At 37.6% G+C, this 139,619-nt stretch overlaps 3 protein-coding genes across 3 annotated transcripts; 1 reads left to right on the top strand and 2 right to left on the bottom strand.

The window, feature by feature from the left end:
- Nucleotides 1-985: 985 nt before the first annotated feature.
- Nucleotides 986-11,467, bottom strand: pdxka (pyridoxal (pyridoxine, vitamin B6) kinase a). Its single transcript, XM_041807264.1, has 11 exons — nt 11,211-11,467; nt 9,664-9,718; nt 6,884-6,988; nt 6,492-6,575; nt 3,790-3,824; nt 3,600-3,685; nt 3,303-3,348; nt 3,105-3,216; nt 2,856-2,992; nt 2,698-2,764; nt 986-2,273 (listed from the first exon to the last, which is right to left on the bottom strand). The coding sequence occupies exons 1-11, from the start codon at nt 11,289-11,291 to the stop codon at nt 2,146-2,148; spliced, it is 936 nt and encodes a 311-aa protein (XP_041663198.1). The 5' UTR covers nt 11,292-11,467; the 3' UTR covers nt 986-2,145.
- A 2,898-nt stretch (nt 11,468-14,365) lies between these two features.
- chpfa (chondroitin polymerizing factor a) lies at nt 14,366-22,016 on the top strand. Its single transcript, XM_041807246.1, has 4 exons — nt 14,366-14,849; nt 15,830-16,394; nt 18,041-18,223; nt 18,379-22,016. The coding sequence occupies exons 1-4, from the start codon at nt 14,560-14,562 to the stop codon at nt 19,639-19,641; spliced, it is 2,301 nt and encodes a 766-aa protein (XP_041663180.1). The 5' UTR covers nt 14,366-14,559; the 3' UTR covers nt 19,642-22,016.
- Nucleotides 22,017-28,505: 6,489 nt separating this feature from the next.
- On the bottom strand, nt 28,506-138,231 carry LOC121522709 (acid-sensing ion channel 4-A). The gene is made up of 10 exons (XM_041807312.1): nt 137,487-138,231; nt 44,424-44,568; nt 43,956-44,083; nt 43,666-43,819; nt 38,217-38,270; nt 34,447-34,600; nt 31,908-31,999; nt 31,684-31,763; nt 31,132-31,242; nt 28,506-28,643 (listed from the first exon to the last, which is right to left on the bottom strand). Exons 1-10 carry the CDS (start codon nt 138,060-138,062, stop codon nt 28,506-28,508), a joined length of 1,632 nt encoding a protein of 543 aa, XP_041663246.1. The 5' UTR covers nt 138,063-138,231.
- Nucleotides 138,232-139,619: the final 1,388 nt, after the last annotated feature.

Genomic DNA, 139,619 nt, shown 5'->3' with positions numbered 1-139,619 from the left:
AGTTTTATAGCTCCTTAGCCCTCTGCTGGTGTTTCAGGCTAACTACAGTAGAAGTTAGATATGAGAAAAGTCGAAGCTTCAGAGACTCATGATACACAAAGGTGGCAAATGTGTTATATCTGTTGTTCACGTGGTATTTCAATCATGCTTGAAACACTCGAACTACGCTTTCACAAGAAAACATAGTTTTTACAACGAGAGGTCCACCCAACCTTGCCTACTGTTCTCAGGTTGCTGTTGAGCAGACGCACTGGCTTGTCTGGTTATTTGGGTTAATGCTGGCTATTCATGCAGTGGATTAGTGTTGGGCAGGCAGAGCTGTCACCTGGCCCTAATCACATAATATATTATACTTGGCATCTGACTTGTCTGCCTTTCTTTATTCCTCACTTTTATTTAACACCTTGCCATCTAGCCGGATCCCTGCTTTTATGATGCATAAACTTGCTTTCAAGTCGTTCATAAAAGCACTGTGAATATGTGGCCTTGTTTTTCTGTACAATCAGTAAGCTAAGAGGTCAATTTAATTTAAAGACTCAGTATTTGCAAACATAATGTTACAATCACTTTTTGTAGCACTACCTAAAATTAAAATTCTACATATTGTGCCATTAGTGCAAATCTTGCTGGATAAAGTTTTAGTTTCCTTTAGATAATATACAAGCATTTTTCTCTTTTCCAACCCCTTTCATCATGCTAAACTGAAACCTAGCTTTGGAATTCAAAGAACTGTACCAAATTTACAAAAAGAGGAGAAAAGGACTGATAGTCTAAGACAGTGTAAATAGACCTGGGGCAACAAATGATTTCCTTAAGAAAACCTTGTACAATTGAAGCTCAAAAGTGCTCCTTTCCTAAGATTTCACAGTTCAACAATGAAAAGGGGCCAGTACATATTACATTTTTGAACACTTACTATAAAATTTTACAACAACATCAACAATACTAATATAAATAATAACAACAATAATAAAACACTACAGTAAAGGATTAATAATTTATTAACGTTACTACATTGCTCTAAATCAGAGCGGCAACTTAAGGTTTGGCACTTGTCTAACATTATTTGAGAGGATTAACCATTTCATTAGTACAAGAAAACATTCAGTTGGGTCTCTCATTACAACTCTTGCTGAGATATGACAACTTTTTAATATGAAAACAATGATCACTTGTCAATATATTAATGATTATCTGTGCAAATACCTCAATTTGAGATGTTTAAGACATTCATTTATCATGCTATATCTTGCTAGTAAAATCATTTTAAGAAAATTGATTAAAAATCAGCTTTAGACATAAGCTGTTATCATGATTAACATTAAAGTAAAAAAAACATTGAAAGTAATACAAATTAAAACAAATAATAAAACTACAGGGACTACATATTGTAAATTGCATAAGATGTTACATATTTTATGAAAGAAAATGCTTTCCCAAACTTGTAACACATCCAGCCTGCATGTAATAATCATTACTTAACCTAAAGAATAATGGAAACACCCAAGTATGTTATGAGCACGCTTTAAGCATTCATATTTTTAATACATTCATTTTAGACAAAAAATAAGTTTCTTATCTAAATCTGTAAACAATGGAATTTCCATTATTTATTTCCTTGGGCCTAATTTATCATTATACATTAATTATGTGGTTAAAATGCCTTATTAGGATCACACTTTAAGTAAATGTAAAGAATCTTAACTTGCTGGAAACAAAAGGTAGAGGAATGATAATGCATGCACCGCTGGCATCCTGTGTATTCTTAGTTTATCTCTAGATGAGTATTTCATAGCAAGAAGTAGTTTCCCCTTGTTAAGGAAAATTCAAGTACTCATACACTATGTTTATACATCCACCTTGTTGACTAATGTTGTTTTAAAGGGCCAATGTCTGCTGTCTACACAGGCCATGGTTCAAACACATTTGGCAGTATCTCAAGTGTGTTCATAAGTACAGTATGCATAAAACCAACCCTGCTGACCCCTTTCACAAGAAGAATCCTCTTTCTTCTGACATTTTGTAAGGCAAGGACATGTGCAAGTATTGGATGGAAAAAAATTGTATGTGTAACTTGTGAACAACCTTGATTAGAAGCTGATTTGTACCAGCACAGTGAGAGTGTTCACAAAAATATTTCCCTCTTCAGTGTGAAGACTTCTGTAAAACCTTAGCCTCCACTACAATGGCAGGATTTTCAATGTCGGCTTTGCTCTGAACCATCCTCAGCTCTAGCTGTGCAGGACTGGGCCTTTTCCCAGGGCCGGCAATCTCTGAAAGAGAGAGGAGAGAAGTCGAAATAAAAACAACTTATCTTTTGGACTTTGGGAAATTTGTTATCTCAGCATTCAAAGGAAAGTTCTTGTCTCAGTGAATGCTTAGGATAATAATTTTCCGTGGCAGTAACAAGATGCAATTTTAGGTACGTGTGTACCTTTCTTTAGAGTAATAACAAAACCAAATATTTGAAATGGCTCACCTTGTAGAAAAATGTAATCAATGATCATCTTATCAACATTATTTCAACTAATGCAAGTAGTGTCTGCATAATGCACATTCTGGTTAATACATTAACTATAATTGTGTACATACAATGTCAAGAGCAGAAGGGAGCAAACATGGCGCTTTAATGCCATGTAAGCAACCCAAAGATGAAGAGAGACCATTAAAGGAGTTTAATAAACACACACTCCCTACCATTGGCATAAGTAATGGTCCGCTTAATGACATGATGCATGACCGAAACTGTCTTTTCACAGGCCACCTGTGAAAAGGAGAGACATGTAATGAATATTTCATAAAAAACATAATTACATCCATTAGCTTTTGATCTGAAAATTACTCTCATTACTGACCTTTAGATCTTTAGGGTGATAGTGAGTCCAGGCTAACAACAGGGCAGCAAACAAGTCTCCGGTCCCAACAAACACAGCGTCGACCTTGGGGATATCCATGCAGATTTTCTGACTGGTGTTGGTCCCATCTGCCTTCACTATAATGAGGACGCAAGGAAAACTGTCAAACTGCTCTAAAGAGGATAAGATCCTCAGAAAAGGAGAAAAGATCATGTACAGCTATGCTTCTGGTGCTATTTTGAAGTTTACCTATTTTCTGGCTTCCAAGGGCCACCAGAAACTGGTCCCCATATTTTGATGGCAGGTCTGTACTAGTCAAGACCACAGTCTCTGGACCCAAATCATGAAGCAGGTCCATCACCTAGACAGGAGTGTTGAAATTTCCTCAAATATTATGGAATCATAAACGTAATTTGGAGCAGCACAGAAAAAGGATAGGATACTCACCTGGATAGCATCTGCCTCTGTGTTGATTTTCCTGCCAGTCAATAACCTGCAAAATATAATGCAAGCTCACAATTCACTGATTTACAAACAAGAGAGAGATTGATCAAACTTTTTTCCATACACACGCAATGTACGAATACTGAATTTATTCAACAGGATATTCTGTACTTGTACAAATTATTTAGAGTAAATTAACTCATAGAATATGCTTGCATCATTTTATGCATAATTCTATCAACATTTTCAATCATATTGTATCATGAAATATTTATTTTTGTTATATTTTAGTCCACATACTCTGCTTCAAACTGGTTTGGGGTGAGGATGTCAGCAAGAGGCACAACTTTGTCTCTGTAGATTGGCAACAGACACTCTGGAACATACTGAAACAGGCAAAAAAAGCAAATATAGTTATTTATCCAGGATTTCATATTTTAACCGCCTTACATATGGCAAATATGTCTTCAAATGTCTTCAAAACGCTTACCATAGCGCCGTGGTCGCCCATTACAGGATCACAAACTATGGGGGGAAAAGTTATGGTTACATGTGGACATCCAGTTGAAATTACAATAGAGTCTTTAAATAATGTTAAGTTTCAATAGCATGTAATGTGTTAATTTATTTATGTTATTTAAAGAAAACACAAGATACTTGTCACATACTACAAGTCCGGGTGCTAAGTGAAGAAATTCTGTTAAGCCCTTAATATTGGCCCCCAAAAGTCAACCGTGCAGACCAAAGGTTGGTTCAGTTAGTCCCACAACATATCCAGATTTCCAGCACTTAACTCAAGCATCCCAGGATCACCATCCCAACAGACATTCTTCACCTTAACTACCCTACCACACAGCCACAGCCCAACCCAACCACCACAACCTTCAACGGACCAACCCTCTGTACATGCAAGCTCCAGATAGTGACAATGCTGAAACCACCTACCCTAACACGACTCTGACTCCTAGCCAGACTAGGCTGGTGCTCTATCTCCTTCTACTCCCTCATTTTCATAAGGGATGAGTGAAAAGGAAAGGAAAGAACAGAGTATGAGAAAAGAGACCAACAGGGGAGTTCAGGGGTTTTGCACAACCATTATTTGGCTGCCAGCCAGCATTATTCCTCCTCATCCAAATCCACTGATTGGTCAGCTTCATCACACATCTCCTTAACTGTCTTTCGCATACTCTGTCCCTGCACCCCCAGCTCTCCGAGTAATGAATCTGCTGATGTTGATACAAACCCCCTCCATCCCACTTCTACCAGGTGAACTCTAGCTTTCTGTCCTGACTGTTCAGCGTCTGCCCCTAAATCTGCATATCAATTAGCCTGACAGATGCCTGCCTAAAAACCTACGTCCTTTGACTTCAGCTCAATCTCTAACTCCACCTTAAACGTTTGCACTGAGCCCTACCAGACTTAAATGGCATCCAGTGTGCAGTGCATTAGTCCAGGAGGGCCTGAGATGGTATAGATAAATAGAAATAAGATGCACCATTGAATATTGAAAGAAAAAGCCCAACTCATACTGTGTTTATGTGTATTTCTTTGATTGCTGCATTTATATATGTATTCCCCCCAATAAGCAATATCAAAAAAATACCCTAAACATTCATATATTGTGAATGATCAACCAAAAAACACAAATAAGGCTTCAAAAGTAAACTAATAGCTTTCACTTTCACTTAACATTTTCCCACTGAGTTAATTTAGTTGCCTTTTTTATCATTATTGAGTACTGTTTTGATAAAGCCTGTGTTTGTTGACATTTAGGGAGGGGTTGAACAATTATGTCCACCGTGTCATCAAGTTTGCAGTGAACTCTGGGTAAGTCCCATAAGAAAAGTCTGCACTCATGCAGACTTATGGAAAGTGCTTATTTGCTGTTCAGAAGTCCATACCAGAGCCCTTACATACTCAACGATTTCACAGTGGGACAGCACTTAGTACAAACACACTTATCAGGAACGCGCCTTGAAGTCTTTGAGTGTTGGGTTTGGAATTCAGCCTTTCCCTCCCTCATGAACAAACTGAACTGCTGCACTCTCGTTCTGATCACCACCTGCATTCACAGCCTTCTGCTTTCAATTCCTGCTGCGAAACTTTTCAAAATCCTGTTATGCCACCATGTGTACTTACCCTGTTACAGACTGATCTTACAACCTGTCAAAATGTGCCTCAAAGTTGCCGTCTCTGCTGTCCCTTTCTGTCAAGCTTGTAACTGGTGGTTGGGGAATCTTTCCCATACAGCACCACACTGCTAAGACACCGAGGAGCTCCTAACCACCTCTTAGCATACAAATTAGCTTCCCTTTCCAGCCTCTCCACCTTTGGTATTGGTAAAATGACATAGGAAATAACCTGAATTGCAAACACCATAACGTCAACCTTTCTGGGAGCCCTGATGTATACTTCCTTACTAATCCCTCTGCTTCATCTTTCCAACGCTGCTCAACTTATTCAATATCACTCGGGTCTGCATTGTACGGAAGAGTATTAGGGCCACTGAAAAAAAAAAAATTTTGAGACAATTTTTTTTTTTTTCAATTGAGAGAAAAAAGTCAGAATTCTGAGATTAAAGTCAGAATTCTGAGATTAAAGTCAGAATTCTGAGAAAAAAGTCAGAATTCTGAGATTAAAGTCAGAATTCTGAGTTTAAAGTCAGAATTCTAAAATTAATCTCAGAATTCTGACTTTTTCTCACAAGTGAAAAAAAAAATTCGTCTCAATTTTTTTTTTTTCAGTGGCCCTAATACTCTTCTGTAGCATTGTACCACCTCCCAGACATTTTACTGACCTCTCCCTAATTGATATTTCTCATATACAAAAAACACTTCATTTCAGCTATCTTCGTTCTGGGTGCTGAGATGCTTCTGGACTCACCAGGATCGACACACATATTCTAGCTCCAAAATGAGGTAACTGTTAGCTAGACTTGTACTATGTCACAACACACTCATCTCAAACTTATGGTACTATCAATTTATTAATCTGATCTAAAAAACCTCATGAAAACCCATAAACTGGGAAACAGCAGGTTGCCACAGTTGAGAAGCTGACACCTGGGAATCCATGGCATTTTTAAAAGACTATATGATTATTGAGTATTTCGTGTGTAGGCATTGTGTAATTTGTCCTTCATTTTATTCGATTAATCTATTCCAATTTCAAATGAGGTTGATGTACACTGACCATATACAAGGGACGGATTGGCCTTCTTCAGCTCCTGAATAATGTCAACTACCATCCCCAGGAATGACGTATCCCTGCTATAACCTTGGAGTGAAAGACAATAAGAAGAAAACAACTCAATTACTCATTTCAAGTTTATCAATCCAGGATGGCAGCCCCCCAAAAAAACAAGTTGGTTAAATTCAAGACATGCGTTAAACATTTCTTATGTGTTATAGTTGTATAATTATCATAACACTTCGCTTTTACTACATTGGTTTTATATTGGAGAATTTTGAATCTCTTCTCATGAAAATGCTTTTACACAACAGGGCTAGTAAGGTAGCATAAAACCATGTTTAAGCTAATTAATCTTTATCTGTAATTTTCCAAGGTACAATGCTCAGACTCACCTGTGAGGATGTAGTCATAATGGTTCACGTTATTGAGCTTTATGCCCTCATACAACACATTTAGCTCCTCTGCAGTCAATACTTGCCCTTTCCAGTGGGCGTAGCCTGGGAATCAACAGGTAAATGGGATTCAAAATTAGAAAACATTTGAAAGATTCTTAAATTGGACCATCAAAATCAACATGTTATGTCCGATTATGTGAAATAAAAGAGGTTAAAGATTATTTTAGGATCAGCAAGGAACCATGAAACTCTTAAAAGGATATTTCAGTATGTTTAAAGTTTGGCCATATGAGGGACCCAGCAACACAAGTGTCATTAAACTCCATTGATTTCAGTGACAGTGCTCCTTTGAGAAGGACTCACTAGTTGTACCAGCCAGGAAGCTGGGCTATACAGCGTAACAGATGGGTACAGTTTCTCTGTGAAATTAAGCGAGGTTTTGGTAAAAATGGGCCAAAAAACAATGTTGGCTCAAACTAATGCACTACTGAAAAAAATCTGAAGAATTTTATTTTTATCCAGAAACCCTCTGTGGTTTTTTCACGATTTTGCAATGCAGGCTTTAGCTACTGGTTATGTGCTCTTGCACTCCAAAATAGTGACAAAAACACAGAGACTTTCTGTTTATAAAATAAGACGCTTACAAAACATTTTGAAAGTGCATACATTTGAGCAAACATTGTTTTGTGGCCCATTTTTACCAAAAAAATGTTCTAAATTTCACAGAGAAACTGTACCCATCTGTTACGCTGTATAGCCTAGCTCCCTGGCAGGTACAACGAATGAGTCCTTAAAGAAGCAATCCTCACTGAAACCACTTGAGGCTAATGCCACTGCACTACTACTGCTCACCTTATACCACTCAAGTTAAAAATACTGTAATATCCCTTTAAGCAATGCCAAAATTAATGATTATCATTGATATTGGATAATAAACTATACTTCATATTAATCTAAAAGGAAGACAATGAAAGAGTACTTTTTTGGCTGTTTAATCACGAAAATACATGAAACTACAGCTATAAAACAGGAACATCTCAGGTTCAAAAAAATGTATCTTCATCTAAATAGGACTGCAATGAGTCCTGTGATCAGTTGCCCATAGCTGGGCTGACTTGATGATGTTGAGTGCTTATATGAGCTTAAGCTGAGGGTGTTATCCAACCACAGCTTGGACTTACAGCTTCCCTGTGAATTTAACTGAAAAAGAGCAAAATGTTAAGACAATAATGATAGAAATTAAACAGCTACTACACTTGGTAGCCCCACAGGACAGTTGGGCTCAGTACACTTCATAGAGACCAAGAAAAAGCTGAACCGGAGGATGGCTGGCATTACACAGATAAGGATATGCCATGAGGCCTCGGATATATCATCACAGATTCTTTGTTTTTAAAGTGCTAATTGAAATATCTTAGTCTGGTCAGACTGGAGCACAATATATCATACTGTGAGTGTCGTACCTCATTAATCTCATTTGAGGAACATTACTTATTGTCATAATATTTTGTCTTCATAACCTCAGCGATCAACCCATCCCCCTGCTAGTTCCTCTTTGCAAAGTTCCTCTTTTTGTTGTGTTGAGGGCCAAACAGGGCATAGTTGGTTAGTGACTGAATGGGAAGCCTGTATACTGGCTGCCAATTCCCTCCTTCTTTTCCCCTTTCCTTTGACCTAGAAAAGATCCTCAAAACTGATCTGACTGCAAATGCACACTCAAACAAATGTTATAATAGTCTTCACACTGAGGCAAAGGGTTCACATCAAACCCAAACCTGACCCCAAGTCACGAGGAGATTTCCTGCAGTGAGTTTACAGGAATCTTAGAGAAAAAAAAGCATTATGAGCTGTTGCTGAAGTGAAAATCAGTGCCTACAATACAAAGGAACTAGAGTATTCATGCTGTTTACCCAGCATGGATGAGATATATGATTACACTCTACATGGTTAATACTGCTGAACACTTTTTTCTGAAGTTAAGCAAATATTGCTGCTAAAAGCAATTTCTCTATATATGTCTCCTGCTTCTTTGGTTGAAACAAAATCTTTCTGTACTCTGGCACAGGAACCTCAGATCACACTCTCTGTGGGTATATCCGACAATTTAACAAATCAAGGTTGTTTCCTCACTGAAGCCTTTCTTTACATCATTCCAAAATAAAACTGTATTGGAGTTGGTCTAGGTATTTGTTTATGACAACCTGAAAATAACAATTAAAGGCCTGAAGAGGTAATGTCATGCTTTAATTAACTTCTATATGTGAAATAATCGCTGAATAAGTTTAAAGTAAGGCTAGAAATGGGGCTGTGCATTCATTAAAGATTTTATTCAGTTAAAGTCATATAAATAAGTTATCATGGAAATACTGCGAATTTGATGACAGCTGAGCATTCTCTTATAAAAACTAAAAACGTATTAAATACTAAGTAAAGAGTAAGCAATCATCATAGGCTAGATCGTCCCTGCAGTATTACAGTATTCTTTATCTTTAAGTTTAGTTGTTTTAGTTATGTTTGAATTTTATTTTTCAAAACCTCTTTCTATAAGTACAGATGTATGTGTTTTAAAAAAACTAACAAAACTATATTTACATCAGACCTTTGTGTTTAGAAATTTTACATGACTTCTCCATGTCTTAAATTAATATTTGGAACTGTCCTCATATAAGGCAACATAACCCCCTGATAAACTTAAAGTAAACGTCAGGTTACCAATAAAGGAAGAGGAACTAGGCTGAGAGCATTTTTTCATAAAATCTTACAGAACTAAGGCTCACCTGTGTGGTTAGAGAACTGCACAGAGTTGATTGAGTCGACTTCAAAGCCCAGTACCTAAAAAGGAATGAATGAAACATCTGTTTAAACAAAGCAATGACATCTGTGCATGGCAATCTAGTTGGAAGTCAGAAATATGACTAAGTGTATGGATTTTATGCCTAAACTATCTAAATCAAAAAAATCTGGATAACATCACAGTGCAAACTTCAGAGTTGAACATTTGGATTGTAAGGCAGGGGAAGTTAAATCCTGCAACTGCAAGAGGTTACAAAACATCTGCATGGCCTTTTACTAACCTACTGCACTGCCTTCTGAAAGAAAAACTATGTAAAACATTGTTTAAATAAAGCTCATTTTGACATCCAGGAAAACCAAATAACAATTCTATTCTATACAAACGTGATAAAAACTCAATATCCAGACTATAAACATTGTGCTTAAAGTTCCCTATGCCACCCAAAGCAAAAGAAACACACTTTGAAAATATTCAATATTAATCCTTCAAAGGAATTGCGTTTTAATAATGATGATAATATGTGACATTGATTCTGAAACTACAGTGTATTCTTCTTATGCATAATTGTACATGCATTCACAAACAGAAGATCACATCATTTCCAGATTGTTTATCCAAAGACATATAACATTTGATATGATCTTAGAAAACACAAGTTATTACCTTTCTGTAATGTGATTTAATGTCTCGCCAAATTTTATGTTCACAAAAGTCAAGTTTTGAAGTCATCTCCTAAATTAATAATCTTTTTAATGAAAAAACTATACCTGAAAATCCTTAAGACTACTTAAAGCAGACAAAGCACAAAAGCTATCTTACCCTCAAAAACTTTCTCACTGTTAATTGAGATTAAATGAGTACCCCTTGCACATCTAAGTTTATCATGTTTCATTTTAGGTTTCTTTGCCACAACTGGTCTTAATATTTAATTCAGACCACACATTATGTCTTTAGTTGATTATTTGCTTGTTTTAATGATCCTGTTATCAATGTTTTGTTTGCAACTCAATCACTTGTCTTAGATGAACTTTGAACCTATTCATCAATGACTGAACAGTATACTGTTCCTTTTTGGTAATATTTCTGTATTATTTGAACATGCCTATGTTATTTTCGTTTTTGTTTTGTCAATACATTCACCGTCAAAACAGCTGGCAAGTAATTGAAAGTGCGTAATTTTGCCAGAAGTCGAACTATCAGGCGGTTGGACCCTATGCTTCCTACTGAAAACGGACTTTGGATTATTCTGTTTTCTTATTTTACAGTCGCTAAATATAAAGCTGACATAGGTGGTTGCATCTTCTAAAAGGACAGCGGTCTATCGGGTTTCGGTGGAAAAGAAGTGGATCTCGTGTAAAAAAAAAAAAGAAAAAAGTAAGTTTTTCGACAGTCCCATTTAATGCAACACCACATTCGTAGGTATGAGAAGGTCCCGTAGTTAACATATTTTTGAGAAATTTTCTGTTTTAATGCTGCCATTGTTCCCCCCAAAACTGAAGGAGCCCATTCAGAGTAAGGTCTAGTTCTTACCTGTAACGGGAATGTTGCTGACTTGTTCCCAACGTATCCCCTAACAACATGACTTTGGATGGACAGTATACGACACTCCATTACCGCGATTACAATGCGTTAAAAAACAAACACACTTAGCAGCTGTGGTTAATCCTATAGCAGCATTGGGTGTTTTACAGGCTTCGACGCGCTATGACTTCGCATGAGAGGAAAACTCGGGCATCAAAAGGCAGGATTCGCGGTGCTACTTGTGACTGACTGTTGTGACATTTAGTTTTTTTACAGGCAGATACATGGACACCTAAGCCGATGCATTCACGTTCTCACGAGGAACGTAGTAGACACCAGATCATATGAAACGATTCACTTATACCTTAAGTTAGTTAAAGAATTGATTCATGTTTATTTGCCAGTTTGTGAAAAATATGTTTGTTATAAGTGTACCTCGAGTTTATACTTACCACAAAGACAGTTGTTTCAAATTTAGCAAAATTTGAGCGTGAGTGATTAGGGCAAACACGACGGATCCCAAAATTCAACAATACATGTATTTTATCAACTATGCAAAAAAACGTTAACAAACCATTATACCATTTTACTTACACATAGGTTGGTACTCATCAAATTTGTTGTTTTGAACTTGGCTCAAAATTAAGACACTAAATAAAAAACGTCCTGATAAAAATCTGGATTAACACACTGTAGGCACACAGGAGTATGCTACGAATTTATGGGGATTACATTTCTGAAGCTGTGTCCGTCTTACAATTTTAATGTTTTGGTTTTTGGTGCATTCAGACAATAATGTTGGACCCATTACAATTCCCCGTGTGAGAAATTATTAGCCATTAAATGTAGTCCTAGTATTTGTGCCCAAGCAATTGTGTTTTAATGAGTCAGTTTAGCAACAAACAAGAGAACTGTACAGGTGTGGGGGTTACAGGTAAATCTTAATTTTCAAACCAAATACCTTGGATGTCATCATTACTCATGACTCATTTGTGAGTAACGCGTAAACGAAATATTGTTGACATCTGACTAACTTACAAAAATAGCATTAAACATAAGAACACATAACACTGATTCTTGAGAATCTGGATAAAACAGGTTTTAATTTTGAAAATAAAAAGTAAGTTAAATTACAAAATCTGAAGGTATATCATTATAGACGAAGGTCTTGGCTGTTTAGCAATGTATCGGTGCAAAGTCCTGTTTTTTTTTTTATTATTATTTTTTTAATAAAATAGGCGTTTTTCCGGTTATTACTTTGTTTTTGTAAACACCGTCAGACACAATAAAAAGCTAATTGTTTTTTATTCATTTGGTCTAATATGTATTTAGAGTTTTTAAATCATTTTCTGGCATTCTTAGTACACATATATGCTGTTAAATGTTGAATATTCACTTTTGTTCATCTTTTATGTGACATCATACAACGTTTACTTTTAGTCTAAATAGAAAAAGTATTTTTTTTAATTTAACAAACATGTTTTAGTATTAAAAGAGACTATTACTTAAATAACTCAACAGCACTGAAGAAACATATTGTAAGCATATTCATTTAAAACAAATAAAACTGCCTCTGACGATGACTTTGGAACTGACGGTGGTGACACTAATCTGACTATGGTGACAGTGGCCTCATTACAACATACAGTTCTAAAATGTATACCACTCAAGTCAATTGCTTCTTGCTGAACAACTTTATTTAACTATGTGGTCCCAAAAAATAACAATCCTGAGCACTGTGATAAACATTTTTCAAGGAATATAAGGTACAATGAAGCAATATCATTATTAAAAGTACCCCATCCTCATATAATCAAATATCAAATCATCATAGTAAAAAATAAAGTCATTACCAGTAGGAATAATGTACAATGCACCACTGACATCATCTTAAACTGTCATCCAGTGCCCCCTACTCATAAAATAATACATTATAATCTTCTGTAAACTTACAGTGAATGTTAGATTTGGTTAAATGTTGTTGCTGCATAGCCTAAAAGGGATATTGTATACTATATGATATGTAGGTGGGTAGTAGATGCACTATGTGCATCCCAAATGACGTAAGCCAAATGAACATGGCATAATAGTGAAGTAAGAGAGGGAAGGCACACCTCATCCACTAGGATGGACGTTATAGAAGAAATATAGGAGGAATTACATAAATAAAGATATAAAAGAGGTTAATGAAACATTGTAGGTCATATTGTTATTTATTGTGATCAACAATTATATTCTAGCCTCCATTTAGGACCATTTAGAGGTTTTTGTCACCACCGTCAGACAGAAAACCTGACAGTGGTGACAAAAAACCTTCTCTTTCACATGATCTGCATGAGTTGTTCACATTAACCATCTTGTTCCCCCTTGTTGCTAGCTACTTCAGACCTCTTCTGAAAAAGTATACATTTATCTCATAATCTATTCAAATATTTTTATACAGAAGAGACGGTGTTGACATGTTATGGTTGTGACAGTAGCTGTGTCCAAAAATATGAACAAGTTTAAGAGAAAATAGCAAACTTAAAGGAGCTTGAGTGATCTTGAAGCATGCAGTAGAGCTGAAGGTTTGAAAATGGGGTCCTCAGGAAAGTAGTTGACCTTGTAGTTGCCTGATTTTATTGCTTTTTATAAACATCTGACGGTGGTGACGAATATGTGGGACACATTTTGAGCGACCACAAAATAATAGTAAATATTGTTAAAAACTCACAGTTTTTAGTTTTTAATACATATTATAATTTACTCTTTCATTTTGTAAAGATATTATTCAATTCAATTGTTACTTTTCGTTTTTTTAATCAAGTTGAAATGATTATCTCCTATCCGAGGACAACTGATTTTGTCGGCAATGGGCCAGCATATAATTATTACATTAATAAAAAATAAAAATAAACCTAGAAAAGAACCTTACACATGTGCAAAGGATCACCTGATTATAACCTCGATTCTTCTAATTCACGAAAATGTTTTTAATTTCCAACAGAATTAGCACTTTTCTTGGTGGGACATGTTTTATCCAATTTCCCAAGAATCAGATATACCAATACATGATACGTCTACATAGGGCGAGGTCTCAGCCCTCCCCCAGTGAAATCGGCATCATTCACCAAGTCTGGTCTGGAATTAGACCCGCCTCTGTTGCTTTGGTCTGGCCAGGGAGGAGCCAGGTATCAGCTATTCTGACACGTAAGGATCCTGCGTAATTTTTAAGTAAGAATCTGCACCTTTTTCCCGAAGTTGGAAATCGGTTCGTCGTCCTCGCATCAGACTAATGTAAAAGAAACCCGTTAGTAAGTAGACGCCCGTGTTGATCGTTGAAGGGTGTCGCGGGACTGTCCTGCAGAGTGGGGACAATATGAGGTTTTCAGCGTTTATTTCTGTTCTGCGGTCGATCGGCCCGGTGGTAATCGGCATTTCTTTAGGGTTCACATTGAGTTTACTTAGTGTAAACTGGACGGAAGAAGCATGTTACTCGGACGTTAAGGAGGTTGAAGAAATGACTTTGGGTCCAGAAGGACAGCTTAAGGGAGCTCGAAAGCCCAACTCTATATCGACTGTCAACAGTGTGGAGTCAGAAGAGGATTTTGAACCAAGAATAGTTCCATATAAACAAGTCCAACAGAGTGTCCCAAAGAAAGTTTTCAGGTATGCTATGTTTGTTTGGTCAGTTGCTTTGAGAAAATTAGAGGCTTGGTTCGAAAACGGGCCACGACATCATTTTCTGTGTACAGTGGGTTTTAGTGTGGCTCATCCTCACTATATGAGGATATTTCAAAACTTTGGTCAATCAAGGTTTCAAAACTTTTACCTGTCACGCAATGCTACACGTGTCACTGAAACTTTGCACGAATAAACAACATTAAATCACGTTAGCCAACGATGCCTTGCTTTCCCCTTTACATCTCATTCTTATTTGGACGGATCAAATCGCTACGGAGAGAGGGATAAAATGCGAGGCATGTAGCCCTACTTTCTACGCTGTTCATAACTGCTGGTATCTCTGCCACATAGCTAACATAAACTAGCTACATATTTTGGGCTATGTGTGCCTGCCAAATGATTCCGTCGTAAACAGGCCGACATTCCCAAGATTTCATGGACTATGACCTTGTTTGTGGATAAAACCACCTCACATTCAAAGTGGTTGCATTGCAACGCAATTCCGAGAAAGAGTAATGTCCTTATAGATATTTTTTTCTGAGTTCAGGAAGTAGTTTCAAGCAGTTATGAATCCAAAGCTCCATGGTTTGGTGGCTGGCAGAAAAGGCTACAACTATTGGTGGATTTTGGTACCAGTGTTTACCATTTTTTCTTAATTTACCAGATGTTTTTTCTATGCCCAATTTCATTTTCTATGCCCAAATACCCGTCAACAAATTCACAGGAATATGTCACATTTCATTTACTAAAGCATAGCCTTAATTTATTTGCTTCATCATGAACTATTATTTCTAGTCCTTGTTTTTGCTCCTAACCTTAAGGTTTATTGAAACCAACAACTACAGTATTTAATAGAAGTAGTTCAAAAATATTGTTTAATGTGTTAGATGCACTCTTTCAGTGCTGTAAAGTAAGAGTTTTAGTTTGTTCTTACACCAGTATTAATTCTGTCTTGTCTTTTTCAGAGCAAAGTACATAAGCACAGAGCTGGGGATGCGAGAGCGTCTGTTTGTCGGGGTCCTGACATCCAAAAACACCATAAATACCTTGGGGGTAGCTGTTAATCGCACCATTAGTCACCACCTGGACACCGTGATCTTCTTCACTGGCATGCGCAACCGCAAAGTTCCTCATGGCATGTTTGTCGTCTCCCATGGGGATGAGAGACTGATATGGAATATGTTTCAGAATATCAAGTACATTTTAGACCACTACATCAACGAATATGACTGGTTTTACTTTGTTCAAGATGATGCGTACACTGAAGCTGACCGGATTAAAGCCCTAGTAGATCACCTGAGTATGGATCGAGAGCTGTACATGGGAAGTCCTGAGGAGTTTATTGGTGGAAAGATGGAGGGAAAGTATTGTTACGGAGGTTTTGGGTATCTCCTGTCACGCCCCTTGCTCCTTCGACTTCAGCCCTTTCTGGAAAACTGTAGAAATGACATCCTGAGTGCAAGACCCGATGAATGGCTTGGAAGATGCATTATTGATTATACAAACACAAACTGTGTTAGTGAATATGAGGTAAGTTGACTCAAATGTACACTTGATAATGTTGCTCAACATCAGTCATACTTGAATCATATATAAATTCATTTTCAATTCTTAATAATGATCAAGGAGGAGGGTGTATATATATATATATATATATATATATATGTATATATATATAGTCCAGCATCAAAGCTGACTATTAAATGGAGGTAAAGTCAAACTGATGTCTTTATGTATCAAAAGCAAACGAGGCAGTTAGTGACAGTTAATGACATGAGAGGTACTGCTTTATCCACAGGTGGGGCCAACAGAAACTGAAAGGTGCACAAGAGATTTAAAATGAATAAGGAGCCACAATATAATAATCAGGAATATTGCCATCAAATTACAGCCTTGGTTCTCCTGGACTAAAATAATCAATCAGATCTAACATCATACATTGGCCCTAGACTGCATTTCAAACAAAAGACAGTTCTTTTACATGTTTACTTTCCTTTTCAACATTAATGCAGTTTGTACAGTGTAGATTTCTAATGTCCTTTAGCATTATGTTTTTGTACTACAGTAGCATCTTGAAGTACTTGATTAGGCAAGCAGAGGACAGCTGAGTTCAGCCCTGCTTGGGTTCAATGGTGTGAAAATCCCCTGTGGGTCAACATGCTCTGCCCCTGTAATGTCATTAGCATTTAAGGTCAAATAAGCTCTGTGGAGCCCAGATCTGCCCTAGTGCCCTTTCAGGCAGTTGTTTGTTGCATTTAGCATAACTTCTTTCAAATGCCATTGTTTTTATTTGTCGCGTAAACATGTCATTGCTACTTTTAATAATGTTGGTCAGTGTTTTGTTTTTGTATTGTTGCAGTGTGTGTTTGCTTCCATTTTCTCCTTCTTGGCAATGCTCCAGAAGCCATTTTGTTACACAGTTGAGAGTGAGCTGCATCACTAACAAAAGTTTCCTAGGTCAGAAGAGCTTCAGTAGAGTCTCCTTTTTAGGAAAGTGAACAAAGGGAAGCTGCTACAGGTTTAGTAAACAGTTTACAACACCTGCCAATTTATCTGTTAAAAGGTACACTGATGAAAGTGCTTCACCCAGTTTACCACCACAGGACACTAAGCTGTGGTAAAACATTTGTAATGTAGTGGCTTTGCTACTCAGTTAAGCAGTGTCTCAGCTCTATTCTGTTTTTATCGCTTGATCACATTGGATTCACTTTTTTAATCTCTCAAGCTCCTTTGGCTCCCACTCTTTTCTGTATCAAAAGACTGTCTTCAAGTGGGATACAGGGTACAAGTGTCAGCCACTAAAAATCTTAACATTTACCTTTTAAACCCCATCATACTGTAATAATTTTGTCTAAATTTTAAAGGTATCAAATTAATCACAAAAAGATTTCTTAGACCTCATATTCCCAGAGCAAATCTGTTTTGTGATGATGAATCAGACGGAGTAAAATAGCAGCAGTTGTGAATATTTTACTTTCAAAATAAATGTAATTATTGTAAAATAGACTGTTATGAACTAAAGATGGGCACGAAATGATAAAATAGCACCCAATGTTTGTTTTTGTTTTTTGGAAGAGCTTTTGGAAGCTGGATTAACACCTAAAGTGAAGCAATGTTAAGAGAGTTCCTATTAAATAGGAGAAAAGCATCTAATCAAAAGACCCTTTTCTTTTCAGGGGCTCCAGTATCACCATTATGAATTGGGGAAAAACTCAGATCCCAGTAAAGAGCAGAGTGAACAATTCAAGAGAGCTCTGGTAGTCCATCCAGTGTCTGACGCTGAACAGATGTACCGGCTGCACAGATACTTCACTGAGATTGAACTCCAGAAGATTTACGATGAGATTGCTAAGCTGCAGGTAAGCTGATTTTCAAGTGTAACAAATCCACCAATGGTTAGAGGCAAAGTTAAAAACCTTACATTCTTTTCACTTAGTCCTTCTGTAATTCCAAAAGTGTTTACTGAATTTAGGCTGTGTCAATTTTTTTCTGATTAATTTCTTGTGCTCCACAGGCTGAAATAAAGAATGTGAGTGTAGTTGCTTTTGAGGGTAACCGAAGCGCCCAGTGGCCTGTGGGGATAAATCCACCTTTTGAACCAAAGTCTCGCTTCGAAGTTTTGAAATGGGAATATTTCACAGAGGAGGAGATTTATTCATGCATCGATGGCTCTCCAAAATGTGAGCTGCGTGGCATCGATCGCATGGATGTTGCTGATGTCATTGCAACAGCCATGGGAGAGTTGAACAAGAAGTACAAACCTGTCCTGCACTTAAAAAAGCAGCAGTTGATTAATGGATACAGGCGCTTTGACCCGGTCAGGGGCATGGAGTATACCTTGGACCTTCAGCTTGAGGTGGTTAACCAAAAAGGTCATAGCCGTTCAATCACCAAGCGGGTTTATTTGGTTCGACCTTTAAGTCGAATTGAGATCATCCCCATGCCCTATGTTACTGAGGCTACAAGGGTTCACATTATTATACCTCTTACTCTACAGGACCGTACCTATGTCAACCATTTCCTGGAGGTCTTTGCCTCTAATGCTTTTGAAACGAGTGAAAATGCTATCCTTACATTCTTGTTTATTTATGACCCAGTGGAGGCGCAGCAAGTTAACCAGAATGATATATTTGCCAGTGTGAAGACTCAGATAAACTTATATGAACACAAATATCCTGCTGTAAAAATCCCATGGATAAGTGTTAAGACAGAAACACCATCTCAGATCAAGTATATGGACATTATTTCAAAGAAGCATCCAGTAGACACACTGTTCTTTTTAGCTAATGCCAACACAAATGTCAATTCAGAATTTCTGAACCGCTGCCGCATGAACTCCATAAACAACTGGCAGGTGTTCTTCCCAATCCATTTCCAGGACTTCAACCCTGACGTGGCCTATCACAACCAGCAGCATCCTGTCACAGTTGACCTGGTGAAGGATGCAGGCCATTTCGATCGCAGATCATTTGAAGAAGCATGTTTTTACAATTCAGACTACATGGCAACACGCACACGCATGGTGGCAGATGTCCAAGAGAATGAGGAGATTCTAGACACACTAGACATCTATGACATGTTTGTAAAGTATTCAGATCTACACGTATTCAGGGCAGTGGAGCCAGCACTGCACCAGCAGTACCGGTACCAAGCATGCAACCCTCGACTTAGTGAAGACATCTATCATAGATGTGTGCAGAGCAATGTGGAAGGTCTTGGTTCCCGCTCCCAACTTGCCATGCTTCTGTTTGAGCAAGAACAAGGAAACAGCACTTGAATTCAGCAGTGAAATCATGTTCCTGCTTGTATTCAAATGCATGTTTTCTGAAAGCATCTCAGTGCAATCTAGAGTTTAGAGTGAGCAGGAGCAACACATTGAATGACCCAAGACTGATCGCTTTCTTTTAAGACAGCCCGTGTCTTGGGATGTGGTTACGAATGTTACTGTGCCTGACACACTTTGTCTTTAATATGTATCAGGGCTTTTTTGTTGTTAGTTTTTTATTGCTTGTTTGTTAAAGTGAATGCAGTACATTCTTAATGCAACCTATATAAATGTTTACAGTACTCGTCCACACAGATGAGTCACTAGAACCAAATCGTTTTTGTTACACCATTGATTCTGAAAGCTGTTTATCAGTTTTCTAACCACTAGATGGCAGGCACTCACACTAACAAAGATCTGACTCAGTGCAAGGTACTATAGATTTCAGCTGCACATTGGACAACATTGACACTTACTTGGCAACTCTCTTCTTGTCATATCCAGAGTATTCCAAACGTTTTTTCCAATCCTCTTTGGTCCCTTAACTTCTGGAAAAAAATTCTTGCTCTTGACTATGTTTTTGTGTGTTGTGGAGGAATCATGAAATGACCCAATTCTAGGTGTAGTTGCTTTTAGTTAGGCTTTAGGCTGGTTGAACCACTTGTAACAGAAATGTGTTTAATAAAGAAAAGGTGAAATAGCAACTCTAGATTGTTGCTCACAGTGGGATCCAAGCACCAGTAATTACACATGCAGTATATAGTGTCATTTGGTTTTATGCTAATATCCAAGATATTGCCAATTGTTCTTGAAAATATAGAGTTTTAGCAGTTTTACGTAAATATATTGCACAGCAGGTAATCTGCAGTTTTATATACAGTCAGTGAAACATTTTCCCTGTTATTTTTGATGGAATGAGTCTGTACTTGTTTGTTAGGTGCCTTCACTGACTCAGCCTAGGCATGACTGTTTGAAATTGTGTTTTTTTGTAACAAGTCTTACAGTTGATAATAGGTGTGTTTTTCAGACAAGAAAACAGGCAGGATTAGGATTTTAATTTCAGATTAAAAGGTGACCTGGCAATTTCAGCTATCCAAAGATTGTACTGTGCCTCAAATTCAAGAACACAACTTTTGAAAGAACATTGAGTGGTGTGTGTGTGTGTGTGTGTGTGTATATATATATATACGTAAGTATATGGTGTGTGTGTGTGTGTAGATTTACTCCAGTACATTAAAGTTTTAAGTATAGCATTAAGTGCAATATTACAGATTACACAACATTGTCCAAAAGAGAGGGGGACCTTAAGTTCAAAGACTTTTGCTGCAGCTACTGCAGTTTATATTTTTCGCTATCCAGATCAAAGTATTGCTTTAGAGTGTTGCAGTAAGTTTGTTGTAAAGTTAAACACTGTAATTTATTTTTACAAGACATCTATTTTAATTTGCTGACACTAGACACTTTCATTATGAATATGACTTTGACGTGCATAAAATAAAGGCAACTTGTTTATTTATCTTAGCTTTAGCGCATATATGTTATAAAACATTTTATTTGCGGTAGTGGTCTATACAAAGTGAATATTTTCTGCCATGTGAGAACAAGTGTGGAGGTCAGTTTGTGCCACTGTAATGATGATGATAATAATAATGATAACGACCCATCTCTTTGTTGATGAGAGCAGTGTTTCCCCTTACAGTAGATTGTCTGACGCAGTAAGAACACTTACCTTGATTTTTTTTTCAGAAGTATGGCTTATAATGGGCAGAATTATAAACTGAATTCCCAAAAAAACCACTGTGAAAAATGAAGGGCTGGGTTTACAATAAAGTGATTTTGTGTCTTTGTTAACTTTGCCCTGCGAGAACATGAAAAGCTGAAAGAAAGTGTTTTAGAGATTAGCATGTGTTATTAACACAGCCAACATCGCTGAGCGAAGTCTAAAGGATTTTTTCATAATTTATATGTTGCTTTTCTATGAATTATGCAGAATCTGAATACTTCTGTCCTAAAAAGGTTTTTATGACATTCTCTGTAAATATTTAAATATTTTATAGACTTCTTTTAAAAGCCTTTATTTAGACAACAGTTTTTATTTTATTTTTGGTCACAAAAATAAAACCTACTGTATCTTACTTTGTTTTAATAGACGATGTTGTTTGACCACAGCGAAAATTTTAAAGCTGTAGTGTATAAGGACTTTGATTTAAAATGCAGGTGAATACATGAAAGTCAATTGCTACTTGAATGTATTAGTTCTAATCGGTTAGTCGTGGGTACAAGTAAAACCAAAGCAATATATCTTAATAAATGCTTGTCACAATTAATAATGTGCTGTATTTGTGTCCCAATGAACTGTGAATTATTGTAATTACAATTTTTAAATAAAGAAGATATATTTTGAAAATTCAATTCCTGTATCTTGTTTGATTTTTGTTTGTTTTACAAGAAAATGTGTTTCCATGACAGTTACTGACTTCTTTTTGCCCTTTAGGTGTCAGTAAAAGCATATAGGAAGCATCTGCAGTGCAGGTCCAATATTAGAACTGGCTGCCAAAGACAGGTGAGCAGCGTTACCCAACAACAAATTTCATACAGTTTCAAAAATGTTTCTCATTCTTTTTATTGCACATGTTCAGTAGCAATGCAGTAAGCTGTCTTTCCTCGTCAGGACTGAGGTATTCCTCATGTCTGGGTTGGGTTAAAATAGGGGAAACATTGCAACCTTAATTACAGCTTTAGTTATTTCAAGGGTCCCTATGCACTGCCCGGAGGCATGCTGTAAAACCACATAATAACAGAGCAGCTGGGAGTTAATTGTCAGTCATTATTTTGTACTTTGTTTTATGTAAGATCCCAGGACTTTCTCCTCCCACCCAGAGATGAAGACATCTGGAGACCTGTAGCTGAATTTAATTTTATCACAGAAACTGGGGTGAACCTGGAGAGTTTTATGAAATCTGGATAAAAATAGTTCAACGCTAACAAGAATTGTTAAGAATCTAACTTACCTTTTGTGACTACAGAACCAGTCTCACAAAGACAGGTTTCTTTAAATACCTTACAGAAAGAGTAGAAAGATTGATAGATAGATAGATCGATAGATCGAGTTAAAAATGTTTGGCTTTGGATTTTAGACACAGTATTGACCAGTCTTTTTGTTCCTACATTTAACATTTTAAAAATATGTTATTACAGAGGAAACAAACAGATCTTTACACTTATGTACAAAAGGTATGTGTCCTTTAAGACCACAGTGATGGTCTATCATCATTTCTGTCAGATTGGGGATGAAATTAGTATTTTTTTTCTCTGTAGTATGGCATTCTCTCTTTTCTGAGACGACACCTCTGCTGGGAAAAAGGCTGCTCAAAAGAACAACAGCAGATATTCAACATTTCTCACCAGAATATTATCTGAGTAAATAGTTTTTAATGAATAATAATTACAATTATAAGCAAAGCAAGCTGTAGTTCATGAGGCCACAAAAAAAAAAAGGCTGGCCAAGGGAGGTCAGAGACTCGAGGAATGTCAAGTATGTGAGCTACATGTTTTCAAGCTGGGAAGCTGTCCCATCTGCTACAATACAGATCTGTTGCCAACCACACAGCTCCTTAGCATGTAACACTGAGATAAATATGCTGTTGTAAAATTAAACCTTTGTTGTTGACTTGTGTTTTTGAATGTTTTTTCCCCACTCATTTATGTTTAACAGTAGAGCTAAACACAAGAATTAAAAGTTATTATAACCAAAAAGCCTTGTATGATTGCCTGCAGGCTCTACCGTTAAACCAAATTCTATGGTGAGAGAGGAGCTTGTATTCATGTCAACACACCAGCCCCTGTGTGACTTGGCTGAGGATAGCTACAATTATTGATGACAGAGGAGAAGATTGTTATGCATAGCCTGTACAGGATGCCATCAGAGACTGTGATTGGGAACCTTTTGAAAATGTCAAAGTGACACATGATTATGAATATTAAACAGCCATGTATAGCCCATGATTACTTGACAGGAGGAGGGGATTTGACAGATGGAGGATGGAGGAATCACATTGGATGCTCACAGTGATGTAGAGCCATAATGCAGCAACAGAATGCATACATCAAATTAACAGAAAAATGATGTAGTATTTTGTAAACATGATCATATTTAATGCAAAGCATTTCATAAATTTACCAGACAACTTTAGGAATTAACTGACGTCAAAGACCTGCCAAAACAAGGGTCTTTCAGCACATTTGTTTTTTTGTGGGTAAAGGATAGAGAAACTTTATTTAATGAGCAACAAACCAGAATGTGATCTCACACTTCTAAAGCACAACTGCTTCTGCATCGCAGTAAAAACACTGATATAGGGAATGATGACACCTCCACTAAGATGGAAATATTTATATCTTTGTGATTTAGCTGATGAACCTTGTGACACGGCTGTATCTGAGTTTTTCAGTAACATGGCTTTGAAAAACCCCTAAATAGATGACGAAACGAAATAAAACCAGAAGCCATGAAGCAACTTATGAAAGATTTCAGAGATCTGTGTTGATACAATGAAATCCACTAGAGTGGCAGGATTGTCCTTCGAGTTCTTTATATAGCTAGATTTCCACTGCAGGAACTTAACACACTGTAAGACAGAGCAGTAGAAGGTTGTTAAAAAAAGTTATCTAATTCAAGCTGAATTACGACATTTTTATTTTATGTCAACAGAAATCAACCATTCTAAGTTTTTTGTTATTTCACTAACAAATTCAACTTAATTTAAGCTGTGATATCAACAATACAAATCCAAATTTCTAGTTTTACAATAATACACCCAATTTTTAAGTCAATTTATTTTTTTAAAAACACTAAACTTTTTTATTTTTTTCCAAAAGAGGAATAATTTACGTAATGTAAGCCAATCTTCCTAATTTCATCCACATAACTAAACCTGAGCTTATCTTTACTCCGTTCCATTCTGGATTTAAAAATGACAAAATACTACATTACCCATGAATCACTGGCCTATGGTGCATTGTGGATACGTTCAAATTAGTTAAAAATGGCTTTTTTTAACAACTAGGAACAGCTGAATTGCTGACTGAGGACATGGCAGTGATGGTGGATATGAATGGTGGAATTCAAATCTATAGTCAGAATTTCCCCATGATGCACTGGGGCGGAGTGTTTAGATGTGTTTTAATGTGTTCATGTGGGTTTAGATGTTAACTGTTGTACAGAGATCACTGCTAGGTTTCCTTTGATAATGTTTTTGATAGGTTTAAGTTTTATTTAATGTCTAACACTTTTGCACCATGAGTGAAGTGAACACTTCCTTATGATAATTTCAACTGTTATACTTGTACTATCAGTACCCTAAGCCTTATTTGGTAATCCCAATTATAATGTTGAGGTTCTTAAACAGACAAAAAGTATTAATCCTTACAAATATTAAACTGGCTAATGTACATAGAAAATGTATGCATAAAGGTTTTTCAAGGTAGATCTGGCTGGACATTTCTATCAGATTATTTGACAATCATCCCTAATCTGCATTATTTTCCTTTGGGCATTTAGACACCTTTGCACCATGAGTAAAGTTACTGACTCAGTTGGAAAAGTCCCATCTGTTGGGAGCAATCACACCGTACTGTGAATGGTGTACTGAACATGATGGAAGAGGAATGTCTGGTTCAGTGTGCATCTTTCAGTTATTTTCACACATAGTTACTTAAGGTGGCCTACCTAGAGTGGCATAAATGTTAAAGTTTAAAGTAATTACAGTTTAAGAAGAGCGTATAGCTTTACGAAAAATATTTGAATATGCTGTTTCGAGTTGGAATTAAACAGAATTTTTAAATGTAGGAAGTTTTCCACACTGTAGATGAACTGAAAAAAGTTAAGTTAACCCAACATACATGTATGAGTAAAATTGAGTTTATATAACTTAAAATGGATAAGTACCTGCTTGTGAACAAATACAGTTTTTCAGTTACTATTTTTTTTTTTTTTACGTAAATTTTTATGTTATCAGATACCTCTAATATTTTCTTGTCACAGTCATTATATATTGCCACCAGAGGGTGCTACCTCTCAAATTTGATATGCAAATTTCCAGAATAGGGATCAGAGCTCACCTGTTCTGTCTGGAGTAGGACAGCTGAACTTGAGGTGAGAGGATGTTTTGTGTTTTTCGTGTCAAATTGAAAATATTCAGCTCCTCAGTATTTTTATTCTAAACTTTTATAGAATGGGGTTATAAGAAAACAATTGTTGCCCTTAAAAAGTTGAAGAGAAAGCTATAGTTTAGATTGTTGTTAGCTAGCTAACTAGTTGTTTGATGATTGTTATCTTTGATGTTAGTAGGGAATTACAGTTGGGGTTGGTCGTCACCTTTTCTTTGGGGTTGGTTGTCATACGTGAAAGTGAATGCATGTAGCAGAGTTGAGTAGGCTTTTATTGTTGGGCCTATTTGTTTTGCTTTTATGTTGCTATAGGCTGGCCTCATGTTCCTTGTTCATTTTGTGTTAAGATGCATTAAGTTACGTTTTGTCAACTTGTCGATGCAATAAAGTTTCAAATCTAGTTCTACCTTCTTGCTTTGTTTTTAAGATTTTTTCCTATTAAAATAACATTGTGACAAACAACCCAATAGTTTGTGACAACCGTTCCTGTGATGGGGTTGGTTGTCACAATGTGTCAGTGTCATTAATCGTTAAAAGTGTGACAACCAACCCCGATCTCCACTATACTGCATGTTAACTTGAGTCTGCTCTACTTTCCACTTCTTTTAAACTTTGACATAATCAGTTCCAACAAAAACTTTGATTATGTTAAACTTGTCCAGTTTTACAGTATAGTTTGTTGCTGGTCATTGTTCTGAATGTCTGATTATTTTAAAGTGTTATAAAGAACCATCAAATGGAAAAAAGAGGCCAGCAATGCAGTGCTCAGAAATAACTTCTATAAGGAACCCATGAGGAAGGGAGGTCACTCCAGTCATATTGATTTGAGATATAACTTTTTGTATTCAGTTTTAATCTTAATTATTCAGTTTTTATTGACGTTTTCATTCGCTATATGTTGTCAGTTTCACTTAGGTTATATGTAATTTCTTTCACCAAGAACACCATAACCTCTCAATTTCTGATGTAAAAAAGCGCGTATAAAGCCGTTAGAAGTCCATTAAAGATCCGGTTATGTAAAGCCAGAGGTTACAGATAGTTAACTTCCTGCAGTGCAAAAGGGCAAGTGAGCAAGCTGATCTTCCATGAAAATGGCACAGTAAAGAATGATTCAATGCCTCCAGTTCATTTATCATTTCAGCTTGTTCATTATGTGCTCATAATAAAAGTTTTTGCTTTGTTCTACTAATAAGAATTAACCTCAACAGTTGGAATGCTTAAATCTCCAAGGGTATTTCAAATCAAACTTTATTGGACAAGTTTAAGATTTAGTTTATAGCAGCTTGACAAATTATATTATATTATATTATATTATATTATATTATATTATATTATATTAAAATCTTGCTGCTGCTTCTGGTTTTCTAGCTTAAACAACCTTTCTTTTCTCAGACTTATTTGCTCAGTCGAGTGTGCAAGATGTTAAAGTGCACATGCAAAAAACAAACCAAAAAAAAAAAAAAAAAAAAAAAACCCCTTCAGGCACATTCACACACCCACAAACACACACATACACACACACATGTTGTTCTGTACTTTCACAGAATTTTTCACATGTAAGAATATGACTTTGCTTTTTGTTGTTGTTTCTTATTGCTTATGTCAGCTAAAAGACATGAAGCAAATAAAAGTAATGATTGTGAAAGGACATGAAATAAACAAAGAAAAGATGTTTTTGGCACAACCATGTCATAACTAAAATCCATCCAACAACTCCAAACATGAAATTTCTACTTCCTTGGGAATAGCAGATAATACAGTCCATTTTTTGTGAAGCGTGCAATTACAGTGATGATTGGCAGTCTGACATGTCTGCAGATTGTAAATGTATAGTAATTGCTACATTTCTGGTAGCTATTGTCCTATAAAAGTATTTTCTAAAACTATACATAATAAAATTAATATTCCATAGTAATAAGTTAACTAAATATAAACAACATCCATTGAAAAAAATTAGAACTTTTCCATTTTAAAATTGGTCTTTATGTACAAGTAAAATGCTACTTTCTAACACCTTAACCACAAACCAGACAAAGTGTATCATGTGGAAAGATGCAGCTAAATCTTCTAAGATGAAACAGTTCAGCCTAAATAATCTCCCCCATATTTTGGGGGCTGTACCACGACTAATATTTGCTCACTGAAGAATTCTCATCTTGATTACAATATAGAATAAGGTAGTAGAACATATAGATAGTACTATGTCATGAAATTATACATAATTTGTATTGTGCAATGGCTTGATATGGTTCACTGTGTTTTCCAAGAAAGAACAGTCTGAGGAGAGCTAAATGAGAAAATACCAACAAAAGGAAATATAAGGGATTCTAGCTAAATACATAAATTATTATTTCCCTTTTCAGAATATAAACTGGAACAATGTGACATGCATTACTCATATTGTTCTCTCTTCTGTGTATGTACCAAAAACCTGTCCTGCAACCAAATAAGCTCTCACCTACATCTGGACACAGTTGAGAGGAGTCCCGCCCAAAGACGGTAAAAAGGTAATGTGTCCAATTTGTGCCTACATACCATACTGTATGACGAGTGCTTTGTTAGCAGCTTAAGTTTGGTGTTCCACTTTGGCTGTAGCTTTTCACTGGTGACAGCAAATGACAGACAACGACGCTAAAGGTCTGTCACTCATCTCAACACAGACAGCTCTTATCTTTTGTTGTCACCAGGACTAAAGACAATTCTTGACTCTAACAAGCGAAGTCCTCAAACACCCCGTGGTGTCCGGCATGGCGCTGGTGAGGGTGAGGGTGAGGGTGGTGATGGTTGGGGAGAATCGTGTTGGCATAGGCGCCCTCTGGGTGTCTCCTTGTCATTTCGTTGGGATCCTGTTGAAAGCACAATAGACAAGTCAATCTTTAGACTTTAAGGTCAGACTACATGTTAAATGCATGCATGATCATAACAGACATAGGGTTTCTGGACCCGTCAGCCCCAAAAATCAGTCGTTTTATCCCATTTAGTATGTAGTGAGGCCGGATCAGACTACAGCACCATTATAGCCCACCCAACAGCCATGATTCCAGACCCATCAGAACCAAAAATCTGTCATTTAATCTCATGTGGTGTGTTATGTGTACAATTCGCGATTAAATAATGAGTCTGTATTTTTGAGGGTAAAACCACGTGGTTCACAGTAACACTGAGTGTTTTGTATTAAAGGTTAGGTATTCATGCACATCTGTTCTAAGTTCAATAAGTGACATCTTTACTTCACTGCAACTAATGGAAGTGCACGCATTTTTGCTAAGGTGTTGGAAAATTATTAGCTTAAGAGCCGAGCAACCTCCTGAATAAAATGTGGCTTCCTTCAGTTTGTTCCAAAATGTCTCCATAAATTAGATTTTTTCCATTTGATCACGAGTCAGAAGTTTTAAGACAACTTTGGCACACACTATGACATGTTCAAATATTTATACAAAATTTACTGAACCATCTCTTTATTAATGGAGACCATTTCTGCTATCATTCTTATAATGAGTCGTTGATCATTTCCAACAATTTGTGAAATATTTTGAATGTTTCCAGAAGTTTTTGATGTGCTCATTGTCTTGAGCATCCTCTCTGCCTTTACAATTTTTTTTTTTCACATTCAAACACACAGGCACATGGCATGCAGTGTTCCCCATACACCTTGGGTTAATGCACCAAAAGACTGGGCTTCTGTTTTTTGCTGGACTTTAAAGTTAATCATTTTCCAATGCCTTAGCTCAAGGTTCATCAACTACATTTGTTCAAGGCCCAGATTTTGTCTTGACCAGTGCTTTGGGGACCAGACCTTCAAATTAAAAACATATTTTGATCTAGTTAACATATTATTTTATTGGTGTATGTCTTTTCTTTTGAAATATTAGAATCTTTGAGGCATTAACTGTGACATCAATCCCTATCACCTTTATGGCAGCCAGCCTCAAGGGTCAATAGAAATATTTTAGCACCACATATTTTCACCATGTTGTCCATCACTGGGTTTGATGCTAATACGGTGAAAAACACATGCAGGAAACAGTTCTTCATTTTGATTCTCAACAGGAAAATTTCACTCTCTAAGACCTGGAAGTGGAAGGTTGACACAGAAAATGACAGATTTTGGGACTGAGCCTATTAGTGTATGTTTATCACTAATAATCACCGACAGGTAGATTTCTGTAGAATATAGCTCAAACGTTGAGCCATTCCTGATAAAACTGTTGCAATCTTGATCATGCTGTTTTTTTTTTTTTTATATGCATGTGAAGTTTGGTGATGATTTACATAAGCAATAAAAAGTAACAAGGCATTACTGGTGTATTTTCACAGCAAAAAAGTAGTTTAAGTTTGGGCTCTGGTCATGGCTCTGCCCTGTGGTTAAAACTCACAGATCACACAACTTTAGATCCCCAGGTTGTCTAGTATGAGAAAAAAAATTCTGGAGTCAATCGACTGAAATCCCCTGGACTAGTTCGTTAAAGTATGAAACTTGTGAATCGCCCAAAAACGCCAGATGTGACCTTTAGCTGTTCATAGTGCACTTCCTGTACATTTTAGAGGATGGCCCCAAGAGACTTTTTTTTGTCTAATCAGGATACATATGTGTACCAATTTTTATGCACGTAGCCTTTACCCAGTCCCCTATCTCACGTTTTGGGGCGCCTTTAGGGCTGCTGTGGAATAAACTTGCACGATTCCTCCAAATTATGAAAATTTCCACTGGGGGACAATTTTCTGTAAAGTTAAGTGAGATTTTGAGCATGTTAAAGCCCCCAAATTAACAATTTTTCTGACTGAAAAATGACACATACAGGTACAGTCGGGTCCTCGGTGCTTGGGCCTTAACAACGAGTTGATGCTGTGAGTTGAAACTTTGAGAAAGAGGACAAGAAAACAACTAGCTTGCTGTCAAAATCAACATTAATTATGAAATTGTTTGACTGCTTAACCCCCAAGAAAATAGGCCCATTCTTCACCATTAAACCTCTCCATAATGATTTCAGTTGGTGTAAGTAAATCTAATTTTGAAAACCTCAGAGTAGACAAAGCCATGCCCTCCTGAGATCTTTGGTGCCGCCCTCTAGGGGTTCCAAGACCCCAGGTTGGTAACCAATGACCTTATCTGATACAGTGACCAAAAGACAAAACAACAGTGTGGTCTGAATTAGTATATCAAATGAAACTACACCATAGTTTGGCTGAAAGAAAACAAGAAGTCTTTTGCTCTGATACTGTATTAGCACCGCAGTTTTGTTCTGCAATAACAATTCCAACTCGTGCCTTCAGTGGCCAAAGCTAATTAGGAACAATGCATTCTTTATTAGGTCTGAGCATAATGTACTCTACCTTTACTTTCATTTCTTCCAAACCCACTGTTGCAACAGTGCTGGCTTGCTGCTTGTTCTTTTTCTCCTCTTCTTGCGGCTTCAGCATTCGTTGAAACCTGTGCTTGATCACCTGATTTTGACCATTGCACAGCAGCAGCAGGGAGGACAAAAGAGCAGCGGTGAGAAAGGTAGCTGAGAGACACAGCAGAGTGAAGAGTTCTTTCACACAGATTTCTATACTAAATCATCTCCATCTTAAAGTTTGTTCATACATGTTTGGCAGTCCTCCTGGCTATAAAACTTAAAAGAGAAACAGCTGACATGAGCGCATTTTTTTTTTTTTTTTTTGATCAGCATTACTTGCATGTTTTGCATAAAATCTCCAGCCTGGGGATATTAAAAAAACCCTCCTGACATGCATCATAAGTGAAACATTTGCACTTTCCTTATAAGAATGAGCAACAAATTTTAATGCTGGGGAATGTTAAAATAAAAATTGGCATTTCTTCCTGACATCCTGCACTTCAAGAGCGGAATTGCTGATGAATTAAGACTAAAAAAGACACTGTACCTCATAGATATAATCCAGTATCTCTAAAATTGTCAGGATGCTTGCTCCGATGAATAAACCCATCTGTCCACCAATGTCACCTGAAAAGAGGCCTTAGTTAGAAAGAGGCAAGATAAGACTTACTACTGATAATATTAAATTTAGCTTCTATAAACAACACTTATAGATTAGCAACAGTCAGTCTGTCTGAATATACAGGTAGAGATAAGTGACAGAAACCTCACCTAACAAACCTGCAACATCGTAGGCTTTCTTTTGCTCAATTGTTTCATAGTTCAGAGCTTCAAAGAAGATATCTAAAACAAGGAAGTTGTCTCTGGAAAAAAAAAAGAAAACAAGCATATTGTGTATGTCAAGAAGGGAAAACATTTGTGCTGTTTTTATTATTTATTACACATCTAAGATATTTTGAAAATATTATTCCAAGTCATTTTATGCTCACTTTCAATTGTCATGATGGGAATGTCAGGCCTAAAGGGATTTACACAGATCTAAGCAGCGATTGTGAGATAATGAGGTGTTTCAGGCTTTAACTGAAATGAGCACAACGAACACTGACAGCTTGCTCAGTCAGTGCCATGTCTCTGATCTCTCTGGATTTAGAAACTCTGGTAATATTAAGTGTTGTGAGGCATCATGAGCTCTCTGGAATGGTTGTGCTTGTATTTTTCACATCCCTGACTATGACCTAGCAATGAGGGGAGCTACAACACGTTTTTAGTTCATTAAATCAATTTAAAACACTATTGTGTGACATGATTAAAAGTTTCAGCTGGTGAGCCACTGCTCATATGTTTATTCAAACTCCAAATAAAAGATGTTTCAAATGAACTTTTGTAAAACACGATAGTCTTTTGAAGTTTTTCACGGTGTTGAGGGGGCAGAAGCTGAGTCCATTGAGACTTGGGTTGGAAGTTGTGGGTTTGTCAGTTCAAGACTGTAACGGATCAAAGCATGAAAATTGCCTGGCTGCTGGCTTCAGAAAAGACCCTCACTCTTACATTCCTCCATTAGTGCGAGATCATATGACACTGTTTCTGTATAACTGATTTCATGGTCTATGTAGTATGTTTAGAGACAGAATGAAAATAGGCCCATCAGGAATTAATGTAGTATATGAATGAGTGTTAACACATACAAACAGCCAAGCAACAAATGTTATTTTTACAGATATCCATGCTTTTCATTGTATTTTTGAACCATAATTTCTACATTTATAAGCAGTGCTAGACTACACCATTTGGATATTTTTAGGGGAGGAGCATATACACTATATTGCCGAAAGTATTCACTCACCCATCCAAATAATTGAAATCAGGTGTTCCAATCACTTCCATGGCCCCAGGTGTATAAAATCAAGCACCTAGGCATACAGACTGTTTCTACAAACATTTGTGAAAGAATGGGTCGCTCTCAGGAGCTCAGTGAATTCCAGCGTGGTACTGTGATAGGATGCCACCTGTGCAACAAGTCCAGTCATGAAATTTCCTTGTTCCTAAATATTCCACAGTCAACTGTCAGTGGTATTATGACAAAGTGGAAGTGATTGGGAACGACAGCAACTCAGCCACGAAGTGTTAGGCCACGTAAAATGACGGATACTGGGGTGCAAAGTGCGCAGAGGTCGCCAACTCTCTGCAGAGTCAATCACTTCAGACCTCCAAACTTCATGTGACCTTCAGATTAGCTCATGAACAGTGCATAGAGAGCTTCATGGAATGGGTTTCCATGACCAAGCAGATCCATCCAAGCCATACATACCAACTGCAATGCAGAGCGTCATATGCAGTGATGTAAAGCATGCCGCCACTGGACTCTAGAGCAGTGGAGACGCGTTCTCTGGAGTGACGAATCGCGCTTCTCCATCTGGCAATCTGATGGACGAGTCTGGGTTTGGCGGTTGCCAGGAGAACGATACTTGTCTGACTGCATTGTGCCAAATGTAAAGTTTGGTGGAGGGGGGATTATGGTTTGGGGATGTTTTTCAGGAGCTGGGCTTGGCCCCTTAGTTCCAGTGAAAGGAACTCTGAATGTTTCAGCATACCAAGAGATTTTGGACAATTCCATGCTCCCAACTTTGTGGGAACAGTTTGGGGATGGCCCCTTCCTGTTCCAACATGACTGTGCACCAGTGCACAAAGCAAGGTCCATAAAGACATGGATGAGAGAGTTTGGTGTGGATGAACTTGACTGGCCTGCACAGAGTCCAGACCTCAACCAGACTGAACACCTTTGAGATTAATTAGAGTGGAGACTGAGAGCCAGGCCTTCTTGTCCAACATCAGTGTGTGACCTCACAAATGTGCTTCCAGAAGAATGGTCAAAAATTCCCCATAAACACACTCCTAAACCTTATGGAATGCCTTCCCAGAAGAGTTGAAGCTGTTATAGCTGCAAAGGGTGGACCGGCGTCATATTAAACCCTATGTGTTAAGAATGGAATGTCACTTAAGTTCATATGTGAGTCAAGGCAGGTGAGTGAATACTTTTGGCAATATATATATGACATTTGTTCTGAGCTTAAAGCTCAGCAGTAATTTCAGAATCACATAAAAAAAAATTCTATCCAGTTTTGAATAATAAAACCATTGCAATGAAGAATTTATAACCAAAGGCCAACTAATGAATTAATGTGTAAAAACATATTTGATTTCTGATTATTGATGCTGGTCATATCACAGATTGGAGGTGAAAGTTTATGGCCCTTTTAATGCTATAGCCATCTCACTGCTTATGGTGTCCTGTTGAAGGTCCCTGTCATACCTGATGTAGTCCTCAGACTTGTCGTATTTCCTGGAGAGATAGCGAGCAGAGCCCTTGCTCGGGATTTTGACCATGGAGAGCTCTTTACCGTAACGTGTGAGATTACAGGGTGTCTCACACGGGCAGGTATCCCCGCTGTTCTTCTGTAGCTGAGCTGCAACACAAAGGAAGCAGTGGTTTAATGGATAGACTGGGTCAGTTTCTGTGTTCTAAAAATAAAAATATACAATATACAATATAGAATATAGAGGCAAAACAACATAAATAAGCTTGTTTTTAATGAACTTCTTAGTTAATCAATAGCAGATAAAATACAGGTGTCTCAGCAGAGTTCTGGGTAAATTTTCTGACTGTTTAGCTGCCAAGTACTCTAACTTGTTTAGAACATTCCACTATATTTGCCTGTGGTTCAACACTGGGACAATGGAAATGACAACCAAAGCAGCCCAGGAGAGTCTGTAGGTTTGCTACTGTGGGTTTGTCAAATAACACATAACACTTTAAAGTACTGTTTAAAATAGAAATGTTGATTGGTAGAAGTTTTCTTCATATGTGAAGAAACTGTAATTGAAGCATGGCTAGATGAAAGTGATCTGAGATCATTCAAAAGCATTCTAATTCAAAACCATACAAAGCCCACTGTTGGGTATGTAAGAAAAAAGCGCCTTCATTTTTCATTATAATTAAGAGCCTGTTGTGACCAGCAAAGTCTGTTTGCAAATAAAAAGGTAGTTGCTTGGTAAGCAAACCATTTAGATGCCGATGGTCCACAAAGAAACTTTCACTCTAATTCCAAGCACATTGAATGTGAGATTACAAGTAATCAGTTCTTATGCTAATTCTTTTTTTCCAGTACAGTTTGCAATAAGGGTTTTCAATGGATATTAATGGAAGACATTTAGTGCCAGAGATCAGCATCATTTGATTACATAAATCTTGTGCACAGACTATCATTCACTTAGGCAATCTTATACACGTATGGGTAAATTTACTTTATTTTAGACTGTGAATAAATAATTCACACTTCAAAAATCATTTAACTGATAAAATGTCATGCCCTGTCTGTTTTCTAGCACTGGCATGTGCCATTTTAGAAACAGACTACCTAATAAACGATGCGTTTCTGAATTTATTGTCAAAACGCAATCTAAATCTCTTAGCAAAAAAGCAGAGATGGAAAGAGCACAAGACTATTGTACTCAAGTAAAAGTAGAATGACTTTGGTTAAGTTTTAATTAAGAAGAAGTCAAATTACTGGTCAATCAACCTACAACAGTAGGGCACAAATGTTGTGGATTGGAGCTTTTTAAGTTGGTTTGCCTGATGACAGAGATGGAGTCTGGCAAACCCATCTGCTTTGCAAGGTTAGCTAGAACCCCCTCGTTTTGACTTTGCATTTTTACTCAGTAATCCATGCTTTTTTTTTTTTAAAGATTTGTTTTGGGGCCTTTTCCTGCCTTTACTGCATAGACTCGGAAACAGGGACAAGAGTAGGGGAGAGATATGCGAATCAAAGGGCCTCAGGCCAGATTTGAACCCGGGCTGCCTGCGTAAATGGTGTGCACCTTAACCACTCAACTACCTGCACGCCCCAATTCATGCTTTATAAAATGTAATAAAGTAAAATACTTCTCCAAAATAAACTTCAGTAAAAGTAAAACTACTGATTTGAAACTGTATTCAAAAAGGTCCAAGTACACAAAAAGATACTCAATTAAAATCATTTCAGTAAATAGTAGTTACTTTCCACCCCTGGTGAAAAAGGAATAGGCAACAACTGCAGCAATCGTGTTCACAGTAATTAACTTTTACACTGAAATTCCCCAGAGCAGGGGTCATCAACTACTTTTGCACAAGGAACAGATTTTTTTCTTGACAGAGATTGTGGGGGACAGACTTTTAAATAAATAAATATAGAATAAATATCTTGGTCTGATTAACCTATTATGATGATAGAAAATGTATTTTCTTTCAAAATGCACATTATCTTTGGTATTAACAGTGAGATCCATTTGTTGGCAATTGAGATATTATAGCTGCATATTTTGGAGGCTGTTATGTGGTCCATCACTGGTTTTTGACGGTTAAATGGTTCATCCCAATTGGTGTAAAACATTTGCAGAAAGAAGCTCTTTTGTAATTATTCTCTGGCAGGAAAAAATCTCTCTATTCGAGTTTGAGTAGAAGTTTGACACAGAAAGCTGTTGATTTAATCGGGACTCTAATGATAAATATGTGTTTATCATGCATCATATTTACTAATGATTCCCGAGAGGTTGAATTCTGCAAAAACAGATCAAATGTCAAGTTACTCTTGATGAAACTGTTTCAATATTCATCATTTTGGGGTTAATTTAATAACAGCAGGGAATTAAAACCAAAAGATACCCTGAAGACCACAACATAATTTTTCCTCTGCATATTTTCTGAATTCAACAATGTTCTGGGGGCCAGATAGAAAGCATTGGGGCCCCCTGGCTTCAGTTGATGATCACTGCCCTGGAGGATATACAAAACATACCTGGACTGACATCAAATTAACCATCAAGAATGAATTACCTACACATACAGTATATGTTACAAATCATAGACAGAGCAAGGGGGTGTCTTTTGGGGCTAAAGCCCTGAATGCTTTCTTAAAAGCAGTGAATGTTTCAGGTTTTCAGCTTTTTTGGTGAATAAATCAAAATTCAGATGCCGATATGTTGCTCCTTATGCCCTTTGTTTGAAAATGCATAGTTGCGATTGAAAACTTTTACACCAAATTCCTACTTTATCAATGCCATGTGACTTAAAAAATAAACATCAGACATTTTCAGGAGGCAGAAGTGAAAACTATTGAACTTCAACATGGTGTATCGTGATTACAGAATGAAAATGAAGCTTTTAGTGCAAAATTTCTTTGGGTTGAACTGCATCATTTTTGCCTATATAATGCACGCATTCTTTCAATTTTTAAAACTTAATTTGTGTTTAAATTTTAAATTCAAATAGTGCATACAACACTTAAAAAATGTCAGTTTCTTTATGTGCTGGAAAAAACAAACAGGTAGAAGGAGCACTGAAAGAAGTCATTATTATTCTTGTTTATGTTTGATAAACTTAAAAGTTAGATTTGTATGCAGGATGACGGTGTCATGCAGCTGTGATCTGGCATGGGTTTTTCTGATTTAAGAACAAAACACACTGACTGTATAAATATTCTATCCTGAATTATTACCTTTCACAAGGAGACTGGATTTATTCATTCAGCAATATGACCCACATGAATACAGCCCATTTTCAAAAGATATATCTAAGATTTCATTCAAATCTATTTCAAATAGGATTGAAATTCAGTTGAGAGAGGCATAATTAAATTTCTGGCTTATTTGGCTGAGAAATGATAATTATGTGTCTGCACTGACCATAAAAAGTCTTTCTTAATGCAATCATAATGCCTTTGAAACCCAGGCACCTTTGTTCAGTCTGGATGTCTGCTGTAGGAGAGTGACTTTGGAGTCAGCTGGGGATAGAAGGGGGAGGGGATGCAGATGTAGGAATGGAGTGTCGGGTTAATATTAACATTTCAACAATGGAGGCAGCACAACCATCATGCTTTAATGTGACTAAATCACAATGAGGGAAAGTCATTTCAGAATATAAGTCTACCTCCAGGTATTTGTGTAACAGGAAAAAAAATCCTTATCATATTTACTGATTGTGTTTCCATTTCCCTTCAGGGGAATCTATTGTAATGAGAAAAGAAATGAAGGGGGATTGTTTCTTACCCAGTGCTTTGTCAACGCAGGTGATTTTACTGGGAGGGCAGATATCTGCTGTTCCTAGAGAGGAGAACAGAAAATGAGTCTGATCAATCAGAAACAAAATGATCAGTGACCCGTGTCTGCTGCAATGAGGAGCCATAGCTGTGAACCACACTTCACAGCTTATTATTCATCTCCAAATGAAGGCGGACACACAAAGGATGAGTTCTGTGTATGGAGCCAGGGCCATCTTGCACGCCTGTCCTTTATTGTGCTGAAAAATAGGGCATGCTGCCTTCACCTGTGAGGCATATTAGAAAGTCTTTAAAAAACAATCAGAGTGACATCCTCACACACAGACATATTTCCCGAGTCGTTAATGACTGGTATTCATCAGCAGCACAATAATTGGCAGAGGTGAATTTGTTTGCCTGTCTCTGAATGTTGGAGAGCTTTAATGTTGTCACGACAAAATGTTAATTAATACACGGTTAAATAATGTCACATAATCTGGGTCGGGGAGTCAGCAACCTGTGAACATGCTTTTTCTTTGGGAGCATATGTGTGTAATTCTCTCTTTAAGAGCAAATAAACAGTTTAAGTAACATTAATCATCATACAAAATAAAGTGATCATGTTTATTATGTGTTGCAGAAGATAAAAAGGATCCAGGAAAAATAACTGCTTCAATAAACAATGTGGAAGATTACATGGAAAATGTAAGCAAAGCTGATTTTCCTACGTGTTAATAGAATTGTTAGTTTTCTGTATTCTTACAGTGACAAAAATAGAAATATCCTCAGAAGCACACTGCAGATAATAAAGCAGAGTTGTAGCAGCTAATACTGCTCTTTTTCTACACAGGATGCTTGAGGAGAATAAAACGATACAGTAGACTGTGTAAGACAGCCAGCTTTTACATTTCATTGACATGCCTCTGTGTTGGTACACTGAGGCTGAAGAGGCTGTAAGGAGATTTTCAGTTCACAGCTTGGTCTCATGCTCCCTCAGTGAGATTATAAACCAACAGCCATATGAAGCAATTTAAGGAAAGTGAGTATGTAACAATAAGAATGCACTGAATTAATGCTTGCTACTCGCTTAGGCCCCTTTCTAAAGCAAAAACCGGAAACTATTCTGAATACATTATGTTTGATATAACAAATACATGTGAAGGGATTCAAAACCACTGAACGTGTTCCTGCTGCTTACTAAACACTTTCCCTCTTGAAAGACTCTTATAAATTTTTAATTCAAAAGTTTTTCCACACTGAGGTCATCTCATTTTCCTTTTCCTGATAAGATCCTGACATTAACTTATAAAAATGTACAGTTTTTAACAAACTGCTGACACAAGTCCTGTTATTGGTTTCTCTCTACAGCAGGATGTCAAAGTCAATCACAGCAGGAGCCGGATACTGAATTTAGGTCTGACCTGAGAGCCTAACAGGGTCAACATTTAACCATAAACTATCAACCTCATTTTCACAAGTAATGAATTATAGGGGGAACACGTAGCACTGATGATAAATGATTTTGTGATTAAAAAAAAAGAATCAAAATGACAAGTTTAAAGGCTCAAAATCAGAGATGAAAAATCCAACTTATTTGTTCAAAAGTTTAAAACACAACATTAAAAGTCAGAATGATGTTTTTAAGACGCAAATGCATGAGAAAGAAAATCAGAAACATGAGTTTTTGAGGTCCAAATATAAGAAAAATCAAATTCCTTAGTTTAAAAGGTCAAAATGTGAGATAAGATTCAAAATCATGACTTCAAAAGTCAAAATAAAAGATACGATTGGAATCAAGATTTATAAAGGTCAAAATAAGAGACTAAAGTTGAAATCCTGAGTTTTGAAGTCAAAACATTAAATAAAGTTTTACATGTCAAAATACAAACTCCAATTTGAAATCATGAGTTTTAAAGGTCAAAATAGGAGATCAAATTTGAAATCACGGGTTTAATGGTCAAAATTTGAGATACAATTCAAAATCATGACCTTAATTTTAAATTGTTGGTCTTAAAGTTCAAAATATGAGATTACTTAATAATTACTTGATTACTTACTGAAAATGTCAAAATATTAAATCAAAAGTAAAAAAAATATTTTTAAAAAGCAAATGCATATAAAGAAATTCATAGTAATGAGTTTTGATGTTTAAAATATGAGATAAAATTTGAAATAATGAGTTGACATTTTAAATTTTGGGTCCAAAAGCTCATAACTTAAATTAAAAGTCAGAGTTAGAGGTTTACTTGGTCTAAACCTGAGATAAAATTCAAAATTGTGAGTTTCAAAGCTCAAATTATTACTTGAATTTTTAATTTGTGAATAAAAAAGGTTGAAATAGGAGATAATAAGTTGAAATTATGAATTGAAATGGTCAAAATATGAAATAAAAATACAAAATCATAACTTTAAGTTGTATTTGTGAGATGCAAAATGGAAAACTTGAAATGACAACATAATTTGTTTTCCCACATTCCTGACTTTTTATCTAACTATTTTTACTCTTTACTTTTTCCAATTTTTATGACTTAAGGATATCTTAAATTATCAAGGTTAAGTTTACATTTTTATACTGGAGGAAATCTGCAGACCTCTCATCGGTGCACCAGTCCTAATTAAAAGATCATATAATCTTGTGTGTCGGGTATAACCGTACCACGGGCCAGATTTGGACCCCAGGCCTTGAGTTTGACACCCCTGCTCTACACCATTGGATTAGTTTACATTTGTTTGGCACCAGAAGTAAGATGAAGTTCTGCATTAACCAGACAGCTGTTTATTCGGTTTTTCCAAATCATTTACTTAAGATGTGAAATCACAGTTTTGTGGTTGGAGCTTTTACCTGCAGAGAGCAGGATCGATTTAAACACGTTGACTTCACAGACTGTTTTGAACAAATGAGCCAGAAATGTATCTCCAAAGACCAGGCCTCAGTGTTGTTTCACTAATTAAAGCGTGTGAAGAAAGTTTAAAGTGTGAAACTAAAAGTGTAATTTGGGATCCAGAGCAATTAAATTGTATTGCTTGTGACTGCATCCGTTTGGTTACAAATGCATCGGGTAAAATTAGAAGTTATGGCCAAAAAAAATCCCATCATTCATGGACTGATCTCTGTTAAACACTGAATGGCTGTGATGACGCAAATGCACCTGAGTGTCATTACACACACACATTTCTTTGTTAATGTATTCCACACTCACCTCTACAAGAAATTCAAAAGAAAAAAAAAAAAAGAAAACAACCATCCATCTGACACTGACTAATTCGTGCCATGTAATCAGCATCTTTTTTTCTCCCAGATAATAATTCTGCTCAGCTCATATTATTAAATTTCCACATCTCATTAAACATTTTCCCTCACTGCTTGATAAATTCTGCGTTAAATTAAAAAAAACAAAAAAAACAAGAAATTAACTGTGTGGCATGGGTCCTTTTCTGTGTTGATTTCAGCATGTGTCCATGTCGCATGATCTTGTATGTTTAATCTTTACTGGTCATTTCAGGATTTTTCTTTTTTCTTCGGTTTTAATGGTATGAAACTAAATATCTATTCCCTCCTCCCCTAAAGCAAACACCCTATCAGTGAGGACAGAACACATGCACAAAAGGGGCCAGTAATGAGATGTATAAACAAGTAGATCTAAAACGCATTGAGACTTTTATGTAGTCCCACGAGTCGCTTGCTGCAGAGCTGCCAGCATTGCTGAAGAGCATTCCACTCCAGATATCAAGCATCAAGGTCAGGCATGGGGCAGCCCAAATTATATCTGTGCTGGAATCATTGAAGTGGGATAAAATGACGAGTTGTTTTGCAGTGGTTCATTTAAGTCAGTGTAAATATTAGACTATGTGACTGTATTTTCACTGATGCTGGAACAAAGTCTTTGAAAAAAATAGTAAAAATGTTAAACTTTCACTCTGATTCAACTCCATTTTTAGTATTCCTTACCTTACCTTTGGTTAGCTTGATGAGTTTGTTTCTTTCCCTGTCTTGTTCACAAACTTCAAGTTTGAAAAACATGGAAATGATATATGTTTGAATAATCCCAGCCCGGACATTCATTTTGTTCTGAACTCAGTTATCTTTGTTGTCATTCATAATCTCTGCTATTTAGTGACTTGACATTAATCAAAGAGCATATTCTTTACATAAACCTCTAAGAGATCCTAGGGACATTTTGCACTATTCAGCTTTTATTTTCAGGCCATTTTGGCTGTATTGAATGAATATAGCTCAATTTGCCAGAAGATATTCATCTAAAATCTTTTTTAGAATTTTGGTCTCAGTCCCTTAAATGAGCCTGTAATTGCTCAGCTATACAAAAACAGACGCATTTGCTCTGAACAACAAAAAATCTCCACAGAATTTCACAGTTTTCATTGTTTTCTGCAAGGGTGCTTTGCTACTTGAATGGTAAGCGTGTGTCGCTATTGATATTGGATAATGGTGTGAGTTTTTGTGATTTTGTTCTATTAAAAACAATGTGTAAAAATACTGGACTTTAAAGGGTTAAAATCCCAAAAATATAATTAATATTTGATATGTATTATACAGACTGAAGTGGTTTTGAAAGATGGATTCATTTAAAGTAGAAAAACAACATTGTAATATAACATTTTTACAGCTGATTTGAGGAAGCTGACATTTTTTGTCCTGAGGACCATGAATGTGATTTTTTTTTTCTTTTTTTACATCTGATACTATAGGGAAAAAAAGATGCATCAAAATCAGTGTTGCTGCCAATAATTTACCCATCTCAGGGCCTGATGAAAATAATAATCAAATACTCCTCGTTATGCATTTTACAGATATTATTTAAGTGGCCTTTAAAGGGTTAAAACCCAAAAGTATAATTAATATTTGATAAGTATTATTCAGGCTGAAGTAGTTTTAAAAGACTGACTCATTCAAAAGGGGAAAAAACATCCATATATAGTTTTTTACAGATGATTTGAGGAAGCTGGCATTTTTTGTTCTTAGGACCCTGAGTGGATTTTTTTTGACAGCTGATTCTATAGGGAAAAAAATGATGCATCAAAATCAATGCTGCTGCCAGTCACTGACTCATCTCAGGGCCTCATGAAAATAAAAAGCAAATACTCCTTGAAATGTAATTTATGGAAATTATTTTACTTTTTTATTTATTTTTTATTAAAAAACTGCAGTTATGTAAACACACTGGCCTTTAAAGGCTTTAAATCTCCCAAAATGTAATTAATATTTTAAATATACATTTTAGGCTGAAGTGGTTTTAAAAGATCGACTCATTTAAAGTGGGGGAAATAATAATATACAATATTTTTACAGCAGTTTTTTGAAAGTGGACTTTTTTTGTCCTTACAGAGACAAATGTGTTAGGATATCAAAGGAACGCTAAAGGGTTGACCTCATATTCATTCATGTCATAATTTTCACACATCTTTGTTTGCATTGAAGAATTAGTGGAACTTGATCTTACCAGGCATGTGCACCATCCTGCAGTTGCACATTTGCATCACCTCGTTGGTCTCGCAGAGCAAACGACAAGCGCTGATGCTGTATGTGTCGTATCCTGGGAACTTTTCTTTGCTGGTGGAGCGGCAGTTCCCCCAGGGCTGGGGCAGGTAGGTCAGCTAAGCACACAGAGATTTATTAGACCCCGGTGTAAACCACCAGAGGCGAATGGTAGCAAACATTATCTGGTGAGGGAGGAACTGGGGGGTTGGGTTCTGGGGGCAGGGGAGCTGTACTGTGATAAAGAAGACCTACCCTCTGCTCCTGACATGAAACAAAGGTCTGGAAGCCCGGAGAGACTCCAAAGCCCAGCTGGTGGATGTAGGGAGGCTCGTCCTGACTGTGTATCTGAACTCGAATACCAGCCTCGAGGGAAGTCTCATCTTCAAGATGAAAAGGCAGAAGCAAGGTGCATTACAAAAAGAGAGGACAAGGGAATTTAGATGGCTGCCTCATTTCACAGCTTGGGCTGATGCTTACTGTAATATATAGTTCAGATAAGTTTCATTCTAAGACTGGTAATTAAAAACATTTACAATGCAGGCAAAAATCTGTTTATTTTTAACAATATCCTGTTATAATTAACATTTTACAGGTCGCAGAAATGCAAGAGTGTGACCTTCAGAATTATTATTATCATTTTTGTTGTTAACAATAATATCATTATTATCTCAAGTTGTAGCATAGGATGTAATTACATAGGACACACAGTATGGGGCTTACTTGTCTCTCTCCAGATGGGCAAATACTCATCCTGCTGTATATCCAACATGATCTCCAGGCCATTTCCCATTCCACCCTGCTTAGCTTTCCTGGATGTGGTCTTGTTGCCATTGAAAGTGTAACATTTCCCATATCTGGTATAAACCTGGAAGAGAATAGATTCCTATCATGGACATCGTCATAAACATAACAATCCACATTCTGGCTGTGACAAGATCCCACTGTGCATTGAAATGAGGAAGAGATATGAAGCAAATAAACAAGCTGAGTCTCAGCTACTGAATATTACCCGCATATCTCTGGATGCAGTCTGCTGGCTCAGTCCCTTATGGACTTTGATAAGCTCTATGAATTCCCAACACCCAGCACCTTCCCCACACAATGCTGCTCAATAGTAATACAATCCCAGTGAAATTTCAAATAGTATAAAAGATTCTTTAATCTTCCTTCAAATGAAAACAAATGACAATAAAGGAGAGGCAGCTTTGAGAGAGCTATCATGTCACCACCTATCAGAGGAGCTGTCCCTGCGGGGGACACATCTTCCCTTTGTATGCTTTTCATCTAAACTGCTGCACTGCAGTAAATATCCGTCTAGAAGTCAGTAATCTCCTGTGATGGAGTTTAAAAGGACAATCTGTGATCTAAATACGAACAAAAGGATATTGTTAAATACCTGTGCACATGCATAAAAATGCATGATTACAGTTATTAAATGAGCAAACAAGGAAATGAGCACATGACCTAGGAAACATGAAAGAGAACAAGGAAGATAACTAGGAAAAAAGCAAGAGACAAGGAAACAAGCCAGGTAACTGGACTAAGACATGAGGATATGAGCTGGACTTCAAAGAAACTATAGGGGCCTTTTCTTGGCAAGCTTAAAGTTAGCCATGATGATCTCACCATGAAATGAGAGCCGTTAAAACTCAGCTGTAAATACTCACAACAAGAAATTTCATGTTCTTGTCAAGAGTCCATCCCTAAAAAACTCTACACTCGCTGAGCCCCACTCAGACTTTATAAAGCAAATCATTAGACCTGTACCACAAAACCGAGTCTACACATACGGCTGTTACCAGGGAAACAGATTTGCCATAAAAGGAAATGCTCTTTAGATACTTGGTAAACATAGACCCTGTGAGAAGTTTCACAATATAATATGGATCATCTGTAGGGCCCCCCTAAAAACCAAATAATAATAATTATAACAATAATAACAATAACTTTATTTATATAGCACCTGTTTAAATACAGCCATGAACTCAGGTATGAGACATGAACTCAGGGACTAATAAAATGCAATAACAATCAAACCAAACAGAGAAGGTCCAGAACACAGGTGTAAAACTCAATCTCAGCAGGGGCCAGATTCTGGATTCAGGACTAACCTGAGGGCCTAACAGGGTCACCTTTTTAACCATAAACTGTCAACCTTGCTTCACCGGTAATAAAATATGAAAAAAAAACTTAGCACTGATGATAAACAATTTTGACATGTAAAAAGTTGAAAAGAGAAGTTTAAAGGCTCACAATCTGAGAAAAGTAAATTTATTAGTTCAGAAAGGTCAAAAGATGAAACTGAAATTGAAAAATAATGTTTTTTAAAGGCAAAAACATATTAGAAACTCAAAATCATGATTTTAAAAGGTAAAAATATGAAATAAAATTTGTCATCATGAAATTGAAAGTCAAAATATGATTCAAAGTTTTAAATTGTGAGTCTAAAAGGCCAAACTACGGGATTATGAAGTCAAAGTTTGGAGTTGAAAATGTGAGGTAAAATACAAAATAACTGGTTTAAAAGGTCAAAATATGACTTCAAAATCAGAATTATGAATCTTAAAGCTCAAAATATTATATGAGAAGTCAAAATTATGATTTGAAATGCTCAAAGTATGAAATTAAAACTTTGAGTCCTATTTTTGAAATGCTAAATTGAAAATGTTAATTTAAAACACAAATTAATTTCTTTACCCACATTCCTGACTTCTTATTTAAATATTTTTACTCCTTACTTTTTCAGATTTTATGACTTAACAAGAATATCTTAAATCATCAAGAATAAGTTCACATTTTTGAGCAAATCTGCACACACATACTGATAAAAAGTTAGAAATATGAGATATTTTGCTGGCCAGATTTAACTGTTCCACGGACCGATTTGGCCCCAGGTCCTTGAGTTTGACACCTTTGGTCTAGACAGTCAAATAAAAATTTAAACAAACTGAAGCACAAAAGTTAACATAAATGAACATTTTTAATGGGAACAGTAACAATAGTAAATATTGAAAATATATATAAAAAAACAATAAGATATGATATATGACTACATAGCAAAATGAATAAAGAGCGATAAAAGAAATTATTAGAGGAGACATCACACAAAAGCAAGTCTGTTAAGGTGAGTTTTAAGGAGTGATTTAAAAGATAATACTGAATCTGCAGGTCATTACAAAGTCGAGGGGCTCTAACAGCAAAACCCTGGTCCCCTTTAGATTTGAATCTCGACTTTGGAACGACCAGGAACCCCCGGCCCAAGGATCCAAGGCTCATATGGTGTCAGCTTTTCAGAGATATAATCCGGGGCAAGATCAATAAGAGCTTTAAAAGTGATCGGTAAAATCTTACAATCAATTCTAAAAGTGACAGGGGTGGAGGGAAGCGAGGAGAGAGGTGATGTGATGTCATCTGCTGCCGTGTTCTGGACCAGTTGGAGGCAGGAAAGGAATTTTTTGGTGATGCCAGACGGGAGGGTGTCACAATAATCCAGTCGGGAGAATATGAGTCAGTGTATGACTTTGTCTAGGTCAGCAGGGGGCAGGATGGGTTTGATTTTATAGATCTGACATGAATAAATCAGGACTGGACAACTGTTCTGATTTCTAAAGGAAAGGATTGCATCAAAAATATCTCCTAAATTTCTTGCTGGGTTGTAATATTAGATGGCAGTGGGCCTTGAAATTAAACTTTGAATTTGGTTGATGTGAGAGTTGGGGAAGTTGAACAAAAATACTTCCGATTTTGAGTCATTTAGCTGTAAAAGAAGAAGAAAAAAAAGACAGTGGATGGAGTTGAAAGCTGGCGAGAGTGAGTGGGGAATGACAAGCGTGAAAGGAAAACTGTTCTATCTTCAATTATTTGCCTGTCCATAGATTTTAAAGCAGATTGTCTGGTGAAGGTGGTGTGCACACCCCTATTGTAATAACTGCAGTCAGACAGTCCCAGCTCTCTTAAAAATCTGGGTTCCTTTGTTATGATTTAATGCCAGCTAAATTCACCTAAGGAGAACCATGATGTCTAAATAAGGGATGTCACTGGAATGGCTCACTCAGTTTATAGACTGCAGAGTATGTTCACATCTGAGATGGTTAAATAACAAATGAAAGCCATGGTTTTGGGGTTAATTTGTGCTAAACCATGAAATGGCTATGCGGGGAATTTTACAATACCAATAACAGTGATGAAAAAGAAGAAATGACTAGTGCTTTCTAAAGCTCCATGCCTAGAAAGAAACATGGATTTTTATACCAAATAGATCTTAAGACTATTGTGCATGCATAATGGTTGCAGCAACAGAACTGTTTAGTCAGTCTTGACTGATGAGTCCTTATATGGATAATATTCTGTCTAGATCTTAGTTTAGGCTCTAATCTTTTCAGTTTGCATTACTCAGCATTTTTTGTGCATTGCGTCATCTGCCACATGAATGTGATTAAAAAGAGGTAGTGGGGGGTTAGTCCTGTGCAAGAGGGGCCCAATCATTCTAGAGACTTTAGACTGATATGCAAAATTAAGGTTAAAATAGAGTAGGCTTTATTTGACCTGTGTGAGGAGATGAAGAGGTATGTTGCACTTATCACTGATCCTCTAACCTCATCCCTGCTCACTGACACTCTTAAACCTTGGCAGGTTGATTTTATCTTATGGAGCAGGCTACAAAGGTAAAGGAGGATTTCACTTTAAAATGCTCATAAACACCCCCAACCAAGTGCCTGGGTTCTGCTCTAAAACTTCTGGCTCTAGAGGATGCCGGTGTGTTCATAAATGAAGTCCCCAGAGAGTACAGCAAAGTTTTCCCATCATCTCACGCAGGAAATGTTTTTTGGAAGAGCTTTTCACTGGTTTATTCTCTGACTCTGAACCCCTTCCACTCCTTCCTCTCTGAATCTGCAACATGATTGATGGAGCATTTTTCTCTTGTTACATCTCCCACCAAATTTAGCAAAGGTAACGGGGCTGACTTGGGCAATTCCCAAGTGGAGACTTGGCACTGCTGTTGACAAGCTGAAAGAGAGCGGCAGCATGGCACTTACAAAACAAATGAAAGAGGGTTTGTTCCTCTCTGAATACTTCAAGCTGTTAACAGCAGAAAACGACTGTAACACCTAATGTTTTTGGTAAGTTGTCATTCAGAGATCAGCCCATCTGTAAGAGTTTACAATAGTCAAAGAATGGATCAAAACATTTATCAAGTCCTGGTTTATTGCTTGATTTTGTTCTAATGAAACTTCTCCCAGTCCAAATTCTACCTTTCCCTTTGTATACATTGTGTATGTACTGAATTCAATAATTTTACTCTGCTTCTCTTTATTCAAACTTTACAATTCAAAGCTGGATTGCTGACTTTGCAATCAAATCAACCAAAATGATCAATTTTAATATTATTCTCTAATCATTTAGACTGTATCTATATATTTTACACTGTTATTTATAGAGTTTTTTTGTGTACCGCCTGCCTCATTAGTTTTTAAAACATTTTCTTCCCATTCAGATGATTATTTAAGTTACAGCAGGCCCCAAATCTCAACCAGTAACACCTGGTCAATACCAAGACCGAGCAGATGGAAACACACAACACTCTAAATTAGTGCTTATGAGTCTTTTAGTTTCTTTTGCTTACTAAGCCATAAGATGTACTACAAAGTTCCAAAATACATATTTATATTTGAGGAAACAAATTCTGAAATATTCAGTTAAATGTGCCACACTCAGTATTTTTAAGTATTTTCAGAGCTTTTACAGTCAGTGGGCCCTTCTCCTTGAATTTTATTAAACTGTCTTACATTCCTACTTATGAAGTGCAGTGGTGTAAACCTGCTGTCCAAGTCAGTATAAAACAAAATAGTGTTGATATAACTCAAACAGACTTCAAAGCAAAGTTTGCGTTAACCGGCATTTGCCAGTCTTTGGCCAGAATCAAGGGCAGATAAAAATAATACAGGTCAAAATGGCCGGCAGAAGATATGCAAATAACCAGATAAGTAACTACTGGATACTTGAAAATTATATTTTGCGTTACCTAGAAGATATGTCACAAAAATCCTTTGATATAGACTCAATATAATCTTAAAACACCTACTTTACATCTGTGACTGGGGTTGTTTATCTATCCTATTTCTGAGGGAGTTCAGAGCTATTGGAAACTATGCAAGGAAATCTTCACCAGAACACTCTTGGAAAACAGGATTTTAATCTCAATTAGACTTTCCTGGTTAACGAAAGGCTTAATATTAAGGAAGGATTTTAAGTCAGTCATCGCTGCAAGTAATAAAGAGGCTGAAACAAAGGGAACTGTAGACAGCTGAGCGGCTTTAACGTGAGGCCTAAGAGGCCTACACCTAGGAGATATGTAGTGGACTTTGATGGGTGGATAAATCTACGTGTGATCAGTTCTCTAATAAAGTGAAATTGTATTCAACATCAAATCACGTCATGCAAGAACCGCTTGAGGCTAAAGGCAAGGGCTCCATCTCTCTTCCTCGTAGCTGGTTGTTAATGCTTGGGGTGTCCTGGTTAATTAGCAGCAGCAACGTAGGATAAGCCATGATGAGAGGAGGACTGGACCGAACTATCCATTGTGGAGCTTTTGTCTTTTTGAAACTACTCCCAATAAACCACGATGGTTGGATTTGCTACTTTAGCGGAGGTTACCGTTAAAATCATCATGAGGACTAATGTTGGACAACTGATGGCAAGACTCATTTTTCATTTGAAATGCAGAGTTTTCACGTGGTGTCTTGCTAAAGGAGCACTGGTGACTTACGTTTGGACGATTTGTTGTTGTCAGTAGTGGATGGTATTTGGCCATTGTAAGCTGCTTTTTATGGTAGCGGCTAATGCTAACAGGCTAACGGTGCTAATGTAAAGCTAGGTGCTGTTTTTGTTCATGTGTTTAATGTAGGCGTGTCTAACTGACTGCATGTGTATAAGAAGCAGCTCATAGCTTTAATTTTGTGTGTTTAAACCGCTTACACAAAGACAAATAAAAGAAGGTCTTTGGGCAGTCATTTCCAAGATGCTTTTGAGGGTTTTACCAGTGATACAGTTAAAATCTATGTTGATTTTTGGTGGCAGTGTGTCACTTTTTCTTCTTTCTTGGGTCCGGGGGGGGGCTCTGCTTTTCTTAGGTACATGTAGGGGGGGCTCCTAGTAAAAATGGTTGGGAAACTCTACCATAGTGGACTACATGGTTGTGAGCACGACAGGTACATACTTGTACTTCAGTGTGTGCACATTGCTCTGCTCCACCCACACTCTACTCTGCAGTGCAATTTTTATGCCAGTTACCGTCTCTTCTGAACATTTCCTGCGTTTTGTGCACATGAAACCAAAGCGACAGCGACTGCACGTATAATGTTGGAGTTGGAGCAGATAAATATTGAGCAGCTGTTGATTATACTGTTGGTACTCCAAAAAAGAAAAGCAAGGAGACACCGGAGGTGAAAGAATATATGGCTGATAAATCAAATGAGGCAGAGGAGAGGGATTTTTTCCACTCCTTTGTCCAAAAAGAGAGAGGAAGATGAGGAAATGCATGTCTGATATTTGTGGATGTCTGCAAGTAGATTTGACTAGTTGTATTACAGCCATAGTGCAGCCACCAAAACATAGGAATCACTCCAGTGCTCCACCAGAGGACATTCATTTTCAGACAGGCATCGAGTAGCTCTTTGAGTATAAGGAGGAAGGATTTGAATTAGCCATAGCCATGATCACTGATCAGCAGTTTAAACTAGATGAGCTTGCTTATGCAGGTTTGGGGTTGAGGAAGAGCATGTAATGACTAAATGTAATGACTCCATCACAACATAAGAGCAAAAAAATGTAGCTGTAAAATATTCACTACTTATCTGACTATTTCCTAATGTTTTTCTCTGAACTTGCGGCATTTACGACAGGGCAGTCACTTTTCCACAGAAAAGAAAGAAAAAGCAAATCTGTCATGAAAGTAGAAAGTAGAAAGAGGACAGGAATCCATTTAAGTGATTAACTGAACAAAATTAACCTTTTTCCACTGTGGAGATTTCTGCCTTTCACTATAAACTACTAGCTTATATAACACACTACAGCTCAGTATGATATAGTATTTTAATGATATAAATCTCCCCTTTGCAACCATCAATATGAATTTTTGCCATGGAGGTCAATCTCACATGTTTCTGAGGTAGTGTCAGCTTTTTGCCTTGAATGCAAAGAAAGAAAAAAAGACATGCTGCTTCTTTTTATTGCATTGATTGGTACATTACAATTACAATTACATTCATGGGTAATTTTTAGTCAAGATTTGTATCATGTAGGCCAGTACTGTGTTCATGCAAACATGAATATTTTGAGTTTAGATACACACCAAGCTTTGATAGCTTCTACATGTGTTCAGGCACCAACAGCAGTTTAAATGAAGAGAGGTTCAAATATGATGCCTAAACATGGCAGACTAGAGCATGAGGCACACACGTTTTGCAACATTACCCTCCAACTCAAAGCTCTGAACATAGCAACGGGGATGCATCTTTGGTTTGCCTTTCAGAACATTTTATTCACCGCTGTTATTATAAATCAATTCAAACTTTCATAACATGATTGAGTGCAGAGATTTTAATGCTCATTTAATCGAGCAATACAAGTGAAGTAAACACTTTGTAATCAGTGAGCTGTCATCAGACTTAGTCTGCAGCCGGCAGAATAACATGTTTAATAAATGGGCTATTCAAATGTTCATATGAATTGTAAGTGGTGGTTGGATTTAACAAGTTTTCAAGTATCTATGTATTAATGGGAAAAACACATAAAAACCTGCACTAATTGAATATAAGGCCACCTTATCAATAAAGTATTACCTTACCTTACCTTATTGACACCAGTGACATAGCCAGATTTTTTTGACTGGGATGGGGCAGTGACTTATGCAGGGAAGACCTGCAGTATGTGTGCTCCCATGCGAGAATGAATCATATTTATTTATCATGTTTTATTTCACTTAGCATACCTTATTAAACAACTTACACTGAAATATCATACAAATTATTTATTTCTGTGCAGGTATATTGTTTTAACTTACAAAAGTTGGACAGAATGATAATATATACTGTTAATCCTCATAGTTTCATTTTTAATAACTTCTGAACTCTTATATAGTCAAATGTGCCATGTCAAGAAAGCTACAAACTGTTGCCAACACAGCCTAACTATTAGCCAAAGCTAATGATATTTCAAAATTTTGGGGTGGCCAATCAGATTTCACCCCAGTCTCTTGAATAGGCCCTTGACTTAAACAAAAATAGTCCATTGAAACCAGACTGGTTTTGCCTTTTTTTCTTTAAAAATGATACTGCCCAGCACACAAACACACAGAGGGACTGACATGCCAGGCCAATAGCTGGTGCTGTGGTTTTGTAACAAAACAACAGTGCATGCACACTTTTGCTTCCTTCCCAAGCGAGGTGAGGTGTAAACACACAGAAATGGTTAATGCACCAATGTTTGTGAGGACAGATGATGAGGCAGTGTTGCCCTAAACTGCAAAGCAATTTAATCTGAAGAAAATGTTGACTGGGATCGAGCAGCACAAACAGACTTGCTCCACTGTTGTTGGAACCATGGAACAGTTGGTTCCACTGTTGTTGTACTGGAGCTGTAATGTACCTGTCTGTAAAGTTTCAGAAATTTGCTCTCTGAAATTTATCTAAAAACGTTAAATTTTCCTGCACCTAAAACCGCACTGTCCTGTAAAATCAGCGAGCACATGCAGCAAAAGGTTTTCTTTTCTAGCTGAAATTGTTGTTGTATAAATGTGGCCTAAACTCATCCACTGTAAGCAATCTCAAATTATCAGTCAGGTATAAACTAAAAGGTGGTGAACTTACATTAACATGTTAAATAGCATGCTCCTTTTATTTTGTTCTCCCAAAGACTAAAAAAAAAACATGCATTAAAATGATGAACTCTGATATAAACCTGCAGGGCTTGTTTCAGTCATTAGTGTAGGAGTTCTGACTCATCTCTTCTCTGCCTTTGCTGCCCTCTTTCTGGTTTCCTCTGACAGAGCATCATAGATAAGTGGAGCACCAAAGTCAGAACAGTGCACTCAGCAAACCTCTCTCTCTTCAAATGTTAGTATTCCCATCTACCCCCCAACCCCCCCATCCCCTGCTACTCCCCGCATATCCGAGCATACTCAGCTAATGGAGCAGTGAGAGATGCTCTTGAAAAAGAGGTTGAAAATGGACAGGCTCCCTGGCACAATACAGGAACTCACAAATAGAACAGTCTACTACATTTAGCATCCTAAGAGAAGTGAAAGCTTCCTATGAGAACAGTCTGCACTAACATCACAGCCATGGGCCCATAAAGGTGCTATTTTATAAGTGAGATTAGACCCTACTATCATAATGGGGATGATTCATTTGAATCACTGGCGTGAGACAGGTCCCTAATCAGTCTTAATGTGCAATTGAGATAAATCATTTCCTGCAACTAGTGTGCTCATGGGTCGGACCAAAATGGTAGTAATTATTGACCTTAAAAGCCATAAAGGAGCACCTATTAGTCGTTCTCCATATGGAACAATAGTTTTAATTACCCATTTATCTATGTTCAGATTTGTCAGACAAGATGGCGATTATCTCGACTAAGATCGTTCTTTAATCCTCTAGAAACTTTGAGTCACTTGATTATAGCTGAAAACCCCCATGACAACATAAATATTTGCTATCCCATATGGGGTTTTATTAAACTATGGCTCATTTGAGGACCCTTCCCCATTAAACCTCAACCCTTACTCTGGCTGGTCACCTTTCTTTTCACATTTTGTGGTTCAGGAACAATTTGAGGCTATTTAACTCCTCTCCAGAGGGATTAGATGAGTGTACTGAATGCTTCAGCTCATGGGATTCACAAGATAGCATTTAAAGAAAGCGTTTTGCCTGCTATACTTGAGGAAAGCATGGATTACCTTTTAACTTCACCTCCTTTTGCCAGCTGTTCTGAGCCATTCAGTAAAGTAGACTGTGATACAGAGGAGGAGAAATCTGCCCCTGGCACTGCACCAGCAAACAGTCCAGCCTAAGGCATTCATCTAATTGTCTTTGTTGTTTTTTGCGCTCATTTAGGTATTCAAGTTTAATTAAGGTACCACTGTCATTAACACAGGATTTCATTTCCTAAGCTCTCAATTTTGCACCACTCTCGGCTCCTCTCAGATTCAGCCACCCACTCCAAAACACTTACAGTTTCACCCAACATGCCATGAAAGAAACACTGTCACAGTTACCTGGCCATACTTTTATTTAGTATTCATCATAACCAGGACTCCTGCTTGGTTATTTTTCTTTTCCATTGAGCTCGGGGGAAATGATATCTATTGGATAGGAGCCACATGTTCGGGTTGATGAAACTACCTGGGAGGAAAGGCAGGATCTACTATCTTTTGACATGAATCATCAATTTAAAATACAGTCTCTCTTCAGGGATATGAGTGAGATACCCATGCAAATAAATATCAGCTTCTGGCTCTTGACATTTTAAAGCATGGTTTTCCAAACTAAGAGCATGCATCAACAAATACAAATGCTTGTGATTACAAGTCTTTATTAAATTCAGCTGGTTTGTGTGATAAAACAATACATGCTCTTCTAATGACATATAACACTTGTTTTATTCAGCAGACGCTGCGGGTACCATTTACTGATCCCCTTATTTGAATCATTCTCTTTTTATACTAGTGCGACAGCAAAGCAGTATTTTCCACTCAGCCATGTAACACATTTGAGAATGGGAATTTGTATTTGTCATGCTACGTGAATCATTCAAGTTAACAAGCATGATTAGTGTTTTTGTTATGACAAAGAGCCTGGGTTAAGTCAAAAGGAAATCTAACAGTTCATTTGATCTGAAACCAAAGCCCAAGGAAGTTTGGCAGACACAGAGGTTTAAACCGCGCACCTATTCACGCCCAGTTTAATTTGGCCTCCAATCACACTCCTCTCAAATGGCTGAGTTAAAGCAGGAGATAATGCAGGAATGGAACAAAGGACCTGCAAATCGAATTGAAAACCCCAGACCACTGATCCTGTCCTTGACTGACTTTGACCAAAGTCACAATAGTCATTTTTTTTGTGCAGAGGAAAATTATCATATTTCTCCACAGTGTATCTGGAGGGGGCTGATAGAGTTGATGATCAATTTTCCTGATTACCATTCAGGTAGCAATGCATTATCAACCTCTTGACTGGTGCTCATTTTTATTTTAGACAAATGCCCTTTAAACCTTTATTCCACAAACATGAATCCATGCAGAAATAATTAAGTATTCATACACTAAGTATGGTGATTTAAGAGGTTTTAGTGGTTCCTTTAAGGAGTTTTTTCAGCGGCCCCTGGCTTTTGACTCATCCATCAACGTTGATGCAACATCTTTTTTTTTTTTTTTTTTTTAGCAATGGAAATCAATAAAGATTATAGATGATAGTGCTCCTTCAATACTGGCTTATTAAGAGGGAGTGCAGAGGACTCCTGTAATCCCTGTCTGCACATCAAAGACAGGCCAGATATCTGGCCTGCTATTAGCTGAGTGGCTGGATGCCACCTGCCCAGATGTTTGGCATGTGGACTCCAGTGCTGCCAAATGGGAATCATAAACCTTCCAGGATGCATCAGAAGCTCAGAACTTGAATTCGGAAAATCTATTTTTAAAATGGCACACAGCAAAACCTGCAGTGTTTAACATTTCAGAGTTAATTTTAAGTCCCAACGTGTAATTTCAGCTCCTTTCTAAGTTAAATGCCCTTCAGTGTTGGAATAAGTTGCCAGTGCTAATGCATTCAGTGTTAATTTAACTCAGTAGAGTTGATCTGTGCACTGCAAACTGCCATTTCTAGATGTGTTTATATGTGTTAAGATGTCACCTGTTGTACAGTTATCAGTGCTGGGATGTACTTTGTCTTGTTTCTGGTGGATTGTTGTTGTTATCGATTAAAAAAAAAATACATTTGGTGAAGTTATCCATCAAGTAAGTGACTTCCAACATGTGGTGGGAAGATATCTGTGGGCAAGGGTGATAAGCTTATCAAAAGACCTGACAAAACACCTGATATTCTGGTCAGGTTTCCAATATAAAATGGAAGTCTTTAGTAAATATGAAAGGTGACATCCAAAGTGAAAGGAAATCTTTGATCTTTCTGAAAATGTTACACTGATGGGGTACATTTCTAACACTACAGAGAAGTGCTGAGCTACAGTAACACTGGTTTTTGTTAAGAAGAGTCAATGATGACACAGCTGCAGCAGGTAACTTTTTGCTAACCAATGCTGAATTTTTTTCTGTTCTATTTAGATCAAATGTTCGTACACCCATTGAGAGCTCTTAATGAGAGGAGTAAAATGACACTATTGCAAGATCTCTGTGTTTCCATATGCCTCATTATCAGCAGTCAAAAGTTCTCCACCGCTCCAGGTATCTCCGACAAATCAGATTTGCCTCTGACTTCTCTACTCCGATTGGTTGAGGGGCAGGTCTTACTCCCTCACCCTGATTCACCGAGGAGCATCTTTCGCTGGGTGAACACGCGGAAGAAGTAAACAGCATTGATAATGGCTGAAAATGACTGACGGTGGTAACTGCAAGGGACAGAGACGAGATCCTAGTATTTTTTTCCTTTGCCAAAACAGCTATCAGCATACCATTAACAACACGACTTACACACTGCAAACGCTTGGAAAGAAGAGCGTAGTGAGACAGAGCAGGAAATAAAATGACAGTAAACATCGGCGCAGCATGCCATCTGATTTGTTTCACATATCCATCTGGAAACCCTTCGATATATAGCGTTTGGGAAAGGGCAGAGCCTTTGAAAAAAAACTCGGAGGGTAATTGGAAGAATGTTCTGTCTGTCACATCTTTACAGGCCAATCAGAGTAACAAAACACGCCGCTACTGAGGTGCGTGTGCACAGCTACCAAGGAATAAACTCCATATAGAACTGCATAATGCGAACCATGACAACTATAGACATGTCAGTACACAACTTTTGTCATTTTAGAAAAGAACACAACTCACTTCTGTTCTTTGTTCTTCTATTAACGAAGAAATGTCATCAAGTTCTGATAAATCTGCTGCTTTAGCAGCATCCACGCTAATGTCTTCAGCCATAATGGCACATGCCTCTTGTTGCTGCTTGCTTACGTCACGACTCCACCGCGCACAAAAGTACTGCCCCCTGTCGCTGATTGGTCCTGTCACTTTCTGACTGGGCCAAAACAGTTCAGACGGGAGCTTTGCAAGACGGATTCGCCTATGAGAATCAAGGAAACAGGCATATCCATCTGCTTTGCAAGATTAATCAGAGGGAGCTTCGGGAGCTGAAAAGTTTCATCTCAGACGCGTGGTTGACAACTTCTCCCCTGGAAAGGTAACTGGCCTTTTTTTTTTATTTTGCTATGTTGTCTTGCAAGGAGAAATATAACTATTCGTATAAATGTCCCCTGCTGTATGATGTAGCTTTGCTGAGGCCTGCTAGCCCGCGGTGTAACGTAGCCTTGTTGACCGGTGAAATCAGACCTGTTGAGGGCTCATTAGGCTGATCAACACAGCTAATCAGAAAACGTGACATTCTCCTGCTCATATCCTGTACTTACCTCGGTAGCTTGCTTAGCACGAATGTGGTTTTAAAGTAATTATGTGGAAACATATAACCCTTCTTAGAAAGAGGAGCCAGTTTCAGTTATTTCCCTTTTCCCTCAATTTTAAGTATCATTATTTTGTTATAAAGAATACATGAATATATGGCATCATTTTAGATATTGGGTTCGAGATACATTAGATTTTAATTTGCATAAATGATTAAACTGTTGTCTTCATAGCATGCGTTCACTGGAGGTTATAAGCCCTTTGTTCTATTTACAGATGCATTTAGTTCATTCCAGCAATAATTTGCATACATTAATACTCCCAGGAAGTGATCAGAAAACACTTGTGACCCCGAATCAAGAGGGCAGCTTCATCTTTGTTATAAATATGTCAGAGTGCTTAATACAACAGCAAGGCAGTTGAAATACAGCACAGATAATCTACAGCCACAGTGTTGAATTTACAGGGCATTGGACTGTGGATCAGTGTATTCTGATTTCTTTTGTGCTTTTCATTTTCGTGTAAACAGGACAGGTGGTGATCTTCAGAAGGAGCAATGGTGGGATGCACTTCCAGCTGTGAAACTGTATGAAACCATGGATAAAGACTAAAATCCTGAAGATGTACCCACCTCCAGACTAGGGCTGGGGAATTAATCACATATTAGATTAAATGGCAATATGGCCTGCTGCAATTTACAAATTGCAGACGTTGCAATATTTTTTTTTAACTTGAAATGAGTCAAAATACCAGTTCAATGATAATCACCTTCAGTAAAGCAATTGATAACAAATTTGTAGTTTGAGCAAAAATAATTACAATTAGATATTTTTTTTAATCGTTCTGCCCAAGTTCATTCCATCTAATATTGATGAAACTAAGAGTTACCTCACAGCAGTCATACCCCCTAGCCACAATCAGCTGACAGCTCCCACAGCCAATCACAGCTCTTTCTCTCAACACAGTGGTGTATCTAAATATGACATACTTCTCACTTCCTGAGCACTGTCGAAGTGCCCTTGAGCAAGGAACTGAACCCCAAACAGCTCACGGCAGCGCTTCAACAAGAGCAGCAAGGCCATCACTCTGACATCTCTCCATTTGTGCATGTCCATGGGGATCCTGTTTGTGCATATGTATTTGCATGTAATTCAGCCTATGTGTGTGTAGCATGTATAACAATAGAGTGTAAACTGTGAATTTCCCCTTGTGGGACTAATAAAGGAAAATCTTCTTCCTCTTCTAATCCCTGCTTGCATTAATGCAGAAGCACCACACTGCTGCTGCTGGCAAAGCATAACCTCCTCCACCCTAGCCTCCTCCTTTATAGCATAAAGCTTGTTGCACCCTCTTATTCAGATTCATGCTACTATGGATTAATTGCTTCTGAAATAATTTCCTTGTTTTGTTACGGGGGTTTCTAGCTATGCACTCCCTGAAAAGTCAAAGCATGCTGCTTGACCCAGGGAGAATCTTTTGAGTAGTGCCTTCGCTGCCAAGTAAAACTACATCCATTTTGCAATAAAATGATTACATGTTTCATACTGAATGTAGGTTATAATAACCAAAGATTTATTGCTTGAGTTTGAAAAATACATAAGATGAGGAGTCTGCTGCACTGAAGATCTCGTAGGACAAGCATTCATTGTTTATTTCAACTGTCTTAAACAGCTAGCTGAGTACCAGATCCTATGCACAAAAACGCTATTTATTTTATTTAATAAATTACTTTTGGACCATATTTTCTCAGTTTTTATGCAGCATTGTGATGTATTTAACAAAGTGACAGTAATTTCTTACATAAGAGAGAACGACAAATGTGTTACTGATTTATTTGAAGAGTGGCATGAAACAAATAAATTGCACATTTAGGATTAAATTTTTTTCTAAAGTAAAAATGCTTTAACTGCACATCTACAAGTGGTTTACAAGTCTAAGAGAACAAAGTAAAAGTATAACAAGTGTTGTAATCGCTCAAGGTAAAGCTAAGGTATAAAGCAGAATCACATAAAAAAGTGAAAAAAAAAAACAAAAAACAAATTTATACAGTAAGCAAATATAAATTAAACATTATAACCTGGTATCTGAAAAGTGAAAAAAGAGTAATGAGCATATTAAAAACAAACATGTATGATGATGGCTGTGAACCCCTGGAGATCTCTTTCAGTCATCTCTGCAGCTGCTCCAGGCCAAAGCTTCTAATTCTGACCTGGTAAGGCAAAATAAACAGCCTTATTACAAATGTATACAAGAGGGGTCAGCTACGTCAGTTTTACAATGTAAAAAATATGCGTTTAAAAGACATACTCACTCTTCTGCCATTATTTGAGCTCTTAAAGGCTTCACCTCTCTACGAGATCTTTGTCTGTTTATCAGACCATAAGCTGTTGCTTCTCCATGTCCACGTCTGGCCATGGCCACTTCTCCCTTGGCTCTGCAGCTTTGGTTGCGCCTGCCCGGCTCCTGCAACAAACACCTCGCCTTCCAGCTGTGGATGGACCTGACTTTTAGCCACCGCTTCTCTTTCACACTGAAAATAAAAGTTTGATTTTTATTCGGTACACGCTAGCGTTTGTAAACCTATACTGTGTTAGTTCAATGCTAACTAGCCGGCTAGCTGCTAGCATCATCTAAGTATAAGCAATGCTCACTTGTTTGGCTGGTATTAGCTATCTGAGTTTCGTTTCTGACAAATATTCAAATGTGAAATAACAGGATGTAAATCCCTGAGCTTAAATTTGAATTATTTTTGGAAATTACAAGCTTTCTTACCACAAGGATTACCACCGCAATCCTTGCGTCTTCTGTTGACAACTGTCTGACGCCATGTTGGTTAAAACCACAGACTGTAGAAAGAATTGGACATCAGTTATCTGCTTACAATAGGTGGACTCAAATGGCTTTTGAAGCCAATCCGTGGACGCTTCCATAATGAAATTGCGGTCTCAACCAAACTTTGGACCAACCTAACGGCCCGCCCACTAACAGCCCGACTTTCTGTCAGCCTGCTAGTTAGCATTCCGGTTGACAGAAACGGAGCCTCTGCCTGTCCAGCTATCTGTCAATCAAATGAGACGGGCCAATCAGCTTTCATCCTAAATATAATCCAAATGATCGTGGTACAAAAAAATTCACCCCCCATACAGTGGGAGCACAGTAAGACACTTGCTAATGAGACACATTTGGTGTTTTGAACCAGACTGTAAACCGGTTTATTTCGTGTGTCAAAACTGGCTGTTTAACAAGACGGGACTTACGGTGGTCCTGCAGCCAGCCTCAAGTGGACACTCGCGGTGTAGCAATTTTTTGCACTTCCGCATTGGCTTTATTTTTCAGGGCCGGAGGTTGCAGCTTGGTTAAAACCAGATAGTGTGCAAGCTTGTGGGAGGGGCTCACAGGAATGTGGGGGTTAAACTGAGAGAGAATCAGGTTGGGAAGGGCTGTGTTGATGTTTCAAAATCTCTCCCCTTGGATGTTTGCCAAAAAGTTACCTACTGCAGCTTTAAATAATGTTAAGGTACCAATTCTCCAGTAGGAGTCAGATCAAAGCTCTGGGGTGTGCACCCATATATACATGGTGAAAGTGTTAGTTTAACTCTGACAGTGTTCATTTCAGTATTCAGGTTTTGCTGTGCATATTCTCCACAGTATTCAATCAATCCCTTGATTTTGCACTACTGTATGTTTGTCATCAATATCCATTTGAGGCTAACAGAGTATTCTTTTGAAGAATAATTTTACACCTTACCTACAAGGTAACTACAATGGCTCCAGAGACCTTTAGAAGTTGATGACACAGCTGCCTCCCTTTTGAATTCCAATTTTCTATGAACATAACAGGCACTTTTGATATCCTGAATCAGAAGCCACACAGCTCAGTGTGGATTAGAGAGAGTTGGTGTCAAGCTCTGTATATCTCACGTTCATGGCAGTCCTAGGCCTGTTGCCTGGGCTCTGACTGTCTGTAACAGCCCTTGCACATGATACAGTTTCTTTTTTTTTTTAAATGGAAGGCTTCCTGTGGCTACAGCCCTGCCTGTCAATGTGTATTTGATCTCCGTGGAGTTTTCTTTACACAATTGTTTGTTTACAGCGAAAGTCTCAGAGGAAGTCTGTGCTTTTTGAAACCCTGTGGCAAGGGTCAAGACCCTCCATTAGTGTAAAACATTACCCATGACAATAACAGAAATCGTAAAGTTCAACTAAACGCTTCAAATAAATAACTATGCTGCAGTCACATGGCTTTTTTTGTCACATGCCAGTCGTGTCCCTGCAACAATTTCATTATCACACCACAAATCATAAAAAATAAATAACAAATGTGGTTTTGAATCCAGACTGTGTCTCCAGAATCTAATAGAGGCAGATCAGAGTAATATCTTAAAAATCCCATCAAACATTAAACCATTTTAAATAATTTTAAATTGGTATGCATTCACATAGGGAACACCCTTTGAAACTCTTGACTCTTGATTTTTGGCTGACCTCTAAGGTCAGCCCTACACATGGGTTTGTATGTGTCTGCCTGACTGACTGCCTGGGTAACTCAGTGAGTGACTGTACTTTCAGAGCAGTAGAGTTGCATCAGTGGAGGATTAGTGACATCTAACGGGGGTTCATGGAGCACAGTGGACCTCTGGTGATGCCATGCCTTGCAAAGCAGATGGATTTACCAGACTTCATGTCTATCATCAGGCAAGTCCATCTTGAAAAGCTTCAAACTGCAACATTGGTGCCAAACCAAACACTATTTGGAACAATCAGCATCAGTTAAGGAGAACAAGGCAGTAGGGATGGGCTGGGTTTAGTGCTATTCAAAGCCGTTTGCATAGGCTGCCTCCGTTCGGTGATTACCTCGGATGTAGCTTTAGCAGATCATCAGTTTTACTAGAACTGGGCCACATTTTTGTATGAAATAAAGAATAAAAACAACACCAAAACCTTGTCATGATGTTAAAAATGTATTTTCTCTTCTGCCAGCCTGCTTCAGCATGAGTTTGTGAGAGTTACAGAGGGAAAGAGTTAGTTGTTGTGTGTGATTTTTGTACAATGGTTGCTAGTGGAGTGATTAGCTCGGACTTAGCTGCAGCAGCAGTTTAGTCAGAACTGGATAACATTTCTTTGTTAAAACAAGGGCAGAGAGCTACACTGAAAGCTTTTCATGACAAAAAATATGTTTACGCTCTTCTACCAGTCTGCTTCAGCACAGGTTTTCAATTGTTATGGTGGGATTTACCTGTGTATCCTATGGCTGCTGCCGCTGTAGTTGTTAGCTTGGATATGGGTGCAGGAAGGCAGCTTTTTAATCGGAACCGGAGCAGATTTCTTTTTCAAACAAGAGCATAGCGCCACTTTAAAGCTTGTCTTCACGGAGAAGATGTTTATACATTTCTCCTGTCTGGCCTTGCCATCAGTTTTATTCACAGAGAAGCTCAGCCATTAACAATCTACGGCAGCGGTAGCCAGTCAGCTCAAGAATAGCACATGTGCAGAACGTCATTTTTGCCTCTGATTGGTCTGTTATGAACGTGACAGACAGAATGTTCCTCCAATCCCCTTTTGAGAATTTCTTTGAAATGTTCTGCCCTTCCTAAAAGCTTTCTGAGCTTCCCCAGATGAATGTGAAATATATCCATGCAATGGATATACTAAATAGTTTATCTGCCAGGTTAATGCTCTGTCTATAGCGATGTTGATACCTTGTTTGGGGGAGTTTATCTTAATTCACATTGATCGCAACAGATTAAAATAAAGACAATTTGCAGAAATATATCACTCTTATGGCATTGTAGAAAGGCTTATTTAGTCGGCATTGGTGGGGTTTGGGCCCGATGTATGGGCCAAACTATACAGGTGGCAGTAGTGCTTGTTGCTGTTTACCATTATACAAGAAGAAAAAAAGTAGCATAAGCCCGTCCCCCACTCATATTTAAGAAAAGCTAAACTAAGTAATACCTTCACTTCAAATTGAAAAATAAATGTTTGACCTTATCTTTTGTAACTGTAACATTTATTTAATTTCAACATAGTACTTCAAGCTTTAAAAAATCTTTTCTTATAAGTGCTGCTTTTTTCCAAGTACAAAGTGTTCATATAAAATGCTTTTTTAATAATTGATGTTGATAGAAAACTATTTATTTTTGATATTAAAAATGTCATCTCTCCAGCATATGCAAATTGAGACCCATTTATCTGTATATTTTCTCTCTGTGTGTCACTGGTGAATATAACAGGAACATTTCTAGTATGAAAATATCAAGCTTCATGCATTTTTAACACAAATTTGCTCCGTGCGGATAAATCTGTGTCAAATCAATTTCAGAGGGATTAGCCCAGACTTTGACCTTGACCCTCACTGCTCAGATTGTGACTGAGTTTCATTATTACAACAGTGCACAATTTTAGTGAATGTAAAATTTGCAATGCAATACCTACTTTAAGGTTTCCAGTGACAGACACTTTAGCAGATACAAGTTAAATGGTATAATAATGACACTTCACAAACCTGTCAGTCAGAAATAGTGTGTATTTGAAGTTATAACCAGGCTATTTAAATTCTAGAGTCAAAGCAACTGAACAGATAATGAAATATATCTAGAAGTATAGGTGAAGAAAGCAACTTTTATATTTGAATATTAGATAAAGGATGTATAATTTATCCTTCTGCTTCAAGGTCATTTGCAGTGTCTCCCTCCACACACTGTGCACACTATAACCTGAAGGTAGGAAGCAGATGCAGTATGTTTTTCCATTTTTTTTTTTTCCTCTGGAGCATGTGTTGTATCAGTCAGGCACAAACAACACATGACTTATTATAACACACAACAAAGCCAGAAACCAGAAAGAACTGAGACTTCTGCAACTCTTGTCGAGATCTATAATTCACTTTGACAGATGTCAGAAACAGAGCTTGTTTATTCTAGCCTTGCTGTAACAACAAGATGCAAAATATACCTCCAAAGACAGCAGATGCCTGAACATCCTAATATGTTACATTTTGTGCTGTGCGTGAATTATCATCAGCCGTTGATAGCACCACTTATGTTAAAGTTATAATTGCAAAGCACCATGCAACGCTTCCCTGTGACAGCAGAGGGATAGTCACAGCAGCTGCAGTGCTCTGTGCATGTCTTTACCTTCAAGCAGTCTATGGACAGTTCTAATCATAAGGAACTGACTACATATGAAGGGCAGTACATCCAACAAAGGACAGCACCTAGAAACCCCTCAGCAAAAAGGAAAAAAGAAAAAATCACACAGACTGCCATCATTTCTCCAACAGTAAATCAAGACAGCTTTTCAAAACTGACAAAGGCAATATCTCACCCACGAAAGCAGTCAAAGTAAATTTTTGCTGAAAGAAATAGAAAAGAAGACAGTTTTACAGTGAAATGAAATACGCCTGACCATAGCCTCGGTCCCTCCATCGGATAAAATCTTGTTCTGTGTCTTCCAGGTCTACCAAACAGTGGCAAAGAGAATGTCGCTAACTGATCGGCATGGCAGTCGATACATCAGCATGTGCATTGGGATAAAGAAATCAATGTCAATGCATTCCCTTGCCTCTTCCATCTTTGCCAGTAAGCCCTCATACAGGGATGGAGAGCTGTCAGCTGAACCTACCCAAAGGGGATAGCACACACCCAATATTGATGTTTCAAGTGTTGCTTTGGTCCAAGAAGTCCCTTGTAAAAGCTGTGGTAAAGGATTACCCAAGCATGCATGTCCTCTCTCAGCGCAGCTGAGAACACTCGTTTCCACCCTTGCTACCGTATTGAAGGGTCATTTTTAAACACAGCCAAGGATGAAACAAACAACCATAGACGCTAGGAGGGGCCATCCATCACTCCTATTTGGCTGCAGCATGCTATTTGTTGAGCTTGAGCTAAATCTGGCCTTTTATCCAATTAACCTTTTGTTTTAAAATTTTTAAGGCAAATACATAAAACTATATGATTCTCCCTCTCTTTTTCTCAATATGCGTCATATACATATTCATTTATTTTTACATATAAACACATTTATACACACATATCTATCTATCTATCTATCTATCTATCTATCTATCTATCTATCTATCTATCTATCTATCTATCTATCTATCTATCTGTCTTAGGGCTATCAAAAGATTTAAAATTTTAATTGCAATTATCTCAGCATTTCTGTAGCTGACAACAATTAGTTGCACCCTATTCACCACATTTCAAAATTCCCTTAAATCCCTCTGGCAAGGAGGTTATGTGATAATCTATGATAGTTTGTTAGTTAGTTTGTTAGTTTGTTAGTTTGTTTGATAGCATCATAACTCAAAAAGTTATGGATGGATTTTGATGAAATTTTCAGGAAATGTCACAAATAACATAAGGAAGAACTGATTAGATTTTGGGAGTGATTCGGATCACCGTCCGGATCCAGGAGTTTTTTAAAGGATTCTGTACTATTGGGAGATAGGGCTAATGGCGGAGGTCTGCGCTCTCTGAGTGCTTTTCTAGTTTTTATCTAAAATTGTTATTGTGCCATTTTGGATTTTTCTATTTTTCTATTTTTCACGGAAGAAAGAACTTGTCATGGATTGAAAAAGAAAAAAAGCAGACAGTAATAAGAAAAAAAAGGCTCCCATTAAGTTCAGATGCCTTCAGATTGCCTCTGTCTGAGAGTTTTTAACAGTGAAATGAGACATTGAGTATCAGTAGTGGACTTTTTTTTTTTTTTACATCACTGTGGCTTTATATATATATATATATATATATATATATATATATATATATATATATATAATTTATAACACAATAGCATCTTGAGTTGAGCTGAAATGAACTAAAGCACATGAGCATACTGGCATTTAGCAGTCCAGCTTCATGCACAGATGTGCATACATGCGTACATTTACTTCTTTTGTTAAACATGTCACCTATGTGTGTAAAGACATTCACACAGGTGAACTAGCAAACATCTGTACACACACGTATAGATTATAGTTTTCCTAACTCACTTCATTAGGATTATGATGGTAAATGCTAATGTCATTATGCGCCAAATACACATAAACAATAAAAACACATAAAGGAATAGATAATACTAGGCTATGTGTTATTATTTTATATTTTGTTTATTTAACAACCAGTAATATTGGTATTTTTTCATGAATTAGTGTGATAATTTCTCAGTTGTGACAAAAAAGCCTGATGATGAATGCAAAAGCTAAATGACAGAACAAAAACTGTGGAAATCTTGTCTGAGCAGCTGGGGGTGAGTTAAAAAAAAAAAAAACAAAAAACAAAAAACAGAAATCCATACATGTGCATACTGGTGCTTGCCTGTCCAGCTGCACACACGCATAAGTGCCCAGTTTTTTGTTACACAATAAAAACCAGAGTTGAGCTGAAATAAACCAAGGCAGCATATGAGTGTACAGGCGTTCAACAGTCCAGCTGAGCTCATGACTCAAAGCGTGTGCATGCATACATGTACTTCTTTTGCTACACGCCTGTCCTCATTTAATGGTGTAATGCTTTACCCTTACACTTTTAGGCTTACTACCTGAAGTGGCTGTTTGTAAGTGATAATATGTAGATTGGCATGGCAGTGTAGCAGCAGACTAATTATACCTACAGGTCATTTTGTATGGCAGGTCTTTCGTTGTTAAAACAGATTTATGCTTACCCTCCATGGAGGTTAATGTTACAAATGGGGTGATGACATTAAAAGCTGATAATTGAAACAGAGAAAAAAATAAAAAATGAAAGGTCCCTATGACATTTCAAAGAAGAGAAATCCTGTGAAAACCTTCACAGCTGCACATCCCTTTTTTCTTGTGTTATTAGTTTAGTGTTAAAAAATAAATCATCACTGGATCAAACTTTAAACATCCACATGTTTGTTTTACCCATGAGCTGTAACCTCAATACACCAAACAGTCTTTACAGTTGACCAAACCATGGGTATAAACAGATAAATATGAGAGGTTGACCCTACTGAAATCCCCAGTTTAATTAATGCCAGGTCCCCTCTCTGTAATTTCAAGTCTCCTTTATTAGAAATTTTTAAAGTGCTTTCCCCAGGGATGTTCTGAGTCACAGGAAAATTGTGGCACAATATGTTTTTAATTTCCCAGGGGGTCCTTGCACAGCAACTATTTAACGATGGAGCAGCTTTGCTGAATGGAACTAAAAGGTATGCTTTTTCTTTTTGTCATGATGAGTAGCCCTTACATGAAATATTCTGTCTATTTGCATGGCCCTCCCTTGCTCTTTTGCAAAGTTGCTGCTACTTTCCCTTTTGCCCTCCACAGGGAAATGTAGTGTTGTGCTGCTCAATTCCTCAACTACAAACCAATAATAATTACATGACATTACATTTTCAGTGTCAGTTTTAATATCTGAAAAGAAGATTAGTTCTTTAGCCTTTTTAGACTATGAAAGTACAATAAAATCAGGAGTTTATTCACTGACACTGTCCAAGGTGCCACTTACTCTTTGGTTTTAAAACGGCACATAAAGGGGTCTTCGTGTGCTTTGTCTCAGACCCTCAAACAATCAAGTCAAAGGTTGTAAGAAGCAGTGTTCGTTTTTTATTCTAGGAATTAGTTTTAGAAATACATTTCAAAAGGCTTTTGCATGGTAAAATGGGTTTAAACTAAAGCAGATTTTCTGCAAGACAATGAGCCACAGTAAAACCTGCACAGAAATGGTTAAAGACAACAAGGTGAATGTTCATGAGTGGCCGAGTCATCGCATGAACCTCAGTCCATTAGAGAATTTGTGGCTGGATTTGAACAGGGCTGTTCACACCTGAACCCTGAGCAACCTGACAAACTCTTGAGCAGTTTTACAGGTGCCAACAGGCAGCGCACAGGGGCAATGCTCATGCTAACTAACTCAACATTAACACATTGTCATTATCGTAACTTTACCATTCAAACAACAGTAGAGTACAAATATCATCCTTATCAATATCCTATTCATCAGTATTATTACCATCAATATCATCATCAGAAGCAGCTTCAGTCTTATCTGTATATAGTTAAAGGGGACATATTATGCAAAATCACTTTTTCAGGTTTTTGTAACAAAACTGGCCTGTCCACAATCCCTTCAAGTACCGGGAAAAATCCATTCCCTTCCACCTTCTCTTTCTTTACCTTTCAGAAAATGTGTGCTGAGACAAGCCCTTCTTAGATTTTACCGTCATGACCTCATGTGGGGAGTTAGCACCGCCCCCAGGTTTGGTTGGCCCTCCTCGCTTGGGGGAAAGTTACGCCCTCCTCTCCTGATCCTCCTCTCAGCTGCCAACTATGCTGGATAGCTCTGTGGGTTACCCTGCTAACTTTGGTCTGTGAGAGTGATGGTTCGAATCCCAGTCAGGACCTTTACTTTGGATAAAAGTGTCTGTAACATTGTAACATCAGGAGTGCCACATCCATTTCCTGAGAGGGGTGTGGTCAGGGGCGGAGTCAGACAGCTCGCTAACATGTAAAGCCACACACACAGAAACGTTTTGAGCAGGACTGAATCAGAGGGGCTTTTAGACATGCAAAAATCTGATACTAGAGTGTTTTTTCTGCAACAAACTTCACAGGCATGTTTTGGGGACCTCTAAGACCAACATAAACTTGCCTCAAAAGGGTAAAATATGCCCCCTTTAAGAGATGTCAGTGAAAGAACTAGGTCTTTTCTGTAAGGGCTTAATAAATTTAAGTTTCTCATTTCAGCACTGGAGGACTATGAAGAAGACTCTTGCAAGGGACCCTCTTGGGATACCAGATGCCACTGGCACAGCATTTAGTTGTACCCTTAGTTACACCACACATATGAGAACACTTTACCATAGACACGTGTTACTTGGTAAAAGTTACTTGCTTTTGATATTGATCCAAAATAACTGTATGTCTGTGACTACAGCTGGAGCCTTCTCAGATTCTGCCTTGGCCAATGCCACACCTTTATTTGAAAAAGACCTGCAGTTTTTCTGTTATCTCATTAACAAGTAGCTATCAATGAAAGCAACAACCTTCTCAATGGAGGTAAATAAAAATTACATAGTTAGAAAGAACATTAAACAAGCATAATCATTAAATAGCGTCTCCCTTTAATGAGGCACTGCAAATTGCCGGACAATAAATTCTCTGACGGTAGTGTACCAGCAGTTACAGTCAAGCTGTGATCACACTGTATGTGTTTTTCTGTAACGTCTGATTTGGTTCAAAGTTTAGGAGGTCCCTTAAGACAAGATATTGGATCCAAAGGATGGGGGTCATTATAGTCATATTCCTGGCTGTTTGTATTGTGTGTCAGTAGTGTCAATATGTTTTATCTGTGTCCCACAGTTTGTAGACACATCCATTTGTTGCTCCTGCAATCAAGGAAGCCAGCTGCTATCAGTCCTTCTGAAAAGTTTCCAAACAGGCTCCAGTTAAACACATACTTTCTCCATTTTCACAATAGGACTTCTGCCTTTCTCACTCTGTTAGGGATCTGTTCACTGCAGGCATCACATCTGCCTGAGTCCTCTGATATCAGGAAATGAGGAACAGATCTAATTTTCTTTCTCACATCTTCTTTCTCTTCCTCTGACCTTGCTGTTACTGTTAACCTTATATCGTTCCTATTTCTTTACCTTCTAGAGATGAGCTCATCTCATTATGATCCAGGTGGTCTTTTATTGAAGCATATATTCAGTAGGAGGTTGGAAAAAGTCTCCCTAGTCTGTTGGCAGAAGTCAGCCACCAGAAAAAGCTGGTGAGGGGCAACTCATATCCATTGTCTTGACAAAGACCTTGTCTCAGTTTGTGATTTATACAGGGCATGAACTGGATGATAATTTCACTGAGCTGTCCACAGCAGGAACTAATGGGGGAGGTAAATTACGCAGTAGGTTGGTTAGCATCATATCAAAATGCCTCAGAAGGCTGTGCAATGTGCTTATTTACAATGCAGCACAGTCTTCATTTATGCAATTGCATTTTTCAGTTCAGGAATCGTGGATTCTGAAAATAAAGTCAGTCTTTTGAGATATTGTTCTTATGCTCTGAATCAGTTAGTATGATATCATCACTTGGAGGGGCATCAGTATGTCAGGTAGAGCTGTATTAGTTAACTTTGACTTATAGACTGTAAGATCTGTGCTCACTGTTTGTCTGGTGGTGCAACAAATGACTCTTGTATGTAGTTATAGGGACCATTAAAAGCTCTGACACACAGAAGAGCAAGGGAAATGACATATTTAATTTTGCAGGACATTATCAGTGCCATAAAGCCTAAAGCCTCTCTTAATCTGCACCCAATGCAATTCGGATTTCGCCAACATCACTCTGCTGAGACAGCCTCCTGCTATTTTTAGAAAACATCAAAACTCTGCCACACAAGAGTGGTTGTGTTGTATTTTTTAGACTCGAAGCGAGCTTTCGATACAATAAACCATGAACTGTTGCTCACAAAACTGTCCCATTTGAACTTTTCACACAGTACCCTCTGCTGGATGAGGTCACACTTGTCTAACAGAAAACAAGCTTTACATATTGGAAAGTCATACCTCAGCTTCTCAGCTGGAGTTCCACAAGGCTCTATTTTAGGGCCAGTCCTATTCAGTCTTCATGTTCGCTTTCTGCCAAATGTTTGTTCAAATGATAAAATACACTTATATGCCGATGACACTGTATTATATGTTCATGCCAAAACACTGCAAGAATCTGCAGCCATACAATCTGCAGCCATGGTGCCAGCGTTTCATTGGCTGAAGAACTCATGTTTACATCTCAGCACAAAGAGGACTGCATGTTTTTCCCCCATCAGCCAGCAGAGGGCCAGCAAACATGTGTCCTAGTTGATGGAGAGAGACTTGATTTGCAACTAAATAGGATCCATGCACGGCAGGGTGTGACGTATTTATAGAAAATAAGGCCACTTTACAGCTTCCGCCCAATGATACATGCTTAGACAAAACGGAATCTTAACCATACTATACTGTGTATATATATATCAGGGTTTTTTTGGGGTTTTTTTTTGTCTGTTTCATTGGTGTTTATGTTTACTCTTTATCATAATGGCATCCAAATGTGCTAAAATGATGTTTCATAAACAGGTTAATAGCACTCCTGGACATCCTTGCTGTGTGCTAAGTGTATTTTTTGTCCACTTTAGTCATCAAAGATTTATTTTTAGCTCGTCTTAGTCTAGTCTTTCTCATGGAAAAAAAAGGCTGTCGATGTTTTAAGAGTTTTAGTCAACAAAATGAACACTGAACTAGAGGAGACTGCTGTGTACCGAGACATAGAATAGAGTTTAGCCAGAAGGTGGCGTCTATTAGAGGCATACATTCATGGAACAGATTGTCAGCACATATCAGAGACAGTGACAACTATTTGACATTTAAAAAGAAACTCTAACATGAGTTTAAAACAAACCAATCATGTACTCACTCATACATCTCCTCCTCCGACGCTAACTGCTGAGGACTTTGGTGGATCCTGCTTTTAAATAGCTTATGTATGTTGTGTACAAGCTGTGTCCATCCTGTTTGTTAAAACTGTGTTTTCTATGTACTGTCTTGTGATCTGTGAGGTGTCCTGTCATTTGGAATCTGTTTTCTGCTTTTTTTTAATTACTTAGGACAACTGATGAAATTTAGCTATTGTGCTAATTCCAGCATATTTACTTGATGTTTGTTGCAGATATGTTGATTAACGTGCACTGTCCTAATCAAATCAACAAATAAATTAAATCTGCATTGGTGAAAGTGTGACATATAGGCCAGTCAACAACAGCAGGGTTTACAGTGTCAGTCCTTGTGATTTTCAACACCAGTTCAATGCCAAATCTTTCAGCCAACATGCCGTCTTTGAAGTTAAATCAAAAATTGTAATCTTGAGCTTTACTTAAGTCTCAGCCCTAGCTGGTGGATATGGAGTTTTTTATTTGTAGCTTTGATGTTTGGGCTGTAATGAGACCATATTACTACATACCTGTTGGGAAAAAACACACTCAGCAAATCAGTAGGTCTAGCTGCAAAGAAGCCGTTTGAAGTGCCCTTGCCCACTCCCTTACATTTTAATGTGGAGAGTTACTGTCTTCTAATGTGCTTGTAATATACTGCCTGTTCCTCATGATGGCACAAATCAATAGATATACTAATCCTGGTGTATCCAGTGGGGCATTCTCTTATCCTGCTGGATTTTCACACACTTACTTAAAAATCTGTTGAGTGGTCTTTAGGGCAAGTTTCTCATTCCTGTCAGAAGCAAGAGGGATTATGTATGATACTTAAAGCTTCTCACAGTCAGAGTTTAACTTTGTTTCCACAGAAGGGGAGAGAGAAACTAAAAAAGGAACATTTTACATTTGCTGACATTGTGCTGTGAGATAAACATTAAGAGTTGTGCAAAAATTGTCCAATCAAACCAGCAGATGGAATTTCTTTTGTTTTCTTTAGCTGTTGACATTCTCAAACCACAGTAGTTGAAATGGAATAAATTCTATGAATGTGAAAATTCATCCCTAGAAGTTCAACTGTGCTAAAAAAAAAGCAAGTATTGATGTGGTGGTGTCTGTTAAATTGTATTTTAACTATGAATCTACTCAAAGCTCTTGTACTAGCACAACAGTAGGAGTTACAATCATTTTAGGCTGTACGATAGTGAGTGTATATTCCAAAGTAGAGCGCAGTGTTGAAGCTCATTCCTAAGCTCACATAATGTGCCAAATAACTGAGTTCTTTAAGTTCTAATATCAATGTACCTCTGAGTTTGACATGCCCCTGATTGTGTCATTTAAAATGGATGTACGAATTCTTGGTCAAGCATTTTTTTCATAGGAGTAATTATTAGCGCCAGAGCACCGACCTCAGTCAGCAACAACCCTATTGTATCTGCATGTGTTATTTTTGTCTGAAGAATAATTTGGGGGCTTTAACATGCTCAAAAACCCACTTAACTTGAAAGTGAAAATCCATGAAAGTCCATCAAGCCCAAACGTGACATAGGGGACTGAGTAAAAGCTACAAGCATGAAAATCAGTACACGTATTTATCATGACTAGACGAAAAATAAAGTCTTCTGGGACCATCCTCTCAAATGTACAGGAAGTGCACTAAAACAGCTAAAGATCAAATTTTGGCATTTTTGGGCGATTCTTTAGTTTCATATTTTAACGAACTAGTTGGAGGGATTTCATCTGATTGACTCAAGAATTTTTGTGCTCACATTATCATATTAGACAACCTGGAGATCTAAAGTCGTGTGAACTGTGAGATTTCACTATAGGATGGGGCTGTGACCGGAGCCCAAATTTAAACTACTTTTTTGTACTTTTTTTGGAGTGAAAATACACCAATGATGCCTTATAACTTTTTAATGGTTATATCAGTTATCACTAAACTTCACAGGGATGATCATACATTGACCCTAAAAACATTCATACATCAAAATCATTACTTTGTCTCAGCCCCTCCTTCTGGCAGTTGAACATTTCCACCTCTGTTTTTTTTTTTTTTTTTTAATTTTCCCTTTAAATATTCAGCCCCCCTAACACCACTCAGCCTAGGCTTATGAGTTTTTGGTCTGTATAGGGGGTCATCATGAGATCTACAAAAAAGCCTCTTGGACCCATGCCCAAATCCCAACAGGAAGTCCATGAGCTTCATTTCTATTTCAAATCATGGCATTTCTGATGGTGCCAAATGACTTTAACCTATTTTAACTTAAGTATACAATATTCTGTGATCTTCTACTCTTTCTTGCAAGATGACGGTATGACACTGAACACACTCACATGCAAACATCTCATCATGGTGCCCCCTACTGGCAACAGGAAGTGACACAAATGGGTCATATCTTCATTCCTCTTATTGTGCTAAACCTATTGAGCTGTGATTTTGAGATGAAAGCCTCAGTAATTGACCACAACACAGATATGTTTCATTAAAGGATGATTCACTGGCAGTGGTGAGCATTTCAACATCTCGCCAAATTGACAGGAAGTATGTGCAACTCTCATACCAACCATCTGATTGCCTTCAAATTTCACATGTAAAATCAAAGTCTCACCCTCTGCATATTCAAAGGTTAATTTTATCGTTTTGATGTAGCACCCCTACTGGCAACAGGAGGTGACACAATTGGGCCATTTCTTTATTGACAAGCAATTCACTATCTTGCCGGTACACAGGAAGTCACTGTGGCTCATAAATGAAACTTCTGATTTGCATGAAATCTAATTCATTCATTCATTCATTAAATAATTTATGGTCAGCCATCTAAATATTCAAATGTATATCTAAATGTGTACTACATATTTTTGCTAATATGCCACCTACTGCAAGAAAGTAAATACATCTCTAACATATAAGGTTCTGTTTTTTCTCATTTTACATGATAAAAAAACAGTCCTAGGAGGAACAACATGCTTTCTGTGCTCTGCTGCAGCACACAGCACGGGTTTCTTGCATTCAATTATTCCCACACTCCCGTTGTTGTGACACACCCCTGCATGCGCCAGGGTGTGAGGGCCCTTCAGTGCTGTTTGCAGCCCTATAGTTATTCTTATAATGGACACATTTCACTGAAATCTAACCGTGTTTGCTTCAATGATCCTCCTCCCAGAACTTGTTCCACATTAAGGGCATTTAAAGTTAACATATTCCTACCTGTTCTCTCCTCTATTTTGAGAGTATCCAAAGAGGATAAAATGAGGCACATGGCTGATGGAAAATTATTCTGTCCAATCCTTGAACAGTGTGTCAACGCTTAGATGTATGACTCAACTCACATCTAAGAGGGCTTGATATCCAACATTGTCACAGAGTAAAGAGTTGGCGTGTAATTGAAATGAAAAGCACAAAGCCGTTGGTAGATCGCACTAGAAATTCCCCAAGCCTGCAGATTTGAAACCAAGTCACGGCCCTTGTAGCCATAAGTGCCATCAGAGTCAAATCCCAGTTGCTTGCATGTATCTCTCTCTGTCACACAGAATTCAAACTCCCCCATCTATCATGGTGGTGGGCGACCTGATCCCTGACAACTTTTCACATCAGTCAAGGGATTAGAGGCATAAGGTTTACGCTGGCCTTGCCAGAATCCTGGATAACATTTTTTGATTCAGCAATTTAAACTAATTTCAAGGCTGGCTCTGCAGCAATTTTCTGGATCAATGGAATGTCATAGCTCACATGGTCACTAGTCCTCTTATCATGGTACCTAACACAGGGGGATGCTATGCTAATTCCTGGGTTTGGAGAGCAGTGGATCTTCATTTTTGTTGCTTCTTGACCTGATGTGCTGCTATGACCGAACGTCATATTTGTTCATTTTTATTTATTTATCTCCAAGCAAATTATTTCTCATGCCAAAACATGGGATCATGTGTTATCTACTCAAAATATTATATTTGCAACAACATTGCCAAACACTATTTATTAAGGCTTCAGGAAATCTCAGTTGGTCACAGGTTCTAAATATAGAGATAGATAACAAAAGGGCTTACGACTGTAAAATCTGTAAAGCAGTAAGTTTTTGATGTTTTATAAAGAGCTCTTTTTGGTCAATATTCAAATGTAAACAGGTATACAATATTTGACTCTATTCAGACAAACTGCCAAGGCCGCCCATAAGGGGGGAGAAGGGGGGAGCTTTCTGGGGCCCAGCCGAACAGGGGCCCAGGAAGGTCAGAAAAATCATGGTCCATTATAAAGTGAATCTGTGATAATCATTTCATTTATTTTTATTTACGCAGTAGTACAATATAGCCTTTTCAGAACTGCTTTTTATTTGGTAACTTTAACCATGTGGATGGGCACATTGGCTGAACCATTTGGAAAGTAATACCAGCTATAAAGTAGAAGGAACTGAAGTTACTTTCAGGTAAAAATAATTAAATAATTGTGAAAAGAGGAAAAAAATGGTTAAATGTGGCAAAAACAACATTTTAGAAAGGTGGTTTCAGAGTGGCAAAAATGGGCTCAAACAGGAAGAAATTGGTTAAGAAAGGCAGAAAATGGTTAAAAATGGGTGGAAAATGGTTTACAGTGGCAAAAAAATGGCAAGAAATGGTTCAAAGAAGCAAAAATGGGTCAAATGAAGATAAAATGTGGGAAAAAAAATGGGCGGAAACATAAATGAAAAGGGGTTTAAAAGCTGCACAAATAAGTTATTTGGACATCAGAACCCAATAATAGCTTGCCACGCTTCAGCTCCAAAATGAGTTAAATGTTAGGCAGGACGCTAACACCAATGCTACTGGTGCAACACATGTTGATATCAACAAATGAGGACGGCCCATTCACTGGGATGTTCAGGGGTCCAGCCAATTCTTTGGGCGTGCCTACAAACGGCTATTTCTATTGCTGATAATATCAAAGCCAGAATCAGTAAAACAATTCGTTTATAGCTGAAAAAATATGACCAGAACTGTTGTTTGTTTCATCAAGTGCTGTAAAATTTAGATTCTGCTTTTGTCCAAAGCAAAATATATCACCTGTAACATGTAATATATATACTGCGTATGTCCTGTGAAGTTAAAAATTAGACACAGTGATCTAGAAAGGAGGGAAAATAACGTAAGAAAGCACCAAAAAACAGTTCTATGGTATGTCAGATTGGACACAGACGCCAACAGGCAGCACATGGGGGCAATGCTCAGGGCATAGAAATAAATTCAATTTTCTTTTCTAATTTTTCTAACAATAAGCCAAATATCATCCTTAACAATATCCTCTCAGTCAATATTTTTACTGTCAGTATCACCATCAGCAGCAGCAGCATCAGTCTTATCAGTATCTAGTTTAGAGATGTTCATGAAAGAGCTAGGTCTCTTCCATAAAGGACTGAATAAACTTGAGTTATTAATTTCAGCACTAGGCAGATGACATTCTTGAACTGAGATCATGTAATTGCATAAATGAAGACTGCCGCATTGTAAATAAGCACATTGTAAATAAAGCCTAAAAAAATAAACAATTTGAACATCTACTTGTGTTTTTAATAATAATAAAATAAGTTTCTGAACTGACACTGTCTGAGGGAAATCCTTTGCTATGTAATTTATGAAAATGTATATATCACTGCCTTTGCATTCAGGCAGACTGGTTAACTTGTATAGATTTAAATTTCTCTCCAATAACCATGAAACTGGAAGACTGGACTTGTGTCTTTGTAATTGTGGCTTGAGCCTCGAAATACACATGAAATAAATAAATATGTGGGTATCATTTTCATAGTCTGGCTTCAGGGTAGCACAGCTGAAGACATTATCTGTGAGACTGTTTATTGGTGCCTCCTTATTCCTTTGAACATGAATAACTCAAATGTTGCAACAGAATCTTGAAGATTTCCAATCAGGCAAATACAAAGAAAAAGAGAAGAAAATTTAACAAACTGACCAACGCTGATGAAATCTGTGACATATTTAATTTGGTTTTCTTTTCGCCTTGTTTCTGACAAGTCTGGATTGGGACAATGGAGAAACCTTTAGTGGAACAAGTCTGTCTTTTCCTGGCAGTGCCTGTTCTATTTTCTTATGTTTCCATTGCCAAGGACAGAGCAAAGCCACATAGGGTTAAAAAGCAATTTCCCACATTGTGACAACTGAACAAATATATGGTGGCAAATGTTGGAGGAGAAAAGGGGGAGGTGGAGGATGATAAGGAGGTGAAAGACACCATGGTCGCAGTGGTGGAGTAGAGAGGTTAATCCTGCTGTTTAATCTGTGGAGGTATGGGGGGGCCTTATCTCTGCTGCCTGCTGCCGTTGCGCTCTCCTTCACTATCCAGCATCCCCGACTGTCTGACATCGCTCAGTGCTGGATGGTAGTGGTGCTGCTACGGAGTGGGTTGGATGGGGTGAAGGGGGAGAGGCAAGGCAAGGCAAGGCAAGGCAGCATTTACTGCCAATGCCAAGAACATACAAAACACTATATGTGCTGTGCAGCTTTGCAGTAATCACACAGTAAGGTGATCATGATTCTAGGAAACTGACAACTTTCATTTCTGTATTTGTTTTGGTTAGAATGCAATGAGGAAAGGAAACACCGGAGAAGTGCTGGAAATCATTGGCCTGCTAGCTGACAAGACCTGTTGGCAAACCTAACAGCTGTCAAAACCCGCAAGCAGCAGAAAAAAAGGAAAAATAAAATTAAAAAATAAAATCTCAAATGGGAAAACATTTTAGCAAGCGTGAGTGTTTGATAGAAATGAACCATGGATGAATATATTCATCAAATCTCACTGCAACATTGCTCAGCTCTAATTACAAGATGACTGTGTTATATAAGGATAACCAAGGCTGTGCAGTATGCCTACAGCACATTTAGCTTAACTGTAAAGAGCAAGAAAAAAACAGCACTATTGCTTGAGGGAATAGTGAAACAGTACAGATCTCTAAATCGGTTTAGATTCTATTCGACCTACATATACAAGCCTAACACGCTTCTCCAGGGGACTAGTAACAATGAAGTGGGGACATCTGTAAATGGTTGGCTACTGCTGCTATTTAATTTAACTCTAAAGAGATCCTAGGGACATTTAGTGCCATTCAGTTTTTAAAAAAATTCAAGCTGTTTTGGCTGTGTTGAATGAATATAGCTCAACTTTGACAGAGGATATTAATTTTTAGATTTTTTTTACATTTGTTGTCTCAGTTCATTAAATTAGCCTAAAATGGCTAAGCTACACAAAACCGACACATTTCTTCCTAATGACAGAAATGTCCCATTGAAAACCATTGAAAATGACATTTTTGTTCCCACATTTGTCTTAACACAAACAAATGCATTCCTTTATGTTAAGATTTCATTTTGGATCACTAGCTTTCAATTTTAAATCTGATATTGTCCAGCAGATGGCGCTCCTTTTCCCATTCAAAGCATGCTGCAAAATTTCACACTTTTTTATTGTTTTCTGCAAGGATATCTTGCTACATAAATAAGTGTGTGTTGCCATTGATGTTGGATAATTGTGTGTATATTTGAGTTTTTGTGATTTTGTTCTATTAGAAACAGTGGAGTTGTGAAAACATGATGGCTTTTAAAGGGTTAAATCCCCAAAATATAAATAATATTGATATGTTTACTTCAAACTGAAGTAATTTTAAAATGCTGACTCATTTAAAGTGGAAAAATATAAACAGTTTTACAGCACTGTTTTAGAAGCTAACATTTATCTTATTATTGGTGAGAAATAAGACAGATGAGTGATATTCAAGTAGTACATGAGGGACAGCGAAAGATGAAGAGGGGGAGGAAAAGAAAAATAAAATTTAAAAAATGTATATAAACCAATATGTATTAATGATATTGAGATAAAATAATAAAAAAATCAATAAGAAAATAATAATGCAAAAGAAATTACAAGGGACATATAGTTGAGACAGCAATACAGACTACTGGAGGCCTATAGCAGAGATTTTCAGAAGGATAGCTGTTGTGAAATTAAAGTGTTATGTCATTAGTATGAGGCATTTTATGCAGAGGAAAATAATAATAATAATAATAATAATAATAATAATAATAATAATAATAATAATAAAAGTAGTGCTGTCAAACTATTAAAATTTTTAATCAGATTAATCACAGGGTTGCTGTGGATTAATTTAGATTAATCATGATTAAAAATCATTCATTTTGCATAAGCAAGCAGACTCAAGAAAGAAGATAACATATATGCCAGGGCTATTCAATTACAAATTCAACTGGGCCAGAGTTTTAAATCAAGAAATGTAGCCGTGCCTGACATGTTTGGCACCCAGTAAGCAACTGGTAATGTCAAATTTCAAAACAATACAGATCAATTTCATGAAAAATATTCACTTTAATTCATAGTCTCCCTTTTAAATTTGGCGTTCGGTGAGGGTGGTTTTTTGCAAGCTTGGCAACACGTTAGCCAAAGTGCTAGCAGAATCCCCGATGAATGTATGCTTCATGTTAATGTGGTATTTTGAGCTGGAAGTGCTTCGGTGAAAAGAAAACTCCTCCCTGCAGAATATGCATAATACTAATGTCTGTTCTGTCTTGTGTTTTTTGTACTCAGATTTCCCATCGAGAGGGCCAATGTGCTGTTTAGCATCTTCCATATCGAGTTGGTTGGTCACTACTGGATCAATGGCCCATTTGCACATGCGCAGCGGCATGCTCGATGGTAACCCTAGTTTGACAAACTGCCCGAAATGCGTTGCCAGAGACGTTACAAGGATTTTAAGTCATTCTGCGCTGTAGATGGGTTAATTGCATTAAAATTTTTAATCAGCTTAATCATAATGATGAATTAATGCGTATTAATGCATCAATTTTGACAGCCCTATAAAAAAGATGACGTTTTTTTGTCGTAAGGACTTCAATGTGAGTTCTTTTTTTAATTTGAGACTGCACAAAAAACGATGCATCAAAATCAGTGATGCAAACATTGACACATCTCAGGCCCTGATAAAAATAATAAGCAAATATTCCTTGAAATGTTTTTTATGGAAATTATTTTAGTTTTTTTTTTATTATTAAACAATGGGGAGTTAAGTAATGACCTTTAAAGGGTTAAAAATATGATTACTATTTGATATGTATGTTTCAGTCTGAAGTAGATTTAAAGACTGACTATCTTAAAGTGGAAAAATTATTCATATATAAAATTTTTACAGCAGTTTTTGGGAAGAAGACATGTTTTGTCCATACAGGCAAATGTGTTAGGATATTAATGGAACTTGTGGGTTAACCAATAAAAGCAGCAGTAGTTCTAAAAGTAACATTAAAGATCGGCAGTGGCCCCATTATCCATTGATCTCAGTTAGAGAACCACTGCAAAAACAATCATTACAAGCAGAAATAACTGCATAGTCTTGCACTGTCCTACGTCACAGAAAACTCACACCATAAAATAGGCTTGGTCAGGTACAACCATCATATTTGTTCCCAACACCTTCCTCAATTCTAGAAAAAGCCCTGCAGCTCTAGAACTTTCTGAGGGACTAAGAATAGCAAGTCCATATCTCCTTTTTGATCAGCTCTTATAACTATTTAACTCAAAGGCATTTTCATGCCAAATCTATTGTTTTTCATACATTTATCTGTCCTTTTTATTTAAGCTTTTCTTACCATAGATGATATTTCAAAGGTCTTGCACCTTGATTGTTTTGTGTAGGTTGTGTTTTGACTATAAATCTATACATTTTTTTATAGCTCTGCACAAATTTAGGGAATTAGTAAATTGAACTTGTGTAGTTCCATTGTACTTTTGATTGCTCTTTTTTATCTTTTCTCTTTTTATATCAATTTCTGACAAAACAAGAGGAAAAGTTAAAATAATTTGCAAAAGATTTCCTGTTTTGAACGTTAGTACCTAATTGAAAATTAAAAAAAAAAAAAAAAACGGTATTGTGAAAATGGGCAACCCTTGGCTATGACACTGAAAGAAATAAACAGAGCAACAAAACAAATCCACATCTGTAGCCTTAGGCTACAAAAACAATTACCAGAAAAATCCATTCATACATATACTGCTTCCTATTCATTTAATGAGTCTATTAATGATAACATCCCATTGCTTGGCCGAGGTCCAGACACTATTGGCCATTTGTTTATTTTTCAGGGCAAAATGAGAGGAAGCATTGTTTGACAGAAAGTGCTTGTTGTCTTTACAGTGTAAATCTGCAATAAAAACAGGCGTTAGGAGGCAGATTGTCTGAGGCTTTGGATAGCTCTGCTGATGCTGTGCTGCTTTACATAGATGTCTTCATCCAAATGCCAGTATCAGGAGAATAGACTTCCTAATCTCTGCTTGTAACTACAATTATTGGAGGTGATTCACTAACAATGCTGGATATGCATATTTCACTGGCTCAGAGCCTGCAAGCATTTTCACAGAGAAAGAGATCTGCAGACTTGACAGTATGCCCTAAAGTACACTAAAATACAGTCAGGGTCCATAAATAGCCCTTTTCAATCAAACAGTTCCAGGAACCAATAACTGCAGAACAGACCCACAAATGTGTTTTTTTTTTTTTATTTTTTTGTTTTGTTTTTTCAAGCAAATCTGTTTTCATTCTATTTAAGGTTGTCTCTTAAAATTTGGAAAATGTGTGGTGACTGAACAAAGAGGTCGCCTCTAAGATAAAAAAGGCAGTGGTTTTTGTCAAACTTCATTTAGAACATGATAAAACAATAACACAGATAAAAAGGCCAGGAAATTAGATTTAAAAATTCTGAAACAACAGCTCAGGTTGCTATCAGGCTCGAGTCAGAACTGGGACAGAAATATATGACCCATCAGGACAAACAGTGAAACAACATTACTCTTGTACAGCAGAGCAGCCTCTGATCTGATTACATTTCAAGCTAATGTTGAGTTAGCTTTTAATATGTGTTAATGGCCACTAAATCACAGCTGCTCTTCAAACAGTCTCAGTCTTCCACATCGTTTTATTCATATCTGAAATTTCTCCTCTTGTTTGAAGGAAAAATTCAACACCACACTTTAAAGATTTGGAGGTCCCGTTAGCTAACTGCCTCAGTACACTAGCATCTGCTGAAAGCTTGACAGACATCCCGTGCATAGTTACGGTTGCTAACCTAGGAGTGGACAGTGGCCTTTTTAGGGAGGGGCTTAGCAAAGGGTCAATTGCTAGCCAACAGACTCTACCCACTTAGCCACAGTCAGCAGAGATGGGCAATACCAATGTTTTCGATTTAATTCGATACGATACCGATACTTTTTACTGATACCGATACTTTTTACTGATACCGATACTTTTTGATGTAATTTTAGCGATACTGATACCGATACTTTTTGATGTAATTTTAGCGATACTGATACCGATACTTTTGAAGAAAGAATAAAATATTGGGCTCACAAACTTTCAAAAGTTACACTTTTCAGGCAGTTAAAAAGGCATATGCAAGTCATTCAGAAATTCATTTAGGGAGAAACTTCAATTTAAGTAAAATGTTTAAGCAGGTAAAAAAAAACTATAATCATAGCAGAAACTTGTATATAGAATTAAAATATCCACAACATAACCAATTTCTTCTCTTTTTTTAAACTCAGATAGAAGGGCTATATTAGCCATCTATACCCACTAATTTGAAACAAGAATGTAAGAAATACAAGTCATCAAAGATTTTCATAGAAATATTTATCTTGTTATGTTTCTACAATTTGGTCTTTATACATTTTATGGTATTGGCATGAGTTCTCAGTATTTTTTCATGTTTTCTTACAATTTTGAAATTTACTTAGGGACCACACTGAGTGAGAAAGACAGCCAGGTTTACATCACAGACTATAAAATGACTTCATACCCAAGCGAGTGGAGTTGCTGAAATCCGTGTTACTCATTAATGATTGGACCTCAAAGTTACATGGTACGTCAGGATCGACATGTCCAATTGGTCCTTAAAGCCATGTGACACAGACGAGCAGGTAAGGCATGTTTGATTGGTCTCCAAATTCAAGTGGCACAGACTGGCAGTAAATCCAAAACAGTCTGGAAGAGAGAGGCAGGGAGGCAGGGAGGTGGAGAAGCAGTGGTGAGACGTATTTTATGGTACTCATTTGGTATCGATACTGTGCTAAAGGGATCAATACCAAAAGAGTATTGGTAAATATCAATACATCAATACTTTAGTATTGATACTCCCACCACTAACAGCCGGTACATTTTCTGCAAACAACTGCTCCCAGCCAGCCCCCTTCACAGTATTAGTCCTGTCAGCATTATTTAAGTCTTTAAAATATTAGATCATTGATATGGATTAGAAGAGAAGTGTCCTATACCCTAAAGCTCTGGGACAGAGCAGACGATGCATTCACCTGCCTGGATCTGGAGTCAATGCGCAAGTTTTTCTTTCATGAAAGTAACAGAGCAAAAAAAATAAAGACCAAAAATGGGCAAATCAGCTTTTTTCTTCTTCTTCTTCTTTTTTTTTTTTTTTTTTCTTTGTTAAATGCACTCCCAGGCTAATGCCATTTTTTTCCTGGCTGAGCAAAATTTGAGCAATACAGCCAATAACCGTGCAGAGGAATCTCTGTACTTTCAAAAGCAGCTTATTTCCTATATCATTGTGTGTTTTAATCATTAATTACAAGTGAAAACTTTATTGATAATGCAATGAATAGAATAATATATGACCTCTATCTTCTGAATGATTTCAGGCAACATCCATCACGTAATTTAACCCCTAAGTAACTGATGAAATAAACAACTATAACAACAGAGTGGAGTGTGCATCATCATTGTAGATGATTAAAGTGTTCTATCCCAAAAACTGCCCAGAAACAATCAGAATTTACAGAAAATGGTCAAATATCTAAACAATATTTAGTTGAATAATGATATTTTAACTGCCATTAAATACGTCATAAAAGCACCCTGACAGCTGTAGCACACATAGAATAACTTTTAAAAGGACAAACAATCGTAGCAGCTAACCATCACAACATACAATTTCAGCTGCATTACCATCACTTGCCCATCTCTGACAGAGCTGAACAAAACAACTGCAGACAACCATTGTTTTTCATGTCAGTGTAGCAACAATATATTGCTGTCACAAATGTGTCTCTGCACAAACCAAGCCATCCATACATGCATGTTCAGTGTGCTTAAATGCACACTCACACTGCACTTTAGATGAATATCTAAATTATTTTAAAGACTTTGATAACTATTACCAGGCCCATTGCTGTGATATTTACTTTAGACTTTACTTTAGATTTACTCCAGATAGATGAGGTTGATGTATGATAGATGCAGTGCATGCTGGGGGCTGCACATTGAACATGCACTCATGAAGAACACAGGTGGGCATCTGAATGTAACTTTACTATTTACAGACTGACACAGGTGTCTTTTACATGGATGAGTCAACAACTGTTTGGAGGTTGGCAGTAACTTCACTGCAATGTTAACAGCCGTTTTAAGTTATTTCTAGTGCTAGACTGATATGATGTTGCAGAAAAAAAATGTATGTGTGCTTATTTCCAGTACTAGAACAACACACTAAACAATACATGTGTCTTAACATCTATTTTTACTGTAGTCTACTTTAATTTATGATACAATATAAAACTTGCTCAACTAATGAAAAACAGCCTCAATTATTTCAATCCAGAAAATCTGCACAATCTGACCCAAAACTTCCCAGTTGGGTGTAAAATTGCCCACTCTGGTGACACTGGAGGATTTGAATATTTCTTCATATTTTAAGTTGTATGTTTAATGTATTCTAAGTCTTTTAAAGTAAAGTGCCACCAACATGTAAAACTTTTTAATAACACATGGATGGGCTAGAATTGTTTGAATTAGCCTCTTGTGATCAAATATGTTAGGGAACTGATATTAATATGATAATACTGAATTATACTTTCACAGGCTGTAGGAAGGGAGGCAGAGGGGAGAGTAAAATTGCATGTTGAGATCTGAAACAACAAACAATTGAATTATGGGGCCACAAAAAAACTCTTGGGGCCCCCTGGTAGCCACACAGCTGCATAATATAACTGGCAAAAATACAAGAGTCCCATGCATTATGCATAAAAACTGGTGGAATACAGTAAAAATATCAAATATCACTACTTTTCTTCAAAATGAAATGCTGACATTACTGAATGCATGTTGTTATACTGTAATGGCAGTGAGATTAAAAATGTGGTTTTATTGAAGACAATGGGGAATTTTTATGCTTGAATGCGTGCAGGGGGATTTTCTGGCTCTACATAAAAAATACTAATGCATTTGAATTAATTTGTTGCTAACCTTTGACATATCCAAAATGCTAATCACCACTGAAGCGCCATCTCCCTACTATTTATTACATGTAAATAATATACATTATTATTAATATTAGTTGCAATAAATAATGAAGAATTCAAATAATCAAACTGGCATTTAAAGGGTTAAAATCCTGAAAATGATTTAATATTAAGTATTTTTGAACAAATTGGAAGTTGTTTAAGTGATTGATGAAAAAAGCAGAAAAATATGAACGGACATTTTTGCCTCAAAGGTGCCCAGAGGGTGCAAAAAGAATATAAAAGTCATGTAAAAGTAAAAGACATTGCATTTCAAAAATTGTACTAAAAAGAAAAGTTCTTACAAAAATGCATACCAGAAGGTGTAACAGCCAAACTGATCACCAAATTTAAAAAAAGTGAAAAATGTTCAAAAGTGCCCAAGGGGGGCATAAGGGTTTAGACCCTGAAAATGTTTGCAGCAGCCCTACTATACACGGTGTGATGACATCAGATATCAGACGTCTAGGTATTTACATTTCAATAACAAAATGTCTACCAGATTAAAGCACAATAGTGAAAGCACATCTGATTTCCTTGCACACTCGTACACACTCATTTCCACTATACAATAGAGTTGGAAATTGAACAAACAACAGGTCAGTTCACAACCTGTACAGTTTGAAGTCCAAAAAAGATCTGAGTTTTACATATTACAGAGAGGCTGCACTGGCAGTAAACAAGTCTTTGCATTGTACTGTATGAATTTAGATGATTTGTTTCACTTTAAACAAACTTGGTAAAGGTAATCAATAGAAGGTTGCATTTATGTGCTTTGACATTGCAACAATGCTATTTGTTCTAATGGAAGGTGACATGAGGAGGCTGGTAGTTCACCTTTGAACAGTGCATCTCCCAGAAAAGAGGTATAAATGCAATTTCTGTCTCTGTTTCCTTTGGCAAAGAACATTTCTCACCCCTACTCTCATGGGGGATTTTCTAAAAAACATCCAACACCCACATAACTTCAATTTAAGATCTGCACTTCAGCTACAACATCACTGTCTAACATTTCACAGCCTGTTGCCTGATGCTTCATCTTTTGTTCCCATTGTTGTTAGGTACCAGTGATTACCCCTGAGATCCTGGCTAGAAACCCCAACAACAGTATCAGGTATTGGGCCTTTTTAATGGAGGTTGGATAACTACAGGTCACCTGACCCATGTTAGGTTGTCATCTAATGAAAAAATACAGATACAGCAAAGAAATCCAACAGTTCAACCAGCATCAGCTTTTTCTTAGCATCAATTTATCAGTTTTCTTTTGCTATCTTCACACATCATAGTAAGTCAGATTTGATATGCCAGTGGTGTATTGATTTCTATTACTACAGTTCTCCTCCCTTTGGGTAAAGCTGCAGCCACATTGGTCAAGAGATTTAAACCTTCATGTGTTTAACACACTTCATTGCTCTTAGAGATCACTGTGACCACAATCCTATTTAGCACTTGAGTTTTTCATTCTTCAAGGGACTGGTGGTATCATAGATCTGATTAAAAAAACATTCTGTAACATGCCTTTCTTCCTCGTAGTGGCTCTCATTTGCACCCCTCCACCTACCTGGCTGCCTTAGGAGCGGCTCTGTGGTCTTGCTCTTCCCACCTCAGAGCAACGGTCCATTTTGAAAACAAGAGATGATCGGTTCATCCCTCAAGGACGCAATACAAAACCCGAGAGCAGGGCTCCTTCTGAAGGCATGGAGCACTAAGAGCTCTTCGATGGTCCAGGGGACATACTTAAATGTCATGTTGGATCACATCACACATGCTGGGAATAAGGTCAGCATCGAAATGGGTGGAAGACCTCAGTGGCTGCAAACACAAAGCTGAGTCAAGCTGCTGTGGTTATTAGGCAGTCATGACTGGCTTGTTGTAGATAGTTGAACTTCAAAATGAACTGTCTCTGTTTAAATGGTGAATAGGAATAGATGTGGCTCAGTATTAGACTATTACCCCACCCACTCTTGCCACAAAAATAATAGAACAATAAAATTACTGATCCTTTAAATATCAGAGAGAATACCTAAGTACCATTAGTTTATCTGGCATCAACCAAAAATGACTGTACAGTGCACTGTATTTTATTTAATATTTTATTTATTATGGGATCATTTCAAACACATTAACCTGCAGTTTTCATAGCAACCTTGTTAAATCTCTGTTTACTGTTGTTCAATCTGGAACACTCTCATTGTACATTTTACAGTTTTATTGCCAAATGGGTATACAGTTTTACTTGGTGGAGAAGGATCTCCTCAAAAAGATGCTCCCTGGGTTAGTCAAGCAGCATAGCTAGAAACCCCCATATGAATGGATATATTTATGACAGTGCATACTGAATATAATACATTGGGTTCAGCAGCCATTAATCCATAGTAGCATGAATCTGATTATGTGGGTGCAACAAGCTTTATCCTACAAAGGAGGAAGCTGGGGTGGAGGAGGTGAAGTTTTGCCAGCAGCAGCAGCATGGTGCATCAGCATTAATGCAATCAGGGATTAGTGAGAAGTACGTCATATCTAAATACACTGCTGTGTTGAAAGAAAGAGCTGTGATTGGCTGTGGGAGCTGGGAGGTGATAGTTAGGATCAGTTGGCTGTCAGTACCATGTCCCGCATTAACTAACGCTTCATTTTAGCTGGATGAACCAAAAAGTACATCAAGAATGCAACTGAAAAGGTTTCTATCCAATGTTTGGTCATCAGCAACACTGTTTTTAGGAGTCATTGCCACAAAAATGATGATATGTAAAAATGGTAAAAACATGTTCTGTTATTTGGCGTCAAGTTCATACCCCCATGAAAAAACTACCTTTATCTAATAGCTGTATTTTTTAATATGTCAAGACAAATTGCAGGCAAGGCTATTTTACTGTTTTTATCCAGCCATGTGCATTTTTCAGAGAATACTGAGGCATAGTTATGAAATCCATTTGAGAAATAATAATAGGGATGTCAGGACAAATTATCAGTTACCAGGAGTCTCTTTAATCCTTTCCTATGTAGCACACATTGACTAATAGAGTTGTTTTGTCCATTCAAACAGCATTTAATGAGCTGGACAAGTCATTGTCATGCTGCAATTGCTAGATTAACACTGTGTGTCTGTGTTACCTTGTGTTTGAGTTTTCACAGTAGCAGTAGCAACATCATAAATCTGTCCCTGTTAAGTGATTAAAAATCTGTATTGTAGGTTTGTTCTATGACTTGCCACTGTGTTATGAACCACCAGGCCAATTTTCAGTCATGAAAAACATGTCTAAGTTTGTAAAATCAAGCTTAAAAATCATGAAAACAAGCTGTAATATCTGCTCTAGGATGTATGAGCATGATGGTTGAATCAGCCAGAGTCACACCCACTCACAAGAAATATGATCCTTCCAAATAAAAAAAAAACAAATGCTACAACCTGACTGGAGAAATCCTATGTCTGCTTTGCAGCTATGTTACTCTTAGCCTATGTAACTCTCTTTTTTAAACCACCAGATACGGATGCGCATGGTTAAACAGTTGAATTCATTTATCAAATTAGCCGACACAAGAGTCCCAAGTGGGTAAGACTATTACCTATAATTTTTAATAAACACAGACTTGAATTCCTGGTCTATAATGCTCTTTCAAACTGTAATCAACCTCCCGCCACTAGAGGCTGCTGTAACTTCACTTAATGGTCACTGATTTCCTGTTCGAAATGCGTCTGGGAACATCCTTACCACCAGAGAAAAAATCACATTTGTTTCATGACAGGCAGACATTTTAGAGCTAAAAATCACAGTTTCATTTTCTCGTTCTATATTTAACTCTTCAGGTATTTCTAATATCTCATTTTCTGAGTTACGTGAACTTAAGTCTCTCTCCTGTGTATGAGACGTCTTTGTTAAGTTGATGCTTAAAAGACTAATTTTCCTGAGGTTGCTCTCTGAAATTTAAGTCTTCTATGAGGGTTAGCATTGGAGGCTTTTACTGTGACAGACTTGGCAGGAAAAGAATATGTCCATCATTCAATACTTAGCTAAACATCTTGGGGCTAACCGACATCAGAAATTGAACTGTGGCTGCTTTGAGAGAGACAAAGCCACAGCCTGTTTCTTTTAATTATCCAGGACTAAAGACAAGTGAAATAGCACACCTCCAGCAGGCAACATATTTGTTCCTGCTGCACCTGGTTCAAATGAAAAATAGACAAGCACTCCAGCAGTTAGCCTTCCCCCTGACCTTGCGGTGAACTCTGGCTAGTGCTCAGTTGCCTTGCTCTGTGACGTTGGGAGTTAAATCTATTTAATGTCTGGTACAAATGTCTCCGTTGTCATACTTTTAACAACCTGTAGGCCACTGTGGCTGATCAATTTAGGAAATTTACCTCACAATGAACAAGAACATAGCATGTAGCTGGCTGTTAACTTTCAGTGAAGGCAGTGACATCAGCTAACAACAGACTGTATTGAAATTAACTGTTTATATTGTAGCATTGGGGGGCGGGGTAATTCTCCATGGTGACAGATGATATCACGGGCTGCTATATTTCCCCCACCCATATTTCCTTTTTTAATGTGCTAAGAAATTTTAGGGGAAATTCGCTTCAATATTTAGGGAATTGCTTAAATTTTTTGTTTATTTGCATGGAGTTTTTAACTGAAAGAATTAAAGAATTTTCAAAGAAATTTTTGGGTACTTTTTATAGGATAGATACGTTATAGAATTTTCAAAAATATTTCAGGTGATTTATTTAAATTTGAGAGAATTTGTTTGGATTTTGGAAAAGAAAATTTCCAAGACCCTCCAGTATAAAGACGAGGCTGATATTTTAACATCAGACTCATCCCAAATAAGGGGGAGAAACTAAAAATGCTTTCCAAACAAAAGTTCAGGTCTCAGGAGGTTAAAACATTGGAAATTATGCCCCAGTAGTCTTCCAATAATGTATCTGAAGGCCTGATCCAAATATTTGATTTTGTATTCATTGCTTTGAAAAGAAACAGGGGCATCTCAGCTGATACTGCATGAGTGTATACTGCCCACTGACTCTGATATACATCTGTTATGATTATCAGAAAAGTTACAGTGAATCTGAGAGCTGCTCAGTTTCAACTGTTGTAGCAGTCCTCTATTTTTCATGATCATCTGAGTTGCCTATGCTGATATTAGAATACAATAATACATGGTAAGTAATACTACATATTTGTAAGCATATTACTGACATTAAAGCCACATCCAAGAAATTAAGCCAAGCCAGGAAAGAGATGAACAACTTTCTAATGGTCTAAATCCAAAATAAGTGTGTTAAGACACAAACTTTGGATTTCACTTGGTAAAAAAAAAGCATCCCAAAGACTTTTTTCAACTTAAAACAGTTCCTACTTATAAAGAGATAGGTCCTAGATGGCACAGACGACTGCCTCTGAAAGAATTTCTGCTCTTTTCCATTAAATGTATCATGTAAAACTGAATTCTTTCACTGCCCTATGCTAGGTTCACTGTGAAAGGGCAGCTGTGGTGATGACCATGCCTCTGAGCAGCCGAGAGATCAAGCAAAGAGCTATAAATATCTCACCTAGCAAGACAAATAAAGGGAGGTGAGGCTCACAGTAACACGAGGGCATTCATTAAATGTCAGCTAACAACTCTAAAGCAAATACAAAGAGCATGTCATCGAGGCATGCTCTCCATGGCTGTGAGCTCCATCACCAGGTAGTGGTACAGAAAATTTAGCTGGGGAAAAAAGTCAATGGAGTAATGATGAAAATGAGCCCCCTGATGTAGCTGATTGATTTTTTTTTCAGTGAAAAATGGCAGGTGCACAGGGGGTACTTGTCTGTACTACATATCGCTGGTGAGAGGAATGGAAAATTGTTTTCATGAGGCATTTTAACACCATCTGAATTTTTCTTGGACATTGAGAAAAAGCAGCGTTTATTTTGCTGCAGAGCTGTGGAAAATATTTTTACTTTAATGAAAAAAAAAACAAGCATGGGCTATAAAACTTCAGTTACCTGGAAATTATCCCCGAATGCTACCTGAAGGGTTAGCAAGAGCCCATGTAAAGTCTGTATGTAAAATAGTATCCATGAGGATTAACTATGTCATCATCAACACATTAAATAACATCAGGAATTATTTCTTTTAATTCCTGGCTCTTCCTCAATTCAGATTTTGCTCTGCCAGTGGCAGGCACTAAAGGCATCAGACTCTGTCCTTTATGGTCAGTAACAATGATCACGTAAAGGGTATCAGCCCCATACTATTAGGATGTAAAATCATCAGCATGTTGATTATTTCATTGGATCCATTTTGATTTTTAATAACTCATTCCCTTCCTGCATGCCCCCATGAGCTTGCTGCTAGCTGCCAGTCAGCTATTTGACTGATAATGTGGACAAAAGCACTGAAGGTTAAAATAGAGAAAGCCTCTTTAATAGGTGTATTTGTTAACTTCTTTCCAGCTTTAATTTTTACTGGAGTGGTAGAAAAGGATATGGTGGTGGTGTGAGGAGGAGGAAAGCACATAAGACAAATAGGGGGGAGGGTGAACAGATGAACTGATGGCCTTTGGCTGTGTTTTACAGCATTACAGCCTGGCCAGGATTGTTCTCTGCTTCCCAGAAGACACCAGTCAGCTGCTGGAGGCTAATGTTAATTAGAGCCTGTCAGCAGAGCAGCTTTTAAAAGAGGGTCAGAGAAAAGGTCAGTGGGATATATTTTAATTATTTTACATGTATAAACCAGAGCATGTGTTTCTCTCAGAAATCTGACACTGACATAACCTCATCTTTTTTCCACAGCTCAATTTGTCTGTCCATATAGAATGAGCCTCCGCAGCCTTCAGTGGTGATAAAATCATTTTCTTAAACCAATAGATCTGATATCTAACTCCATTATTAGCTCTCGATTCTGACATAAAGCATTTGCAATAAGTGGATAGAGGCATGTAATTTTTTTCTCACAAGAAAAATAAAAGCTTGTGCTGTTTGTTTATTTGCGTAAAATGCCTGAAACATTGCTGCTGTTTGGGGAATGATCAGTATCAGTTTAGAGCTAGTGTGGGAGTTGTGCGACTGATTCAGATCAAAAGCAAAACCTTTTTGGTGACCCTACTTCTTAGAGGAGATCAGGCTGAGTCCCAACACCCCTCTAGCAATGCTAATTTCAGGTGATCCAAGACTGTTGAATGTTATTTAGTCAGGAAACACTTGATCTGTATTTAGGCTTTTTTTTTAAACAAGAAGAAACAATAAAAATGTTTGTTTGTTATTTGTGGTAACATAACCTGGAAGCAGTGACTTAAAGGCTACCAAACCAAAATACATGACTATTTATACTAATACTACACATATTGTTACCGTATTATTGACATTAATTATATCAAAGGAAATAAGACTCACATGGATGTCCAGGAATGCTATAAGTGTACTTTATCCATCGCTGTTGCTCTGTTTGTCTCTCCCATCTCTCTTTTTCACAGTAGTCTCACACCCAAGACTACAGTGTTCACTTACCCTCTGTTGTAAAATGTCTGGAGAAAATATATGCTATGAAATGGCACATTACAAATAAAAACTGACTGATTGACTAATTTTATGATTGACTGACTTGATATAGTATGAATTAAAAAGTATTTTGTAACTCAATGATCATTCTCCAGTCAATATTTTCATTAGCTTCTTCTCCGTACTTTGATTCTCAAATGGCCCAGACTTAAAGGTCACATATTTTACCCCTTTAAGACAAGTTTACATCGGTCTCAGAGGTCCCCAAAATATGCCTGTGAAGTTTGTTGCTGAAAAAAACACTCCAGTATTGGATTTTTGCATGTCTAAAAACCCCTTTGCCCTGCTCAGAACAAACTGTTTCTTTGACATTAAATGTTGCTGAGCAGTCTGACTCTGCCCCTGACCACGGCCCTCTCAGGAATTGAAAGTGGCTCTCCTGATTCTCCTCTCAGATGAGATCTGAGTGGAGGATCAGGAGAGGAGGGCAGAACTTTCCTCCAAGCGTGGAGGGCCAGCTGAACCTGGGGGTGATGCTAACTCCTCACATGAACGGCTTGTTTCAGCACACATTTTCTGAAAGATGGAAGGGGTTCTGACTCTTGGGGGAACTGTAGACAGGCCAGGGGCACATATCTTTGTTAGGAAAGCCTGAAAAGGTGTATTTTGCATAATATGTGACCTTTAACTATACCATATCTACACTATTGGGTGAAATGCCAAGGTGAACAATCATGGTCACTTAAAATGAGATTTCATACTCCCTCATGAGAGAGGGGTCTGGCTGCAGACCATATATCTCTGATGGCCACTCTCGCAGACCGTTCACAGACCGGCGTCTATTTCAGAGTGGAAGTACCATAATTTGCTGGTACACTGCATTTCAATTTTTTTCTTTTTTATTCAGCTTTATTCATAAACAAGGTCTGGCAGTTACATTCATGAAACAACCACGTTGCAAACATTACACACTAAGCACGGTTCATAAATAAAAGAGAGGGGGCACAGGTTGATTAGGTTGTGCCACATGTCCAGCCTGTGGCTCTTTCAACACGTCATTCCCTACCCTCTCACACCTGTTTTACCCACTATTCTGGGGGCAAAACAAGCCCAAAATACATCTTGAAATAATAATAATAATGTTAATAATAACAGCAATAATAATAGTAATAAAAAATAAAACAGAAAAACATTAGATTATGTATACATCCATTTTAGTCGTTACACAAACTGTGACTTGCTTTAGTTTTGTCAGCTCTAGCTAAAGCTAACATAGTTATACTAACTATATAATTACTACCTAAGTTTACTACCTACATTAGCTACATAGCTACATTCTCTTCATAGCTTACACAGCTAAGGGAGCTATGTAAGCTACACTTGCCACGTTAGAATGTGTAAATTGAGGACAAGCTCAATTTACACATCCAAACATTTTTGTCTGTTTGTTCTCAGATGTTTTTCCAAGCATATGAATACTACAGTTCCAACAGTTTTGTTGTTGCTTTGCTACATTATTTACCATGGCACTTGCGGCATATGGAGTTCAGTGGCGTTTAGTGGGAGCTGTCATCGTACAGTCTGCACACGTCAAACTTGATGTCCTCTGAGATTCAGTTCACACAGTGTAGCATAACAGAAAAACTTACAGATAGATACAGTGGACTTAAATTATGATGTGTTGTTTATCAATCTCCATTTTTGTTTCAGATGTCTCTGTTGAAGTCGAACAGACCGCAACATCATTGGGAGGCTGTTCTCCCACGATGCATCAGATGACACTTGTATATCCAACGTTGACCTTCCAATTCTGTCCTCAACCTGCTTCTCTGTATCCTCTCTGGCATTGTCAGACAGAAATCTCCCAGGGCCAAAACTGTGCCATGTCTCTTCACCATTTCCACCCTGTCAACCAGCAAACATCTTTGGATTAGATTCCCTGACTCAACCACCAGCCCCCCCGGCTTAATAGATTGCACCCCCTTCACACACTGGTGGAGACAGGTAGAAATGTGTGTCTGCCTCTCTTGGACATTTATCACACCTGCGTCCCATCTTGTATTCACTAATGCTGCAAAGATAATACAGCATTAGAGTCCTCACCTTCATCATGCTGACATTTGTTATGCCTCAGCAACACTGTTTGATCCAGAACATGTTTCAGCATCGCATCCTTAATCTCGGTAAACAAGTCAAGCAGTCAAAGGTCAGTATGGGTTAGGCGGCAGAGGAGAGAAGGAACATTATTCAGACTGAAGCACGTAGCACACCAGGTGAACCCTTACAGAGATTAGAGCAAATAGTCATGTCACGAGGAGTCAGTCATATCCTGCGTGTCTGTGTGCATGAGATTGTGCTCGTTGTGCTTATGTAGCTCCGGCAGATGTTCTCTCAGTAACATCCAATTGGCGAATCTTGTTCAGATTCCTGTGTGCTTTTCCAAACCCCAGGTGTATCACAGAGCAAAGTATGACGTCTGAAATTGACATTTTCAATCTGCAGTGTTTCCCCCCATGATGTTATCTGTAGTACTGTCAACAGCTGACAGGAAAGGGGAAACATTCATCTAAGAAAACACATTTATTTCAAAAATATCTTATATCATTTTTATGTCTTTCTACCTGATGATAACATATTACTTAAACACTATTTTGGTTAAAAAAAGACAGCATGTTCTTACATCCAGGGAATAGAATGTTTATCCTTCATGCATCCCTTTAATTTTACACCCGTTTGTGTCCCTTTGGACCAAAATGGCTCATTTCACAAATTAGGCTATTCAAGTATTACACATTCATATTTTTTCAAAACTTTTTTGTTAATTTTTTTAACCATCCCCTCCCCAATTAATAAAGGTTAACAATTCATAGGTTTGAAAAATGTTGCCCTCTTACTGGCCAGGCTCTGTCATGGAAATCCCTGCTCTTTTAGATGAGAACAAAAGAAATTATCAGTTATTTTCGATGTACTGCATGCAAAGTAATTTTTCTTCTAGTTATCAGAGCCTGATATATGCCAATGGTTTTCAGCAACACTGATTTATACACATTGTTTCTTTTTAACCAATTAAAAATATTTTAAAAATCCTAACGATTGTGCCCCTTTGGACAAAAACAGCTCACTTGTGTATAGACTACACAATTATCATTCATTCAGATTTTCTTGTGCTTTTTTTGAGAATTTTTTTCAGCCAACATCTTTTCTTGTCATAAAAATGAAAAATTATAAGTTGGACAAATTCTGACCCCTTACTGGCCAGGTTCTGTCACAGCAAACCCTGCTCTTTTAGATGGGGAAAAATGAAAATATAAGTATTTTTCAATCAACTGCATTCAAAGTCAATCATTTATTGCATGCATGCTTTTATGTTCTAATGGCTCCAGGATCAAAAAATCAACTTAGAATGGATAAAGATGGGGCCAAAATGGACACTATGGACACAAACTTCAGGATTTTTGTACATAGTGCATTATAGGGATAGGGTATGAGTTAAGACAACATTTTTCAAAATTCAATTACAATACTAAAAAAGTGAACAAAACTCATGCCTGAGACAAAAATGAAATTGTACTAAAATGGTACAAAGGTGCACATGAAGGTTAAAAAACATTTGGTAAAATATATAAAATTAATATTACAATTCATAGTCTTTTGTTTGCAGATTTAGAAGAATCATAAATAGTACACTTTTTTACAATGTTGTTCAATGACTGATACACTGATTAAAGGAAATATAACTGCCTGTGATCCATGTGCACTATTTTGCTGTATAATCCATTTGTTATTTTGCCTACTTTTTATTGATTTGTGGCATTTTCAAAATTGTTTTGCAAGGTGACCATGAGCTTTAGTGCTGGACATTTAAGTTAAAATTGCACCAAATTAAATTTTGATACTTCTGTGCTGCATAAGAAAAAACTTCTACAACAAATGGGTTGTAAAAGACACACCTTTAGCCAGAAAATGAAAAAATGCAAATAAGGTTAAAAATATCATGCATAAATCACTCATGCCCTCAAACTGAAAGTGGCAGTTCCACCTCTTCAGTTAAAGCCCCGCTGAGATCTGACTGTGTACATACATCCACCAGTGCACCTACATTTCTAACGGACCAGAGACTGAGTGTGCCACACTGATTGAGCAGCATCCGCCAAAGCAGCGCTGCCATTCGATATTGTGATTTTTATGAAAAAAAAAAAAAATCAAGCTTATCATTTAATGTGCTATAATTTCAAACCTCAGGCATTCACTTCCCTGAATGTTGAAACATGAACAATGAATACAAAATGAAGAAGTGCTTTTTTCATTTTGAAATGAAAGAAATCTCAAAATGCATTTTGGATAACTTATTTAAGAAGGTGGTCCAACACTTTGGTTCAGACTGATTTTCCCACCCGCAAATACTGGATAGATAGCCATGTGAATACATTTTGGTTTAAAAGCCTGACTGCAAATTATACAATGTTGTTTTAGCATTTCCTATGTATTACCTTGATCACCTTGAGACTGGCTGTTCTTCCATTTGAGACATCTGATTATCTTACCGTTGTGCTTGTACATGCAAACGTGCCTTCACTGAGGGTAGCTGCATGGCATAAATGCACATGTTATGCTCACAGGCTTCATTTAACATGTTTCAGTTCAGTTACAGAGACAATCTCAGTGACTGACATTATCAAATACATTTTCTTTAACTCCTTCAAAATGAAGCGAGCAAGAAAAAGTGACCAGAAACTGACAGGAAGTTATACATCTATCAAACCAAATTAGTATTTCCCCATTTATCTGCAACACAACATGACACGCATGCAAAACAAAATATTTAGGCAGTTTTCACAAACACTTTACATCCGAGTCATGCTGTTCCTATCTGTTAACTGTTAAGGATGTAAGTGAAGCTGTTAAAGCTAAAGACATGATAAATGCAAATGGCACTGCAGCAGCTCCAGGTGATGTGCTTGCTATGGTGTTCTCTGGTGTGCCTCACCAGATGTGTTACACCTGATAAAAGGGAATTTATCAGCTAGCAATGTCAGTGCACCGAACTGATGCAGTAAAATCAGAAGTTAAAAGTAAGGTTCTAAACCTCCAGCCTTAATAAACTGTTGAGCTTTTCAAGATATTATTACAAAATAGGCTGTGAAAATTGACAAGGAAAGCGATCAACATTTCAGCTTTTATTTCTAGGATCTGATACACATCTTAGATTTGTAACAGAACACCAAATTCTTAGGTGAGCAAAAGTATTGGATCAGATAGCAAATAAGACTTAATATTTCTATCTATGGGTTGTAATACAAAAGTTTTATATATATATACATATATATACAGTTCAAATATACAGTCCAAAGTAAGGTTTATGCCACAGCTGCCCTAAATTAACAGCATTGGTAAAAATAGGTATATCCAAACTAATTTTTTATATTTCTGCAATGGTTAATACACCAATATGTAGAAGCTCTTTAACCAAAATGATATTTTTAATGCTAAAAAATAATTATTATTGTTATCCATGAATTTTCAAATTTACTGATTTACAAAAAAACTGAAAAAATAGTAAAGCACATTATTATTTCTTGATTAACATGTCAAATTATAGTTATTTACTTGCATTGCTGAAGAGAAAAATTCATTTTAGTGGACGAATGTTATGCTTGATTCATTCCTGACTTCTCAGAGAAGCCCAGTGAGCCGGCTCAAATTTGGGTATAAAAAGGTGAATTCAGTTTGAAATCCCTCATTCCTTTTCAAAATGGTAAAGCATGGAGAGCTCACTGAAAATGAAAGAGTCTGCATTAAAGCACTTCATGATGCTGGATGGTCTGTTGTGTTGGCAGTGTGTTTTAGGTCAATATCTTGCTGCTTGATGAAGGATCTCCCTATCAGTTTGGTTGCATCTTTCCTTAAATTGGCAGACAAAATGTTTCTGTAGACTTCTGAGTTCATTTTGCTGCTGCCATTATGTGCTACATCATCAATGAGAATTAATGAGCCTGTCCCAGAAGAAGTCATGCAAGCCCAAGCCATGACATGACCTCCACTGTGTTTCACAGTTGAGCTTGTGTGTTTGGGATCATAAGTAGATCCTTTCTTTCTCCAAACTTTAGCCTTTCCATCACTTTGGTAAAGGTTCATCTTTGTCTCTTCAGTCCATAAAACCCAGAATTGTCCCAGAATTTTTGAGTAGATGGCGATATCTTCACTCCTGTCCTCTGGAGGTTGTTGCTGATGTCACTAACAGTTGTTTTATGGTCTTTCTTTACCGCTCTCACAATGTTTCTGTCGTCAGCTGCTGCTGTTTTCTTTGGTCTACCCATTCAACATCTGTTGCTCAGTACACCAGTGGTTTCTTTCTTCTTCAGGACATTCCTAATGGTTGTACTGGCTATGGCCAATGTTTGTGTAGTGGCTCTGATTGATTTTACATCTTCTCTCAGCTTCACAGTTGCTTGTTTTCACCTATAGACATCTCTCTGGTTTTATATTGTTTACACCCCTCAACTATAAATGCAGTCTGCACAGGCAAAACTCAAATCTGAATCAATGTAATAGGACACAACTGGGCAACAAAACACACATGGGTGGGTCCAAACAAAAGGTGCTATCTTCTAATACCTGATAATAAAAGCTCATATTCATCTTTTGATGTTAAACCCAATAGTTTGCTTAAACAGAGACCTAGATTGTCAGCTTTTCAATTTAAAACACAAATATTCCAACATTCAAAGTCAAATTCAAATATGACCGTGCACTTGTCATATAAACTAAAACTATGCTTAAATTACTTACACTTCTACATATCATAATAAATGTTGAAATAAATTCAACACTTTTGTGCCTCCTGATGGTACCTTACTTTTACCCAGAAATTATAAACGGTTCATGTTTTAGTTTTTCCACACTGAAACATGTTTTTTTTTTTTTTTTTCAGCTGTGCTGTTACTGCTGTATTCAAACATATGGCACAATCAATTAAATGTCTTAAAAACTTCATAGCTTGATTGAAATGCAGTTCTGCCCTGAGCACATTAAGATCAAGCTGGCACATGGCAGTTTTATGCTTTGTTTGAAAAGGTCAAACCGGCACACTGGTGCTGTTCCTTTAATATGTCTCAGTAGCAATCTGTTTATAATTACCTCATTATGGTGATGACCAAATCAAGTGCACCCCTGGGTCCCATGCACTCCTTCTTAGATACTGCTTATTCCGAGTCACGGGCTTTCAGTGCAGTCTTGTTAGACCTTACAAGAGCTAGAGGACATCTAATACATGTATGCCAGCTAAGCCATGACATGTTATTAATTAAGTTAAAGCCCTTCTTGTCAGGCTGCTTGATCTCCTCATTAGGAGCACATACAGGTGAGGCTGTAGGCTCATTTAGATGCCATTTCAAGCAACAGTTAACAGGATGCAAGTTCTGCCAAGATTTTGAATTTCACAGTTTTAACAAGACGGGTTTCTAATTAGTATTTTCGTGTAAATTGTGATAGTTGTCTATATGCTACTTCAATAGCATTAAATTCAGAAAATCTGTTGTTTTATTTTATATGTTTGAAACATCAACAGGTTATATTTTTACTCCAGTCTGCATCTCATCTTCAGTTATTAGTTACAGGCAACAGCTCAAGCAGTCTGTTCTTCTGCATCCCAGAGTAATAGAAACCTTTGCGTTATTACCAACATAAAGGCTTGTGGCTCTTTGTGGAACACGTAGGGCAAATTTCCCTTCTACAGAGAGTTTAATTCTGAGGAGAAAGAGGCATCAAATTACTCAGCCTTTTCAATATTATCTGGAAATAGGCCTGTAAGGTCTGCTCTTTAGAATTATATTAAATAAGGAGCACTTCACAAAACTACCTTCCAGTACCGTGTTGAGTTGTTGATTTAGTGCAAAGATTTAGTGATGCCTTAAGAGGAAACTCAAATCAAACTCAAAACAAAAGCTTTCAAGCAATATTGAATTTCTTCTTTCCATTTCTCCTCAGTTTACTTGGTGTTTTGTTTGTGAAGAATTGTGCCTGAATGTATGCTCCCATGCAGAACATGTAAGTGGCCACCCAAGTCCTTATTGATCAGAGAGTAGCATACAGTCACTCAGACGCTCACAATGTTTACAAAGATGTCAAAAGCAATAACCTCGACACTTAGCCTATGTGGGATCTGTACTGTTTAAAAGCTCTAAATAATGGTTGATAGCATGGTGCAAGAACCAATCAAAAACAAATTAACAAACAAATTTAGACAGTAAAGGTTAAAACTGATTCCACAGTCACAAAATGAAAGATAAATTAACACCCACAATAAAGAAAAATAGTGTAGTGTGCATCCTATTATGAGACAGCCCCATTATATTCTATTTTTGAAAAGACTGTTGAGAACCACCCAGATAATTCTGACCATTATTAACCTCTGCTTGACCCTAATTCAGCCTCACAATCCCCCAGATTACGAGGATTAATGCTACATTTAAATAATTAGGGTCAGCAATGGACAAACAGCACATATATAAAACCTAAGCTGACATGACTTTTAAAACATTTAATTAGATTGCACAGCTTCTATGAGCTGCCATCCTTTAACAAACATGGCTAAAGGTGAAAGAAATGTATGGTGGATAGAAACTTTAACATGATAACCAGCAAAATCATCTGTTAAATTTAACTCCCATAGTGTTTAAATGCAACATTTTTTCTCAGTTTATATAATTCTCATGAGCTCCAAGTTAAGATAACACTTTGGAAAGTATAATAACTTATTTTAACTCTCTACTTTACCACATTAAAGCGTACTGTTAGGACAATATTGTGTTATTTCCTTTTACTTCAGGTGTAAATTTGAGGGTTTTACAACTTTAATTATTGACATAGAGCAATGCACTCCTTATATTAAATAAAAATTGCCTCCTCACATTGAATATCTGCAGCAAAGCCAGGCGTCTTATGCCAAAGCAAGATACAGAAATGGACACGGAGCAAAAATGTATGCTAACTTAAAAGTCAGCACTCCACCCTTTATTATAGACAATCCCCTACAACAGCCAGAAAGTGGCCAATGTAGTGGATAACTTCACCCATGGTGCAGAGGTGTCTAACATCAAAAACAACAATAATCCACCAGAAAAAAGGGCAACAGAATTCCAACAGTGATCACTGTGTAACACGCAACGTCTAAACAAGCCTTGGGTCCCTGCCTTCTAAAGCTGAGAGGTAGAAGAGATACAGATGCATTGTATTTTGATAGATTTACCCACAGTGGAGAAATATCATGGATTCTGAATGTCTGATGAAAACTAAAATACATTTTAGCCTAGTTTTAGTTATCTTGACAAAATTAAACTTACTTTTATGCAGCTTTAGTCATCAAGGACATCAATCAAAAGACATTTAAACATGTACAAAACACTTCTAAAAACTTTGCACAAGGGCATGATGGGAAAACCCCATCCCCCCAGTGGACAGTTCTTTGATTAATAGTCTCTCTACAGAGTTGAACTGAATTGATCACTGATTTGATCACTGAAATAATTAACAGTTAACTAACTCCACCAATGAAGACCATTTAACTTTAAAGTAAAAAAAGAAAAAACACTTTTAGAGCTCTGAAATGTTAAACACTGAAAATTCAACACTCCAGTTTATGCCATATATAGTTGAGCTTTGTAAATTGCTGTGATATACCAGCAGAGTTCTTTTGGGCCCTGATATAATGCAAAATCACCCTTCAGCTCATGTTTTAACTTGTCAGCTGTATTCTGTTAAAGTTTAATCTGACTCTTCTCATCTGCTCTGTTCAGGCAACTGCTGTTAGTAAAAAATGCTTTAAAAAACTCTTTACCTTCTTATCCAAACATGGAACAAATGAGGATAATTTCAGCCCATTAGACCACTTACACAACAGAAAGAAACATAAAGTGCTTAACCTAATACCACACAAACAGTTATAATATTTAACTGTTGGCTCTCTTGCAGTCACACCACAGCACCTCTATTGGATTCAAGGTCTGGACTCTGACTGGGCAACTCCAAAAGGTGGATTGTTTGTTTTGAAGCCATGCTGTAGTACAGTGGTTCTCAACTGGTGGGTCGGGACCCAAGAGTAGGTTGCGGAGCAGTTTTCAGCGGGTTGTGACTAGGTGTCTGAAAAAAAAAGGTGGCAAAAGTCCTGAACTCTTTTTTTGGACATGCATCAATACCTTTTATTTTACCCTGTTTTACTGTGAAATTGGGTAAATTTAAATGTTTGCTCAATATTTCAACTAATTTATTTCATCTTCTTGCAATACATGGCTACTTTTCCCAAGATGATGAAGTAATTTTACAAGTTCTCTGACACATAATGATAGGAAAAGAGGGTATAAAATGTGTCAGCTTTTTCCATTTTCTCAGGTGTTTTGATCTAATCATGCTCCAAACTTCAACATAGTCAGTTAAGTAAACACGTGTCGTTGAAAATTTTGTGGAAACTTGGGTCACAATCTGTCATAAAACAAACTGGTGGGTTCTGAGGCCGCACGAGTTGAGAATCACTGCTGTAGTAGATGCACTCTGATGTTTAGGGTCATTGTCCTGCTGCATCCCTCAACTTCTCCTGAGCATCAGCTGGCAGACAGCCACCCTGACATTATTCTGTAGGATGCCTTGATAAACTTTAAAATTCATTTCCCCCTCGATGATGGCGAGCGTCCCAGGCCCTGAGGCAGCAAAGCAGCCCCAAATCATGATGCTCCCTCCACTGTACTTCGCTCTGGGGATGATGTTCTCACGTTGGTCTGCAGTACCCTTTTAACACCATATGTTGTGCTGCATGTTCAACCTTTTCAATTCAAACATTCCCCAGTAGCGTTGTGGAGTGTCAAGGTGCTCCTTTGCGACCTTCAGGCATGCAGTGATGTTTATTTGGAATGCAGCGGTTTCCTCTGCCTGTTCAATGTTTTTTAGTATGGTAGACTCATGAACGGAGATGCTGACTTGTTCCAATGATTCCTTTATGCCTTTAGCTATTTCTACAGGGTTCTGCGTTGTGCCCTTGACTGGGCGCCCACTTCTAGGGAGAGCAGTCACGCTACTGTATCGTCTCTGCTTGTCTGACTGTGGACTGTTGAATACTGAAGTCTTTGAGATGACTTATTCAATTCAACAATTCTTGATCAAAGTCTTCTTGTGAAGCGCAAACTAAAAAAAAGTTGGAGTGTTTTTATAAGTCACAGTTGCTCTACATCTGGATCGAATCACATCACTCAGATCACATTTGATGATCAATTTAGTCATTCCTCACACAGATGTTTTGTCTGTATTTAAAGCCAAAAATGCCATATTTTCCCTTTTCTTTTTCAAGGTATTCATACATCTATAAGCACTGAATATAAAACAGCCATCTGCATAAGACTGAGTGTGGTTTTGGCCTTCATCAACCCACTAATATTCCCTGCACTGAATCTCATTTAACACCTTTTGGTGGTGTTTGAATGAGTATGATGTGCGGCATTAGATGGCTTATGAATGTGATCTGATTTTACACTAATCTAAATAACACAAAGATAGGTATGTGCTTTGGGGGTAAACTGCAGTTCTTAAAGTCAAAGTAAAGCAACTGTTATTAGCGTTTAATAAGACTACGGTAAATCTCTAGTACAGGGCAGCAGTAAATTCTTTATCAATGTGAGAACTATTACCCTAGCACAAATAAGACCACAAACACACTTGATTTATCATAAGGATCAGAAATTGTAATCTGCAAATCCGAAAAATAATTTAGGCTTCTTACTTCCCTAATTAAGAATATTGATCCCACATCTTAATGTCTTAAAAAAGAGAACCTATCTCTCACTGTGTGAGGCGGGCAACTTAATGAAGGACATTTCTCTCTGAAGATTTGATAGTGTATGCCTCAATGTGTGTGTTGGTGTCTTGTGTGTGTGTGTGTGTTTGGATTATCTTTCAATCCTTCCTTAAGGCTTAAAGCTAATGTCTTCTACCATTTGAGGTTAAAACCAGTGTTGCCTTTGGCTCTAATGGCCAAGTGAGTGACAGGTCAGTGACAGGAAACAAATGTGAGCCTTCATCACACTGGGCATCTAAATAAACACTCAGCAGCCCCAGGGCCATGCTCTGAATTGGTAATTCGCTTGTGATGTGGAGAGAGGGACAGAATTTTGAGAGTGAAATCACAAGTGTCACACAGTCTTCCCAGCTCCAATTACAAAGTCATCATTTCATCATGGTTTTTACTTCTACTACCTCTCTCTTCAGACAGAATGGACAGTAAAGGTTTTAAACAGCACCGACTAGGATATAAACTGCTGGGGCTGCGAGGGAAAACGATCAGGTAGGCTGGGAAAAATGACTAACTTCTGGGAGGCTTTGATTGTCTTCCCTTTGGAAGGACACTACCTTTAGATCTAGCCAGAGGTCTTTGTTGATAAACTAGCCCACAATGCAGCTGAAATGATAGCAGGTGTCTGTGTGCGTAATGTTGAGGTACAAACATAAAGAAAGACCAACTCCAGAGAGGTGGGATGCCTTGCCCACTCGGTGTGTGGGATGTATATCACTTGTATGTTTCCTATTTTAGGCAGTCTGAAAAGCTGCAGTATGTTTCATTTTTAAAGGCAGCGATAGAGTTGTAAACAAGGTAAAAATGACAAACACCAAATGAACTTAACCTGCATCAAATTATTTTTAGTCTTAAACAGGCCCAATGAATTAAAAAACAATTACATGTGGACAAAATTGCTGGAACCCTTCTGTTAAAGAAAAACTCACAATGGTCACTGAAATAACTTGAAACTGTCAAAAGTGATAATAAATAAAAACATGAAAATCAACTGAGAATCAGACATTGCTTTGAATCGTGGTTCAACAGAATTATTTTAAAACACAAACATGGTGACATGGTGTTTACCACACTGAACACTGAACACTGAACATGGACCACAGAAAGCTAAGGAGACAGTTGTCACAAGAGGTTTGAAAGAAAATAACAGACAAGCATGTTAAAGGTAAAGGCTATAAGACCATCTCCAAGCAGCTTGATGTTCCCTGTGACAACATTTGCACATATTATTCAGAGGTTTAAGGTCCACAGGACTGTAGCCAACCTCCCTGGACATGGCCACAAGAGAAAAATCGATGACAAATCCAAGAGACAGATAACACAAATGGTAACCAAAGAGCACAGAAGAACTTCCAAAGAGATTAGAGGTGAATTCTGAGGTCAAGGTACATCAGTGTCAGAACGCACCATCCGTCAGCCAAAGTGGACCTTAGCAAATCATTAAAAAGCCAGACTAAAAATTGCCAAAATGCATATTGACAAGCAACAAAACTTCTGGGAGAATGTCCTTTGAACGGATGAGACAAAACTGTAACTTTCTTGAAAGTCGCATCAGCTCTATGTTCACAGAGGCGAAAACGAAGCATACAAAGAAAAGAACACTGTAGCTACTGTGAAACACAGAGGAGGCTCAGTTATAGTCTGGGGCTGTTTTGCTGCATCTGGCACAGGGAGTCTTGAATCTGTGCAGGGTACAATGAAGTCTCAAGACTATCAAGGCATTCTGAAGCAATGAGCTGCCCAGTGTCAGAAAGCTTGGTCTCAGTCACAGGTCATGGGTCTTCCAACAGGATAATGACCCAAAACACAGAGCTTAAAACAGCCAAGAATGGCTAAGAAGAAAACACTGGATCATTCTGAAGTGGCCTTAATTTCCGTCTTTTATTTATCATCACTTTTGTCAGTTTCAAATAATTTGATTGACCATTGTGGGCTTTTCTTTCTTTAATGGAAAGGAACCAACAACTTTGTCCACGTGTGTATGCCATAGAATGGTCACTGTCTACAAAGCAGATGTGGTTTATTAGTATTAGTTTTTTTTATCTTATGTAAGCTTGAAATGAGTTACTTTACTGAATGGTGATGATACAGTTTCATCAACCAGCAATCAATTCAGATAAAATGCTTTTATAAAGGCTTTAGGATTTTCATTAAAAACGCAACATTACAAGAATCGCTTGATGGGTTAGGCTTGATTTAAGGGCTGATATTCCTCGGTAGTTAGATTTCAAGAGTAGAAACAATCATAATTCAGACTAGCAAATAAATAAACCGAGCTGAAATTATTAATGTAGGTCCAAACTATCAAGGCCACCATGCATAATTTTGTAAGTGTACGCTCCCGTGTATCTCTGCATGTTCAGAATGATGATGTTGCTATAGTCAGACAGGAATTATCCATGGGCTGCAGAGTTCTTTTTGGCATTTTGTGACTAAATAGAACTACAGGTTTCTGTAATCTTAAATAGGAACTGTTGTGCAGGAATATTTCAACAGTATTTTGCACCAACATATTCCCATCTAACATTCAAAATCCTGTAACAAATGTAGTAAGACAGAATTGCAATGCACAATGTGAGCCAATGAATTTAAGTGAGCTTCTTCAACACAGAAGACAATGTTTTTTCAAGAATATTCCTGTTTTATTTTTCTTTTTAAAATCTGTTAAAATGTCTTTAATGCTATGGGGATGTAGACCTTCAATAATACTCCAAGGTGTGCAAATGTCCAATTTTTCTGTAGTTAAGAAGCTTGTTTTTCCATTTCTGAAAATGGATACAGCTTGTTAGCATTTTTCATTGTTGAAACATGCATGCTAAAATTGCTAAAATCTTGTTCACAATGAGTGAACAAAATGAGCGACAGGGACTTGAAAATGAAGTAAAATGATACATTTAACAGATTCTTAAAGGCACTCTGGGTATCCTCCAGCAGCTGCTGGCACGCAGCAGAGAACCAAACAGAATGTAAAAATAATCAAACATCCACTCCCCTTCACTCTAATCTTCATGACTTTCTGCACTTGGGCTGATAAAGTCCATTAGAGGGGAGTTAATATATATTGAGGGTTGACACATTTGGCCTCTGAAGTAAAAACACTATAGGTTTTAACCCCACACATCATCAGTCAGTCGCAAGTAAGTGGAATGTACAGGAAAACAGAGGATTCAATTATAGCACCAAGAAAACAACCATAGAGCATGATTTTCAATAATTCTGAGGGTGTATATGTAGATAACTGACACGTTTTACAATATTATATACACAAATGCATCGCACTGACAAAGTATACACAACCACTTTGCTCTAATACAGGCAGAAGAAAATATACATAAATTTACCACGAAGAGTGAGAGAAGCATAGATCCTGCAGAATTCAAAAGAAGCTTCTTCCCTGTAGACTGCACCTTACATCAAGTACAGCCCTGGTTAACATTCAAATCATGAGCCTCTTGGCTAGTTTTAAAAAAGAAATGTCAGGTCATTATAGATCGCAATTTTTGCGGGGGTAAAACGAATACATGAAACCTTTATTACCCAAAAGGCAGAGAAGCAACAGAGGAAAGACACCATCAGAATAATTCTTTTCTTCTCCTGGTTTACTGGTCAGATCAGATCCCCCCTTCCCCCCCCTCGCTGGGCTTCTTTTACAAGTTCCTGGACCAGTCATGTCAGGGTCACTGCCTAATCACATTAGAGCTTGATCAAAGTTGCGAGAGCAAGAGGGAGATCAGGAGAACCTCATTTCTCACAGTATGGGGATTAAACTTCCAGCAACATCTCAAGATCATAGGCACTGAGCCACATCCCACAGGCCAGAAGACTCATTGGAACACTGGCTGGTGACTGGCTGCTGAAACGGTTGTAATCTGGAAGACAGAATACATAGGGCAAATCCATTCTGGATGTGTGTGTGTGTGTGTGTGGGGGGGGGTGACTGACTGGATATGATGTAAAATAAATACAAGGAAAGAATCCCAACTGGAGGTTTCTCTGAGGTAGTGATGATCAAAAGATCTTAGTTTTTCAAAAAGAGAGAGACAGTTGGAGAGGTACAGTAGGTGTCGGCCAGTTCTCTATATTTTACAGAATGTGTTACCAGGTTTAGGATTCAGTGTTTCAAATCTTTTGTTTCCATGGTCTGAATCTCTGCATACAACTAAACTTCTATACTGTATCCCTATATTAATAATAGAACTATTAACAGGGTGTTTTTGCATGAGTGAATTTAGAAATTTCAAACATTTACCTACAACCAGGCCTGCCCACACAATTGGCTGGACCCCTGAAAACCCCTGGGAATGGACCCTCCCCAGTTGTGATCTGTTGATGATACCACTGCATTTGTGTTGGATCAACACCCTGGCTAACAGTTACCTCATTTCAGCCAATAATCTCACGTCGAATTTAGTTTAAGCATTTATAATGCAACATAGTATGTTTATGACGTTAGTCATGTGATTTGATTAAGATTTATGTCAGGTGTGAATCATTGCCCTGGAGATTATTGACAGAACTAACTCGCAGGCTTTGTTTCATTTTGGTGATGAAAAGTGTGTCAAGCTATTATTTGTTTCTGTTTTTAAAATATTTATTCCTGCCACTTTTTTTTTTAACACATTTTCACCCCTGTTTCCACTTATTTTGCCACATTTGTTTTTACATTTTTGCCACTTGTAGCCTATTTTTGCTACTTTTAACTACTTAAGCCACCCATTTTTCCCCTGTTAACCCATTTTTGTAACTTTTTAACTGCTTTTCACCATTTTAACTGCCCATTTTTGCCACTTCTAGCTGATTTTTGCCTCTTTTTAACCTCTTTTCCTCATTTTACTAACCATTTTAACATATTTTGCCACTTTTAAATTTTTCCATGTTTACCACCCATTTTTGCACGCACTTCAAGCCAACTTTGCCAATTTTGACTAATTTCTGCCACTCTTTTACCACTTATTTCTACCATTTTTCCCACTGTGAACCCATCTTTGCCATCTTTTGCCTTTAATCTGCATTTATTTTATTTCAAATTCCTTCGTTCTTCAGTTATTATTAAGAAGTAAAATATGGTTTTTCACAGATTAACTTTATAATGGGCTAAGATTTTCTTGGCCCCCCTATTGGCTGGACATCAGAAAGCTTTCCCCTTTAACTCCCCTTACCTTACAATCTAACAACATTGCATATGTATAAGCAGTTTAAGCAGTAATTCAGCTTAACATGTTGCAAAACTTCTTGAAAGCAATATTGAACTTTGAACCATTGTGATGTTATAATCATCGATTAGGCATTTTCCATGATTTCTAAATGAGAAAAAATACTTTCATTTTACAAAACAGTTTACTTGATTTTGGACACTTCTGAATTATTTTGTAAATCTGAAACATAACACAAATAAATTGTTAATTGTCATTAGAAGCCAAGACAAACATAGCAAATGATAGCAGAAATTTTATTGCTGATCATTCTGTGAAAGACAAATAAAGATGGTCATGCTTTTAATGCCTAGGGTGTCTCAGTTCTCTGCTAGAATAAAATCAAAAGAACGGCTCTTAGTTGCATTTTATTCTTCTTCTACACAAAGCTTTAGTCAAAGCTGAACTGTCTGGTTGAGAGCCACTGCAGCTTTTGGTTTCAGTTCTGCTCTGTTTGATCATTTTTCTCTGTGCCTGTGAATCTAAAAAAGAAATTACATGGCTGGCCTTGGGAGAGGAAGATAGTGCCTCCCACCTTTTTCCATTAAATGATCATGCCCTTTTTCTTTCCTTTAAAATTATGACAATAACACCCTGCTAACATGATCGTTTCTAATGCTGCCAGTGTATGCAAGCCAGCAATTGTGTTGTCACCTATAAAAGAATACAGTTTCACATCAGAAAATAAAAAATCTGCTCTATTTTTCAGAATTAACACATCAGTTATCTAGTAATTATGTGATACATTTCATTGAAAAATCTGATCTTTTTTTCTCATTCATAAGCTAATTTTTCAAAATAACAGGACAGAGTTTTATGAAACATTAAAATCTGCTCTGTTCTTCTAAATTAATGAGTTTCTGGCTAGTATCACTGAAATACCAGAGTTGAATCAAAAGGGGGGTACAGGTTGTTAACTCTGTTGATTTGATCCCTGTCATAGACGTGCTTTTACTCTGTTTTGTCCAGAAAACTGGCTGTGCCCCTGAAAACCCCAGTGAATGGGCCCTCCATAGTTGTGGTTCATTATCAGTGCATGTGTGTTGGACCAGTAGCATTAGTGCTAACAGTGGCTAACAGTTTTCTCAATTTGGACCTGAAGGTGTGTCAAGCTATTATTTGGTTCTTATGTTCCAATTACTTATTAATACCACTTAACCCTTTTCATCACCTCTATCGATTTTTGCCACATTTTTTTTTTCAAATTTTTGCATCTTTTAGCCATTTTTTTTTGCCACTTTTAACCTATTCTCACTACTTTAACCCCTTTTTTACAACTTAAGTCTTACATTTGTTTCCACTTATTGCCTGTTTTGCCTCTCTAGCCCATTGTTGCCACTCTCCATTCATTTTTGCTGCCTTTTGACCCATTTTTGCCACTTTTAACCACTTTTCATAATCTGTTTCTCCCTTTTGCCTTTCTTGATCATTTTTCCCACTTTTATCCCATTTTTATCACTTTGTGTCCACTTTTTAACAATTTCTTTCTGCTAATTTTTACCACTTTTATCCAATTTTGTCTCTTCTAGCAATAGTTTATTTTTCCTTTAAAGTGATCTCAGTTTATTCCACTGTTTTCTCTGACATATAATGTTTGTCCCCATCATGGCCTATCTATGACGTCTGTCATTATTTTTTTTTTAAAAAGGGGTTCACATAAAAAAGGCTCCTATAGCATAGAAAAATACAATCATTATGTTTTTTGATTAAAGTGATTATTATTCAGGTTAAAAATAAAATATGTTTAACACAGATTAACTTTATAACGGCCAATGATTTTCCTGACCTTCATGGGCCCCAGTTTGCCTGGGTCCCAGAAAGCCCCCCATACACACACATCATGGACAGCCTTGGTTGCACTGTATGTTGAGCCATGCCTAAGGCAATTTTCTCTCATGACAGATAATAAAGTTTAAAGAATCTTAAACAAAAATACAACCTTTTACAGCACATTTTAATGATCACTTACTCAGTTTCAATGAGGAGGTTATGTCCTTTAAATTTTCCCCAATAACTCAAAACATTTTTTCTCACTTGAGGGAAAAGACAATCTATTACTTTTGTTATTCCATCAGTTATTTCTGTCCTTACATTTCTTCATATAAACACCATCTTGCCACCCATAAGTTAAAAACATGAAAACATGCAGAAATAGGCTAAGTAGGATGATATTCCCCTTGCTATTTCCCCCCCCCGCCCCCTCAGTAACTTCACCCTGGCACCAGGCCTGCTTGGGAGTACACTATCATCTATTTCTCAGAGATCTCAGTTTAACTTCAAATACTGAGTTTCAAAAGGGCTTCACTCCACTTTACTTCAGCTGTATGAGCCTAGAAAAATAAATCCATTTATTTAGGATTCAATTGTAATTGATAGGCCTTCATGGTGACGCTGTGATTTGTATAAATAAAAAAAAATCTGAGTTCTTTTGTATCCATCCTCGATGAGAGAAGGAAAACAACATTTGAAATGCTTGTGGGCCTGATTAAAACATTCCAGGGGGTCTAGAAATCTAAATGATGGTTTGCTGAAGTTGATATTTTTAACGCAAACCAATTACTAACAGCTCGCATGCAGATATATGTTTATAGAGATAATTTGTCATCACATTACTGTAAATGAGAGCCCGCATGTCATTTCCATAGATTGGTATCTGCCTGTTTTATATGAACCGTTTATCTTGCTCCATACACCTGCTGATACCTGATTGGGCTGTACCACTCAGACTACAAATAGAAACCACAACACTTTTTTTCACCAGTGTCAGTGCCTGCATGTACAGATTCTTCATTTTTATGTAGAATCTGTAAACAAGATGAACACAAACCCAGTAGATGCTAGGTCTTCATCTGGAGATTTTTCAGCAGTGGAGCCCTAGACAGGATTTTCAAAGTTTTATTAATGATGGTGCAAGCAGTATTAGTATGAGGGGCTGGGCATCTTTACACCACTGTGCACAGCTCTTGTTTTTGTTTATACGCTGTTGTGGAGAATTACAAATGCTCAGCTTGTAACCTTACACTGCACTAATCAGGGTCTTTTTTTACTCAGCCTAAAGTTGATAGTCAAGGTCCCACTTTTTTTAATCCTAAAATCATTTTTTAGAAAAAAAAAAGTCTGTAAATTTTGGATTCAAATTTATTTATTGCCCCCAACCCCCTGTCTCCCTGCATGCTTTAGCTATCCCTTCATTATAAGCCAGAGCATAGCAAGTATTCCACCTTGTGCTGACATTTTTACGACTGAAAATATTTCATATCTCAGCCACCAGCCAAGGATGCAGCCAAAGCTACTCAGCCGATAAAGCTCTGGACCTCTAAAGTGTTCAGGTGTTTACTGCCATCTTTATCCATCAAATAACACTGTTGTTGTCAAAGGGCATCATTATTAGGGGAAGTTTAGGTGTAAACATTATTTGGTCAAGGTCCAGGAGGGATGGAATCATATTTTTAAAAAATGACTGGTACCGGAAATGGCAGACATCACTGTCAGTGTTAAAATCATGTTTTTTTGGTCTCATGAAACTTAATCTTATCCAGCTCATTTGTATATTGCCAAAGCAAGATTTTGATTCTTTCCTGTTTAAACTGAGACAGGGTCATGCTGAGAAAAAGGTTGAGACATTTAAGCATGTAATGTTAAGAGTAAGAATTCATTTTTTGCAAAAACAAAACAAAAAACGGTTCCTTTGAAAAAGTGGCTGGTAAAATCAAGCCATCATGAAAATGAAGCTGTTTTTCTTGTGGAAAAAAGAGTAAGTGTTGATGATAAAATAAATCATGGACCAATGTGTACAACTAAACATTAAAGAATACCTCAGAGAATGACACTGAATGTTTGATTGAAGACCAGTTTAACAAGATTTAGTTACCTGTCAGTCCATCTGACTTTATGTTTACCTCACTTGGTTTCTAAGGCACTGTCACTTTGACAGTGAAGAGAACTGAATGACAACAGTTATGTTTAAAGTTATAAATAATGTTAGGAATTGCATTTTTCATAAATTATATTATTTATCAATTATAATGTAATTTATCTCTCCATCATTTGCATCTCTATTCCCATACGGGTTTGTGGGTGGAGGGCAGGGTTCACCCTGGACTGGTCATCAGTCAACCACAGATATAGAGACAAACAACCAGGCATGATCACATTCACACCTACAATGTAGAGTCCACAGTTAACCTAACGAGCATGTCTTTGGACTGTGGGAAGAAGCCAGAGTACCTGAAGAAAACCCACACATTCACAGGGAGAATGCACAACCTCCACACAGAAAGGCTCTGTCTGATAACCCAGCGCTGCCGTGCAGCTCTCATGTAAATTATATCACACTGCATGTCAAAGCATGTTGTAGACCCTTGATTTTAAGCGTGCTATACAAATAAAGGTATTATTATTGTCACACATTAATTAAAAAATGTATGATATATATCTTTGTGTCCGTTCCGTACTGGTGACACTTAACAGTTGTAATTCAAGCTGCAGAGTAAGAGGATGTTGATTCTAAGTAAGAACAACGCTGAAATCTTCTTTCCTGTTAAATTGACTAAACCTCGGTTAACCCTTCAGAGTTCCTTTAATATCCAAAAAATACAAAAAAATGTCTGCTTCCCAAAAACTGCTGTAAAAATGAAATTGATCTTTTTTTCCAATTTAAGCAAGTCAATCTTCTGAAACAACTTCAGCCTGAAAAATACATATCATATCACAATTTTATCTTTGGGATTTTAACCCTTGAAAGGCCAGTATGTTTACACAACTCCACAGTTTTAAAATTGACAACCCCCCTCTCCCAGAAACTAAAATAATATCCACAAAGAACATTTCAAGGGGTATTTGATTATTGACATTATTAGACTGAGATTGGTCAATCACTGGCACTGGCAGCAGCATTGATTTCGAAACATCATTATTTTATCTACAGTGCCACATTTTTTTTTTAACTCACCTGTGGTCGTAATGGTAAAAAACTTTTAGCTTTTTTAAAACCAGCTGCAAAAATTTACTAGACATTAATATTTTTGTTCCCACTTCAAACAAGTCAGTCTTTTAAAACCACTTCAGCTGGAAATATGCTATATTGTTTTCAGAATTTTAACCCCTTAAAGACCAATATGTTTACACAACTCCACTGTTTTTTAATAAAACAAAAACACTAAAGCTCCAATAAAATACACACACACTTTTTTTACACACACATACACACACCATTATCCAACAGCAATAGCATTAAACACTTATCATGTCAGTAGCAAGGCACCCATGCAGAAAACTGTGAAAAGTGAAATTTTGCAGCATGCTTTGAATAGGAAAAAGTAGTGCCATCTGGTGGACAAACATAAAACACAAAAATTGAAAGCTAGTAGTCCAAAATGAAATCTTAGCATAGAGGAATGCATTAAATTTATGTTAAGATAAATCTGGGATCAAAAATGACATTTTCAGTGGTTTTGAAAGGGACGTTTTTGTCGTTAGCAACAAGTGTGTCAGTTTTGTGAAGTTTAGCCTTTTAAGGCTTATTTAAGGAACTGAGATGACAATTCTACAAATCCTTTATAAATGAATATCCTCAATCAAATTTGAGCTTTATTCATTTAACACAGCCAAAACGGCTTGGAAATAAAAAAACTGAATGGCACAAAATGTCCCAAGAATTTCTTGTGGGATATGTGAAGGTTTAATAGGTTTTGATATCTATCCTGCTCCAGAAAACCTTTTTTATTTCACACTATTTATATTGTGTAATATGTATGACAAACAGTAGGTATATGTGGTAAAGAATTACAAGGGAAATGGTGTGAGAAAATGTTATTCCTCCTATATGGCCCCTCTTTTTTCTCTTTGTCTTGTTCTCACTAACATGAGCCTGGATTAAACCCTCTCTAACCTATCAGGTTGAAGGGAGGCTCGATAATTCGTGCTTTGCAATCGATGGCTGTTTTCACAGTGATTTTCTAAGATGGCACCGTAACGAAGTTCAGCTGTCATCACACCTTCCAGACATTTATATTGATGTTGTGATGATGTGATATTTGGTGTCCCCATCTGTTAATCCACAGTGTTACAGCTTTGCAGGAGCGCAAGAGTCAGAGCTCACACACACAAACATGGTCAGAAATGCACGCACAGCCTAGAGTAGATAAGTAATGTTCGGACTGATCAACTGATGCTTCCAAAAAAGATGGGACAGGGGCAAGAAAAGACTGGGAAACATTCTGTTCGCAGAATGTGAACATAGTAGGGGAAACTGCATGCTCATGCTCATGGCACAGTGCTGCAGATAACACAGACTAGGCACCAGCCGGAGACGTTTCATGAGGCCAAATTTTTTTCAGAAGCAAACAGTCACCAAGTTTTTATTGGAAGTATTCTTCAGATTATAGTGAGCGAGCAGATTTTAGCACTAATATAACCCTTTAATAAATCAAAAGGATTTTTTTTGCTCATAGCTTTAATGAAGCTTAAACAAACCACAGCCCTGAATGGCAAAATATTTGAATGAACTCATTTAAAGGTATGGTATAGCATGGATGAGTATGGTTTACAACAAGCTCAGATATTCACAGAAAGAGAAAGAGAAAAGGTCTCTTTCTTAGCCAAAAGAGGACAGAAAAATAGATCTTTTCAGAAAGGAACTCAAAGTCTCTATTTTGTGCCATTTCTCACATCCTTTGTCCATAAACCACAAGCCCAAGAACTGTCTAATGAGATGCTAATCCTGACATCCCTGGTGTTTGGGGGGCTGAGGGTTTTATTTATTCAGTAGCATCTACTCTGTATACAGGCGATGTCTGTTGAGATCAGGCCAAAGTCCTGCATAACCTGCATTAGAAGCAGGCACAGTTAAAGGTGACCTCTTCCCAGTATCACCAGAAGCTTTGTAAGGTTGGATCCTAATTCTTTCTTACAACAAAACTGATTTTTTGTGGGTCATGTGAGTGAGAACAGGCATTCTTGTTGTCATAATTAAAGGGTGGAATAAATGTTACTCTCCTTGTTTTGGGGTTAAAAAAATCTCACACTAATCGTGTGGAATGTTTTTGATAGACTTCACCTTTGTGATATTTCATTTAAATGTTTTTTTTTTTTCTGTGCAGTTATCATCCCAGAAAGGTGAGTAATGGCTCGCTTTCACACAGAAATGCTCAGCGAGGAAATGAAGCAAATAATGGCTTGGTTTGGAGCACTTGAACAGCATACGGCAGGTGGAATCAAGAGGGAGGCTCTAATTTTGCTCTCTAGCCAGCTGGTCCTAAAGCGGGACTGCAGCATATCTCACTGACCACTCTGTTTCCCGCTGAGCTTTGTCAGCCAGAGGAAATGTGCCAAGAGGTGTGGCCCTTTCTTCAAATCACCTTCCTCCAGGCTTTACAAGGCCCTCTTCAGTGTATAATCATAACATAATCTTGCCTGATACATCTGTTAATCGGTTTACAATACACTGCCACTGGAGCAGCCAAAAAGTATCCTCAGGCATCGCTCTTGCCAAGGGAGATATGATGACACCACTTAGATTAAACTTATCTTCAAATACACAAAAGCTGAATTAGTCTTGTGCTACAGCTGCAGTTTCATTTTGCTTACGGTGAGACTTCACAATTTATCCAGTTGTCACACTGTCCCAGAAGTCCCTCAATGTCATGCTAATTAATTATTTATCATTACCTAAGCACAGTAATTAATTGTCAGTTTAAGGGCACGCTTTTATGGAAGACATATTCAATCTGTCTCTGGGGATTACTTTCATCATAGTATACATACCAATTATTTATTAATAGCCGGCTAATTCTCTTTAGAGTAGACATGGTGAAGGTCAGAGAACAAGAAAAAAGCAGCAGTGATTTGTGAGTGAAACCCACTGACATTTATCCCTTCCCATGGACTTTCAAGTTCTGTTTAGAAGGATGTCGCTACCCCCTTCCCTTTTTCTCAAAGTGAATGTCAAGGACACGCGTAAATAGCAATGCCATACCTCATTACTGATCATATTTATTCTAAGGAGATGCCCTTATCACAGTGTTTATAATCACATGGATGAGACTGCACTTTTGAAAAGATCTGTCATTTTCTCCTTTTCACTTATGAGGGGTTGTTAAATGGAAGAGCTATTTTGTCTTTTTGGCTCATGATGCATGTTATGTGCCTCTGATTTTTTTGTAAGATCAGACAATCACATTTAGAGTAGGTCTAATTATAGCAGCGTCTCATGAGTTGGATTAAACTACTGCAGCATGCAGACATCTGGTATTAAAATAATTGGCACACTTAGGAAGGGTCCGTGGCATTTTACAGATGTTCCTGTGTACTGTTTAAGATGTGTCAAAACAGCCATTAACCGCCTCGGAGATGGTACATGGAAAAAAAAAAAGTAGCTTTGAGTTCAAACCTCCTGACTTCAATTGTTTAGTCTGCTGTCAAGGGCACTTAAAATGTCACATCTTCACACTCTTGTTGTTTAGCTAAGAGAGCATTGCAAGAAAGAAAAATAAAACCAAGGCAACAAAAAACAAGGGAATGACAGTGACATTTCAGAGTTTGCTTTTCAAATATTCAGCATACTACAGTTTACTATTTATATGCTTCCAAAATAAAAAATACTAATAAGTAATTTCTTACTTATTTAATCTTTAAGTATCTCACAATTCCATTCCAATTCTGAGGGAAATGATTCAATTCAGAATCGATTTTCCATTCGAATGGATTCCAGATTCACAACACACCTTTTATTTCTTATAAAGAGGTGATAATTTCAGCATCTATCCCAGTCTGCTGCACACTAAGGAGCCGTAAATTATTATCTGATGTTGAAAAGCTTAATAAACTCTGCTAAAGATGATACTTTTATTGTAGCATTTTAGCAACTTATTACTTTAATAAAAAAATACAGCAGTCTTTGCTTCCATCAATCCATTTTCTATACCGCTTATCTCGTTAGGGGTCGCAGGAGCTGAAGCCTATCCCAGCCGTTATTGGGCAAGAGGCAGGACACACCCAGGACTGGTCGACAGTTGAACTCAGGGCTGCAATTTATGCTTAAATTCCAAAAAATTTAATATGAATAAAATGTATGGGTTTAAAAAACTCATCAATGAAAACATGATCATAAATCTAAAGCCTCTGTTCACTTTTCAGCTATGTGTCGTTGTTTGTCATAGTTACAACATTGTTAAAACACTGAACATTTTCTGTTATGTCCAATATATGCTTAGAGGACATGAATCTAATGAGAAACTAATTGAAGGGGCACTTAAAGCTTTCCATATATGAAGCCTAGCATTAGTTCATGCAGGACACAGTAGTCCTATGACCAGCTGTGATCAGCTGGTCCTGATCTTCGCATCCCAACTCCCACAGCCAATCGCACCTCTTTCCTTCAACACAACTGTGTATTTAAATACAACCCACTTCTCACTAATCCCTGCTTGCATTAATTCTGATGCACCATGCTGCTGCTATCCACCTCCACCCCAGCCTCCTCCTTTATGGCATAAAGCTTGATATGCCCTCATATTCAGGTTCATGCTACTTTGGATTGATTGCTTTTGAACTAATTTTATTGTATTCAGTAAGCATTGCCATTAATGTGTCTGTCCATATGAGGGTTTCTAGCCATGCACTCCCTGGAAAGTCAAAGCATGCTGCTTGACTAACCCAGGGAGCATCTTTGAGCAGAGCGGTGTCCGGCAAGTAAAACTGTAAATCCATTTTGCAAAAAAAAAAGGTTAAATGTATGAAGAGAGTGTTCCTGATTGAAGCATTATTAACCCTGATGCATTTGATGTGTAGTCACCAGTTAACATGATCACTCTTTAATACATAACACTGGTCTTTGGTGTGAAAAAGCTATAGATCCAGTTGTTTTTAATAGTCTGTGCTCATCACTCATTGGTTTAGCACACAAAGGCTGGCCACAAACTAGACTATTCTCAAACGTACGCACTTTCAAACATTTTTGAGGTGTTTTATTTTCTACCAGGAAAGCCTCTGTGTTTTTTTCAGTTTTTTTGCAAAGCAAGAACATGTACTGTAACTGGCAGCCAAAGCCTGCATTGCAAAATAGTGACAAAAACACACAGGCTTTCTGGGTAGAAAATTTAAAAAAAAGTTTTAAATAAAGCATACGTTAGAGCCAACATTGTTTTGTGGCACTTTTTTTTTTTTTTTTAATCAAAACCTCCCTTAATTCTGCTGAGACACTGTAACCATCTATTTCGCTGTATAGCCTAGCTTCCTGGCAGGTACAACCAGCTGGTCCTTCTTAAAGGAGCATTGCTCACTGAAATCACTGGAGGCTAATGCCACTACTACTGCTAGGTACCTCATAAAGCCCAACTTAAAAAAAAATTGAAATATCCCTCTAAGCTCTTACGGGACAGATAATCCACATGTGGACAAACAATAAATTGCAATACTTGCTGCCACTGTATAATAATGTAACAGTTTGGATAGCTTCATATAGATGGTATTCTTTAAGCTCTACACAGCCGAAAATGTTGTTTAACTAACAGATCATAAAGAAGAAAGCTCTGTTTTAAATGGTAAAGGAGCACATTGTGATTACCTTCACAATAGCTCTGACACAGTATCAGGTAGGTTGTTCCTATTCTACACTTGCTGTGATGTTTTTTCCTATGTGTCTCTTAAATAAAATCATTTTATGTGGCCTAAGTAAAAATCTAGGACAGTGGGCTATTAATGGCCAAGGGACTCCTCCCTCGGGGCAACAGTGTTAATCGGAGCAATAGGTCTCCTTCCTGCTGGATCAATGTCAGCACAAATTTCAGATTGCTTTCCTGATGCGTGCCAAGTTATCTGTGATTCAACTTTAATAGGTTATTGAGCGGAGACAGCATTTAGGGAGCAGGACCGTATTTCATGTTATTGACCATCAAATGCACGCAACTTTCTCATTAGCATGCATTAGGAAAACAAGGAATTAATCTTGACAACAGCATTGGGGAACATGACTACAGTTACACGCTTGTTTAAGCAAACAAGCCAAACACTGGCTCAACATCATGTTGTGAGGGGACATGAGGAATGTAGGTAAATAGAGTTTTACAGATTTACAAAAGCTTCTGATGGAGAAGAATGTGTTAAATATAAGTAAGCAGTAAGCAGCGACAAAAGTGTTTTCCCAAAAATAAATAAAACATTGCATTATACATGTATAATGATAAAGCAATGCACGATATCATCTTAAATGTTGCAAGACTTCAGTGCATCACGGCTTTGCTCACTGTCACTTTGAATCAAATCATGCTTTTCAGCATGAATGCCACTTCAAAGACTTGTAGTGCATGAATTGTGTATCTCAGTTATGCAGCACAAAAAGAGCTCTACATGTTTCACAACTGTTTGACCAACAACTGTACTAAATCTACAGAGTATACAAGCGTTTTTCTATTTGAATAATCATCAGTATTGATTGATTCTTACTCATAAAGATGTGCAGAAATGCATACGCTAATGACAGTTATGATGGTAGTCATTCTTTTGCTTTCAGCAAGCTGTATTGCTTTCTTCTGGCATTTCCTGGTTGAAAAATACACTGCTTGGATGAAAAAAGGAGTGTTGGCAATCCAAACTCAGTGTGCTATATCTGATGACATTTCGCTGCACCTGAAGGTCAAGTGTTTTGTCAGCATTGGACAAACACTGATGATAAAGCTGCCGACCACAAAATTTACAGGACAAATGTAATCCAAGTAAGATGTTGTGTTCATAGAAAAGGTCTCATTAGTTATTCACCTCATGTTTGGGAGATAAAAAAATGCAGAGTGATGTCATTCAAAAAAGATTCAGTCAGGAACACTCATCATACATTTAACTATTTTATTGCAAAACGGATATACATTTTATCTTGGCTGCCTAAAAGATGCTGCCTGGGTTTGTCTAGCAGCATGGTTTGACTTTCCAGGGAAGAAATAGCTGGAAACCCCCGTATGGATGGATACATTAATAATGATGCGTACTGAATAAAATCAAATTAGTTCAAAAGCAATAAATCCATAGTAGCATGAATCTGAATATGAGGATGCATCAAGCCTTATGCTATAAAGGAGGAGGCTGGGGTGGAGGAGGATAGGCTTTGCCAGCAGCAGCATAGTGTATCAGAATTAATGCAAGCAGGGATTAGTGAGAACTATGTCATATGGAAATACACCACTGTGTTTACAGAAAGCTGTGATTGGCTGTGGGAGCTGGGAGTAGAGATGGGAAGTTCGGCTCTTTTCAGGTAGCCGGCTCTTTTGGCTCGGCTCCCAAAGAAGAGCCGGCTCTTTTGACTCCCAAACGGCTCTTTATTTAGGATCTTTTGAATCCCTATATTTTACCTTAACTTTGCAAAAAATAAATGTTAGTGTGTTGAAAAACCTTTTGCATTCAGCATTTTTATGAGAAGATTTATAATTGCCTAATTTTGTGCATTTTATCTGTTACAAAACCATTCTTAGGTTTAGCATTTAAATTCCACTGGTTAGGGTTAGAATTAATACCGAGCGGATGTAGGCACATTTACACATGCCCAGTACAAATCAGGTTTCCGGGACAAATTGGGTAGCGACACCCCCCTCTCTGTTTTCACATAATGGTATAATCCTTTATTCTCACATGTCACTGGCTGCATGGCCGCCATGCTGGCCAATCAAAACAAAGTTCTGACCAGAGCTGGGGCTGAGCTCTGTGAGAGCTAAGCAGGGAAAGGAAAAAAAAAAAAAACTAGGAGCCGGCTCTCACTCTATGCGAGCCAGCTCTTCTGATTTACTACAAAGCATCGGCTCTGAGAGCCGATGCTTTTGCTCATGACCCATCACTAGCTGGGAGGTGATAATTAGGACTGGCTGGCCGTCAGCTGATCACAGCTTGGCTTATGACCACTGTCTCCTAATGCCAAGCATCACTGCATTAGAAGTCATGGCAAATCATTTCATGAATAAATCATTATGCCTGGATTTGATCCAAAGATATTTTCTTATGTTTGAAAAAACTAATCAAACAAAAATAATATTTTAAATAAACACCACATGAAAAGAGGAATTTAAGATTGCAACAATAAGCCCATTACTGTGGGACAGTAAGTATCATTTTTGATTTACACTTTAAATTTAAAAAACAAGTATTTTCAAAAAAGTTAAACCTAACTTGAACTGTTTCAGAGTCAGAATGTATCTTTTATTAAATACAGCCTGGCTCTATCTGTATCCTATGAGATTTTCACATCTGTCATACAGCCTGGTCCCAAGCCTCAAAAACAGCTTTAAAACCGATAATATCATTATATTACAAGACAGTAAAAATCATGGACAAAAACCTGTAAGATGGCACCATTGCCTTAGAGACGTAGGACATGATAGCTTTATTACCCACTGCAATTTTCAAGTCCTATAAAAATGTTTGCATGGTCTGGCTCCATCTATATTTAGTGACTTTGTTACAAGATATCAGGACTCTAATCAAGCCAACACACAGGCTTCAGTAAAAGGTAGCTGTCGCATCCTAATGTGCAAATCCTCTTTCAGACAACCAACCCTTCCTGTTACAGGAGCAAAACCCTGGAACAGCTGACAGCTGAGAATGCAACATAATTTAAAAGATTTTGAAGTTATTAAATCATGGCTCCAAACACTTGTTTACATGTCTGTTATTCTAAACCTGTTCACGAAGAATTATCACAGCATCAGTGTTACTGTACCCATGTTAAATAAATAAATACATGAATAAGTGCACTCTTCAAATTGCAGAGTAAAATAAGAAAAAGGGCACATTACCACCTAGGTTATTATTTACAATAACAACAACAACAATAATAATAATAATAATTATTATTATTATTATTATTATTAGGGATACACAATTTGGATTTTTGCCAATATCCAAAATGCTGATATTTGCTGATCCAATATAGCCAATATACTGATATTTAAATACGCTTTTTAAACAAGTAATTTCAGTCCTTTTGGACACACTGTAAGGTTTGAGGATGACCAAGGAAACAAACTTTATCCATAAAAAAATACTTCAAAGTTTAAAGAATGAGGATAAATAAAGAAAAGGACCTCAACTGACATAGGTCTGTTGGTTCAGCCTAAAATTCCACTTATTAATTAGTATATATGGACACAATTTACAGTTAATGTATGCTGAAATACACAGGAAAAATATCAGATATAAATACATCTGCCAATACCAAACTGATAATATCGTGCATCCCAAATAATAATAATAATAATGATAATACATAAAGTTATATCAAATGTAGACAGTGACCATGCATATACCTTGACACATACATACATGCATTCACAAACACCAGCTGATGACAAACAGAATTCATGAAAATGCTGATCTACAGAAATTATTATTTTGCAGATGCTTTAAACAGACCACTGAATATGCAGACTTGTTGCACTGGAGAAGACTGTTCAGAGTACAGGAACTGCGACTGTAAAAGCATAATCACCTTTGGATATAAAATATGAACAAGGAAGTGATAAAAGGCCCTGGACAGATGACTGGAGGGATTCTTCATTAAACCTAGAAATTCAGTCTGTTCTTCATTACTGAATGAAAGGCAAGCATTGGAGTGGTATGAGACTGCCAACCAGTATTTGTTAACAACATAGCGCTACTTTTTGCAATAATTAAATTGCAATGCTGAAACCTAAGGCAATGCAACACCCGGACATTAGATTAAATCTTGAGTGTAAAAACACTCATCTGTTTTCTCTAAGGGTCTGTGGTAATGTCACTTGGCCAAAGATGGGCATTTGAAAATCACATATATCATTTTAATTTAAAGTGACTGAACACATAAACAAGCACACACTGTTAAATCATTAAACCAATATGAGCTGGTAAACAAACCTGGTTGTCTGAATTTCAAAGTCAAACTTGTAAGCACATGTATTATTTTTGAATCTATAGTCTTTAACATTTTGAAACAGGTTGAATATGTGTTGATTACGAAGCAGTCGTCCAGTCAGTGAAGCTCATCTGAATCTAAGATGATGTGTGTTGTCTATAAGACACTATTCAAATTTCAATAGAAATGTTGCCTGAACTGGACAAATAATGAGCCCTATTCAAGACTAAACACACCACAAATACAGACGAGTAATTACTCAATAGAACCTGTAATGACTTCATAGAAATCAATTGCAAATCAATTGCAGTTTTAATCCAATCCTGGTCACTATCAATCACTTTCATGCCAAACTGACTTTATTGACTAGGTATACAACTGAACAGTGTTTATTTGTCACAGGCCAAATGCAAAGACAGTAGTGCAACTATCAAATAATAAACAAACACATTTTATGACAGCGGTGCTAATTAAAAGGGGTCGCAAAAGAGCCACAGCAAGAAACCTCTAGCGCAGCGTTACTCAACCCTGCTCAACCAAAGAGCCAAATTGTTGAAGAATACCTTTGCAAGAACCACAATCTAAGCAATGGAAAGGGGGCAAAATGGTCAAAAAGCAGCAAAAAAGGGTAAAAAGTAGGTATAAAATGCCAAAAACTGGGTGAAAAGTGACATAAATGGGCAGAAAATGTGGCAGAAATGGGTAAAAAAATGCAGAAAGAAGTGGCAAAGGTGGGTTTAAAGCAGTAAGAAATAACAATAGCAAGAAAAGGAAAAAAGGGGAAAAATTGCGAACAAGGGCAATGGAAATATATGGACTAAAAATAAAGGTTGACAATTAAAGACTACTGCAACAGTGTTGAAAACAAAATGATAAATTCGACTTGGATAATTTCTGAGGTCAAAGTTTCCCTTTTTCAAGGTTTTCTGGGGATAATATTTCAAATTAAGACACAAAAGAGCCACAAATCACCCCAAAGGAGGCACATGTGGCTCAAGAGACACGCATTGAGTATCACTGGTCTAGAATATACTGTGTTTCTTACAGGAGGGAATGATGTATAATTGTAAAATACATTATTATTATTATTATTTCTAGTTGTGGGAGGATATTGGCAGTGAATTAAAATTTGCATTGTCACTGAAGTCGTGCACATTAATTGAAGAAAAAATAGAAATATTAACGAGAAATTTCTCTGAAACCTTCTAGTCCTGGGAAGCTCTGAAGGGCACTGAACATCTAATATACTCAAAGCTGTAAGAATACTTTAAATCTGTTGATTGTTGAAGGTAAGGTGGCATTGACTGATGCTGGGCTGTAATTACTCTAAACAGCATAGTGCATTTCTCTCTTCAGCTGAGCAAAACAGGCAAAAGTTTGGATCTAATGAACATTTTTTTTCTGCCAGTGACAGTTACTATCTACAGACATTAAGTATCAACAACAACTGTGGGTAGGGGGAACTATTTGTTTCAATAGCTCAGCTTTTCCAAATAAGTCACGTACTGTAATTAGACATTCTGTCCGTTATTAAAAATCCCATGGGTTTTCAGGCAGTATGAACATTACATAGGAGTACTTTTGGTGCATTTGCTGCTGACCTAAGCCATTAAATGAATCATCACATTCATCCCTCCATGAGAACGCTACAAGGCATGCCAAATACCATCGTACAAAAGTATGTTCAGGTGGTTTACACCTAGAAGTCATATCAATTCAGACCAAATATCACACCTGTCATGACACCTCAGTGTTTCCATCATTTAATTCCAACCTTGTTTGCATAATTGAATCATACAGGGAAAAAGACATAGTATGTTAAAAAGCATGTGTTTTAAAACAAGTTTTTGCTCATTGTGTGTGGTAACAAACTCAAAGAAGCTGCAAGGGGCACAGGCAAGTGTGTGACATTAGACATAATTCAGAATAAGGGCCAAGTGTCCAGCCAAGCGGACAGGCGAGGCACTAGTATTCAGACTATGCCAGGGGTAAATATTCACTGTGACATTTGTGCTGTATGCTATTTCCATCAGCTGAATTGTAGCCGAGTGACATTTTCATCCAAGCAACATTGGCAATGATTTCTCCATTTGAAACCTTTTTAAAGAAGCAAATTCATTGAAGGTGCATATAACAACTTGGACTCTTGAGCTTGTAAAAGGTTCATGTTATTCTTAAAATGTAACAAAAGTCTGAGAAATATCAATTTCAGTGATCAAATACCTTTCATACAGATTTCTCTGATGAATCTCAATGGCCTTTCTTTGTGAAAAATAAGTTACTGAATGAAGAAACAAAAACATGCTCAGAAATGTGAAAATATCTACCTTACATCTTTTTCCTTGAAATATTTTGACTTTTTTTTCTTTTTAGAGAATAACTGTGAAATGCTACATGACAGTTTCATGCTAGTTACTGGGTACAATTGCTAGGGTGTAATATTAGCTAAAGACATGTGAAGCATTTTGATTTATTTGTCAAAGCAGTGCGACGTGCATTTAGATGAAGAAACAGGAAGAGTTCGACAAAAAGGAAACAAAATAGAGTGTTATCATAACAATTCTTCAGTTTCACAAGATCACGTTCATTTCCACTGAATCATTCTTTGCAGCTTAAGGGCAAAAATAACTTTAATAGCAGCTGTTAGTCAGATTACATTTTACGGAGTTGCTTTGCTTCCTTCTTTCTGTCTTTCTTGCTTTACTTTGCAAAGTGCATCAACTTTAAGAGTGAGGAAAATCAAGAGGATTTACTCATTATATGTCAGTGGCCTAAAAGCAAGTAAAATTTTGGGAGGAATTCCTGTAATATATTCAGAGAAAGGAAGACAAGACAAAATGAAAAGCCCACACTGGCAGCTAAGAGTAAAAATGAGTATTGAAACTATGCCTAGCTGAATGCTTTAATTACTGTAGTAATATTCACAGTGAATAACTTTCATCAACATTAAAAAAAAGAGGCTGTGACCAGTCATTGAATTTGACAGACATATTTTTAAGAGATCTCATCCTCTATGTTTAGTGAGTTGTCAAAGTTAGAAATTCTTGTTTAGATCTGATCAGTTCAATGAGGAAAGTAAGCACCACAAAAGGAGCCTCGCTTAAAAGTGCCACAGCTGAACAGAACCTGTTCATGTCTGTTTACGCGCCCAAAAGCCCACCAACATGTACAGGAACAACTGTAATTGCTGAGCATTGTTCAATTTAATTTCTTTAAATAATCAAAATTCCATCTTGCACTTTATTAAGCTGCTAAAATAGATTCATTTTCACAAAAAAACAGATGATAAGAAAGTTCAGAATTATGTCAATCATTTTGCCAAAGTGTGCAATTTCTATGAAATTTCTGCTTCCTTTTTGTGGATCAATGTTAGTTATTGGATCTGATCTTTACCAAAATGCTCATTCCTAGTAGAGGTGGAAAAAGTACATGATAATTGAACTCAAAAGTACAGTTACTTTGCTTTAAATTTACTTAAGTAAAAGAGGAAGTACTGGTCTATAAATGAACTCAAGTAAAAGAAAAAAGTACTTAATTCAAAGTTTACTTTACTCACTGAACAGCTACTGAGTAGTTGTAGAGTAAAACTTGATATCTCCTTATTGGCAAGAATAAGAGAATAGATCTCCAACTAGGTTGTTCAGGTAAAGTCACAACTCTATAATGAAGTCAACTACACAGCAAAATTGGCACTGTTAATTAAACTTTTATAGAGTTAAAGTGAACACTTTAAAAGATTTTACATTGGTCAACATTACATCTACTTAGAATACACTTTCAAGAGTTAATTATTTTACAAAATTACAGAACTGCAGTAAAGGCCTTTGCACATTAAAAAAAGGCAAATCAAGCTTATGTTGTCTTAATCATGTTTGCACACTGACGCGGTGGCAGCAGCTGCTGTAAAAAACGCATGGCATTTCGGGGACTCCTCTGGCAGGGAGGCAGTTTTCAGGGTAGTTACCACGCCGCAGTGTGTAACCAGCTTAACTCTTGAAAATCTGTGGTAAGGTGAGTTTTCTCTGGAAAGAACAAAGCAGATAGTCAACCTCATAGAGAGGCGATGCATACTGAAGAAGAATACACACTATATGCATCCTTTAGAAGCACCAAAAGTCACAGACGGGACCTCTAACTCAGTGGATAACTTCACTCATGGTGCAAAAGTAAGAAGTTTTGGATTGTGATGTGCAATTATTCTCTCTCTATGTGCTTCCATGTGGTCAACAGAGGTGGAAAAAATACACAAGTATAATACTCAAGAAAATGTAGTTTTTCTGGTTAAAATGTACTTAAGTCGAAGTATGGGTACTGATTTCACGATGTTCTTGGAAAAAAAAAATTAACCCACAAAAAAAGTACTCTATAACAGTAAATTGAATAAATGTAATTTGTTATTTTCCACCCCTGATTCCTACACATATACACGAATCATGCTGTGAGTCCTCATATTGTTATCATGTCGCTGAATGCTGTTCAGTACCCTTTAGGGAAAAGGTAGACAATGTTTATTGATTCATTCAGCTGGATGTACACTAAAACAAACATGTATTGTAAAGATCAAGTTCTTTTACAACTCTTGTGACTTTAACAAATGCAGCTGAGGCTGGGCCCAAAACACAGGCACAAGATAATTAGTCACTCCAGGCTTGGAGTAGGAAGGGCAGGGAAGCAATCTGACTGAAGGATGTATTGATCCTCCAGGGAGGGAGGGGCATCCAGTCAGGAGTCATGATCAATCTTGCAAGCCAACTCTCTCAATCTGTGAGTGAACCTGTGTGTGTGTGTTTAGGGAAGTATTCCATCTGCACTATACACACTCTAAATACACATTTATGTGTGTGTAGGTGTGGGTGCGTGTGTCGGTAGGGTTGTATGTGTGTGTGCAGCCACATTAACACTGCCAACAGCTTGGTGTATGACTTGTCAGAAAGAGACAAATGTCTGTGTGAGTAAAAGACTCCCAGGGGTTAGAGAAGGGGTGGAGGGGCTGGGAAGGGGCAGGGGGGGTACCACCACATCTCGAGCCTTTATCGTTGAGTTAAAAGCCATCCCTGTGTCACAGACTGTCCTCATCAAACCTAGCACTCCAAAGTAGTGTAGTGAGAGGTCTTAAAACCAGCTTGGGAAGGGATAGAAAGGTAAATCCTCTTGAATATAAACTGTTTGCATATCAGTGTTATCCAGGGGATGGCCACAGGTGGGCTTCATCTGATTAGACAGTGCTGATGCATATCAGGAGAAGCAGCCGACCAATAGCACCGTAATTCATCTTCCTCTGATATGTTGGAGGAGAAGGAGAAGGGGAAGATGGGGAACGAGTAGTGCAGGACTGAAATGAGTTGCAAAAGCAGCGGTCCCTCCTTTAGCCTGAAAGATATGGCATCACTGTTCACAAATTTCTTTTTGCATTAAAGAAAAAAAGAAAACAAGAAAAGACACCGTGTCTATTTGTTTATGGATTGTGGAGGATGTAATAATGCTTGGTGCTGGCTTCCAGGGCTGGGTGTGTGGATCAGATATCAGACAGCATGCTAAGCTTACAGGGACACCCACAGCAGTGGAACTGTAGACGGCTAATTGACAGGCTGTTGGAGACGAAGCCAGTCCAGATAGCCAGTCACTTTCACGCTCCCACACTCTTTGCTCTCCACCGGAGGGAAAGGCGGTTGGCTTGGCAAAACGTGTTTGTTGGGTGGGGGTGGATGTGCTGTTTAGATGTGTGCAGATTTTGGACCCATCAGGGAAGTAGATGTCACTCTCATAGTCATCTGAAAATGTAGACAGCACATTTTCACAGAGGCACATACACATTCAGTCTGAAGCACATACAACCTCACATGCACACTCACAGTGAAGGGAAAAATCATGCTATATCACACGCACACGTGTGGCTATTTAACAGAGTAACAGGAAAGAGCGAACACGAAGCCATGAGTCATGCAAGCAGCTGGACTACTGGATGCCTGCACACTTGTGTTGCCCTCTGCTTTGGTTTAGAAGGTATGGCTATTAAATAAGGAGACTGGGCTTCTGCGGATAAAACCACGTGGTTCACAGTCACACAGAGTGTTATATATATAAGGTTGGGTATTCATGCACAACTGCTGTAAGTTTCAAATAAGTGATGTCTTTAGTTCACTGCTAGCTACTAATTACAGTGCACATATTGGAAAATGATTAGCTTTAAAATTGAGAAACGCATTAACTCTCTGAGCTCTGAGTTATTTTTTTTAAACCACTGTGTCTCACCTGGAGTTATTCAGGCTCTCTTCATCAGCTTCAAAGTCTGTGCACATGTGCTGTTTAGTAAAGCATAACATCACAACAGAACAGCCTGCCATTGGTTGTCACAGCTGCACAATGTATTCTGAGATAAAAACAAACAATAGGGTCAGCAGGCTAACTCGCTAGTTGCCAGAAAGATCAAAAAACATACTAGAAATGGATAAAAAGTTGTGTAATATCAAACTTACTGGTGTGGATGTTATCATTAAAGACCCTGGAAAGTCACCCAAGTTCCTGGCTTTCTAGAAAATGTTCTGTAATAGCTACGAAGGTGTGGATAGCGTCATTAGAAAGGCACAATGGAGGGCTTTCCAAGGGAAAAACTGTTGTATAAGACAACACCATCCTCAGAAGGTTAACTTAAAATGTCTGGTGAAATTGAACAACACAGCAGCACTGCATGTCACTTGTACTTGTGTTTGACTGGCACCAAAGATTTTGTGAAGGCAGAGAGGATGTCCACGATGATGAACGCTCTGGGCACCCATGCACATCAAGGTTTTTCAGGTTACCCCCATGTGAAAGCTTTGTAGTGCAGAAGTACACGGCTTGAAAGCAGGAGGTTGGGAGTTCCAGTCCTGCTCAGACAAGATAATTATAATGAAATAAATAAACATATCTGGATCTTCAATTTAAAAGCCAGCCCTTAATAGAAATATTTTATTTAATCATTTGTCAATTTTTAGCAACCCTACCACATTAAAAATACCCAGAGTCATCAGTCATTAGGCACATTTATGAGCTTTGTTATCTAAAATAAAACATGCCAGACCAGCCAAATGTAAAAGGTATTTGCACATGAGCAAGACGATATCTTGATAAAAATGAAGATGGCAAATGTCAGCGTTTCTGTGGGAAAAACTATATATACAATAGAAGCACACAAAAGAGGACATTATACTAACATGGCTATATAATTTTATTTTTTGTGTATTCTATAAGCAATAATAAGGTTATCATTTTATAAATTAGTGTGAATGACCTTTCAGTAGTGACATAAAAGCCAGATGAGTGTATGACAAAACCGGAACTCTGTCAGATAAGAAGAAAACAAAAAAATCCATACATGTGCATGCGTGCAGGTGTTCGCCTCTCAGACTGCATGCACGACTCATGGAAGCGTGTACGTGCACACAAGTACATCTTACATCACTCAATAAACCTCAAGGTGAGCTCAAATAAACCAAAGCAGTAAGCATCCGGTGATCCTGCTGCATGCAAGACTCATGGTGTTCATGTATGTTCCTCTGTTGTTTAATAGTCACACGTGTGCCTGCACACAGTCTCGCAACTCTTTATACACACGCACACACACAAAAACATATTTGAGGTTGAGTTTTCATTGGAGCCACAGACAACACATAGGGTATGGGATGTTTTTCTTATGGTGACAGGGATAATCTCACTGATGTATCCTTTTACAGCTGTGTGGACTCGAAAAACACATCAAGCCACATCAATCAGAAACTGACAAGTGGTGTGGCCTTGGACCTTAATAGCTTTTACTGAGAAAGAAAATAAAACCTGTTTCACTATAAGAAGTAAAGCATAACTAGAGATGTCTGCAACCCTGAGTCATCTTATAAATTGAATCTCTGTGTCTCCAACTAAGCACTGAAGGTAAGAACACACAGGTAACCAACAGCTCTCATCCTCCTGATCAGTGTCCTTCTCACTGCCGTCTGTTTTATGCTTTTGTAGCTGGGGTTTTAAATTTCATTATCCCCTACTTAAATCTCTTTGTCTTTATGATGATTAATTTAATTCATAGTTAAAGATTTGATCTCACTGAAAAGCCAGGGTAACCACGACACTATTAAGCATTCAGTTATCCATAATCACATAGTGGTGGCTTTGGTAAATGTAAAGACAAATTGTATGTGGGGATGTTTTCAGTGTTGTCCCTGCCAACCAAGGGTTTTATAGATCACTTGCATGCCACCCTATAGCTGTTTAGTTATCTCCATGAATATATGCAGAAGGGATCTGTCCTCGCTGAGAGCAAAATCTGATAATGCAGCAGCAAACACAGCTAAGAGTCACAGCAAACCAATTCAGAGCTGTGTTTAAAAAAAGCCAAAGGGCTTGCTGCTCATCTGTGCGACAGCACCACACAATAGATGAACAATTATTCAGAGTTGGACTGGAAGAAAAATAATCTGTTTATTCACGGCTTGTTGAATCAGCTTTATCTTCTGTGATTTATCCAAGTCAATAGTGTAATCTTTTATTATAAAGAATGGCCTTATTAACTATGTCATATAATTACGCCAGTCCACAATGCTGGAAAGAGGTAAACAAATCTCTTAGCTATGTGATTATGTATTTTCCATACATTACAGCAGCCAGACAATATTGTTTATCTGACTCCTTAGAGGAATGAATGCACGAAAACCAATTCCCACTTTCTGTATAGAACCAATAAACCTTAAAAATAAACATTTACATATTCCAATCTTTTATTAATTCAAGTATTTAAAGCACAATTTTAATTCAGGGAGGCTTTACTGAATTGATGAGCTCCAATGTAGGGAAAAAAATCTGAATGTTATTGAGGGGAAAAGAAAACATTTAAACAAAAGTCTTAAGCACACAACATGGTACATTTACATCAAAGCTGGAATATTGAAAAGATTGCACAACATTTCATCATGCAGTTTCACCAAGAGACCCACATCCATTTCGCTGTTAACAAAATTAAACATCTGGAGCCCCCAGAATGATCAATTCAAAGAAAACACATTAGAAGAAGCCGATCCTGAACGACGGACCCATGAGTGGAAAATTAATGATGGGTGTGTGTCAGAGGCTTTGAATGCGTGAGAATGAGGCTACGTGATTAATAGCACATCAACGGTAATAATGGTTTCCTTTCTATAATAAATAATTTGTAGTTACAAACTACACACTCGGCAAACATGCCAGGAGGCCAGTATGAACGTAAATTAGTTTTATTTGCTATTTTGCTCTTCTGCTTGGTTCAACAACTCCCTGTCCTTTCACACTCCCTCTCTATGCAGTCCCAGTTGTGTTCCCCACCAGGACTCGGAGTAAGTGATTTGTCATGCATGGCGGCAGCAAGTAGCCTGTAACAAATCCAACTGACAGCCCCTGAAAATGCAGATCACATGGCCAACAGAGAGGAAACAGCTTCTTAGGGAACTTCAACGGGATCTTAATCTGCGATGAAGTCAGCCTTCATCTAGAGAGAGAAATGAGATTTTTCATAGACTGATGCTGGGTGGACATATTCCGGTCGTCAGAATTGTCTACTAATTAATGTAGTCAGGACTGACTGAGTGGCAAAGTGTCAAAGCACATTGCCATCAAACATGTTAAAATCACTTCATAAAATTTAACTGTCATGTTCTTACTTCATCCTGAATTTCTTCAAATGTTTAAGCTCCTCAAGAGCATGACGTTCTTCTCTGAGAGGCTACTGGTGCAATGTCCCAGGGTATTTTAAGTCTTCATGTGAGGAGCCACCCTAAAGACGTACAATAAAAAAATAAATGAACGAATAAATAAATAATACAGTTTGAGGAATCACCTGACAAGCCCTGAAGTGTCATTAATTTTTGGAGAAATTTTGCACATCATAGTCACTGTGGTGCCATTCCTGTAATAAGACAGAATCTTTAGGTCTCAGGAAGGTGAGCATTTCAATGTTCAACATACCCTATTAAGACTTGACACCCACACTTTATCATCACTAAAGCAATTGCATATTCCTATTCCTGCAGGAGAGATGGGGAAATCCATCTCCTGCAAGGACAGTGCCTTTAATAAATAGTGCACAGAACACAGGCACAAACTCTCCCTCTTTCACCTCATCCCCCTTTCTCTCTGTCTCTCTACCTCCTCACACACGCACACGCGCACACCCCAAACGCACACATACACACATGCATGCATGCACACTTTACTTCTCTCATGGAAATTGTTTCATTCCTTTTAGTCAATCTGGCTAATGCAAAAATCATGTATGTCTGTCTTTAAATATTTAATCTTAACAGCAGCAAGACTGAAATACAACGTTGAAGAAGCATTACTCCAAACCTCCTGAAAGGTACAAGAGCTGAGAAGGAGAGGCAGCTGCTCTGCATTGTCAGAAAGAAAGATTTAGAGGGAAAGGGAGCGATGGAGAAGAGAAAAAGAAGAGACTGCTATTTTCGATGACAATTTTGCTGCCATGTACTCTCAGCTGCTGGAGTTGAAGGCAGCATTAAAAACAGTTTTCCATGGAAAAGTATACAACCACATTCGACAGCTCCCTGTTTTTCTTCTTCAGAAGCAGTCTTTGTTCTTTGACATAATATATTCTAGAAAAGGCTGAAACGCACGGCTGGAAAGAAGCACTGTTGCTACTAAGAACTTAGTGAGAAGAGACACAGCTCAATGACTGAGCCAAAGCCATGAATCTTGCATGCAGAAATGTATCGTGGGAACCACGTGGCCCCTGGAGATGAGTAAAAGCACAAAACAAATTTAAATTCCTCCTTTCATTGCACACTCACTTTTCGTTGAAGCTTGTCTGTAGTTTTGTACTAAAAAGACATGTTGCAAAATATGAATGATTCCTCAAAATGTCTGAAATGCCAAATTTTAGAAATTAAAAATGACAAAGTTTTATCACCGCAAACACTTTGAAACAAGATAATAAAGCATGAAGATGTAGTGTAACGTCTGACATGAAATAATGCACATGAAGAAGTTTGAGAAACTTTTCCACTTACCACAGAGAAGTCGTCAGCAGAACAGTTCTGTCCACTGAAATTGCAGCTCATGAGCATTTCTTCCAACTGATGTCCTGTCCTGTTGAAGATGTCCTGCATGTCAGGGGCAGGATACATTAAATCAGTTGGTTTATGCCCATCCTTGTTTTTAGGGGGCAGACCTGTCAAGTTAGCAAGGTGGTAGATATCAGCATCAGTTAGCGCAGAGAAGCGAAAGCGATTGATGTTGCAGATGGTCACAGCAGGGAAAACCATCTCTGGTGTTGCCTCTTCATTCAGAGCTGTGACATGAGGATGCTCCAGGTAAGAGATGGCACACTTGGCTGCTTGGTACAGAAACAGCGCCAGTGAAGTGAAAAAGGCAAGAGCCCAGAGAGTCTGCCGGATGCCCAAGCGACCAGAAACAAAGATGTGGTTAATCCCATGAAGGGAGCAGGAGTTAGCAAACCCGGCCAAGTCCTTAGCCTTAGGTGTGCAGCTCTCTTCGATCAGGCTCTCCCTGTCCCCATCCTGCTTGCTTTTCTGCCTCTCATCCTCCTCTGCAAATTTGATTTTGCAAACAAATTCGATAGGCATGGGGGCAGCCAGGTCTGCGTTTTGGTTTTATTTTTGATGGCAGCTATCAGCGCTGAATGACTTTCCTCCTACTTCTTTGGCTATTTCCTCCAAGCAAGAAACTACTCCTGAAAGAAGAGAAAAAAGACAGGAGAGAGTTTGTTGCTGCTGCTGCCGCTGCTGCCTCTTCTATGACTGATAGTGCTGCTGCTGCTTCTGCCGCCACAGCTCCTGGTGACTAGAGCGCTGCTGCTGTGCTGAGCTGCTACTGCTCCGACGCTTGTCTCACTACTTGATCAGCTCACACAGTCCTGCTTATCAGCAGTAATGCAGCTGTCAAAATAAAAACACCCTTGCACACTGACTCAGACCAACTGATGAAATGCAGCATTTCAAGCTGGACTAAAATAGGCACAGGGTGCTTAATAATTCATGAGAAGGTAACACTGTGATTATTTCCTCCTCACTGGCGCAAGCCACAACTTCCCTCGGTCATCTCTACACTAACCACAGACAAGCCCCCCTTCTGCTTAATCCACTTGTTTGGACAGTGCCTCCGATTCTGAGCAGAGGTTGCTCTTTTAACATAAGTTGCTTGATGTGAATCAATGGGGCTGCCCCTTTTTATTGCAAAGCCTGGTTTTGCAACAACAATACTAAGGAGTCTGAGAAGTGGATCCGAGCACAAGCAACTCCTGGCAATCAATCTTGTCTTAGCAACAATAAAGAAAACACCATTGATCTAATAAACATGTCTGTCAGGAATTAGGGGAGGCAGCACAAGAGTTTGTTCTTATCAGAAACTAATGGTAGCACCTCAAGACTCCCACACGAATTTGAATTAGTAAATGCCTCCTGATCTGGACCCCGACACTGCTGAAGATGTTGAAATGAAGTATTGATCCGCTTCTGTCCCTATCCTTTTCAGTATGTGTCTTAGTGCTGTTAATGGCCCTTTTCCAAGTTGCCAAACAAAATTATGCAAATGCAAGGCAGAAAAGTGAGAGCCCTAATGCATGTTATTCCCCTTTAAATGGAATTAGTCATGCGGGTCACATCACGAGAGGCTGGGATCTCCAGAGAAAAGGCATATTTAAAAGTGAATTCTACTGCTCCCAACACACGTGCCAAGTCAAGTCTGAGACAGCCTCAGGAGAGATTACTTAAAACTGCACACATTAGGGTTAAACAGATCCGCTCATTTCCACAGCCACAAGAAAACAATTTTGCTCAAAGAATTTCTGTTGACAAAAAAGACTACTTGTTAAACAATAGTAGAATAATAATAACGGATTGTGCTACCATTCTAGTGTAGATTTGTCTACTGACATGTGATTCTCTTACACACCCCCCTCCACCCAGAGATATGTAAGATATTGCATCCATGGTGAAACTGTCCCTGACAGGCACTGAGGTCTGCTAGACATAGTGTTTCCTGTTGTCCCTCCAAGAGCTGAGTTACTCTCAAAGGAAATGAATTCTTAAATGTCATGCCATGACTAAATGTAAAATGTGAACAGAAAACACCTGGGAAAAGGACTGGATGACATCATTTTTATTTATTTATCTTCTAAATCC

This window comes from Cheilinus undulatus, linkage group 15 (genome assembly GCF_018320785.1).
Source record: "Cheilinus undulatus linkage group 15, ASM1832078v1, whole genome shotgun sequence".
In the NCBI taxonomy this organism is placed as follows: Eukaryota; Metazoa; Chordata; class Actinopteri; order Labriformes; family Labridae; genus Cheilinus; species Cheilinus undulatus.
Note: the sequence above shows the minus strand (reverse complement) of the source record. Positions and strands in the feature narration are given on the sequence as shown.

Bases quoted from the DNA above. Each gene is read 5' to 3' on its own strand.
- pdxka (XM_041807264.1), bottom strand. From the start codon at position 11,291: ATGGAGTGTCGTATACTGTCCATCCAAAGTCATGTTGTTAGGGGATAC. The intron at 3,217-3,302 runs GTGAGTATCCTA...ACTCCTGTCTAG, and splicing joins CAGAGGCAGATGCTATCCAG to GTGATGGACCTGCTTCATGA. The intron at 2,993-3,104 runs GTAAACTTCAAA...TCCTCATTATAG, and splicing joins CCTTGGAAGCCAGAAAATAG to TGAAGGCAGATGGGACCAAC.
- chpfa (XM_041807246.1), top strand. From the start codon at position 14,560: ATGAGGTTTTCAGCGTTTATTTCTGTTCTGCGGTCGATCGGCCCGGTG. The intron at 16,395-18,040 runs GTAAGTTGACTC...TTTTCTTTTCAG, and splicing joins ACTGTGTTAGTGAATATGAG to GGGCTCCAGTATCACCATTA. The intron at 18,224-18,378 runs GTAAGCTGATTT...TGTGCTCCACAG, and splicing joins ATGAGATTGCTAAGCTGCAG to GCTGAAATAAAGAATGTGAG.
- LOC121522709 (XM_041807312.1), bottom strand. From the start codon at position 138,062: ATGCCTATCGAATTTGTTTGCAAAATCAAATTTGCAGAGGAGGATGAG. The intron at 43,820-43,955 runs GTAGGTCTTCTT...CTGTGTGCTTAG, and splicing joins TTTCATGTCAGGAGCAGAGG to CTGACCTACCTGCCCCAGCC. The intron at 31,243-31,683 runs GTACAGTGTCTT...GGTCAAAATCAG, and splicing joins TACTGGATTATATCTATGAG to GTGATCAAGCACAGGTTTCA.